At 39.7% G+C, this 144,179-nt stretch overlaps 2 protein-coding genes and 1 long non-coding RNA gene across 4 annotated transcripts in view; all 3 read left to right on the top strand.

Moving 5' to 3' along the window:
• Nucleotides 1-53,835, top strand: part of LOC133630212 (uncharacterized) — a 58,843-nt gene extending 5,008 nt beyond the window's left edge. The window contains exons 2-8 of the long non-coding RNA XR_009821209.1: nucleotides 10,609-10,811; nucleotides 10,886-11,037; nucleotides 24,695-24,799; nucleotides 24,908-24,995; nucleotides 27,553-27,625; nucleotides 33,885-34,126; nucleotides 53,131-53,835. This is a non-coding gene — a long non-coding RNA (uncharacterized LOC133630212). The remainder of the gene's footprint in view (nucleotides 1-10,608; nucleotides 10,812-10,885; nucleotides 11,038-24,694; nucleotides 24,800-24,907; nucleotides 24,996-27,552; nucleotides 27,626-33,884; nucleotides 34,127-53,130) is intronic.
• Nucleotides 53,836-70,390: 16,555 nt separating this feature from the next.
• On the top strand, nucleotides 70,391-130,295 carry ube3c (ubiquitin protein ligase E3C). Of its 2 annotated transcripts, none has more exons than XM_062022090.1 (24): nucleotides 70,391-70,533; nucleotides 71,320-71,423; nucleotides 74,583-74,636; nucleotides 74,747-74,821; nucleotides 78,339-78,479; nucleotides 78,556-78,671; nucleotides 78,762-78,910; nucleotides 81,656-81,809; nucleotides 84,884-85,104; nucleotides 85,555-85,706; nucleotides 85,814-86,001; nucleotides 90,509-90,595; nucleotides 90,679-90,836; nucleotides 90,906-91,132; nucleotides 95,860-95,964; nucleotides 96,081-96,168; nucleotides 97,788-97,885; nucleotides 99,794-99,926; nucleotides 101,197-101,444; nucleotides 105,646-105,858; nucleotides 109,435-109,623; nucleotides 109,699-109,765; nucleotides 109,836-109,966; nucleotides 129,588-130,295. In XM_062022090.1, exons 2-24 carry the CDS (start codon nucleotides 71,358-71,360, stop codon nucleotides 129,756-129,758), a joined length of 3,231 nt encoding a protein of 1,076 aa, XP_061878074.1. In that variant the 5' UTR covers nucleotides 70,391-70,533; nucleotides 71,320-71,357; the 3' UTR covers nucleotides 129,759-130,295. The 2 variants fall into 2 exon arrangements, with proteins under 2 accessions (XP_061878074.1, XP_061878075.1); XM_062022091.1 differs by having other exon boundaries at nucleotides 70,407-70,526.
• Nucleotides 130,296-137,968: 7,673 nt separating this feature from the next.
• dnajb6b (DnaJ heat shock protein family (Hsp40) member B6b) overlaps nucleotides 137,969-144,179 on the top strand; it is a 50,234-nt gene continuing 44,023 nt past the window's right edge. Inside the window, exon 1 of the mRNA XM_062021630.1 lies at nucleotides 137,969-138,329. The gene's annotated coding sequence lies outside the window, so the exon portion shown is untranslated. The remainder of the gene's footprint in view (nucleotides 138,330-144,179) is intronic.

Genomic DNA, 144,179 nt, shown 5'->3' with positions numbered 1-144,179 from the left:
GTTACTTATTATTTCCACCTGGCTCTGATTAGTGTTCGCCCGCTCACCTGCTTCGCGAGCACTAATCAGAGGCATTATTTAAGCTTGCCTTTGCCAGTCAGTTGGCCTGGCATCATTATTCGCTTCATGTCTGGTTTCAAGTTCATGCTAAGTGTTTGCTTCATGCTCTCGTCACGTAAGTTTGCTTGTCTTCTAGTCCATGCTAAGTGGTAGCTTAGTTTCAAGTGCGATCAGCACATTATTCCACTTGCTTGTTTTCTGTTTTTTGGTACTTCACGTTATTTTGTAGAATAAATCATGTTTTTACCTGCATGCTTTGTCCGGAATAGTCCGTCTGTTTTCCTGGGAGAACGACCCCGCAGTAAGCTGCGGAAACCACGTTGTGACACAGGTGACTACCTCTTGAAGCGCAACAAGAGAATGCCAAGAGTGTGCAAAAAAGTAATCAGAGCAAAGGGTGGCTATTTTGAATATAAAACATGTTTTCAGTTATTTCACCTTTTTTTGTTAAGTACATATCTCCACATGTGTTCATTCATAGCTTTGATGCCTTCAGTGACAATCTACAATGTAAATAGTCATGAAAATAAAGAAAACGCATTGAATGAGAAGGTGTGTCCAAACTTTTGGCTTATACCGTATATCCGAATTGTAAAAAAAATAGCTTTGATAACCGATTAAAAACAAACAAAAAAACGCTTCAATGAGGCAAGGTTGCCTGTACTATGCTGTAGATGAGTTAAGATGAGAAAATCAAGCGCTCCTTTGTGAGAATAATCTTTTTACTAAGCATCTGTCGCTGATGAGATGGGAATTATCTGGGAGTGATTGCTTCTACTCCAACAGAAATTAGGCTGAGCTAAAAAGTCTTCAGTGAATTCTTTAAACATCCTGATCAGACAGACTACGGCAGTTTTTTGAGTCAACAGTAAAGTCAATTTACAACAAGCTGTAAAAGCCTCCCCTTAACACTGCCCACACACATGTCATGTTCGCTTCCCTCCGAGGAGAATACGCGACTATTTGCCTTCAGTTAGTGACATTCTTATGGCCAAACGCAGCGAGGCCCACTTTTCTTCTTGAAAGAAAAGCAAGGCGGGAGTGAGAAACTTGTGTACACACTACGAGTGTGACCGCTAATCATGTGTCCCAAGGGGGCCGCCAGATGTGAGCCACCCAGTCACACAAAGCAGATCTGTTTGGAGAGATAATGGCCGGGTGGTTGCATCATCACTGGCTTGAATGGTAGCTCTTCACATCCAAAGTTAAAAAAAAAACAACAACTTTTCTTTTAGGCAGTTTGTCTTTTCCGTTTTCCGAAGCAGATCTTTCTTTTTTTTATCCCAGCCCTGTCGGCACCACCTCTCCCTCCCTTTTGAGGCCTTCCTCTTGAGTTCCCTACAAGGCACCCTTTCCTCCTCAACTACCACCCCCTGGATATTGTATTTTGTGTATAAAATAATCTTATCAAATATTAAAACAGTACTTGATAAAGGTAAACACTGATTTTGTGATAAATGGTATTATGATTAGGGATGGGAAGAACCGGTTCCCAGTGTATCAATTCTTTGGAATCGCTTGCCATTCGCCTAGCGCACAGGTGTCAAACTCAAGGCCCGGGGGCCAGATGTGGCCCCCCACTTCATTTTATTTGGCCCTCGAAAGCCTGTAAATAATATCTATCAATAAAGTACTGTAACTTTTCTTACTAAATGTATTCTATCTTTCTATTTTGAGAGAAAAAAAATCTATGTACTCCATGTAATCGCAAATTATGTTAACTTAAACATTGTCTAATTATGCAAAAATATATTAAACATTCAAACCATTTTTTAAATAGAAATAAACACTAATAACAATTATTTCAAAGCGAGTTTTCCATCAAATTAGGCAATTTTAAAGTAGCAATAGATTTCATGGTAAAATTGTGAAATTTACTGTGTTTTTTACAGCATTTTTCTGTAAATGAAAAAAACAGTACTTTTTTACTGTAATAAACTGTGGTGCCGTTTTGGCATTTACAGTAATACACCGAAAAATCTACAGTTTTAGATTTGCGATTAAAAAAACAAAACAAACAAACTGGCAGCTCAGGTGCCAAAATTTTACTATAAAATTGCTGGTTTTTTTATTCACAGTAAAAAAAAAAGAAGTACGTTTTACAGTAAAATTCTGGCGATTGAGCTGCCATTTTTTTTTACCATAAAAACAGCAGTAACATTTTTCCTTTTACAGTAATATACACAACATTTTGAGGTGAAATTGTTGCAACTTCCCATATTTTTTTTACATTTTAGTTTTTAATAAATCTAATAATAAAATGCATAAAAAAATGGTGTAATAAAAATTAATAGAAGCGGCCCTCTGAACCCAAACATAACTGCGATGTGACCCTCAGTGAAAACGACTTTGACACCCCTGGTTTAGCGGTTCTCTTATTGGTTGTTCCGGGTGGGGATGACGTCAGCAGCATGGCGTATTCTCGGGCAGAAAAAGCTCACCAAAGTTTGCCGATATTTTACTAAAAAAGACCGCAACAGCGCTACTTTTAATTATTCTAAGGTTGCTATTTCATCAAGAGGAGGATATACTGAAACATTTTAACATGCAGCATGCAATAAAGGTTGCGTTTTTTACCGCACAGATCTCATCCCAGGCAGCAGCAGTCATCATAATACCAGGGCGTCTAGTGAGGGGCATTTTGTACTCCCTCGTCCCAGGAAGAATGCTTTGCGGAAATCTTTTATTTATAGATCTGTATCGCTCTGGAATAACCTGCCTCGAATTCTCACCGGCATTGAAAGTGAACAGGTTTTTAAAAGGAAAGTAATATTTTTTCTGAGTCTTTAAATTAGTTTGCTTGTTGATGATTTTGTTTGGTTTTGTATTGTGTAGTTATATTTATATGGTAATTATTATTCTGTGACTGTAAATTGTTTGCTTGTTTTGTTATTGATGCTTTTATTTTTTTCTGTATTGTGTAGTTATAATTATATGCTTTTACTTATAATTGTATTGAGTTTGTGGCCCCCAGGAAGACTAGTGGGTTGTTGTGGCAACCAGCTAATGGGGATCCTTAATAAAAATCAAATCAAATCTGATGTAAATACAACTGGTATTAATACCGCCTATAATGTTAGCACTGTTACCTGGTAAATTAAAATGAATGCCTTCGCATTCAGATGAGCATGAGGAGACATATTTCTGCTCCAGTTCACGTTAGCGCTAGCTTTGACCGCGGCAGGGTTGAGTAACCACTCGGCCAGGAACGACGAATGTCAGCGGGGAGTGACTGAGTTCGTGGTCAAAAGCTTGCAACAATTTGCCATATAGATGCTCCTTCGGTAGGTGAATGTTCAATTGTAGTCAGAGAAAAGTTGCATGTTTTCTTCCAACCACATTTTCTCTCCGTCATTATATTACACAGGTGGAACTCATAACAGTAGAATATTGTGTAAAAGTCCAGTCATGTCAGGAATTCAACTTCAAATATGAAACTAGTATGTGATATAAATTAATTACCTGCAAAGTGAGATATTTCAAGCCTTTCTTTAATATAATTTTGATGATCTTGGCTTGCAGTTAAAAAAAACACAAATTTTCTGAGATTTTTAATTGAAGGTTTTCATAAGCTGTAAGCAATAAACATCAACATTATATCAAAATAAATCTCATGTTGCATGTTATGAGCCTATGTCATTATATTAGTTTCACCTTGTAAATCTGAACACACCTTTGCACGGTATATTTTCTTGGTAGATGACAAAGATTCCTAAAAGTTAAATTTTTTTAATGAAATGTTACTTTCTTATGTAATTATCACATGTTTTATTTTGTTAAATTCAACAGATAAAAAAAAAAAAATCTATTTTAAAAAGTTTTTTTTTGTTGTGCTATGTGCCTTTTAAGATCTCACTGTAGGCTTTGTAAGGTCATGTTAGCTCTAAACCAGTGGTTCTTAACCTTGTTGGAGGTACCGAACCCCACCAGTTTCATATGCGCATTCACCGAACCCTTCTTTAGTGAAAAATAAAAAGTTTTTTCTTAATTTAATGATGTTATATTAAATAAATACTAATAAAGATATATTTTACAAACAGAAAGTTACAGGAATGTACACATGATCCCATGTCTACATCTCATTGTGCAACATGTGAATGTTTTAGTGGGACCTAAATGCGATATCTGAAAGGGGTACAAATTATTTCCAAAGCAGGACCCCCACCCAGACATACAACACTAGTACACAGCTCATGAAAAACACAATTTTTTGTTATTGTCATTGTAAGTGGGCCAAAACACTTATATTAGAAAATAATCTCATGGAAATGACTGCTGTCATTTGATTATAATAATAAAACATGTAACTTGTTATTTAGTCAGGTTTGGGACTGGTGTGCTGCTGGTGTGGCCACAGTGCATGTGCACGTTTGACGTTGCTTACATGTGCTCCACTGAATGCTCAAGGAGTTTTTGCGTTTGCTCAAGCATATGGAAAATTAGAGGGAACATTGTTTGGGGGTATCATTAATACGGCGATAGAGAGAAGTTTTTATTTACACAATGAGTCGGGTGTGTCTTGACCTCCGCGGCGGAGGCTCCGTCGAACCCCTGAGGCCGACTCACCGAACCTCTAGGGTTCGATCGAACCCAGGTTAAGAACCAGTGCTCTAAACTAAACACAATTGATGCTAATACAGCCAGTTGTTATCTTTTTTTCCCAAATAATAATCGATAAGAGAACCGATAAAGAACCGAATCGTTAAGCGGAATCGAAAGTGGAATCGAAAAGGGAAAAATCTTATCAATTCCCATCCCTAAATATGATGTCCCTTTTTAATGACAAATTACCACGGGACCTTTTTTTTTTTCGAGCCCATTATGAGAATCTCATCGTCTCCCTTTTACCTACAAAAATAACTGCAGAAGATGGCGCTCAACAGTTCCTAAAGCTCTTAACGTACAGGGGTAAATGTGATAGAACATAAAATAATATTTAAGATAGACAACACTTTCCAAGCCTAAAATATACAAAGAGAATGTTTCCAACTTGTCAATGAATCTAAGGCATAAAATGAATAAAACATCAAAACTACTTGTTTTCGATTTTGGTTGAAAGTTTGTACTTTCTGAGGTTACGGTTACCAGTATTAGGAGTACCGCCCTTCCAAAATAACGGCGGTATATGCGTTTTACTAATAACAAGGAACTTAGTTAATTACATTTCATTACGTTACGCCATCGCGATACGTTTGCTGTAACGTGGCCCGCCATTTTTGACGTAGTTGTACGTCAGCAAGTCAACGTCAGAAGCACAGCAAGTTCAATCCAGTGAACACATTGAACATAGCTGCGGTCACTCCCTGAAAACTGCTGCTGCTGAGCGACCAAACACAGCTGAGCTAATGCTGCTCTCAGCTTTCCCTGGCGTCACACGTCACTTGGCAACAAGCACCGCCTTTTAAAGGCACACACACACGTCACTCAAGTTTTTTTTTTCTTAAACGCCTAAATTACCTTTCATAGTAAATATTTACATTCATTAAAGAGTAATTAAATTAGTAATTCAATTAAATTTTTGGGAAAGTAACAGGTCACTAGAATTAATTACTTTCTAAAAGTAATTTGCCTGACACTGAAGGTTATAAGTAGGGATGTCCGATAATATTGGCAGTCCGAAATTATCGGCCGATAAATGCGGAAATTATCGGTATCGGTTTCAAAAAGTACAATTTATGACTTTTTAAAACGCCGCTGTGTACACGGACGTAGGGAGAAGTATAGAGCGCCAATAAACCTTAAAGGCACTTCCTTTGCGTGCTGGCCCAGTCACTTAATATCTACAGCTTTATGCAACAGCCATACAGGTCACACTGAGGGTGACCGTATAAACAACTTTAACACTGTTACAAATATGCGCCACACTGTGAACCCACACCAAACAAGAATGACAAACACATTTTGGGAGAACATCCGCACCGTAACACATCATAAACACAACAGGACAAATACCCAGAACCCCTTGCAGCACTAACTCTTCCGGGACGCTACAATATACACCCCCCCCCCCAATCCCGCACCCCACCTCAAACCCCAATCTACATTTAAAACACTTCCTTATGGTCTAGATGTTATTTATTGGATATGACTTTCGTCCATCCATTTTCTATACCGCTTGTCCTCATAAGGGTCGCGGTTAAGCTGGAGCCTATCCCAGCTGACTGCGGGTGAGAGGCTGGTTACATGCCAAGACAAATAGACAAAAAACCATTCACACTTAGATTCACACCTATCGACAATTTAGCTTTGGTGTAAAGTTTGGTCCACAGTCATTTTTATAACCCATTTTTTGAGTTTGTCTGCAAGATGTCTGGAGCCGTTCCCAGATTACAAATGAAACCATGCCCCAAACCCTCCAAAAGTATCAGGATTTATTTTTTGAAATACATGTACACTGTTTAAATATATATCTTGAAGTTGTCAAGGCTAGTTTTTTCAGACACGGTGGAAAATAAACTATATACACATATAGATTCACCCGGTCACAACATTAGGTACACCTGCACACTCTCTGATTGATTCTGAGAGTGTATTTTAGACTTAGACTTAGACTTCCTTTTTGTTGTCATTCAAATTTGAACTTTACAGTACAGATAAGAACGAAATTTCGTTATATTAGCTCATGGTAGTGCAGAATATAAAAGCAATAAGGTGCATATATAAATAAATAAATAGGTTACTGTACAGATAAATGTATTGCACTTTTTCATATGCATCCACGTTTATGGATGTATGTTATATTGTCTTTTTTATTCCAGCGAGTTAATCCATTTTAGGGGGAGTTGAGGGAATAATTTAATTATGATGCGTTCAAGAGTATTACGGCCTGAGGAAAGAAGCTGTTACAGAACCTGGAGGTTCTGCTTCGGAGGCTGCGGAACCTCTTTCTAGAGTCCAGCAGTGAAAACAGTCCTTGGTGGGGGTGGGAGGTGTCTTTGCAGATTTTCTAAGCCCTGGTCAGGCAGCGGCTTTTTGCGATCTCCTGGATAGGAGGAAGAGGAGTCCTGATGATCTTTTCCGCCGTCCTCACCACTCTCTGGAGAGACTTCCAGTCTGAGGCATTGCCGGCTCCAGTCCAGACAGAGATGCTGTTGGTCAGTAGGCTCTCTATAGTGCCTCTGTAGAATGTGGTGAGAATGAGGGGAGGGAGCTCCGCTCTTTTCATCCGAAGCAAAAAGTGCATGCGCTGCTGAGCTCTTTTTACAAGAGCTCAGGTGTGTAGGGACCAGGTCATATTGTCAGTTATTGTCATTAATATTTTAGCAGTATTAATGTCACTGAATGTCTTAACATGTACATGCCACGATTAAGTGAAAGTAATAATTATTAATCATCATAACTTGGTTGATAGCTTGTCTTAATTTCCAAATAACAACGTCCACATTGCTGTGACACCACGGCGTAACCAGGCTGCAAAACCCCGGGAACAGAGTTATCCAAAACTGTGTGCAAGCTCACACCAAAATGCATGAACCTTATGTTTTGACAATTTGGCATTGTTTGAGTATCCAACAGTGTAACAATATTTCCAGTCAGAAAAGACATCCTTCATAGGTCGCCTTGAATGTTTTTCAATTTCATAAAATCACAAGTTGATACAATATATTTAAAAAAATAGAGATGTCCGATAATATCGGCCGTTATCGGTATCGTTTTTCTAAAATGTTTTATTTTTTTATTAAATCAACATAAAAAACACAAGATACACTTACAATTAGTGCACCAACCCAAAAAAACTCCCTCCCCCCATTTACACTCATTCACACTCATTGGTCCACCAATAGTACTAACCTTTAACAGTTAATTTTACTCATTTTCATTAATTACTAGTTTCTATGTAACTTTTTATATTGTTTTACTTTCTTTTTTATTCAAGTAAATGTTTTTAATTTATTTATCTTATTTTATTACTATTTTTAAAAAGGACCTTATCTTCACCATACTTGGTTGTCCAAATTAGGCATAATAATGTGTTAATTCCACGACTGTATGTATCGGTATCGGTTGATATCGGTATCGGTAATTAAGAGTTGGACAATATCGGAATATCGGATTTCGGCAAAAAAGCCAATATCGGACATCCCTAATAAAAAAGATGCTTCAAAACGTTGCAACTTTTGCCCCTTCTTAATGAAAAAGCTGGTGCAAAGTGTGTTTTGTGTTCATATTTTTTGGTGTCTGAAACGGATCAATGCTTCGGTTTTCGTACGTCTTCGCCGGACATTTTTCGAATTAAAATTGAGGGACTTCAGCGAATGCATTTAGAAAAACTTAAAAATGTTTCACTGTTACCTGCTGTCATTGTCACGGATCAGCAGTAAGAGCACAATTCTATCTTAATGTCTTTCCGCACAAAAAGCAGTAATGTGAATAACGGCGGAAGAGAAGGTGGGCGGCCATTGGCGGTCGGTGCACGCTGGCATTTACTACCGTAGAGGAAGCAGAAGATGTCAGTGAAGCTGTCAGTGCTGAATGAGGGCAATTAGCTCTTGTGGGGGCCTGATTACATTAGGGCCAGGATGTCAGAGGTGCTGATTGCCAGCGTGTGTTTGAGGTTTCATGCTTGGTCAACCTTCTCCAGTTAATCATTAATAAAAGTCCCATCATCCGCATGTGTATGTGTGTGTCTTGACACTGTGCTTACTTACCGGCCTAAAGTATTTGAAGCAATCAATTACCAATAATTGTTCTTCTTTAGCATGACTAGCACCAGTGTCCATTATTTCTTCTAATTCTAACAAGGCATTGCGATTTAGATGAAAGCAAAATAATTCCAATTGCAATCCAAAGTGCTTTTAATTTTCCTCACTTTTCTCTTAAATCCTGCCCTTCGTCTTTCCATCATTATTGGATATCTGTACAAAATAATTAGCTCTCTGTGGAAGATTAATCACTGCAGGAGTGGACGGGATAGCTTTACAAGAGGCTAAGGGGAGCAAATTGCATCCCGGCCTTGATTTACTGCTCCGATCCGCAAGAAAAAAGGTTTCCGTTTGTCTTGCCAACCTTGCGTTTTTCATAAATATCTTGAAAGTCTCTGAGTTTAACACAATTTAAAAGTATTAACATGACTCAGGACCCCAAATAGATTTTAAGTGGTTTGCTAATTATGTGGGTGCCGTGTAATGTCATTTTAATTGTTAGCATTGAATATTTGGTGTCATTTTACGCCAAATATCCTTTCCCATGTAGCACCATGTCTCTAATGGGGCTTACTGTCATGGCAGTATACACAGATGAGCACAAGACCCTCAAATGCTTTCATACACTTGCTGTGATTTCGATGAGTTTTATGTAAGAGTAACAAAAGCACACTGAGCCTGGATCTGGTTTAGCCCGAGATTCTTTTAATCAGCACCAAAATGAAATGATCCGGCCATTATTCATCACACATACACCGCCACATGCCTTGACTTTGTTTATTAGCGCCTCATTCCGTGATTGAAAAGAGGTTGTAAATCAGCGTGTCAGCTGGCATTTAGTGCTTTGTTTCCCATTTCAATCAAACACCCGCATCACTTGTTATGAGCCCACTGCACCACTTCCAGCTTCTCTCCTGAGCCTTGTACCGCTGACAGATGGCGCGTGGCGGCCGCAAGCAATTTTTCAAACCTCGTCCGCCTTCCACTCGCCCGGGTCAGCTCGTTTTTCAGGAGGGGGGAGTTTCAAATTGTTTCTGGTTGATTTGAGGGATGAACACGTTTGCTTTCCTCCACCTGATGACTAGATGGCCCATTGAAACAAAGCATTCTAGCCGTTAGTCCTCAGACAAGAAGTCTTTTATATACAGGCGAGCTTCATCTTACGCCTGCTTGTGTATTTATCACATTATTGCCACCTGTCCCTACCCACTGTGTGAAAAAGTTATGCAGTTTAAGAGCATACACACATTTAAACAAAGACAGTGTCGCACCTCGGTGCAACACAGCTCGTTGAAGCGAGGTATGCGGGCCCTCCTCTGTGTTATCATGTCATTCCCTGTGAGTATGGAAGCACGTTTGACACCGTGAGGTCACAGCGAGTGTAGCCCCGCTCCCCTCCTCCCTCTCATCTATTGTCTCGATCCCTTGGCCATTAAGTTAAATGGGGCTCCACCAGGAAGCTGCAGGCCTGTTTATGACCCGAGCTGGGTACCCTTGGCCAGCAACCAGTTTACTAATGGAAGGTGCTTCGCCTAAATAAAGCTTAATGGCTCATTTAATCTCTTTTGGGCCCTGGCGAGGTATAGAAGGGGAGCAGAGAAACCAAGAAAATTCCAGGAATGAAATGTTAGTTAACAGAGTCATTTATTTTCCTTGCGTCCTCTCTGCTTAACGGGCAAAAGTTAAGAGCAGACATAACACACGGATTGGTCATTTTACACTTTTGTCACTGGCTTTTGAAAGCCCTGCTATTCACCACAGATGATTAATGTTGACATTGAACATGGCCCCTTCTTTCTCCACAGGCTTAGCCTTCAATGTTTCCAACCTCAGCTCCGTGGTTCCGTTTCTACAGCTGATTTCCAGATAACTGCAATCGCGTCATTCCTCTCTTCTACCTCTTTAGCCACTCGCTCATCTCTGCGCTTGACAGCCTGTAGCTGCACCCGCAATCTTGCTGCTGCTCCTGCCGGCTCTGGCAGCCCCGGGCGAGCTGACTGTAACCCACAAGCGATCATCCTGTCAGATCAAGCCTGGCTCCACGCCCCCAGGGACCAGACTTGCCTCCCAAACACGGACAACCGCTCCAAGGCTGCTATGCTAACCTTGGTATGTTATATGTAGCATGTTACATTGTCTTGAAAAGGTCTTCGGCCCAGTATGTTCACCTGCCTCCTGAATAGGTCAAACGCAGTCCTCCATAATGCCCTTTACTCTGTTGGAGCTGGTGACGCTGTCTTGCTGCCTGAGGGACGCATGCCTCTGCATCATCCAGCTGGCCTACCCAGAGACCAAAACGGAACACCGCGAAGAGTATATGGCGGACTTCCACAGGGTAAGTGTCTAAACCGGGGGACGGCAACCCAAAATGTTGAAAGAGCCATACTGGACCAAAAATAAAAATCTATTTGGAGCCGCAAAAAATTAAACACCTTCTATAAGTGATATAATGAAGCCAACATGTGATATAAGTGTCTATCTTAGCTATATTAGCCTACTATCAAAATGACTATGTGTCGCAGGCTGACACAAATCTTCGTTGATAATATTATTGTACCCATTTTTACAACATTGGACAACATTAGTAAAACGCAGGTTTCTCAGGGGGTGAGATAACTCCTCTAAATTACTGGCTTACAATGGCCAAAGGTATAGATGTGTGTCCAAGTTAAAGGAAGGTCTTCTTCGAATGGATTTATAACAGACCTGGGCAATTATTTTGACTCGGGGGCCATATTTAGAGAAAACAATGTGTCTGGGGGCCGGTATATCTATTTTTGGGGACACTAATACAAAACTTCACAATAATGTCTGATTGAATGCTAAAAACGTTAGACAGACCACCTTAAAAAACGTAATGTAATTTTACATTTTTCTATGAAGGATAAAACACTGAATATTGACAAAATATGAATGTCACACCCTCTTTCGATCGACATATTTTACAATCAAGTGAAACGCAACAAAAATGCAACAAACAGTGAAATATGAACGCGAAGGGTACAAAATAAACCCACCTACAATCTGATACATCACTAAGCTTTAGAACTTTGTTGTGAAAAGCTCCTTCCGCGTCTGTGGAAACGCTCCCCGCCCACACTGCTTGGTGCCTCGCCTGAGCTACTGTGATGTAGATTACCATAGTAACTAATTAGATGACCATAATAACTAATTAGATTACCATAGTAACTAGTATATCATGCAAAAGCAAAGATTCCAACCATTGAAATACTTTGTATAGTTCAAGACTTACGGTCATTAGAAAACATGACTGCACATCATAATGGCAGCTACACTTTCCATCTTAAAGATCTAAAAAAATTATTTGGGAATGTCCGGCGGGCCATATTGAAAAGCTTAATAAGCTGCATGTGGCCCCCGGGCCTTAATTTGCCCAGGTCTGATTTATAACAATCTATGCAAGCTGGGTAACGTTTGCTGTGGTCTGGAACAACATGGCACACAAACCACTATCAGAAATGCAGTCAATATTACATACAGATAATATGTCATGAAAAATACAGATATTAATTAAATACACAGAGGACATAGGAAATTAAATGACCTCAAATATACCTGCAAACGAGGCATAATGATGCAATACGTACATAAAGCTAGCCTAAATAGCATGTTGGTATCAATTAGCTTGCAGTCATGCACTGACCAAATATGCTTGATAAGCACTGCACACAAGTCAGTAACATCAACAAAGTTCACCTTTGTGCAATCACACACAGCATAAAATATTTGGTGGACAAAATGAGACAAAGAAGGAGTGGCATAAAATATGTCTTTCTCTGGCATCGTTGAAGAAAGTTATACATGTAAACAAACTACGGTGAGTTCAAAATTAGTAGGGCAAAACAGCGCTCGCCAAATACTCTCATCAGAGAATCATGTTTAATATAAACAGTGGGATTTCTAACAATTAGGGATGTTTGTGTCATGTTGTCCTCCTACAGAAACCCTATTAAAACAAAATAATATTTCCCCCGCCCATCTTTTTCTATTTTCATACATTTTTGAAAAAGCTCCAAGGAGCCAGTAGAGCGGCGCTAAAGAGCCGCAGGTTGCTGACCCCCGGTCTAAACAGACAATTTACAGACAATTTTATATGACATTATTGTTTATGGACAGGGACACACAGTTAAAATATACATCATTATATCATATACAAAATTCAGTAAAATACAATTCATTTCAAAATCAACCCACCCAATACCAATTTAAAATTCCATACCAACCTACCGACAGGTTGACATTTATAAAGAAGGAATCTTTAAATCCACCAAATCCTATATCCTATTATTAAAATTTTATTAAAAGTTGCATCTTGAAGATTTGCAATAATCTTATCATACATACAGAGGTCAAGCCCAAAATGATGTGACTAATGTAAAATCCTCAGCCATGTGGGGTGTGCTAAATATAATAAGCACAACGCAGCAATAAATTTTGCTTAAAACGCAGCTTTATTCAATTGGCGTCACGCGGCCCGCCAAACTTTTTCTTTTGGCCCGCCGAACATCACCCAGATAGGCTCGATGAAACCATTAAAACTAAGGATGCTTATGTATGCAGCACTCCCGCCACCCCACTGGGGGAAACAGCGAGGCAAATGTGTCACAATGGGGTGCCAGTGGGTTGAGTAGAAGAAGACTACTCATTCAACCCTGAAAAAGATCTAAATAAATTGCAAAAGTCAGGCTTTTAACAATGACTGGACAACAAAGTATGAATGTTCTGCCCAGCGCGTAAGCTTTATCACAAAACGTGGTCAAACATTTATAATTAGATATTGTGCATAAAGATATTTAGTTTTTCTATTGAAATTGCTGACTTTGTGATTTATTTTTTATTCGTTGTCGTGTTGTTTTTTTGTCCGAGAGTGATTCTGGCGATCAAAGCTCGTTAAATACATGTAGCGAAAATTTTGACCAGTAGAGGGCAATGACGCTACACTTTAATTTAGTTTTTAACAGTCACATTCATTGTGTGCAATGTTTGATGTAGATGTTTAATTTTTATATGTGTAAACATTTGTAGTTTGTCTGTGTGTTTAGTCTTACAAACTTAACTGAAGAAAGAAGTGTAAAGAAATAAAACTGAGGAAGGAAAATAATTCAAAAGAAGGGACATCAATCCTCAAAACTTCTGGAGCTTCTGTTGCTTCATGCTGTTAACTATCTTGCAACCTGCACACTCTGGAAACAGGTAGCAAGGGCAGAATAATGAATTTGTTGACAGTGCAGTGTTTGATGGATTGATTGAGACTTGTATTAGTAGATTGCACAGTACACTACATATTCCGTACAATTGACCACTATATGGTAACACCTGAATACGTTTTTCAACTTGTTTAAGTCGGGGTCCATGTTAATCAATTCATTGTGTGAAAGTTGATGTTTACTTTGTAATTAAATAAACACTGTCTTAAAGGAATATAACCTGCGAAGGCACTTTCTCTTTCTTGTCCGGCTCCTGAGCCCTTGGGCTCTTGAAACTGCGGGCCTCTTCGTTATGTAGTTGAATATCCCTGGTCTAGACCAGGGGTCGGCAACCCAAAATGTTGAAAGAGCCATATTGGACCAAAAATACAAAAACAAATCTGTCTGGAGCCGCAACAAATTAAAAGCCATATTACATACAGATAGTGTGTCATGAGATATACATTGAATTGAGATGACTTAAAGGAAACTAAATGAGCTCAAATATAGCTACAAATGAGGCATAATGATGCAATATGTACATATAGCTAGCCTAAATAGCATGTTAGCATCGATTACCTTGCAGTCATGCAGTGACCAAATATGTTTGATTAGCACTCCACACAAGTCAATAACATCAACAAAACTCACCTTTGTGTATTCACGCACAACGTTAAAAGTTTGGTGGACAAAATGAGACAGAAAAGAAGTGGTATAAAACACGTCCTAGAAAGTCGGAGAAAGTTATACATGTAAACAAACTACGGTGAGTTCAAGGACCGCCAAAATTAGTAGGACAAAACAGTGCTCGCCAAATACTCGAATCAGTGAAGCATGTTTAACACAAACAGTGTGCTTTATAACAATTAGGGAGGTTTGTGTCATGTTTGTCCTCCTACAGAAACCATATTAAAACAAATTTTTTTTTTTTTTTCCCCTCATCTTTTTCCATTTTTCATACATTTTTGAAAAAGCTTCAGAGAGCCACTAGGGCGGCGCTAAAGAGCCGCATATGGCTGTAGAACCGCGGGTTGCCGACCCCTGGTCTAGACCAACACGGCCAATATATACCAATATATCAAAACAAACAATACTGTGCTTATAAATATCCTTTGTATAAATAACAATAGTCGACTATTTCACATTTTAAAAAGAACAGCAATAGAGTGGAGCCTTTCAAGTATATAAAACAAACAATATTGTTATTACCGTAAATTCCAGACTATAAGATGCTACTTTTTTCCAACGCTTTGCATCCTGCGGCTTATAAAACAGTGCGGCCCTCATGTTGGCCCGGCGATGAGGTGGCGACTTGTCATGGGTGTACACCGCCTTCCGCCCAAATGCAGCTGAGATAGGCGCCAGCACCCCCCGCGACCCCGAAAGGGACAAGCGGTAGAAAATGGATGGATGGATGGATGCTAACACGTTTACAAGTGTCGATTTGAGTCGTATTAACATACAATGGAATTATTTTTGTATTGTTTACATTTTCGTAAATTCACCAAAACGTCACCGTGGACTTTTTGAGTCTGTTTTGCTGATTGGAGAGCGAGCTTCTTCAGCAAGTGGGTCCATGACGATGACTTCTGTTTTGTTTGATCATCTGTTTTACTGCCATGTTACAGACACCGTTTGGAAACAGTTAAGGTATAAATAAACATTTACAAAATCTTTCTGTTTAAATAACACATATATCTGCGGCTAATCCATGGAAAAAAAATTTTTTTTCTAGAATTTAGTGGGTGAGGCTTACATACGGCTGCTTTATAGACCGGAAAATACGGTAATATTGTTTCAATATGGTGGTAGTGTGACGCCACCATGTAATTTGTAATGAATTAGGCTAATAAAAGGCTTAAACGTATAGGTAAATAATCATCTGTGTTTTTATTCAGTATAAACATTTCAGCTTTTTTCTCATTACGTAACGCTTTTTTGCTCTGTTTTCCCATTTTGCTGTTAATTTTGTTTCTACATGTGCCACGGGCCCATTAAAAAGCTGCAGTCAGCAAATGGCCTCCTCGGCCACTCTTTGCCTTCCTGCAGAAATACGTAAATCAGTGGTGTTGGTAGTGTTGCCAAACGAAAGAAGAGTGTTTTCTTCCCACTTGTAGAAGTGATAAAGGTTGGGTTGCACGCTTATGGAGGTTTTCTGCTAGCTGTGGTACTGCACATGCCCCAGGCTTGTGGTGGCGGATCTTTGCTCTCACACTAAACCTTCATGATCGTTTGTATTTGATTGCAGAATAAATGCATGACGCAAGATACACCTTTTTCACTGTTAATATGTACCGTATTTTTCCGAGCATAGGTCGCACCGGAGTATAAGTCGCACCTGCCGAAAATGCATAATAAAGAAGGAAAAAAACATATATAAGTCGCACTGGAGTATAAGTCGCATTTTTTGGGGAAATTTATTTGATAAAACCCAACACCAAGAATAGACATTTGAAAGGCAATTTAAAATAAATAAAGAATAGTGAACAGCAGGCTGAATAAGTGTACGTTATATGAGGCATAAATAACCAACTGAGAACGTGCCTGGTATGTTAACGTAACATATTATGGTAAGAGTCATTCAAATACACTACCGTTCAAAAGTTTGGGGTCACATTGAAATGTCCTTATTTTTGAAGGAAAAGCACTGTACTTTTCAATGAAGATAACTTTAAACTAGACTTAACTTTAAAGAAATACACTCTATACATTGCTAATGTGGTAAATGACTATTTTAGCTGCAAATGTCTAGTTTTTGGTGCAATATCTACATAGGTGTATAGAGGCCCATTTCCAGCAACTATCACTCCAGTGTTCTAATGGTACAATGTGTTTGCTCATTGGCTCAGAAGAATAATTGATGATTAGAAAACCCTTGTGCAATCATGTTCACACATCTGAAAACAGTTTAGCTCGTTACAGAAGCTACAAAACTGACCTTCCTTTGAGCAGATTGAGTTTCTGGAGCATCACATTTGTGGGGTCAATTAAATGCTCAAAATAACCAGAAAAAGAGAACTTTCATCTGAAACTTGACAGTCTATTCTTGTTCTTAGAAATGAAGGCTATTCCAAAAAATTGTTTGGGTGACTCCAAACTTTTGAACGGTAGTGTACATTTTTATCTCATTGGAAAATGTTAACTTTTATAAGCGTTTAAATCACTGTTGTTAACGTGATCTTGTGTTTACGTTCACGAGTAGTACTGTATGATGTTACTGTATGGATTCCAACAAGAAAGACCATGAAGACTTCTCAAAATGATAAAGGACAAGCTGTAAAAATGGATTATTAATCTACTTGTTCATTTACTGTTAATATCTGGTTATTTTTCGTTGTAACATGTTCTATTTACACTTCGGTTAAAATTTTATAATTACTTATTCTTCTGTTGTTCGGATACTTTACATTAGTTTTGGGTGACACCACAAATGTAGGTATCGATTCGATACCAAGTAGTTACAAGGTCATACATTGGTCATAATTTAAGTTCTCATGTGTCCAGGGAAATATTTCCTGAGTTTATGAATATAATATTAATTTAAAAGAAAAAAGATTTTGTGACGATAAAAAATATTGATGTAATCAATATAGTATTGACTAGATACGCTCCTGTACTTGGTATCATTACAGTGGATGTTAGGTGTAGTTCCACCCATGGCATTTGTTTACATTGTGACGCCGGTGAGCAACAGTGTGTAGTGAAGCATGTTTAGCTATTCCTCTGCAGGGAGGAATAGCTAAAGGGATGATACTTGTAAGAAACGTACTTTATTTGTCACCATGGAGACAAGGATTAGTGATTTAGAAGTAGTAAAACACTGCTGATTGCGAATGGACATTCGTCGCTAACTAGCTAGCAATGTCTTAAAGCACCTCTTCCTGTGGGCGTTTCAGTGTTGTAACTTCACCTATATCGTTAGTTTTTAAGCCAAAATGCGTCGATTTTGTAAGTACTCCGTGATTGTGCGCTGCCGAACATGCTCCTCTGCTCATAAAACCAGCAATGTCACGAGGTGACGACGACGTGGCGTCATGCCTATAAAAAAAAAAATTATGGCGAACCGGTACTTGTGAACATCAAGGATGACATCAGCGCACGTTATTTTTGCTGAAGCACAGCAGCAATTGGGCGGCGCTTTCTGCAGTCTTTTGGCTTCATGCCGCCCAGGATACATCGTGGTCATCGATGTTGCTTAAGATGATTTGGCAGTGACGAAGAGTGCAGCTCTGGAGGTTGTTCATTGGCTGTTTAACCAGAGGAACCGTGGCAGGAAATAGACTTTCCCCTCAACGTGTGTCTCTATTTTCTGACTCGGAACAAGTGGTGATGTGATTATCTGATAGAAGGTAAAAAGTGACCACTTAAGAAGCTGCTCAAAAGCCTCCTGTCAGCTAAAATTACCCATTAAAGAAGTGGGTAGCAGGGAAAGTGCATTTTCCAAATTGAACAGTGGGATTTACAGTCAGTTTAACGCTGCTGACCCTTAACACGCTAATGTTTGTTTGGTGTCATCAGCCATCCCTCCCCATCTTTTATCGCCTCCATTGTCGAGCTATCTATTTAATTGAAGGAAGTTAATTGAATGAAAATGATCAACTAAGCTTGTATTAATATTGCTAATGGAACTTTCTTCTTGGCCATGTTTGGAGAACAATGTCACGGTGGAGTTTGGGAAAGGCCCATTAAGGCTTGCACTTAACCCGATGGGCTAATCAAGGAATGCTTATTCATTCTCGGAGTCAGGGGCGAGCGCGCTACGAACCCATCGCCAAGCTCCTTTTACAGCATTTTGCACTTGCCGTTATTGCCGCCTTCCGTTGCCTCCCAGCAATCGGCCAGGATTGATTGTCGTCCTATGAAAATGACGCGCATTAGAAGAGAACTCTTTGATTGGGAAGTTAGACCCTAAGCATTATATGGAAGTGGTCCTGCTGTGACTGTTATGAGGGACATAAGAACTCATTTAACGGGTCTTGTGGAGGTGAGGTTAAAAGGCGGCTGTCTGTAAGCAGAGGGACAAACACAGAAGATTGTTTTCAGTAGAATGTTCACAGCCCGACAAGAATGAGTTGGATTTATATTTTCCACAATAACAATATAGGGGCAACTCGATTTAAGAACTTAATGGGTTCTTAAACAGGGTTTGTAAATGGAAAAGTTTGTATAATGAACCAAATTTCTCCCTAAGAAACAATGTAAATATGAATAATAACCCTTGACAAAAAAAACAATATTTTAGGGAAGGTTTGTACACTGTGAACACAGTGCTACTTTATATCAAACAAACAAATAAAAAGGGGGTGACGGATCAACTCTTTATGAACAAGCCAAGACAACAACAACAACAAGCTGCTGTCCTCTGTATGTGCTGCTCTGCCAACACGCGCACACACACACAAAAGTCCCTTCGGTGTCCTCACAAACGATCAGAAATCCTTAACTTTAACAACCATATTGCTACAATGATAACCATATAGAAAAGTAAAATGCACCTAAATTAACATCGGCAAAGGAGGAGCTGACGAGAAAGTAGCAGACAGACAGATGGAGAGAAGAGAGGGAACAGGGGCGAGGGGACGTGTGTGTGTGTGTGTGTGTGTGTGTGTGTGTGTGTGTGTGTTTGTGTGTGTGTGTGTGTGTGTGTGTGTGTGTGTGTGTGTGTGTGTGTGTACTTTGTAAGAGGTGCCGCTGAACGAGAGGCAGCACTTCTCCTCCGCTGTGAAGTAAGTCTACCTAGGCATCTTTTTCCAGAAAAGTCCGGTCTCATCATTTTAAAATAGGGTTTAAAAATGCTGTAGATTTCAGCAATAATAAGTTTTTAGGGTATCTACACATTATGTATTACATTTTTAATGCATTAATTCTTATTCTTATCTGAAAGAGGCATGATTTTCTATATGGAAAAAGGAAAAGCATTTTAAAGTTATGATTACGATTTAAAAGTTATGAAATAGGTAATGGAGGACTTATTATATGATTGCTTCATTAGTTTATATTTTAGATCAAATATAATATGGCAGTCAACTTTATATATGAGGGATCAGTCAGAAATGTGAAGGGTGCATCATGTGTACACGATGCTCCATCACTAGGGATGATGTTTGATAAGAAATTATCGAATTCGAGCCTATTATCGAATCCTCTTATCGAACCGATTCCTTATCGATTCTCTTATCGAGTGCAGATCGGTTGTTGTATATGGAAAAAACCACACAACATTTGCTTTAACAAATCACTTCACATTCTCTACTGCTCGCTACTATAGTATTACCATATCTGAGTTATTGTGGGGAAATAACTACAAATGTGCGCTACATTCGTTAACCGTGTTACAAAAAAGATCAATTAGACTGATACATAATGTTGGATATAGAGAACATACAAACACTTTATTTATTGAGTCAAAAATATTAAAGTTTGATGATTTGGTAAAATTGCAAACAGCTAAAATGATGAGGAATTAAATGATGGAATGGATTAAACAAAGAAGTTACACATTGTACTGATATGATCCAGTTTAAGAGGTTGTTCAAATTAATAGTGCTTACAAAGTACAAAGAAGAAGAATTATGAGAAATACTTTTAACCTTATTGAAAATAAGATATTCTTCATCTCAGTATATTAATAATGACTGAATTAATTAATTACATATTACAAAACTGTTGTATATACTAATTCACAGATATTTTATTATAAAAAGTCAGTAAATGATGTATATATTTGTCGGATCATATTTTGTTTAGTTATGTTCTGTTAGTTTTGGACTTCCTTAGTTGTTTTGTGCACTTCAGGGGTTTGTTTTAGTCACCATGGTTACTTATGATTTTCACCTGCCTTGTACTCGCACCTTTTGCTCATCAGAGACTCTATTTAAGCCTGCCTTTTCCGGTCACTCGTCGTGGCTTCAATGTTTGCATTTGCAACAGTTACGTTGGCATTCTGGTTTTCGAGCTCATGATTCCTGTGCTAAGTTACCTTAGCTTCTAGTATTCCTGTGCTAAGTAAGTTTTTGCTTTAGCTTCTGGTGCGAACGGCACGCTTTCCTTTTGTTTCGTTCCTGTCTGTTGTAATGTGTATGATTTATGAGAATTAAATCATCTCCTACCTGCACGCTTTCGTCCGAAGCCGTCAGTTTTGCGTCCCGGGAGAACGAACCGCAGCACGCTGCACCCCACCGTGACAAATGACTGAGCTACGTGACGTCATTTCTTGTGATGTCCTACGGGGCATTTCTTGTCGGGACAGGATTCGTTCCCAGGGATTCGAATAAAGAACCAACTCTTTTTCTTTACTATAGTGGTCTTGATAACGGGTACCGGTTCTCAAAAAGGGATTCGAGTCCGAGGACTCGGTTCTTTTCTTATTGAACAACCGGGAAAACCGGGTTCGAGCATCATCCCTATCCATCACGCTCCAACACTTTATTTCCTTGCTAATACACAAGTAACATTGCTTTCTTCATAGAATTTGGTTGTTGGCATTGCGTCCAACTCCAACCTGGAAAAGTGGATTGCACTTTGTCAGGCCTGTATACTTTCAGACCTGTACAACTTGGGTGTGCCACCTGAAGACCAAGCTCCTGCTGGTATAGCGCTCAAGGTCACCGAGGTGTGATGGCCTAATTCTTATTTGGAATTTAACCTTAAGCAGGACTTCACACACAATAGTCAAAATTTACAAAAACTGAAAGGTACAGTAATCTTATGAATAATACCAAAACATTATTTTCAAACTAATTTATCATCAGATCAGCTGCATAAAGCCTCAAAGTTTCTGCATCCTCCACTCATTTAAACAGAGAAACTTAACAGCACAACCCACACTCTAGACATAGTAATGTTATTTTTAAGGTGTGTTTTTACCAACTAACAGGTAGTCAATAGGTCCCCCTGTAGACTCTGTCCATAGAGTTGAAGCATGCACATGGTTGTGGTTGGACACATGCCTCTGTAGTCCCTTGTCTCCTTCAAGTGTTGCTTTCCACTTGTTAAATGCAGTTAAGGTAAAAAACATCACTCTCATTAACAATGCTGCCATATTTGGGACAGGGGGAACAAAAGCAGGCATCCCTCATAGAATACCCCAGCCATGATCGTATGCGCTACCAGGCAGGGTTGAATGATCTCAATGTTGCACCAAATGCACAGCCAGTATTGACTGAGATGGTACATAGTTTATTAGAAAGCACCTTTGTTTGGACTCCAATGCAAAGTATAAAAGTAGCACAATGTTTAATGGCAATAAATATCTTTCAGGCACTTTTTAAACTTTTTTATGCTACGCCTTTGGCAAAGCAGTTATGTATGTGTTGTGAAACGGAGTTACGATGCATGCCTTCATTATAATTTGTTTATGAACGCAGGAGACCCGGAAGCAGCAAATACACTGAGCTTTAACTTACAGTTGTGTAGATGTCACGATGACTCGCCTGCTGATGGCATCATATAGTGCCAAAAGTAAAATGTGTCCTCTTCACTTTCCCTCGGGTGTTGACAAATTACAACGTGGAACATGTTAAATCCACACATTATCGTTTTGGCGCCGCCGGAGATAACTTGAACTTTCTCAGCTCACAAGGGAAAGCATTTGATTGTCTCTCCTTCATAGTAAACCCCACCCTCTTTCAGGGTACGCCGTTAAAGAACCGTGATTGGATATATTCCAAACTTGTCAGAAGTCTTCATGGTCTTTCTTGTTGGAATCCATACAGTAACATCATACAGTACTACTTGTGAACGTAAACACAAGATCACGTTAACAACAGTGATTTAAACGCTTATAAAAGTTAACATTTTCCAATGAGATAAAAATGTACACTACCGTTCAAAAGTTTGGAGTCACCCAAACAATTTTGTGGAATAGCCTTCATTTCTAAGAACAAGAATAGACTTGTCGAGTTTCAGATGAAAGTTCTCTTTTTCTGGCCATTTTGAGCGTTTAATTGACCCCACAAATGTGATGCTCCAGAAACTCAATCTTCTCAAAGGAAGGTCAGTTTTGTAGCTTCTGTAACGAGCTAAACCGTTTTCAGATGTGTGAACATGATTGCACAAGGGTTTTCTAATCATCAATTAGCCTTCTGAGCCAATGAGCAAACACATTGTACCATTAGAACACTGGAGTGATAGTTGCTGGAAATGGGCCTCTATACACCTATGTAGATGTTGCACCAAAAACCAGACATTTGCAGCTAGAATAGTCATTTACCACATTAGCAATGTATAGAGTGTATTTCTTTAAAGTTAAGACTAGTTTAAAGTTATCTTCATTGAAAAGTACAGTGCTTTTCCTTCAAAAATAAGGACATTTCAATGTGACCCCAAACTTTTGAACGGTAGTGTACATGTCTACACAAAAACAATATCCGTCCACTTATTTGTGCAATGTTTTAAAATGCCTTCATTATAAGATCAACTATTTCAGTCACACATCTATAAGACATGAGTCAATGCTTACAGTATTTAGGTCTAAAAATTGAAAGAAAAACATGTAAGGCTTTACTTCCAAACATTGAAAAAAGCTCTGTACATGAAGCTGTCTACAATGCCCGAATATTAAGCTTTTTCTTGGAATATAAAGAGGAGTGAACAATACAAAGGTTGCTCAACATTTAATTTTTATTTTAACACAATTTTAAGTTAATCAAGTCACGCCAAGCTTTATATATCTGGTGTTAGATGTTTTAAAGTACCGTATTTTTAGGAGTATAAGCCGCACCGGAGTATAAGTCGCACCTGCCGAAAATGCATAATAAAGAAGGAAAAAAACATATGTAAGTCGCACTGGAGTATAAGTCGCATTTTTTGGGGAAATGTATTTGTTAAAACCCAACACCAAGAATAGACATTTGAAAGGCAATTTAAAATAAATAAAGAATAGTGAACAACAGGCTGAATAAGTGTACGTTATATGAGGCATAAATAACCAACTGAGAACGTGCCTGGTATGTTAACGTAACATATTATGGTAAGAGTCATTCAAATAACTATAACATATATAACATGCTATACGTTTACCAAACAATCTGTCACTCCTGATCGCTAAATCCCATGAAATCTTATACGTCTAGTCTCTTACGTGAATGAGGTGAATAATATTATTTGATGTTTTACGTTAATGTGTTAATAATTTCACACATAAGTCGCTCCTGAGTATAAGTCGCACCCCCGGCCAAACTATGAAAAAAACTGCGACTTATAGTCCGAAAGATACGGTATATGAATAAAGCTATGCTTACATTTTAAAGTTGCTTTTTCCGCTTCGGCTAGTGCCGCCAAGTTGAAAATTTATTTTCAGAGCTTGGCTTGCAAAGGATCTTGGGGTATGAAAGGGTGCAAAGGATACTTGACATGAACACTTAATGCTAACGGGGAAAAAAGGACACATTTGTCAGGCAGATTCGAAGAACATTCGGAGTGTTTTTGAATTGGGACAGCCTTTGCACACGAAGGCATGTTTGGCTAGATGTAAAAGTTTGTAAATCGCTAAGTTTGACAATAGATGGCTTTGAACATTGAATTTCCACTGTATATCAATGCATGGCAAAACAAATAGTCTTGTGCTGTGTCTGCATTCTCAGGCTGATGTCAGCAGTCCTCGTCAGTAATTAACAAGGCTTACAGGGCAGGGCTAGACCGTTTTTCTTTTATACTCCCCATAAACGCTGCACTAATGTCTTCATTCTCAAATTGCTTTGCTGCCCTAATCACCCTCCTGTTCACTAAGCTGACCATTCTTGTCTAACTGGTGGGACGCTGATTTGGATGTGATCTATTGGCCAGGTCATCACTAACTTGGTGAAAATGCTGAAAGCTTGCGACATCAGATGACCCTTCTGTCCAGCTGATCATTGGTGGTCCGAGGAAGTCAACATTCGAGCAGATAAGGTGATGTTGAAATTCGACCACAAAAAAACAAACATTTGTTTGTCCAGCGAAAAATTACAATTAAAACAGTTGTAGTAATGCTTGTTTTCTTGTTGTTACCATGTTCAGGTCACCCAGCTATACGTGCCTTCTGCGAGACATGTGTGGCGAACACAAAGGATGGGCAGGATTGGACCGCTTCAGTCTACACTGGATGGTACCACCATGTCTTCATTGTTTGGTTGTTGATTGAAAAGTATAGCAGTGATCTTGCATGCATCATAGTGAGGGTGCACTGTAGCAACATAGGCTAATCATAACGTCATAAAGGTGCATCTGTAGTACACGGACACAGGCGGGGCTTGATGCATTAGCCTCACAGTCTGCGGCGTTAGTGCCTGACTACTAGGGTTCAGGCCTCGGATGCTTTCTGAATAGCCCCGAATCTTAATTTTACTTTTGAGGAGGGGAAAAAAACATCTTGGAAATAACGCACAGTGCCAAAGTCTGCAAATCAGAGCCGAAAGAGAGTACGATGTAAGGATGTGTGCGGCTGTGCCTGGAAACATTCCATTTCTGTCGTTTTGACAATAGTTATCTGACTAAATAAATTAAAATAATACGTCTATATGTAGTTCTAAACATACTCCAGCTCATAAACCTGCAATAAAACATGCTTTCATTTTGTGAAAGTACAATTTTGCAGCTGTATTTGACACACTCTGCTGCTACATTCCCGCAGTGTTTTGTGACCATCAGGCACTCTAACACGCACCCGACAGCGCAATATAATAGAGATGTCCGATAATATCGGACTGCTGATATTATCGGCCGATAAATGCTTTAAAATGTAATATCGGAAATTATCGGTATCAGTTTCAAAATTATCAGTGTCGGTTTCAAAAAGTATAATTTATGACTTTTTAAAACGCCACTGTGTACACGGACGTGGGGAGAAGTACAGAGCGCCAATAAACCTTAAAGGCACTGCCCTTGCGTGCCGGCCCAGTCACATAATATCTACGGCTTTTCACACACACAAGTGAATGCAAGGCATACTTGGTCAACAGCCATACAGGTCACACTGAGGGTGGCCGCATAAACAAGAATGACAAACACATATCGGGAGAACATCCGCACCGTAACACAACATAAACACAACAGAACAAATACCCACAACCCCTTGCAACACTAACTCTTCCAAGACGCTACAATATGCTACCCCCTACCCCCCGCCCCCACCTCAACCCCGACCCCCCAACCCTGCCCACCTCAACCTCTTCATGCTCTCTCAGGGAGAGCATGTCCCAAATTCCAAGCTGCTGTTTTGAGGCATGTTAAAAAAAAATGCACTTTGTGACTTCAATAATAAATATGGCAGTGCCATGTTGGCATTTTTTTCCATAACTTGAGTTGATTTATTTTGGAAAACCTTATTACATTGTTTAATGCATCCAGCAGGGCATCACAACAAAATTAGGCATAATAATGTGTTAATTCCATGACTGTATATATCGGTATCGGTTGATATTGGAATCGGTAATTAAGAGTTGGACAATATCGGAATATCGGATATCGGCAAAAAAGCCATTATCGGACATCTCTACAATAAACGTTAAAAAAAATACACAGAACGACCAAAAAAATAACTAATTACCCTAATCGTCATTAGTTTTGGACCAACAATCACAGGGAACTTATGACTTTTGCATGAAGTGTGTCAACTTGTCGGAGTACGTCCTCAGCTTTCTACTTTCCAGGTGAGATGCATGATTCATGATCGACAATAAACGTCCAGGGAGCAAGGAAGCGAGTCAAAAAAGCCAGTCGACCATGTTGAAATTTTACACAAGCTTGTTGTCACAGCGCCGCTATAAATAGTTTGTCTGCGTTAGCACTTATAATAACAATTTCTCTAATACTTGGTTAATATTCAAGTCACAAAATGTAAATACAGTATTGTCGGTGATTTTTTTTAATGGTTAATTATTGGGTTTTATGGGCGAAATAGAGGACTGCCAATTGGAAGTTTATTTAATAGAATGCATTTAGAAAAATCCATTCGTCGTCATGTCTTTGATAATGATTGTGAACGATAAGCAAAATCCAAAAATAAGTGCAGTTCCTTTTTAAGTAACGCTGCATTAAATTTTGAAAGTTGAGATGCTGTATTTGGAAGCAAAAAAAACCAAACACTATTTTGCACATGTTAAAAGATCCATCACTCATCTGGGCTAAGTCCCGAGATCTTTTTTAATCCTAAATTGGGCTCTGCTCAAATGTGTGTGAAAAGAAGCTGTTAACAATGTGTGGATGAGCTCCCTGTGTTGGCCTAATTCAATTAGCCTGAGAGTACCTGATGAACTCAGCCACAACTGCTCCTTCTGTTTGCTCGGCCTTTTCTCATTTCTTTAATTGGACAGACCCCCGCGCTGATGGACGAGCGGCGTATTGACCACCCGGCGGCCGTATTTCTCCTCAAAGATGGAAGGCTGATGGCAAAATGCAGATCAGACTGACTAATTGAGCAGAATAATTGAGCTGGAGTGGACGCTAAGTGAGGAGGGTGTAGAGGAGTTTTGCAATGGTGGCGTTTTTTTGTTTTTTTCCTCTCAAACGTCGAAATCTAGAGTTTAACAGAAAACAAACATCAGCCTAATGGATGGAAAGCTTGAAGATGGGACAATTAAACAGGCTTGATGGAAGTGGATGCTAATGATGATGATGATGATGATGATGATGATGCAAGTTTTAATTTTTGCATCCCTCTGCAGTGGACTCGGAGCCTCCCCAGCTGTCGGCGGGGAGACATCTGGACATCCTGACAAAGCTCCTTTGCGGGTCAAGGTAATAAACCCCCACCACCCGTCCTTTTACCTGCACCATCTAATTAACAATCAACAAGAAAAGGTAATACGTATAGTAAGTATAATACTCATTGAGGAGATTTTCCATCAACAATGTTTATTTTTAATGTAGAGTGGTACCTTGAGTTTAGTTAGAAGTCCGTTCCAAAAGGTCAGACCAAGGCCGAGTCGCACAAAAACTGAAGCTTTGTTTCCCATAAGCAATATTGTAAATGCAATTCATCCATTTAAGACACTTACAAATGTTCAGTGTCCCGGTATAACTTTTTCACTTTCACATGATACCGATATTGGAGCTTTGAGTTTTGTCTGATATTAATCCAAGACAATATCAGCACGACTTAGACATACACTGCCGTTCAAAAGTTTGGGGTCACATTGAAATGTCCTTATTTTTGAAGGAAAAGCACTGTACTTTTCAATGAAGATAACTTTAAACTAGTCTTAACTTTAAAGAAATACACTCTATACATTGCTAATGTGGTAAATGACTATTCTAGCTGCAAATGTCTGGTTTTTGGTGCAATATCTACATAGGTGTATAGAGGCCCATTTCCAGCAACTATCACTCCAGTGTTCTAATGGTACAATATGTTTGCTCATTGGCTCAGAAGGCTAATTGATGATTAGAAAACCCTTGTGCAATCATGTTTACACATCTGAAAACAGTTTAGCTCGTTACAGAAGCTACAAAACTGACCTTCCTTTGAGCAGATTGAGTTTCTGGAGCATCACATTTGTGGGGTCAATTAAACGCTCAAAATGGCCAGAAAAAGAGAACTTTCATCTAAAACTCGACAGTCTATTCTTGTTCTTAGAAATGAAGGCTATTCCCCAAAATTCCACTATACTCTGTTTGAAAAGTACCTGTTTGCCATATTTTTTTTTTAACGGGCATGACGGCTTGTCGTCGTCATGTCGTGACATTGCTGGTTTTACGAGCAGAGTAGCATGTTCGGCAGCGCACAATCATGGAGTACTTAAAAGCAGACACGGTGTGTCGACAGATATGGGAGAATGGACGCATTTTTTGCTTAAAAACTGACGATTAAGGTGAAACTTTAACACTGAAACACCCCCAGGAAGAGGTACTTTAAAACATGGCGAGCTAGTTATCGGCTAATGTATATCCAGTGTTTTAGCTACTTCTAAATCACTAATCCTCGCCTCCATGGCGACAAATAAAGTAAGTTTCTTACAAGTATCATCCCTGCAGGACGAGGAATCGCTAAACATGCTTCACTACACACCGTAGATAGAACGCATATAAAAGGACTTCATGTGATTAGATGAAGCTGCCAGATTATGCAATGACAGCAAGTTAAGTAGGATTTATTGAAAAACTTCATGCCGAACAATGTCTGATTGTGGGCAAACGCTTTGAGATATCAACTTTTCGTTAAAACCGTGAGCGCCTCAAGGCTTTGACAAATGTCCCGGTGTTCTTAGATTTCTGATAAGTGGAGAAATGACCGAGTTAGAGCGAGTAGGAAAATAAGAATTTTGTGTTTTTTGGCGCTGACGCTTAACATTAGGCCTCAATGAGAGATTTAGCTGACTTTCTTGGCTTTGAGGCCCACCAGAAGCCAAATGGAACCCATGACAGTGGCATAAAAGATTTGGCCGTGAGGACAGCTTGTTCACCAAAAAAAAAGCAAATATCCTGGCCTTACAGCCTTTAGAAAATTAGAGCGTGAGCCATCCGCTTTAATGGGGGAAGGCCAGGCCCATGGCGCTCGCCTCACTCCGATGGCCATCCAGCCAAAACCAAACATTGGACGTCAAAACTTTTTAGCCAGGGTTAAAGTAAACAAGTGTGTGAACAAAATGAGACGTTAAGCACCGAGCTACGTGAAACAATGGCTGAGCTACAAGAGGAGGTAATCTCGCAGGTGTGCTGGAAATATTCGCCATTATAGGGGTACGTTCCCATTCAATTGGCCCACTTTTTTGTTTATTCTTGAATAGCATCTCAATGGTAACTTGAAATGTTCCCAATTTAAAGTACGCCAATCGGCGCGAACGAGACCTTTCCGACGGTATAACCTATGTGGGGGTTCGTTGGCCGGTTCGTCTTGTATTAAACAAAAGGTGTTTTTGTTTTTTCGTTAATAGCGTTGCCATGGTAACACGGAATGTTCCCAATTTAGATTCCCGCCATCGGCACGAACGAGACCTTTCCGACGGTATAACATATGTGGGGGTTCTTTGGCCGGTTTGTCGCGTAGTGGCGGTAAGAGAAACGTGCGGAAAAAGAATAATAAAAGTTGACGTATGAGCAATAACAATATGGGCTGCTCTCATTGCAGCGGGCCCATAATAAAAAGTGTGTTTAAAACCAAGTTACCGCTTTACTTGTAGTTCTGTCAGTGGGGCAAAATATTAGAAACTGGTTGGATTATTGTATTTATAAGTTTTTGTACCAAATGTTTTAAAATGTGATTTTTGTCTCCTATCATCAACCTGTTCTATCCATCCATCCATTTTCTACCGCTTGTCCCTTGTTGACGCCAAATGTGGCACAAAGTACTTTTCACTTATTTTCTGTTGGGCACAGAATTTGTGAAACACCATCGTCACCAACACACACAACTACATCTACAAAGAGGCCTATGACAAACTCTCTCCATAAAAAAATATGTAACTCCTTTGGCTCGTGCTGGCGCGACAGTAATACCTCACACTCTGTTAAAAGTCTTGTCGAGGCTTATAAAATCTTTATATCCAGGATCAAGGTAGAAATCAAGGTTAGTTACTCTCCTCGAGCTGAGAAGTGGATCTCAGTGCGGCCCATAATGGCGGTTGCGATTATTCTAATGGATCACATAAAAGCAGAATCAATTATTTTAAGTCACCTCCTTTGTGTTTTGAATTGAAAGGGCCACTTGAGCTGTGGCAGTCTGATTAAAAAGAGTAGTATGGGGACATGATGTATATCATTTGTGTGTCTATAAGTTATAGCCGCTGATTTATTGCCGCATGAATTATTGTCAAAGATGACCTTTTAGCAGGTTGATTAGAATATTCTGCTGAATTGGAAAAAATAAAATTGAAACTAAAAGACATTTATTAAGACGCAATGAATTTGTTTATATGTCGGTTTATTGCATGTAACTATGCATGAAGAAGTGCGATTATTCTCTGCTGCCTAAAATAATAAGACAAAATGAAGGACATTTTTTTTAGCCCTTTTTACTTCTCTGGCAATGACTTTGGTTCAGGAACTCCATCTTAATGTTCCCCTTCCTATGCATTTGTACTCCGCAAACACCAAGGAACATAAAAAGACAAAACATCTGATTTTTATTGGAGTACGGTATGGTACTACGTAGCATACTTGCCAACCCTCCCGAATTTTCCGGGAGACTCCCGAATTTCAGTGCCTCTCCCGAAAATCTACCGGGGCAACCATTCTCCCGAATTTCTCCCGATTTCCAGCCGGACAACTATATTGGGGGCGTGCCTTAAAGGCACTGCCTTTAGCGTCGTCTCTCACCTGAAAAGGACACTATTATATATGTCTCCGTTATCCTTAGGTTTATCTATAACCCATAAAGTAGGCAGGCACGGAGCTATTTCTCAGCGTGTGTTTATTCCAGCCGGCACGTTAATACACTGACACACAACATCCGGATTCCCATCATGCATTGCTTCAAAACTACGGCAAGTAGTAATGTCCAAAATTTCCAGCCGGACAAACAATATTGGGGGCGTGCCTTAAAGGCACTGCCTTTAGCGTCCTCTCACCTGAAAAGGAGACTATTATATATGTCTCCGTTATCCATAGGTTTATGTATAACCCATAAGACGGTGGCAGAATGGATATAGTCACTCATAAACGGTCAGAGAAGCACAAGGCGGCGGCAACGCAGTATTGTGGGCCACCTTGCTAAATGGAGACCCAAAGGTGTAACTTATGCAGAGACAAAGATGGCTATGCTGATAGCTGCAAGCAACATCCCGTTCTCATCTGCGGATGTTTTCAGTTGGGAACCGCACTTTTTGGGGAAATTTACCTATCGTTCACAATCATTAAGAGACAAGAACACACATTTATTTTCTTTTTTTTTGGGGGGGGGGGGATTTTAAAGATGATAAAAACATGCTTGGAAGATGCGGCTAACGAGAGTCACCGTCAAAGTCCTCTAAAACAACTTCAAAACCTTCCATCAACATTTTATATACACACTGCAAGTAAATATATAATGTAGTAACAGACACCTTCATAAGAATATGTAATATGTACAATACTTACCGTATTTTGGTCATTTTAATCATTGCCGGAATTTATTCCTTGGCGCATTCATATCCGTTTTCATAGCAGCGCACTTCCTACTTCTGGCAACAAATGTTTGTTTCTACATCTGGAAACAAACCTGTGTATGTAATCATGGCAGATTCAGTAGCAATCAACAAAGGTGACTATTTTTGAGAATTATAATGTGTATATTATAATTTATATACTGTATGCATGTTCGAAATTAATTCAAACCAACTCAAATTTGGGTTCCTTTTATTATGTATTTATCTGGAAATGTATTTGAAGTCGGCAGCACGGTGAAAGAGGGGTTAGTGCGTCTGCCTCACAATACGAAGGTTCTGAGTAGTCCTGGGTTCAATCCCGGGCTCGGGATCTTTCTGTGTGGAGTTTGCATGTTCTCCCCGTGACTGCGTGGGTTCAATCCGGGTACTGCGGCTTCCTCCCACCTCCAAAGACATGCACCTGGGGATAGGTTGATTGGCAACACTAAAATTTGCCCTAGTGTGTGAATGTGAGTGTGAATGCTGTCTGTCTATCTGTGTTGGCCCTGAGATGAGGTGGCGACTTTTCCAGGGTGTACCCCGCCTTCCGCCCGATTGTAGCTGAGATAGGCTCCAGCGCCCCCCGCGACCCCGAAGGGAATAAGCGGTAGAAAATGGATGGATGGATGGATGTATTTGAAGTCCTGGGGATGTGTAAACAGTAGCCCTTTGCAGTAGATCAGTGGTTCTCAAACTTGTTCCACTAAGTACGACCACAGAAAACACCTTGTTCTCCAAGTACCACCATAATGACCAATGTTAAAATACAGCAGCGTAGTAGGCTTAAGTATTAATTAAAACAAGGCAGAGGTGTTAATTAAGAAGTATTTTTAAAATATTTTTGACACTTTAACATTACGCACATTTTATTCGGTATCACTGTTTGAATATTTAAAAATAAAACACTAATCACTTAAGTGATTCTTTAGCGTACCACTAGATGGAGCCAGCGTACCACTATTGCACACGTGTCAAACTCAAGGCCTGGGGGCCAAATCTGGCCCGCCACATTATTTTATGTGGCCCGCGAAAGCCTGGAAATATTGTGTATTAATAAAATGCTTAATCTTTTCTTACTAAATATTCCCTTTTGACATTAGAAATCATGTACTTGCATATCTTTTAAAATTCAATATTATCAAAATGTAAATATTATATTATCATGTATTCCAAAAATATTTTTTGTTAAAATAAAGATACTGTACTTAAATATCTGCATAACTTATGATTTCAAAACAAATTATCAATCAAATTGTAGACTGTAAAATTGACAATAGATTTTACGGTTAAATTCCGCCGACTGAGTTTTTTACCGTAAAATCAACTTTGATACTGTTTTTTTTCCATATACAGTAAGACAGTAAAACATAAAAAAAATCAAATAAAGAAACATTAAAACAACAAGATTTGACGGTAAAAAAAACAAACTGGCAGCTCTGTTGCTTGAATTTTACCGCAAAAACAGTGGTATTGTTTCTCCATTCCATTCCATTTATTAATGTTTTTAATATACTGTAAAAAAACCCCACTGCTTTTACTGTAAAATTCTGGTTACTGAGTTGCCAGTTTTTTAAGCAAAATGTACATTTTTTTTTGCAGCTTATGTAAAAAATATATATTGTTAATGTATTATATATATACACATGTATATTCATGTATTACTCATTGTTAAACGCGGCCCTCTGAGGGCAGCTATAACTGCGATGTGGCCCTCAAAGAAAACGAGTTTGACACCCCCACATTAGAGGTACCTGTACCACATTTTGAGAATCTCTGCAGTAGATGATACTCAATAGATGTCTTCTGTTTTGTGTACTTTCCTCTCTGTGTAGAATTGTCTGTGACGTGACATGAGCCCTGATTTTTTTTCAGTTTTTACCATTTTTTTTCTATATGCTGTTTAAAAATAAAAAAAATATATATATATTTTTTTTCAGAACCAGACTTGAAGAAAATAATTAGGGTCCACCTGCTGAACGCTCATGGTGTAGATGAGGCGGATATCGACGGAGGCGGTATCTTTCTCCTCAATGAGCTCCTCAAGTCAGGCTTCAACCCCAACCAGGGCGTCTTCAAGACCACCAACGAGGGCTTGCTGTATCCCAACCCCGCCGCCAAGATGCTGGTGGGAGAATCCTTCACGCGACACTAACACTTCCTGGGCAGGATCCTGGGAAAGGTGAGTGCCTGCTCTGCTAATTAGCACCAACAGATCGCAGGTGTTTGCCAGTCTTCGAATAAACACTAAAAGCCTGTGGCCAATGTGAAATATGCGAAGATTTATGAGCTGTTTGCTATTCACACAGCCAAGCTTGATTTAAGAGCCGAGTTGAAGTTTAATCATTGTCAAGGCGGCCCTCGCTGTTTTTTCTAGAAACTGCAATGTTTGGAGAACTTGATCTCATTTTGTTTTGTCAAAAAATGTGTTCTGGTTCGGCTAAACGACGAATCAGCTCAATGTTTAAACCTTTTTCCTCTCGGGCTATTTATTACAAATCGTCCTTAACACATGAGCAAGTAATGTTTCATCCCTGTACGCTTGTGTGTGTGCGTGTGTGTGTGTGTGTGTGTGTGTGTGTGTGTGTGTGTGTGTGTGTGTGTGTGTGTGTGTGTGTTCGTTCTGGCAATGCTTACTTAATGGGGACATCGCTCTGTTTACGCAGTCACCTTTAGGGGACCTCTGACGGTATGGGGACAAAAAAACAGGTCCCCTAAAGGCTAACCCTTTTAAATGATAGTCAGATCCATTCTGAAAATGCCTAAGTGAATTTTAAACTTTGGCCCATAAAACATGTTTACTGGTTAGTTTAGTAGTCACGTACAAATTTGTGTGAATTATGCAAAATTATTTAAATTTGGTTCCCATGAACCACAATAACTCTTTTTTTTCCCCATGGTCCCCAGTAAGAATGATCAGCACATTACTTCATCAATCCAGAGATTTAAAGACATGTATAAGCTAACTGGGCAGTGGCCATTTTACCTAATTTTCTTCATGCCTCCACAACCTGTAGAAAGGGTGGTCCCCACAAGTGATGATCAAAAACTTGGTCCCCATTCCAAATACTAACCTGTGTGTGTGTGTGTGTGTGTGTGTGTGTGTGTGTGTGTGTGTGTGTGTGTGTGTGTGTGTGTGTGTGTGTGTGTGTGTGTGTGTGTGTGTGTGTGTGTGTGTGTGTGTGTGTGTGTGTGTGTGTGACGATCAACTCAACCAGAGCAAAATTACCACATGACAAGTGGTGGCTTCTCAATTAGGGCTTCCATTAGCCGATGATTCCTACCTCTTGTTTGTGTAGCCATCGCATTTGTCTGCTCCTAAATCAGGCAGCACACAGACAGCACATAAATAAGCCTTCAAAGCATGTGCTAATAGCATTTTGATCTCTTTTACACTCAGCAGTGGATTCTCTGGAGTCTTTCCATGCTCCGCTCTCCATTTCAAGTAATAAATAACGGGGGGAAATTAATTAGTTGGACATTCAATTAACCCGACCTTAAGGTATTTTTTTTCTCCCTCAATACAAATGTAGGTTAGAGCGGCCCATTGATACTTGTTTAGTTAGTGTGGTTATTGGTGGAATTAAAGCACAGCCTTTATATAGATTAGGATTGCATCACCACCATGGTGGCGTGCGTTGTACGTGCACACGCCTGCTCAAAAGACACGGGAGATTAATACTGTTCATTAATGTCTGCCATTGTTGTGGGGGTGATGCATTACAGGCAGGAGTGGCTTGTCTAAGGGGTACTCACCCAAATGGGATTGAAGATCAGAATGTAGGCTGCTCGTCATCCCTCTTCCTCACTTGTCACACTCGTGACAGGCGCAAAGATTGAAACCCTCAAATGGTCAAACATGAATGAAATCGGCGTCTTTTGCTTTTTGCTGACTTTAGTCTTCATGGGAAGAAAATGAACTTCTAATGTCTAATGAAGAAAGGTATTAGTGGTCACTAACTATGAAGGTGAGACCAGATCTGTCCTCACCCTGCAGGCCTCTTCTGATAGATGGTGATGCTTTTTAAAGGCATTATAATTTTACTGATCCCAAATGTTGTAAATTAAGGGATTTATTTGGCAGCAAACAGAATGCACCTGCAGTGTTGTTGGCAATTATTCCACCTGATGGTGCCACGATCTTCTTTAATTGCGCTGCCACTGCACTCACTTATATTAAAATGCCTTGGCCATAACAATTAATTCTTAACGTCCTCAGCCATTTTGGCACAATTTCTGGCAATAAACACTCGTAAATAAAGTGAGTGCCATTGAAAAAGAAGGCGGGAGTGCTGCCTCTTCCCGGCATGAGTGTTATTGATAGGTTTCAGGGGGCCATGCGGCACATATGCTCTCAAACGAGCACTGGCCACTGCTGAAATACTAAATGGATTATTTTGCATAAAAAACAGACAAAGCTTTAAGTTGCGCTATTAACCTGTGTTTAGGAAATAGCCGTGATTTATGTGCGCTTGTGTGTTTAAGATGCATGCATTATGGAAATGCTCCAGATTTATAATCCATTTAGCTGATGTGGTCAGGGTTTTAACACTATCATTTATAAGGACCCGCATATTTTAATGTCTCCAATGAGGTCTTTTTCCTAACTATTCCAGTACATTAGCTTTGGCTTTTATGTGCCACCTGCCCGCCTGTGCTGCTTAATAGCATTTAAGGTCAAGGTGAGAATTGTCATTTATAAAGTTAGACACGAGTGAAGCAGAAGCTGGTGTGCTTCAGTTGAATTGTTTTGCTCGCAATCACTCTCTTGTTAGCATCTTATCAATAAATTTGCTTTCGTAGCACACAATCCTTTGAACTGAATGCTACTTGGTCTATTTACATGTAAGTCCTTTCCACAGGCTCTTCTTGGCCTTGCTGGACCCCGAAATGTACCGGAACCTTCTTTTTCTTTAAGAGCTACGAGGGTAATATGGAGGAGTTGGGCTTGAACTTCATCGTAGTCAATCTGGGAGAGGCTCGGGTAACTGGGATCACATCAGTGATATACATTCATTATTAAGGGTGTCTCAATTTTTTGTTTCGATACCGATATTGATCCTAAACAAATATGATACTCATTGAGAATATTTTCTTTCAACAAAATGTTTTTTCTTTGTACAGTGGCACCTCTGTTTTTGTTAGTAACCCGCTCCAAAAGGTCCGACAATGACCGAATCGTACAAACCCCAAAACCAGTGAAGATGGCACGTTGGGTTAATCGTAAATAAAAACAGAATACAATGATTTGCAAATCCTTTTCAACCTATATTCAATTGAATAGGCTTCAAAGACAAGATACTTACCGTTCGAACTGCTAAACTTTGTTATTTTTTTGCAAATATTAGCTCATTTGGAATTTGATGCCTGCAACATTTTTCAAAAAAGCTGGCACAAATGGCAGAAAAGACAATTAAAGTTGAGAAATGCTCATCAACCTCATATTTGGAACATCCCACAGGTGAACAGGCTAATTGGGAACAGGTGGGTGCCATGATTGGGTATAAAAGCAACTTCCATGAAATGTCCAGTCATTCTCAAACAAGGATGGGGCGAGGGTCATCACTTTGTCAACAAATGCGTGAGCAAATTGTCCAACAGTTTAAGAACGAGCTATTGCAAATAATTTAGGGATTTCACCATCTACGGTCCGTAATATCATCAAAAGGTTCAGAGAATCTGGAGAAATCCCTGCACGTAACATTGAATTCCCGTGACCTTTGATTCCTCAAGTGGTACTGCATCAAATACCGACATCAGTGTGTAAAAGATATCACCACATTTGCTCAGGAACACTTCAGAAAACCACTGTCAGTAACTACAGTTTTTCGCTACATCTTTAAGTGCAAGTTAAAACTGTACTATGCAAAGCCAAAGCCATTTATCAACAATACCCAGAATTGCCGCCGACTTTGCTGGGCCCGAGCTCATCTAAGATGGATGCAAAGTGGAAAAGTGTTCTGTGGTCAGACGAGTCCACATTTCAAATTGTTTTTGGAAACTGTGGACGTCGTGTCCTCCGGACCAAAGAGGAAAAGAACAATCTGGACTGTTATAGGCGCAAAGTTCAAAAGCCAGCATCTGTGATGGTATGGGGGTGTAGTCATGGGTAACTTACACATCTTTGAAGGCGCCATTAATGCTGAAAGGTACATACAGGTTTTGGAGCAACATATGTTGCCATCCAAGCAACGTCTTTTTCATGAACGCCCCTGCTTATTTCAGCTAGACAATGCCAAGCCACATTCCGAATGTGTTACAACAGCGTGGCTTTGTAGTTAAAAAGTGCGGGTACTAGACTGGCCTGCCTGTAGTCCAGACCTGTCTCCCATTGAAAATGTGTGGCGCATTATGAAGCCTAAAATACCACAACGGACCCCGGACTGTTCAACAACTTAAGCTGTACATCAAGCAAAAATGAGAAATAATTCCACCTGAAAAGCTTCAAAAATTGGTCTCCTCAGTTCCCAAATGTTTACTGAGTGTTGTTAAAAGGAACGGCCATGTAACACAGTAGTAAAAATGCCCCTGTGACAACTTTTTTGCAATGTGTTGCTACCATTACATTCTAAGTTAATGATTATTTGCAAAAAAAAATAAGTTTCTCAGTTCGACCATTAAATATCTTGTCTTTGCATTCTATTCAATTGAATATAAGTTGAAAAGGATTTGCAAATCATTGTATGCTGTTTTTATTTACAAATTACACAACGTGCCAACTTCACTGGTTTTGGGGTTTGTACAAAAACCAATACATGTTTTCCATAAGAAATAATGTATATCCATTTAATCCAATCCAGACACCCACAAATATTCGGAGTGTCCCGATAAAACCTTTGCACTTTTGATATAATATCTATCAGTGTGGTTAGAGTGTACGCCCTGAGATCGGTAGGTCGTGAGTTCAAACCCCGGCCGAGTCATACCAAAGACTATAAAAATGGGACCCATTACCTCCCTGCTTGGCACTCAGCATCAAGGGTTGGAATTGGGAGTTAAATAACCAAAAATGATTCCCGGGCGCGGCCACCGCTGCTGCTCACTGCTCCCCTCACTTCCCAGCGGGTGATCAAGGGTGATGGGTCAAATGCAGAGAATAATTTCGCCACACCTAGTGTGTGTGTGACTATCATTGGTACTTTAACTTTAATATTGATCCGATGCAATGTCAGCACAAATCCTACATATTTTTAGTATTTTGTTGTGAGGCATGTTAGAAAAGGTTTGCTGAAGTGAAATGAGTCAAACAGAACAATGGTAGATATGAAAAGCACTAACATCTTTATTATTATTAACCGTCTGAAATTGATTAATGCTGTCTTTAAAGGCCCACTTGGATCTTTCACTTTTGGTTGATTTTGGCGCAGCCAGTGGACCAAAGCGCTAGTGGTAGACGACATTTCCCATCAAGACCAGCGCATAGGGTTAGTCAGTCAGTATTACTGATATTTCCACAGTAGGATCCTACATGTTCTACTCAAACTTTATATTTGCAATCTGCAGTCATTGCATCGCACGATTTAAATAGGGCCTTTGCATGTTTTTGCCGCTTTTCTTTCATTTTGTCTTTAATTAGCATTTGCAGAACATTTAGTTGAAAGGCCTACTGAAATTAATTTTTTTTATTTAAACGGGGATAGCAGATCCATTCTATGTGTCATACTTGATCATTTTGCGATATTGCCATATTTTTGCTGAAAGGATTTAGTATAGAACAACGTCGATAAAGTTCGCAACTTTTGGTCTCTGATAAAAAAAAACCTTGCCCCTACCGGAAGTAGCGTGACGTTGTCAGTTGTTCACTCCCTCATATTTTCCTATTGTTTTCAACGCAGCTAGAGCTATTCGAACCATTACCCCATTAATTTGAGCGAGGATGAAATATTTGTGGACGAGGAACGTTAGAGTGACGGACTAGAATGCAGTGAAATACATTTTTTTTTTCGCTCTGACCGTAACTTAGGTACAAGCTGGCTCATTGGATTCCACACTCTCTCCTTTTTCTATTGTGGATCACGGATTTGTATTTTAAACCACCTCGAATACTATATCCTCTTGAAAATGAGAGTCGAGAACGCGAAATGGACATTCAGTGCCTTTTATCTCCACGACAATACATAGACGAAGCTCTTTAGCATGAGCTAACGTGATAGCATCTGTCTCAAATGCAGATAGAAACAAAATAAATAAATCCCTGACTGGAAGGATAGACAGAAGATCAACAATACTATTAAACCATGTACATGTAACTACACGGTTAATAGATCTCAGCCTGGCAAAGCTTAACGATGCTGTTGCTAACGACGCTAAGGCTGACTTAGCAACTTAGCAACCGGACCTCACAGAGCTATGATAAAAACATTAGCGCTCCACCTACGCCAGCCAGCCCTCATCTGCCCAGCTCATCAACACCCGTGCTCGCCTGCGTTCCAGCGATCGACGGCGCGACGAAGGACTTCACCCGATCATCCGTGCGGTGGCTGGCGCGTCTGCTATCCAAGTGAGTAATCCTTGTTGTGTTGCTACAGCCAGCCGCTAATACACCGATCCCACCTACAACGTTCTTCTTTGCAGTCTCCATTGTTCATTAAACAAATTGCAAAAGATTCACCAACACAGATGTCCAGAATACTGTGGAATTATGAAATGAAAACAGAGCTTTTTTGTATTGTATTCAATGGGGAAGGCATACCTCTGTTCCCCGGGCTACGTCACGCGCATACGTCATCCTCCGAAAGCTTTTTCAACCGGAAGTGTGGCGGGAAATTTAAAATTGCACTATATAAGTTAACCCAGCCGTATTGGCATGTGTTGCAATGTTAAGATTTCATCATTGATATATAAACTATCAGACTGCGTGGTCGGTAGTAGTGGGTTTCGGTAGGCCTTGAAGGAGCTCTCTGACATGGTTTTTCATTTGTGTTTTTCTGCAGCTTCAATGTATTCTCTCTGTTCTGACCCTCTTTGTGGCGTTAATAATTCATTTTGCTGGTTGTGTGCCACTTTTTATGCCCCCGTTGAGATAAAGCACGTCGCTATGGAGGCTGTGGTGGGAACACAACCACACTGTTGACCGTTCCCTGCAGCCTTTTCCTCCTGAGATGATCTCAGCACGCCTCACAGAAGCTACCGGCAACTCTCAGGCACGTTTGGTGCCCAAGCGCAAGGCCAGGCTCCCGACTGTTTACTCAGGGCCTAAACGCGTCTTATTAGCTCCTCTCAAACAGCACCTGAAATGGCCCGGTCACAATGCGGCCTCGGCAAACAGCGTGGGGAAAACAATTTGTGGAAGATTAGGCACACACCCGGGAGCAGCTTGCCCTCCGTTTGCCCCCGCCAGATAGCCAGCAGAGCCTGATAACCACAGTAATTCTCCTACATTAGCACATAATCACACACAAGAATGAGTCAATAGGGGGAACGACTTTCATTCCACATACATTTGACTCAACAATCTTGTGAAGCTTATCAGCATCACTTTTGTTAGACGTCACAGAGGCTCTCATCTATGGAGCTCTGTTGTAACTTCCAATTGTACCGTTTATTGTTTATTAGGGACCGAATGTCCTTTTGGGACAGAGGACCCTATTGTATTTCGTGCGTTTTATTCTTTCTTTCTTTATTATTATACCGCCACGTCTTTCAGCTGTAATTTGACCCCCTTAACATGCTTCAAAACTCACCATATTTGACACACACATCAGGACTGGCGAAAATTAAAAAACCAAACCCCAAAACTCTAAGTTGCGCTCTAGCGCCCCAACATAGACAAACATAGACAAAACTGCCTGTAACTTCCAGTAAAAATGTCGTAGAGACATGGAACAAAGACCTCTATGTAGGTCTGACTTAGACCTAGATTTCATACACTAACATCCTTCAGCAAAAATCAACGGGAAGTTGGCAATTCCCCTTTCAAAACAAAAGTTTAGTAAAAACGGTCACTTTTGCCTCTTTGAGCTGTAATTTGACCCCCTTAACATGCTTCAAAACTCACCAAACTGGACACACACATCAGGACTGGCAAAAATTGCGATCTAATAAAAAAAAAGCAAACCCCAAAACTCAAAATTGCGCTCTAGCGCCCACTAGGAATAAAACACAGACAAAACTGCTCCCCGGAAGAAAACACAGACAAAACTGCCTGTATGGAATGTCGTAGAGACATGAAACAAAAACCTCTATGTAGGTCTCACTTAGACCTACATTTCATATATTGACAACCCCCAGCAAAAATCTACAAGAAGTTTGCTATTCCCCCTTCAAAATAAAAGTTGGGTTATAAACAGTCACCTTTTTTTAAACATTATCTCCTCTGAGCGCGTTTGTCGTGTCGGCTTCAAACTAGCACAGGAGAGAGATTGAACCCTTCTGATTAAAAGTTGGCGAAAGAGTTTTAATTACTGCTCCAGTTTGGATTTTATGTGCCGTCAAAGTCGGTCCCGTCCATCGCTGCTTGCAGCTTTAATTGTTTATTGAATTGCTAGTCTTCCTGGGGTCCATATAGGAGCATACAAAATAAAAATACAAAGAATACATGCATTACCAAACATTATACAAAGGAAAAATACAACATAATATAAAAAAGCTAGTTAAACCCAGTATTCAAACAAAAACATTTGCGTCATGTGGGCAGCTGCAATAGGTGTATCTTCAAAGCTGTCTTGAATGATAATTTACTTTGTGAGAGATTAATGTGAGATGGCAACCGATTCCAGAATGATATACATCTATACATGACTGTATGTTTGAGGCCATATGTTGAACCCATATGACTTTTAAGTGAAATGCTACCAGATTAAATTGTTGTGTTTTGTGTATCTTTCAACATGGCTAAACACTTAAACAAGCTTATCGCAAAAGTTGGTCAGGGTATGAATCATTAGTGTCGTTAGGCAAGACCGCAGCAGCATTAAGGCTACGTTCAGTGCGTTCTCAAATTGTACGGTATACCGGTACTAGTATAATACCACGATACTAACGAATCATATTTGGCACTATACCGCCTCTAAAAAGTACCAGTCCCTCGCTCTCCCCTGTCGTCGTCACGTCATGACATCGCTGGTTTTGCGAGCAGAGGAGCATGTTCGGCAATGCACAATCACAGAGTACTTACAAGCAGACAATGTAAGTTGTAGTCAATAACTTTCTTCTTTTTCTCTATCCTGTTGTTGTGGGGCAGACTGGCTCGTACATGCACATGCATGCTAAAAGTCTCCGCTGTTGCCATTTTTAATAAAAAGTATAGTTCTAACTTACACTACCGTTCAAAAGTTTGGGGTCACATTGAAATGTCCTTATTTTTGAAGGAAAAGCACTGTACTTTTCAATGAAGATAACTTTAAACTAGTCTTAACTTTAAAGAAATACACTCTATACATTGCTAATGTGGTAAATGACTATTCTAGCTGCAAATGTCTGGTTTTTGGTGCAATATCTACATAGGTGAATAGAGGCCCATTTCCAGAAACTATCACTCCAGTGTTCTAATGGTACAATGTGTTTGCTCATTGGCTCAGAAGGCTAATTGATGATTAGAAACCCTTGTGCAATCATGTTCACACATCTGAAAACAGTTTAGCTCATTACAAAAGCTTCAAAACTGACCTTCCTTTAAGCAGATTGAGTTTCTGGAGCATCACATTTGTGGGGTCAATTAAACGCTCAAAATGGCCAGAAAAAGAGAACTTTCATCTGAAACTCGACAGTCTATTCTTGTTCTTAGAAATGAAGGCTATTCCACAAAATTGTTTGGGTGACCCCAAACTTTTGAACGGTAGTGTATATCTGTCAGTAGACTCAATATAGAAGCACTAAAACTACAACATGACTGACGGGCAGGGGGAGATGCAGTCGAAGGGGGCTAGGCCTGGAGGAGAGCTTCAACCACAGACAGAAAGCCATTTGAAGATGGTCTGTAAAACAAGATCTATGCAAAATTTTGGCCAAAGAACAACCATTCCATGGAAGTGTTTTAAATGAAGAAAAAAAAATCATAAATTGACCCCTTTAGGTGTTGTAAACCGGCATGTCACAGTGGGCGTTGTAAGGAAAATAAACACTATCTTTGGAATACGTGTAGGCAGCTTGTGAGTGTGGGAACAGTGTTTTTCTACTCGGTTGTACATTTTCAGGTCAAAAGGGAACTGAATTTTTTTGGAATTGTGCCTATCATTTGCAATCCCTATGTGAAACAAGAACACATCAATTTTTCTCTTTATTTGTGTATTCTAAATTGTGAAAAAAAAAACACTAACAAGAGGTGGCTAACAATGTAGCTAATAAGAGTAATATATTCTGCTTATAAAGCTTTCTAAATAAACCAAAAAACACCAATGATACTCCATTCACATGCCATGACCTAAATATCAACCAAGTATTAGCGATATTGTTATTATAAGAGCCAATGCCGAGGAACTACTTTTCACGGCGTATTGATCACCGAGAGGTAACTTATGCAGTTATTGACATACTGAGTTGGCAAAAGTTTGTACTCGTATAAATTACGCCTCTCACCTGTATAGTAGATGGTTGTAGCCATTAATCGAGAAGCTGTTCAACTTTGACATTCAATTTATACCCGGAAACGTTGCAAGGAAGATAAGACAATATGCTAATTTTCTCCTGGCATTTTTTACATGAGGTTTATGATGATCAGAAAGATACAAACATCCGTCTGCATCCCAGTGAGAGCAGACATTGTACATTAAGTAAATGTTTTTTTATGTTTGTAGTTTATATTTCTTGTTTAGCACTTAACAATACAGCTCCATGATGTTTAGTGTTTCACTAAAGCCGCATCCGCTTATCACTCAGCGTCTAAAACTTGTGGCTCATCCTCCTTATATTTAGACTCAAAAGTGTAAGGTCTGGATCATCGCTTGTCCCAAAATAGTCGTCGTTGGCTCTCGTGAAGTCTGCCATGATATGTTGTTGAAGGAAATAGCAAATTTTGGGCTGCGTTCTGTGAAATCAATGCGACGCCATAATGCTTAAAATTAGGGATGTCCGATAATAGTGGACTGCCGATATTATCGGCCGATAAATGCTTTAAAATGTAATATCGAAAATTATCGGTATCGGTTTCAAAAAGTAAAATTTATGACTTTTTAAAACGCCGCTGTGTACACGGACGTAGGAAGAAGTACAGAGCGCCAATAAACCTTAAAGGAACTGCTTTTGCGTGCCGGCCCAATCACATAATATTTACAGCTTTTGACACACTCTCAAGTGAATGCAAGGCATACTCGGTCAACAGCCATACAGGTCACACTGAGGGTGACCGTATAAACAACTTTAACACTGTTACAAATACACGCCACACTGTGAACCCACACCAAACAAGAATGACAAACACATTTCGGGAGAACATCCGTACCCTAACACAACATAAACACAACAGAACAAATACCCAGAACCCCTTGCAGCACTAACTCTTCCGGGACGCTAAAATATACACCCCACGGTGCCCTCTTTCCATAACTTGAGTTGATTTATTTTGGAAAACCTTGTTACATTGTTTAATGCAGGAGTCACCAATGCGGTGCCCGCGGGCACCAGGTCGCCCGTAAGGACCAGATGAGTCGCCCTCTGGCCTGTTCTAAAAATTGCTCAAATAGCAGCACTTACCAGTGAGCTGTCCACAGCTGCGCGCTCCACGCACCTTATGCTGATTGCGGCGTCGCTCCCAGTGCGCCCCGCCTTGCCGCTCGCTCGTCCACGCCTCCTCGCCGCCATCTTGGAGCAGGCGCCGTCGGTCCGCCGGCCCCGCCTCCCCACAACTAGCAAGCTGGTCTCACTTTGCTCGACATTTTTAATTCTAAGAGAGACAAAACTCAAATAGAATTTGAAAATCCAAGAAAATATTTTAAAGACTTGGTCTTAGTGGCGGCGCGGCACCCGTGTCTGGTCTGAATGCTGTGTCTCGGTTGTTTGGGCGGTGGTGTGTTTGTGCGGGTTTGGGTTGGGTTGGTGGGGTCTTTTGGTGGGGGGGGTGTTGGTGTCTCTTGTTTGCGTGTTGGCGTTTGGGCTTGCTGGCGCTGGCTGGTCTCCGTGATCCTGTTGGCGTGTGGTTGCCGGTCGCGTTTTTTGTTTTGATCGCTTTGATTTGATTGGGTGGTGCTGGCTGTCTGGGGTATTGCGGCTGCTGTTTCTGCTGCCGTTTGTTTGTGGTGTGGGCGCCCGTGGCTGCTGGATCTTGTGCAGGGGGGTGGCTGATGTTGTGACTGGTGGCAGCACGCGCGCGTGGTGGTTGTCGGGGATGACAAACTGTGTATATGTGTGTGTGTGTATGTATGTATGTATATATATGTGTATGTGTACATATGTGTATGTGTGTGTATGTGTATGTATATAGATATGTATGTATATTTCTGGGGGTACGTTCTGGGCCTGCCTGTCGGGTGGGGGTCGGCGCCTCAGGCTACTGCATCCGGACTGCGTGTCTGGAGCTCCTGGGTCCCACCGTCCATCCCTTCCGGGTGCCCGTCTTGGTTGGGGCCTGCTGGGTCTGGTCCCTGCGTCTACTGTGGTAGCTTGGTGCTGCAGGGTATTCCGAGGTGCTGCGAGTCGGCCAGTTGTTGGGGTAGCGACCTTGTGTGTCAGCATGTCTGTGATCTTCTTTTAATTCTTTAAAAAAAAAAAAAAGATTTAATTATTTATTTATTTTTATTTTTTAATATATTTTATTAATATTATTATTATTATTATTATTATTTATTTATTTATTTTTTATTTATTTTTTCCCCTGCCTACCTCAGGGGGGACTCGGCGGGGCGGTTGCTGGTTGTTCCATCTCCATTGTTGGGGTCCCTGCGGGTGGGGTGGGTGGTTCCCGTGGCCCTGTGCTGGGTGGTCCTGTGGCGGCCGACTTGGGTGGGGTGGCCGGGGGCCGGCCTCGCCGCGCTCTCCGGGGGTGGGGGGTGGGCTCGTGGGGGCCCGGTTGGCGGTGGGGCGGGGGAGGTCTTCCCGTCCGGGTGCGGGGGGTCTCCGGGCCCCTCGGGCGGGGCGTCCCGCCTTTCTGCCCGTGTGGGGTGTGGTCTCTCGCTGGCTTGGGGTCTGGCTGCCCCCTGCTTTTCTCGTGCCTTGTCTTCTGCCGGGTGCGTCTGTCTGCGGCCTGCTGCTGGCCCTTGTGGGCGGCGCGGTGGGCCGGGCTCTGGGGTTCCTGTCGCTGTCCGGCTTGGCTGCTTGGGGGCGTTGGTCCCTGGTTCCCTGGGCACCACACCTACTGTTTGTGGGATGGGCTCTCGGGGAGGCTGGGGCCGTACTCTGGCTCCCGCACACACTGGGAGTCAAATGTATTGTACATGCAAATTCACATATACTCACATACATACATACACACATACATAGGTACCTACGCTCCCACATGCATATACAAATACAGTACATATTTACACACTCAAAGTTCGTACATCCACACGCACACTCATTATACAAACATACTGTATACACATACTGTACATATACATTCACTGTACAAACATACATATACACATACTGTACATATACACTCACTGTACAAACACACACATGCACATACTGTACATATACATTCACTGTACAAACACACACATACACATACTGTACATATACATTCACTGTACAAACACACATACACATACTGTACATATACATTCACTGTACAAACACATATACTGTATACACATACTGTACATATACATTCACTGTACACACATACACATACTATACATATACATTCACTGTACAAGCACACATATACACATACTGTACATATACATTCACTGTACAAGCACACATATACACATACTGTACATATACAAGTACATATGCACACATACACTCATGCACATAATCACGTTTCATCAAACATATATTAACGTTGTTGCCCTAGGGTAAACTGGGTATAACACATGGCACACTGACAAAGCTTAACCTATTGTTACTATAACAATCTACAAGGTTAATGTAGGTTGCTTCTCTTTCTTCCCCTCCATTTTTCTGCATTTTGTCATGTCTGTGTTGATCTTGTTTTTGTTTTGCTTGGTTTTTGGACACTTTTTAGTTCCTGGTTTCACTTCCTGGTTTTGTTTTGTTTCCATGGTTACTCATTAGTTTCACCTGTTCCACGTTTGGACTCACACACACCTGTCTCACGTTTTCACATTGTCATGTCACGCACCTGCTCACAGTTAGTCACGCACCTGTTTTCACTTATCATGTCACTATATAGGCTTTTCTGTTTCTGTTGTTCGTGCTGGCGACATCACACATTCATGCCATGTTCACAGTTTCTTGTCACGTAAGTTTTTGTTTAAATGTTCATAGTTCTCCGCCATTGTGCGCGCCTTTTGTTTTTTCCTAGTGAAGTTTTTTTTACCTCCGCTGTGAGCGCCTTTTGTTTGTACCCTTTTGTTTGTACTTTGTAGTTTATAGTTATAATTAAACTATGTCTTTACCTGCACGCCACGTCCGTTCCAATTCTTTTGCACCACGGGAGAGCAAACCACGCCATAGACCCAGTCATGACAGATGTCGCCAGCACGAGAGCTCTCCCGCAAAAAAATGGGACAATTTTGACGAGGTAACGTGGGAGGTCCTGCGCGCCATGGAAGCCGAGACACTCCGCCATTCCCCCATGGAGCGCAGGGATCTCATGTGGGGTCCGACCGGCAAACTGGTGCCGATCAGCTCCCTTTGGTCCGAGGATGGCGCTGCGTCACCGCAGTCCCGGAAGCGCCGCTCCCAACGAAGGACGTCAGGGAGGGCTTCCACAAGCATTGGAAAGGACGCATCGTTCCCGCAAGCTCCTCCCCCTCCGGGCGGAAACGAGCTGCAGCCAGCCCGGCTTCCCCAGGACGACGTCACGCCGCTGCCAGTGGGTGACGTCATGGATTTTTTTCCCCTGAACTCTTTTTCTTGTCAGCCACATCCAACCAAAGACTCTAAATCCATGATTAAATATTACCAAGACATGTTTTTAGAAATCAGATCCTGTCAATCACAGTCACCCAATTTTCATGCCCCGCCCCCCAGGACTCATGCCACGCCCAAGTCAGAATTTTTTTTTTCACCCACAAAAGCCCAGGTGGGGGGGAACGAAAGACCTTTTGGACAATTTAGAGGGGAGGATTCTGCCCTCCTCCTGAACCCCCTCCGCCCACCCCAAAAGACGGTTCCAGACCGCGGGGAGCGCGTCTGGGATCCGCTCCTTGAGGGGGGGGCTAGGGCTGGGAATTGTTCAGGTGGGGTGGGTCAGCATCGTCACGCCAAGCCACAGCCTCCAGCACGACCACCACCACCTGTCTTTCGACCTGCCAAGCCACAGCCACCAGCACGACCCCCACCACCAGTCTTTCGTCACGCCAAGCCACAGCCTCCAGCACGACCCCCACCACCTGTCTTTCGACCTACCAAGCCACAGCCACCAGCACGACCCCCACCACCTGTCTTTCGACCTGCCAAGCCACAGCCACCAGCACGGCCGCCACCACCAGTTTTTCGACCATGCCAAGATCCACCTGCTCCACGCCCAGCTCCACGCCAAGCGCCACCAGTACCTGCTCCACGCCAAGCGCCACCAGTACCTGCTCCACGCCAAGCGCCACCAGTACCTGCTCCACGCCAAGCGCCACCAGTACCTGCTCCACGCCAAGCGCCACCAGTACCTGCTCCACGCCAAGCGCCACCAGTACCTGCTCCACGCCAAGCGCCACCAGTACCTGCTCCACGCCAAGTGCCGCCCGTGGCTGCCCCACGACGCCAAGTGCCGCCCGTGGCTGCCCCACGACGCCAAGTGCCGCCCGTGGCTGCCCCACGCCGCCAAGTGCCGCCCGTGGCTGCCCCACGCCAAGACCAAAGCCAAGACCAAGACCCGCCAAGTGACCAAGACCAAGAACCGCCAAGTGACCAAGAACCGCCAAGTGACCAAGAACCGCCAAGTGTCCAAGACCAAGACCAACCACGCCAAGTCCAAGACCAAGTCCAAGACCAAGACCCAGACCCTCGCCAAGTCCAAGACCAAGACCAACCACGCCAAGTCCAATACCAAGACCAACCATGCCAAGACCAAGACGATGACCCACGCTGCCAAGACCAAGACCGCCAAGGCCAAGACCACCCATGCCAAGACAAAGACCCGCCACGCCAAGCTTCGCCGCCTGACGCGCCACGCCAAGCTTCGCCGCCTGCCATGATGACGACACGCCTGCCTCCTCGTCTGCCACGAAGGTGGCCACTGCCTGGTCGTCCGCCACGCCAAGTGCGCCCACCTCCTCATCGGCCATGGATATGGCCATTCCCGGGTCGCCCACCTCGTCAGGTACGGCGGCGGTCTACGCGTCGCCGCCACCTGATCCTGCCTCGGTGGATTCGGGGCCACTTGGCCTGGCGACCCACCGCCATGTCCCCCTCCCGCCCTCCCATGACTCTTGATCCTGTTTTCTGTTTTGTTTTTTGGACATCTGGGATCTGTCCGTAAGGGGGGGGCTCTGTCATGTCTGTGTTGATCTTGTTTTTGTTTTGCTTGGTTTTTGGACACTTTTTAGTTCCTGGTTTCACTTCCTGGTTTTGTTTTGTTTCCATGGTTACTCATTAGTTTCACCTGTTCCACGTTTGGACTCACACACACCTGTCTCACGTTTTCACATTGTCATGTCACGCACCTGCTCACAGTTAGTCACGCACCTGTTTTCACTTATCATGTCACTATATAGGCTTTTCTGTTTCTGTTGTTCGTGCTGGCGACATCACACATTCATGCCATGTTCACAGTTTCTTGTCACGTAAGTTTTTGTTTAAATGTTCATAGTTCTCCGCCATTGTGCGCGCCTTTTGTTTTTTCCTAGTGAAGTTTTTTTTACCTCCGCTGTGAGCGCCTTTTGTTTGTACCCTTTTGTTTGTACTTTGTAGTTTATAGTTATAATTAAACTATGTCTTTACCTGCACGCCACGTCCGTTCCATTTCTTTTGCACCACGGGAGAGCAAACCACGCCAAAGACCTAGTCTTGACACATTTTTTCGTATCTCAAGTTATCATTACGTATATGTATTGTTGCATTTGAACAATTGTATTGTTGATAATAAAGGTAAAGTATTGGTATTGTTTATTATCAATAGCGCTATTTCTATTGGTATTCATATTGCTCCATTTTTAGTGTAATAATGCTCATTGTCATTTCTGTATTATTTTTTATTTTCGCTAACTGCTTATTTGCTATTACTTTTACCATCATATTTGTACATGTCGTATTTGCTGATGTTGCTCTGTTGTTGTTGTTGTTGTTGTGTTTGCTGTTGTTGTTTTTGTCTCTCTGTCTAATCCCCCTCTTGTCCCCACAATTCCCCCGTCTGTCTTCCTTTTTTTCTCTTTCTATCCCCTCCTGCTCCGGCCCGGCTGCACCAAATGATAATATAAATACATTTAATAAAGTCAAATACAAATAAGGCAACAGGAGAAGTATCCTACACTTCTCTTTTGTAAAGTAAATCTGAACAGCCGATATGGGCATCTACATCTGCTATATGATTTGCCTAAGAAGCTGGGCAGGACATTATAAAAATTAAAAAAAAGACTTGGTCTTCACTTGTTTAAATAAATTCATTTATTTTTTTACTTTGCTTTTTATAACTTTCAGAAAGACAATTTTAGAGAAAAAATACAACCTTAAAAATGATTTTAGGATTTTTAAACACATATACCTTTTTACCTTTTAAATTCCTTCCTCTTCTTTCCTGACAATTTAAATCAATGATCAAGTATTTTTTTTTTTTTATTGTAAAGAATTATAAATACATTTTAATTAAATTCTTCATTTTAGCTTCTGTTTTTTCGACGAAGAATATTTGTGAAATATTTCTTCAAACTTTTTATGATTAAAATTCAAAAAAAATATTCTGGCAAATCTAGAAAATCTGTAGAATCAAATTTAAATCTTATTTCAAAGTCTTTTGAATTTCTTTTAAAATTTTTGTTCTGGAAAATCTAGAAGAAATAATGATTTGTCTTTGTTAGAAATATAGCTTGGTCCAATTTGTTATATATTCTAACAAAGTGCAGATTGGATTTTAACCTATTTAAAACATGTCATCAAAATTCTCAAATTAATCTTAATCAGGAAAAATTACTAATGATGTTCCATAAATTATTTTTTAATTTTTTTTAATTTTACATGAGTTATTATTTGTACAAACATGGTGCAAAGTAAATCATGATTTGTTAAAAAAATGTTAGTGGCTAGCTAGTTAAAATGGAATATTGTGATTTCACAAGACTGTCTTAGAAGTGATCATTTGAAAATGTTCAATTTGAAAAATGTGCACTTAGAGAAAATATAAAAATAAAGTGTTGCATATTGATATTTATCTGTTTCTATATATATTTAACGTGAGAAATCATTAAGATGATCAGTGTTTCCACAAAGATAAATATCATTAATTATTAATAATAACATAGAGTTTAAGGTAAATTGAGCAAATTGGCTATTTCTGGCAATTTATTTAAGTGTGTATCAAACTCGTAGCCCTTCGCATTAATCAGTACCCAAGAAGTAGCTCTTGGTTTCAAAAAGGTTGGTGATCCCTGGTTGAATGCATCCAGCGGGGCATCACAACAAAATTAGGCATAATAATGTGTTCATTCCACGACTGTATATATCGGTATCGGTTGATATCGGTATCGGTAATTAAGAGTTGGACAATATCGGAATATCGGATATCGGCAAAAAAGCCATTATTGGACATCTCCACTTAAAATGACCAACATGCATAAATATTAAATGGTATCATCATGAATGTGCCTGTTATTACATAACATACAGGTTCATGTATTCATGCAAAGACGAGAAGCGCTGGCTGTTCTCCCCCCCCCCCCCCCGCAGACATTATGATGTCATGATAAAGCCGTCTTTATTAACCGTGATGAGCACATTTTATCAAGCGCTAACTGCTCTAAAGCTAATGAAAAGAGAGCTCGGGGCCAAGATATATTGGAGCAGATGTTCAATGGGGTGCTATATTTAGAAAAGCACTTAACCGTGGGCAGCCGTACCTTTAATCTGCTGGATAACATTTTAATTACCTCCCTGTGATTGAATTCCATCCACCTTGCATCGTGAAACTTTCAAACCAAAATGCAGGATGCGGCCAAGTTACTCATTTGCGTAAGTCCTTGTTTGACACTTCAAAAATGTCTCTTGTTACTGCAGGTGGTGGAGCTGAAGACGGGGGTTAAAGACCTCGACTACAGCCTCAACAAGCAGATTCGGCCACGCTGCCTGGCTTTCAGGCAGGGTCGAGCCAACTTGGTCAACCTTCAGTGGCTGCGCATGTTTGACCACGTTCTCTGCTGGGCTTTAAGGTATGACCTCCAAAGTGTCTTCTCTTTGTGTAGCTGTCCTCTTAAGTCGGGGGTCGGCAACTTTACTCCCTGGAGCTTTTTCTAAAATATATAAAAATGGAAAAATATGGGGGGGAAAATATATTTTTGTTTTCATATGGTTTCTTTAGGAGGACAAACATGACACAAACCTTTCTATTTGTTATTTTAACATGCTTCACTGATGAGAGTATTTGGCAAGCGCCTTTTTGTCCTACTAATTTCGGCGGTCCTTGAACTCACCGTAGTTTGTTTACATGTACAACTTTCTCAGACGCTGCCACAGAAAGACGTGTTTTATGCCACTCCTTCTTTGTCTTATTTTGTCCACCAAACTTTTTATGCTGTGCGTGAATGCACAAAGGTGAGCTTTTTTCCTCGGACTCAGTCTGGACCATTCCTGAGGGTCCAGCCTCAGACTGATATTTTTTTTTACTTCCCCCCTTCCCCGATGTCACCTTTTTCCCACCTTTTTAAGGAGCGCCTAAGTGAGGCTGATCCGTTGGCGGTCCCGTCTTGTCTCCCTGTAACGTATGTCTGCTCTTAGCGGGATTGTGCCGAAAATGTAATTTCAGTTCTTATGTGTCTTGTACATGTAAGAATGGACAAATAAAGCTGATTGATTGATTGATTGATTGATTTGTTGCTTTTATTGACTTGTTGGAGTGCTAATCAGGCATATTTGGTCAGTGCATGACTGCAAGCTAATCAAGCTAACATGCTATTTAGGCTTGCTGTATGTACATATTGCATCATTATGCCTCGTTTGTAGGTATATTTGAGCTCATTTAATTTCCTTTACTTATGTTCTCTGTGTATTTCATTTATATTTGCATGTCTCATATGCATTTCTGATAGTTGTTTGTGATGCTTTATAGACCATAGCAAACGTTACCCAGCTTGGTCACATATAATTTTAATTTTATTTTTTTACTAGGTTTCCGCGTGTCGCTAAAAAGCATTGAAAGGATTTTGTGAAAATTAAGGCTCTTAATGGCTTTAAAAAGCATTGAATTTGATGTCCAGAGGCATTAAAAAAATGTAATACAATTGTTGTCCTGAGCTGACAGTCACTAATCAAACAATAAATGAAAATGAACTCAATAACTTTGCCGTCACTAATAAATTGATTCGTCTTCATATCTGGCTTTCAAACTGGATACAAGAGGTCTCACTCTCAGACCCTGAGCACGTTTATTCGACAGTGAAATTACATGGACAAAGTGAGCCTCCTTTCAGTCAGGCACAATCTTTGGACTTGCAGTTCTCTTCAACATCGAAACCGTGGGAGAAGACACTCGTGTCTGTGGGCTGGGTGAACTCCGGAAATGACCAACAGCTCCTTTTTTTTTCTAACTTTATTTTAACAACAATTTTTCAGTTCAATTATTTATTTCATTAATAAAAAAAATCAATCAATCAACATTAAAGTAAAATATAAATGAAAAGTAGCAGAAAGAAGATAACAACTTATATCTGCTTCCTATTTTCACAAATACAACAATTGACTTTTAAGGTGGGCGTCTACAAAACCATATTTTCATTTTACAACAATTAAACCAATAATGAACAAATAATTATATTTTGTCATATTTTCATCATCATGATTTAAACATTTTTTGGAATACAGAAAGAGATTTACATTGTTTTTTTCCACTGTCAAGTTTGTTCCATAAACTAACACTTACTTCCATTGTCACTGTTCTAAATCTAGTTTTATTAAAGATTTCAGTGCCTTTCAGATTATAATTACTTTCTCTTTTTACAAATCTGTTTTGAATGTTTGTTAGAATTGTTGCATGTGCTTTATACATGATTTATAGGATATTATACTCTGCCAGTTCATGACATTTTAATAAATGTAACTGCTTGAGTATGGCTTGAAAGGTGTGTCCGACAACCTAGCACATTTTAGTAATGTGCTAGGTTAATAGTGTGCTATTTTAACCTTTATGACAAGTATTTTTAAAGGAATACCAAATCTGTACAGAAAACATATACAGCCATCAGAATTCCATCCAAACATTTGCACAACGAAATGAAGAAAAAATATCACTTGAAGTGACACAGTATGGATCAGTTAGTTATTTTACCAAAGCTAAGGTCAAATATGTGGAAATGTGACTTTAATGTGTTTGCGATGCTAACAGTGATAGCAGCTCTGAAAGTGATCAGTGCCGATAGGACGGGTCTGATAGGGTGAAGTCTTATCTACCCCGCCACTGTCCCCCTTTTTTAGTCAAGTCTGGACAAATATTGTCATGTTGAACTCAGACTGAACTTTTGAACCGGTGCGACGTTGTTTCCTGCTATGCGCTGATAGCTCGCTCATTTTCACAAATTTTGAACAAAAAGTAATGTCCTCTTTTATTACTCAAATAGTGGGTGTGATGTTGTTTCCTTTTAATGTTAATAAGCTTACAATGGTATGCAGAGGTATAGTCATAACAATTTTATAGACAAAGTATACTATTTATGGTCACGGTGGAGAGTGGGGAGAGGATATTTTCTTTTTCCTAGTGGGGCATAACAGAAAATATTTGACAAGCACTGAGTTAAGCAGACTTTATTGCTGTCCTGCAAGGACCCAAACTCCTTAAAATCCTGGTGGTCCCTCCTCTCAAGGTTTAAGAGATGCTTCACCTGCTCCTTTTAATCCATTTGACTTTGGCCGGCATTCTGGCCCCCTCCAATCTCTTCTCTCTCACGTCTCTTCTCTGGACGGGACGAGGCGTTAATTTGCAGGGGGGGGGTCGGCCCTTGACCCGGTCCTCGGCTGGAACCAGCTCATCTTTAATTAGCTGTCGGCAAAGAGCCCAGGATTCATTAGAGGAGAAATAGCGCTGTCAGGCAAAGCCATTTAAAAAAAGATGATGGAAACACACTTTTTTTCCCCTCAAATGATGGGCGCCGTAATGACACTCTCTCAATAAGCAACGACAGTTTAATACGGTAATTGTCAGAAAAATGGCCTCGTTACGGCTAAGCCCCCGCAAGAGCCGTTTAATGTGGCTGAACTGTATTTGCTGGCTGAAAATAGCAGCTTGTGATGGAAATGTTCAATGTCACAGTTTGTGAGGACCTTTTTCCTGCCGGGTCAAACTCTGTTAATTTCCTAAATGTGTGCTGGCACCGCCACGTTTGAACATTGATGACCATCGTTGGCTCGCTAACTGCGCCCACAGGAGCTGTACCCAGCCTTCTGCGTCCACAACGGTGGCACCTGTATGAACCTCCTCAAGCTGCCGGCTTTCTACAGCCAGCAGAAAATGAGGAACAAGCTACGCCAGGGGTCACCAATGCGGTGCCTGCGGGCACCAGGTAGCCCGTAAGGACCAGATGAGTAGCCCGCTGGCCTGTTCTAAAAATAGCTCAAATAGCAGCACTTACCAGTGAGCTGCCTCTATTTTTTTAATTTTATTTATTTACTAGCAAGCTGGTCTCGCTTTGCTCGACATTTTTAATTCTAAGAGAGACAAAACTCAAATAGAATTTGAAAATCCAAGAAAATATTTTAAAGACTTGGTCTTCACTAACTGACAAAAAAACAGATAACAGATTTGGTGTCCAGTTCAAAGTGTGAAAGGATTTATTTAAAAATTTGAGAGTTGACTTTTGTATTTTACATGAGTTATTATTTATACAAAAATGGTGCAAAGTAATTCATGATTTGTTAAAAAATGTTAGTGGCTAGCTAGTTAAAATGGGATATCGTAATTTCACAAGACTGTCTTAGAAGTCATCATTTGAAAATGTTAAATTTCAAAAATGTGCACTTAGAGAAAATGTAAAAATAAAGTGTTTCATATTGATATTTATCTGTTTCTATATATATTTATTGTGAAAAATCATTAAGATGATCAGTGTTTCCACAAAGATAAATATCATTAATTATTAATAATAACATAGAGTTAAAGGTAAATTGAGCAAATTGACTATTTCTGGCAATTTATTTAAGTGTGTATCAAACTGGTAGCCCTTCGCATTAATCAGTACCCAAGAAGTAGCTCTTGGTTTCAAAAAGGTTGGTGACCCCTGAGCTACGCCATCGAGTCCTCGGCCGGCTTCGACCTCAGCTTAGCAAAGAAAGACAGAGTACCCTCTTGCTTCCCTACCTAGGGATACAGGCTAGGCATCAGCAACAGGTTCTCTGGTGGTGCGAGCAGTAGAAGAGCTCATCAAGAGCCGATGGCAGGATGGCCATGTGGATTGGCCTCCAGATGACATCAACTAACAAGTGAGGAGCAACTGCAGGGCGACCCCCTCGTCAACAATGTATGTTGCACACCTGTGCATCACATTGTATCAGGCGATGAGGAACTGAGAGACAGTCTGATAGAGGCAAAACACCAACTCGCCCTGGAAATATCCAAGGTGTGTTGTTTGTTTTTGAAGTTTTTGAATTGTGGCCATGGGGTGAATGCGTCAGCAGCAGGTTTGAGTTGCTAGCATTTGATGGTCGCAACCCCAGCTGACCCATTAGCACCAGCTTGTTGAGTAATCAACGCAAGTGTCCAGGCAGACCTCTGTAGGGCTAGCACTGCCTGCCCTGGAATGGGAAACCCCTATAAATGTTGGGGTAAAGAACATGTACTCGGCTCACACCTGGCTGGCTAGCCGTGGTCAATGGGACTTCACTTTTGTCTGTAGAAACTGTAAGATGAAGAACTGTTGCGACATTAAATGTGCGAACTATGCGAAACAATCGACCCGAATAACGGACTGCATTAATTGCAAGGGAATTGCAGCCCTCCAGGAAACACATTTTGAAGGACAGGGCCACCTCCAAGAGAAATACATCTTCTTCTGGGTTTTGAAGACTACAGGACCCAGAGATACTGGAGTTGCCTTTGCGTTTCACAGCAAGATTACCAGGAATCTGACATCAATCCCACCCAGGCTATCGTTTATGAGATTGCCTATTGAGAAAGGAAGATACTTGACTCTGATAAATGTGTTTGCCCCCGATATTAAAAACACTGCTAAAGAGAAGGAGACTTTCTTTCAAGAACTCACTAAATTAGTGATTAGTGTTCCCAAAGGAGACAAGCTCCTAATATTGGGTGACTTCAACGCCCGAGTTGGGACGATCTGGAAAACCTTTGCAGGCAAGTTTGGCAAGAAAAAAATAACTCCAATGGTGAGCTTCTGCTCAAGTTCTGTGTACAACTACAGCTCAGCATTACCAACACAGTTTTTCTAAAAACTATGTCACCTGGAAGCAACCACGCTCAGGTCACTATCACTTGCTCAAGTCTACCAGTACAAGTAAGTCAGACTCGGCAGATGTACTCTAAACAAAAGTAATGCGCACGACCAGTGTGTTCTATTGATTACTACCTTGTGAGATGCCAAGTCAGAATGAAATCACTCTGCTTGTGCCAAGCTGGCAAACACAGAGCACTGTTGAGAATTGACGATTTGGAGAGTGTTTCGCCAGCTGGAGAGGAGAAGGTAGATCGGCATTGAAATGTCCTGAAGGAAGCGGTGTATTCTGCAAGCAACAAAACACTTGGCCATCCCCTCAGAACTAATCCTGGTTGCTTCTTAGAGCGTGGTAATAAAAATTGAGAGATTCCTGGAATAGGAAAGGTGAGAAGAGGAGAACTCTTGAGAGGAGCGAGACCGCACTTGCAGAAATCAAGGCCAAGGTGCAGAGAAAAGTCAGAGGTCTTAAGAATGACCAGTGGCAAAGAAAAACAGAAGAACTGCAGCATATGACAATAACCTTAATTATCTCGGACTATGGAGTCAAGACCAACGCTGCCGCTTCAGCAAAGTCAGTGGATGATAGTCATACTTGCCAACCTTGAGACCTCCAATATCGGGAGGTGGGTGTGTGTGTGCGTGTGTGTGTGTGTGTGTGTGTGTGTGTGTGTGTGTGGGGGGGGGGGGGGGGGGGGGGCGGCGGAGGCGTGGTCGGGGGCGTGGTTGGGGCGGGGCTAAGGGCGTGGTTAAGAGGAGAGTATATTTACAGCTAGAATTCACCAAATCAAGTATTTCATATATATATATAATATATATATATATATATATATATATATATATATATATATGTATGAAATACATATATATATATATATATATATATATATATATATATATATATATATGTATGAAATACTTGACTTTCAGTGAATTCTAGCTATATATATATATATATTTTTTATTATACATATAAATAAAAGACATGCTTGAATTTCAGTGTTCTGCAGGCTATCCAGTAGGTGGCAGTATTGTCCTGTTTAAGAGTGTCACAACATTGCTGTTTACGGCAGACGAACTGCTTTACGGTAGACTAAACGTGACTGCTGTTGCTGTGTGTTGTTACCGCGCTGGGAGGACGTTAATGAAACTGCCTAACAATAAACCCACATAAGAAACCAAGAACTCTCTCTCCTTGTTGTGCACTCTACTCTCTAACAGCCGTAGATGTTATGACGTCATTGGGCAGGCAAGCTGCTGGGAAAGCGGACGTGAGAACGGCTGTCCCCACTCAGGTCCGCATTGAGCTGGAGGGGGCGTGGCCTCCAGTTCCGGCTGAATACCGGGAGTTTGTCGGGAGAAAATCTCTGCCGGGAGGTTGTCGGGAGAGGCGCTGAATACCGGGATTCTCCCGCTAAAAACGGGAGGGTTGGCAAGTATGATGATAGTAAGCTGCTTACAGACCTTCAAGACATCATGCCCAGGTGTAGGGAGCACTTCAACAAGAGGAAGCCCACAAGGAATGAGCCGTGTGGGCTTCCTCTTCAGAGCATCCTCAGGAATGCTCTGAAGTCAGCGGCCAGTGGCAAAGCACCACAGGCCATAAACATTAAGAGTTGTGTGGATTTCCGACAAATAATTGTCGTGCGTTCAAATCCAGAAAACGGCAAACGCAAGAACAAATTCTGATGTATTTAAGTATGCACATGCACAAATCCAAGCACATTTCTTTGTCCCATCCCAATCAACGTGGAATCGATCACAGATGTTTACTTGCTTAGGCCACACTTCCGTATAATTACACATATCATATTGAAATTAGCCATGTGCTTGACATCCGCACGCTATGCCCAATCAGAATTCCGTAAGAGGTGCTTCTTTTTCGTGTTCCGAGCGAACAAAAGAGTGAGTGGAATAGCGTGTGTGAGCACGTCAATGCTGTGGAGTCAGAGAACCACACACGGGAACAAATGAGAAATGAGTGGTTCTACACCTGGAAGAAGGTGAAGAAGAAGAAGATGGGTGTGCACGGCCAAAACAGATGAGGGGACCGGAGATAAAAGTCGTGCTGCACCCCGCTTGAAAAGGCAGTCGCTGCAATGATACGTAAAATTTGGGAGCACATGTTGGTGACTCTGATTACCCCCAAGATAAATGTAATTTGTGTAACTTACAAGAACATCCAATCCAATCCACTTTGTTTATATAACACATTTAAACAACAAGAATGTTTCCAAAGTGCTGCACAGCCATGTTAAAAACAATATTAAAAACATTATGCTCCACCAATGACTGAATAAAAACAAAAAATAAATAAATATAAAACCAATATAAAAACAATATAAAAATAAATATGATTAAAAACGATTTTAAAGGGTAAAACCAATTAAAACAGTAAATAGAAATCAAAATTTATAAAAAAAAAACAACAAAAAAACACAGAGGACAGCAGAGGACAGAAGACCACACAACTCACGTAGTGTTAAAAGCCAAAGAATAAAAGTGGGTCTTAAGACGAGACTTAAAACACTCCACTGTGGAAGCAGTTTGAACATGGAGGGGCAGAGTGTTCCAGAGCTTAGGGCCAACCACAGAGAAGGCCCTGTCTCCCCTGGTTTTATGTCTCGTCGAACACTGTATGAACATGTTCTGCTCACAGCCAGATTGGTTACATGTAAAAATTATGTAATATTTGGTTGGCTATCTTTTAAATGTAAACATGCCAGCATATCAAAAACAATACGAAAGACTTTGACTCTTGTTTGACTACTCAATTTATTATTAGAACGCAGGAGAGCTACTTGCGGTAACAGCTGTACGTGGCACAAAGTCCGGCCATTCTTCCACCGTCTCCGGTGCCATTAATGTGCCGCAACCACCGCAGGTGTTGGAGTCTCAGGAACACATTGTGACAGCAATAGATGGCAAAATGATCCCCTAGATCAGGGATGTCCAAACTTTTTCCACTGAGGGCCGCACACGGAAAAATTAAAGCATGTGGGGGCCATTTTGATATTTTTCATTTTCAAACCATAACAAAATATATAGATTTTTTTTTTTTTAACATTTAGGGCTCCTGGGGCCCGTAAAGGGTCTCAGTCATCAAAATTTTAAAAACAAGTCAAATTATTATTGCCTATCATTATATATGCCTTTTCTGTCAAAGACAACTTTGTTTTTTATAGTAAAACTGAAATATGTAGTATTTCGCCCATTCAGAAAGCAATGTTTGATGTGAAGTAATTGGAGCCCTGAAAAGATCAATAATGCATGACACCATTGATTTTATTTTCATTATTATTTTTGATTAATCACAGTGAAAAGATAAATAAAATCCCACTAAATATCTTTGGGATCCAAAAGGTGTCCCACTCCTAAAGTTATAATTTTGTATTATTATTTGTTTTACTTTTAACACTTAAGTTACGAGATCAACTTCAGATATATCTGTCAATTTTACGTTTGAACTATTATTTTGTTTGTTTTATGCTCTTTTATCAAAGAAAACTTGGATGTTTTTATATGGCAACCACACAATATATGCAATATTTTTTCACATAAAACATTTTAATGTGAAATATTTGAAGTAATTGGAGCCTTGAAGATGTCAATAATTCATTATTAATTGATTTTTTGTGGGGTTTTTTTTTGAGCAATGGCAAAAAAAGCAAAATAAAGATAGACAAAAGAAAAGAAAACGCCTGCATGGCAGCTTTGTGTCAACATTGCAACATTTTCTAGTTAGATTTCACCTCATTCCACTTTTTTAAATGTTTTCTTGATTTTTGCAATGGCATTTCCAGAATGTGTGGCGGGCCGCTAAACAGTTATCTGCGGGCCGCACTTTGGACACCCCTGCCATAGAAAAACTAATAAACATTTTTACAATTATTAATATGAATATGAAGCATTAAAATGCATTGGCGAAAAAATAAATTTGAGACACCACACGTTTCCTCGTCGAGTTCAGCCTTGACACATCTCACCTTTGCCGTAATAAAGGTCTTACGGCAAGTTTTTGTGCGTGCACAAGCTTAATACATGAAGCCCCTGGTGTGGATGGCATTCTCTTTGTTTGTCACTTTTCTTTTTTGTATAAGCGTTGCTTGTGCTGTAATAATGCACTACGCAGAGCAGTGCATTGTGGGGGAAACATTTGTTATCCGTTTTCTGGCCTCTGACATATAATAAAGGAACATCCAGTTAAGAAACACTGAGCAGAACTATTCTGGCCTTGAGATGCATTACTGGGCCAGCCACAAATGAAGATTGTGCGTGTCATAAATCTAACTATAACCCACATCCAACGCCTGTTGGACCACAACCGTGTGTGTGTGTGTGAGTGTGTGTGTGTGTGTGTGTGTGTGTGTGTGTGTGTGTGTGTGTGTGTGTGTGTGTGTGTGTGTGTGTGTGTGTGTGTGTGTGTGTGTGTGTGTGTGTGTGTGTGTGTGTGTGTGTGTGTGTGTGTGTGTGTGTGTGTGTGTGCGTGCGTGGGTGGGTGTGCGTGTTATCGCAGGGCCCAAAGCCTCCTATCCGCAGGCAGTGGATCTCAAAGTAGTAATTGGGTCTTAAAAAGCATAGTTGTCATTGAAATGAGGGACCCGGAGATTTACGGACGATAATTGCCTTGTGATGGATGATAACTTTGCAAAAAGTTAATGCAGGTGCTGTGAATCATGCTGGCCCACTTTTCAGCCAAGACTTTAAAAGGCAAATTAAAGTTTTTAGCTACTTTGACTTCAAACTGAATTAGTCATCTTCTTCTAGATCACAGGTGTCAAACTCAAGGGCCAGGGGCCAGATCTGGCCCGCCACATCATTTTATTTGGCCCTCGAAAGCCTGGAAATAATATGCGTCATTAAAGTACTTTATATGTTCTTACTAAATGTATTACTTTTTTCCATTTTGACAGAAAAAAATACATGTACTCAATGCAATCGCATATTTTTTAAACATAAATATTATAATGTAACAAATACACGATCATACATTCAAACAATGTTTTTGTTGAACTAGAAATAAATACTTTTTTTTTTGCTTGACTTATGATTTCAAAGCAAGTTATTCATCAAATTGTCAAATTTTTATAAACAGATCTTACAGCAACTTTATGAAATTCCCTGTGGTTTTACAGCATTTTACTGTACATGAAAAAAACAGTACCACTGTTTTTTGACCACTGTTTTGCTATTCCCAATAGTACACGGTTAGTTGGCTAAGTTGCCAGAATTTTACTGTAAAAATGCAGTTTTATATTTACCGGTACAGTAAAAAAAAAAGCACTACATTTTACAGTAAAATTCTATCAACTGAGCTGCCAGTTTTGTACAGTGAAAAGCAGTCGTTCGTTTTTCCATTTACAGTAACATGCTGAAAAAAACACTATAAATTTGACGGTAACATTTTTGCGACTGACCTGTCAGTTTTTTACATTGTACATAGATAAATAGATAGATAGATAGATAGTACTTTATTGATTCCTTCAGGAGAGTTCCCTCAGGAAAATTAAAATTCCAGGAGCAGTGTACAGAATTGAGATCGAATTTAAAAAGTAAAAACTAAATAATGGGGGTATAAATGGAAACAAATAGAAAAATATTACAATAAGAATAAAAAATAAAAAAGCAACAATGAGAATAAAAATTTAACAGTAAAATAAGAATATATCAAGAGAAACTAGGTAGTAGTGACCGTGTTATGAAAAAATATTGCACTGTTATTGTTTTGCATCCCCTGTCATCCTAGTACCCCCCCTCTCCCCCAGAGAGGAGTTGTACAGTCTAATGGCGTGTGGGACACAGGAGTTTTTGAGTCTATTAGTCCTGCACTTGGGATGAAGCAGTCTAGTACTGAACAGGCTCCTCTGGCTACTGATAACCGTATGCAGAGGGTGACTGGCATCATCCAGGATGCTCACTAGTTTTTCCACAGTCCTCTTCTCTGCCACCGTCACCAGTGAGTCCAGTTTTATTCCGATCGTAGAACCGGCCCGCCTGATCAGTTTCTTAGATGTACTGCCCCCCCAGCACACTACGATGTAGTACAGAACACTGGCAACCACAGACTGGTAGTACATCCACATGAAAAAAACAAATCATCAAATGCATAGGCAGTTATTTAATAATATCATTCACTGTTAGAAGCAGCCCTCTGAGGGCAAACATAACTGCGATATGGCCCTCAATTAAAACGAGTTTGACAACCCTGTTCTAGGTTATTCCGAAAGTGGTTCTTCTTTCCTGCCCTAAAAAAACAATCACACACACATCACATGACTGAGCATGTTTTTGCTGTGTTACAGCACCGCTCAGTGGGCAGTATCTGGTACTGCATTGACAAAAACATGGAACAAGTGCTAAACATGCTAATTAAGATGAAAAATCAAACTGAATGGTGCTGCTAAAAGCACATTAACGCCAACACGTCGCTTTTGCTATGTGCTATGCTAATACCGGGCTGTGTTAAGAGATTCTTGCTCCATAAGGTCCATTCTGATTGATGGCTGTCACTAAGGACGACCTTCATTTTTGCATCGAAAATCGATGGCACGTTTGCATTTCATCAATCTAACAGCTCACTTTAAATATCATCTTCTTCAGCTCTTTTAGTCCCTGCACACTTAGTCCGCTTTGAATGTTGATCATTCCTATCTTGGTGTGTTTTGGCTTTTTACTTCTCAATGAAAATGTCAAGAAAAGGCTCAAATATGCCTTTACTGTGTTTTCACGAATAGAATAAAAGGTCGCCCATTACAAACTGTGTTTTTATTCATCTTCAAGTCCTGTGAGATAATCCAGTCCAGTTTTGAGAAGTCCAGGTATAGTGCTTTCTGGACCTGGACTAATGTGGTTCGGACGCTGCATAAAGACTCAAACTGTCACACTTTGCGTGCCATCTGATTTTTTCCTTGTTTTTGCTACTGCCTCTGTCTTGCGTTTCCTTAGTTACCGGAGATGGGTGGAGCCACAACTCACACCTGCACACCTGCGTCTAGTTGCCAACCAGCCCTCTATTTCAAGTGGTATGTTAGAGGCAGGAAGAATCCTCTGGAGCAGGGGTCCCCAAACTACGGCTTACACGCCGTATCCTGCCTGCCAGTGTCCACGATGTGGCCCGTGGAATGTACCAATTTAAAAATATATATATATGTGTATATCTGTATATGTGTATATATATGGATATATATATATATTAGTATATATAAGTACCAATGATTGTCACATACTGTATATATACATATGATTAAGTATATATATATAGAGAGAGAGATATTATCGGCCGATAAATGCTTTAAAATTTAATATTGGAAATTATCGGTATCGTTTTTTTTATTATCGGTATCATTTTTTTTGTTGTTGTTGTTTTTTTTGTTTGTTTTTTATTAAATCAACATAAAAAACACAAGATACACTTACAATTAGTGCACCAACCCAAAACAATTCTCTCCCCCATTCACACTGATTCACACAAAAGGGTTGTTTCTTTCTGTTATTAATATTCTGGTTCCTACATTATATATCAATATATATATCAATACACTCTGCAAGGGATACAGTCCGTAAGCACACATGATTGTGCGTGCTGCTGGTCCACTAATAAATAGTACCAACCTTTAACAGTTAATTTTACTCATGTTCATTCATTACTAGTTTCTATGTTACTGTTTTTATATTGTTTTACTTTCTTTTTTATTCAAGAAAATGTTTTGAATTTATTTATCTTATTTTATTCTATACATTTTTTAAAAAAGGACCTTATCTTCACCATACCTGGTTGTCCAAATTAGGCATAATAATGTGTTCATTCCACGACTGTATATATCGGTATCGGTTGATATCGGTATCAGTAATTAAGAGTTGGACATTGTCGGGATATCGGATATCGGCAAAAAGCCATATTCGGACATCCCTATATATATATATATATATATATATATATATATATATATATATATATATATATATATATATATATATATATATATATATATATATATATATATACACAGTATATGATTATGTATATATGCATGTGTTTGTATGTATGTGATTATGTCAGTGACGTGCGGTGAGGTTCATGGCTGGTGAGGCACTGACTTCATCACAGTCAGATTTACAAACATATGAACCCTAAAGAATATCTTATTCACCATTTGATTGGCTGCAGTTAACGGGTTATTTTTAAAAGCTCATACCAGCATTCTTCCCTGCTTGGCACTCAGCATCAAGGGTTGGAATTGGGGGCTAAATCACCAAAAATTATTCCCGGGCGTGGCGCCGCTGCTGCCAGCTGCTCCCCTCACCTCCCAGGGTGTGATCAAGGGGATGGGTCAAATGCAGAGGAGAAATTTCATTACACCTAGTGTGTGTGTGACAATCATTGGTACTTTAACTTAACTTTAACTTTACACATACAAACTGTAGCACACAAAAAAGCACATTTAATTAAAAAAAACGTTATTATGGTCTTACCTCTACTTATAAATGAAGTCCATGCGCCGCTGTTGTGCTCTTGACAAAATTGGTGAAGTTCAGCTAAATTTGTTGGTTTTCTGACATGGACTTGTTTCTTTAGCATCGTCCACACGTTTAAGTCAGGACTTTGGGAAGGCCATTCTAAAACCTTAATTCTAGCCTGATTTAGCCATTCCTTTACCACTTTTGACGTGTGTTTGGGGTCATTGTCCTGTTGGAACACCCAACAGCGTCCAAGACCCAACCTCCGGGCTGATGATCTTAGGTTGTCCTGAAGAATTTTGGAGGTATTCCTCCTTTTTCATTGTCCCATTTAAAGCACCAGAAATATACTGACACCAACCAACCACAAGAAAGTGTTTTAATTTGAAAATGATAATAAGACCCCTTTAAAAACAGTTTGAATATTGTTGATTTTTTAACATGTTATTAATTGTACTATTATTGGTTTAAATTAATTAAGTATTAATTTTTGGAATATGATTGTATTATCAAACATGTTATTATACACTAGGCCACCTACTCAGTGGCCTAGTAGTTAGAGTGTCCGCCCTGAAATCGGTAGGTTGTAAGTTCAAACCCCGGCCGAGTCATACCAAAGACTATAAAAATGGGACCCATTACCTCCCTGCTTGGCACTCAGCATCAAGGGTTGGAATTGGGGGTTAAATCACCAAAAATGATTCCCAGGTGCGGCACCGCTGCTGCCCACTGCTCCCCTCACCTCCTAGGGGGTGAACAAGGGGATGGGTCAAATGCAGAGGACAAATTTCACCACACCTAGTGTGTGTGTGACAATCAGTGGTACTTTAACTTTAACTTATTGTAACAGTTAGAGCCGCAACAAAGTTTATGCATACAATATTGATACGGATTCTGAGAAATCTTTATAATATTCTGCTCTGCGAGAGACTGAAGATGGAAATTATCCATGGGCTATACAGTTTCACATATACACTTATCAGTGTTTCCCATAAACTGACAAGATACCTGTGGCGGTGGGGGCGTGGCTATGGGCGTGGTCACATGACATCATCGAGTATTTGCATAATTTACTACAATGATATGATTTTCTCTAAAAAGGCTCAAAAAATGTATACTTACTAATTAATAACAGTTTTGTTTTAAACGTCCATCCATCCATCCATCCATTTTACAATATAATTACAACACTTTATGTACATATTTGTATACAGATTTGAACAATAAGTTATTCACTGAAATATATTTATTAATTGTGGTTCTTACAAAAAAAATATCTTATAAAATATAAAAGCTAAAATGTCTCTTAAAGCTCTGCCCCTTTAATTAGTGCATACTAAATAATTTAACTTTAGCTTACTACTACAACCATATTATTTACCAGCAACATAAAGTGAAACAGAGGCTGAGGTGTCCTGCCACAGTCAGTAACAAATAAACAGAAAACAGTAGTGGTCAAATACAAATAAGGCAACAAGAGAAGTATCCTACACTTCTCTTTTGTAAAGTAAATCTGAACAGCCTATATGGGCATCTACATCAACTATATGATTTGCCTGAGAAGCTGGACAGGACAAAAAAAAAAAAAAAAATATATATATATATATATATATATATATTTTATTTTATTTGTGGCGGACGTAATTCTTTCGTGGCGGGCCCCCACAAATAAATGAATTTGTGGGAAACACTGACTATATTACCAAAAGTATTTGGCCACCAATCCAAATGATGAGAATCAGGTGTCCTAATCACTATCACCACAGGTGTATAAAATCAAGCATTTGGGCATGGAGACTGTTTCTACAAACATTTGTGAAAGAATGGGCCGTTCTCAGGAGCTCAGTGATTTCCAGCGTGGGACCGTCATAGGATGCCACCTGTGCAACAAATCCAGTCGTGAATTGTCCTCGCTCCTAAATATTCCAAAGTCAACTGTCGGCTTTATTGTAAGAAAATGGAAGAGTTTGGGAACAACAGCAACTCAGCCACAAAGTGGTAGGCCATGTAAAATGACAGAGAGGGGTCAGCGGATGCTGAAGCGGAGTTGGGCTTGGCCCTTTAGTTCCAGTGAAAGGAACTTTGAATGCTCCAGGATACCAAAACATTTTGGACAATTCCATGCTCCCAACCTTGTGGGAACAGTTTGGAGCGGGCCCCTTCCTCTTTCAACATGACTGTGCACCAGTGCACAAAGCAAGGTCCATAAAGACATGGATGACAGGGTCTGGTCTGGATGAACTTGACTGGCCTGCACAGAGTCCTGACCTGAACCCGATAGAACACCTTTGGGATGAATTAGAATGGAGACTGAGAGCCAGGCCTTCTCGACCAACATCAGTGTGTGACCTCACCAATGCGCTTTTGGAAGAATGGTCGAAAATTGCTATAAACAGCCTATGGACAGCCTTCCCAGAAGAGTTGAAGCTGCAATAGCTGCAAAAGGTGGACCGACATCATATTGAACCCTATGGGTTAGGAATGGGATGGCACTTCAAGTTCATATGTGAGTCAAGGCAGGTGGCCAAATACTTTTGGCAATATAGTGTATTTACATGTCAAATTATCAATCCAATCAATCAATCAATGTTTATTTATATAGCCCTAAATCACAAGTGTCTCAAAGGGCTGCACAAGCCACAACAACATCCTTGGTTCAGATCCCACATCAGGGCAAGGAAAAAATCAACCCAGTGGGATAACAATGACAAACCTTGGAGAGGACCGCAGATGTGGGTGGGCGGGCCCCCCCCCCCCCCCTTCGAGGGCGACCGGTGCAATGGACGTCGAGTGGATCTAGCATAATATTGTGAGAGTCCAGTCCATAGTGGATCTAACATAATAGTGAGAGTCCAGTCCATAGTGGGGTCAACAGGAGACCATCCCAAGCGGAGACAGGTCAGCAGCGCAGAGATGTCCCCAACTGATGCACAGGCGAGCGGTCCACCCCAGGTCCCGACTCTGGACAGCCAGCACTTCATCCCCTCCACGAGGTAGAGGGGGGCAGAGCAGAAAAGAAAAGAAACGGCAGATCAACTGGTCTAAAAGGGGAGTCTATTTAAAGGCTAGAGTATACAAATGAGTTTTAAGATGGGACTTAAATGCTTCTACTGAGGTAGCATTTCTAACTGTTACCGGGAGGGCATTCCAGGGGCTCTGGGAATCACTAATAAGCCGGAGTTCTTTGAACGCAGATTTCATTCATGTGTATTGACCTGACCCTTTATAAATTTCATAAAAACAAATCTATTTCATATTGCTAAAGATTAGAAACGCCTCCACACACACTGTCACTAAATACAGTAGAGTTACTTTTGGTATCGAGCCTTCAGTTACCTTTGTCTGCCTTTCCGTGATAATTACGACTTTCGTCCGGCACTCGAACGCGGCATTGTTGCGCATTTAATATCGACGTATACATTGTCCAATCAGCTCTCTGGACGTAACAGGAAGCGGAAGTAATTTGTTCCCCGTCCCTTGAGTTGTGTTGACTTGAGAGCAAAATAAGACGTTGGATTCATGTAAAAGCAGACAACATTAATGCGTAACTCGCACAACTCACAGGTGAAAGGTAACGCGTCACGTGTTGTCGAGTGGCGGGTTTTTTTTTAGTTACGTTGTGTGCAAAAGTGTAAATGTCTAGAGAGGCAGCCCGAATGAGTGCTAACCTCGGCGGCTAGCTCGTTAGCTTCTTTGCTAACGTCAACAAAGTCATGCTACGCGAATATGTGCGACTATGTGATTTGGATGTTTCCTAACTGGAATAAGTGTACACTCAAATCCTTACATAGTGGAATGATAGAACGTAGATAGTCTAGTTTAGCGCCTGACAGCTGCTGAGTCATTTGCTAGCAAAGAAGCCGGCTAGCTTAACCATTGCGAGTGTTGGTACCACAGTGATGCTCTTGTGTTGTGAAGTGAATTACATTTGTATAGCGCTTTTCTCTAGTGACTCAAAGCGCTTTACATTGTGAAACCTAACATTTAAGTTACATTTTAAACCAGTTTGTGTGGCACTGGGAGCAGGTGGGTAAAGTGTCTTGCCCAAGGACACAACGGCAGTGACTAGGATGGCAGAAGTGGGGATCGAACCTGGAACCCCCAAGTTGCTGGCACGGCCACTCTACAGACTGAACTATACCGTCCCACAGACGGTATAGCAGATGTCAGGTCAAAGAGATGGTGAACACATTTGAGCTGCTGGGAAAAAGTCAACTTCCTAATATTTAATATCATTTTACTTAGATTAAGCTACATGGAAATGTTTATCAAGAGTCGAGTTTCGGAGGTCGACCATTCTCCCTGGTTGTGCAGTGTGTAAAAAAACAAACAAAAAAAACCTCACTTTCTCTTTCAGAAACAAGTCAAGTCAATATCTGATCAGTCAATGGGAAAATGTTCAGCTTCGAGGGCGAGTTCAAGACAAGACCCAATGTGTCACTGGGAGGAGCAAGCAAGAAGGTATTGGTGCTGCGCTTTTTTAAGCCATCCATCCATTTTGATTGATTGAGACTTTTATTAGTAGATTGCACAGTACAGTACATATTCCGTACAATTGACCACTAAATGGTAACGCCCGAATAAGTTTTTCAACTTGTTTAAGTCGGGGTCCACGTTAACCATGGTATAAATATATACTATCAGCATAATACAGTTATCACACAAGTTAATCATCAGAGTATATACATTGAATTATTTACATTATTTACAATCCGGGGGGTGGGATGTGGAGGTGGTTGGGGCGGTTAGGTTTGGTTGATATCAGCACTTCAGTCATCAACAATTATATCATCTGAGAAATGGACATAGAAATAGTGTAGATCTGACTTGGTAGGATATGTACAGCGAGCAGTGAACATAGTAAGCTCAGAAAGCATAAGAACAAGTACCGTATTTTTCGGAGTATAAGTCGCACCGGCCGAAAATGCATAATAAAGAAGGAAAAAAACATATATAAGTCGCACTGGAGTATAAGTCGCATTTTTGGGGGAAATTTATTTGATAAAACCCAACACCAAGAATAGACATTTGAAAGGCAATTTAAAATAAATAAAGAATAGTGAACAACAGGCTGAATAAGTGTACGTTATATGAGGCATAAATAACCAACTGAGAACGTGCCTGGTATGTTAACGTAACATATTATGGTAAGAGTCATTCAAATAACTATAACATATAGAACATGCTAAACGTTTACCAAACAATCTGTCAATTCTAATCGCTAAATCCCATGAAATCTTATACGTCTAGTCTCTTATGTGGATGAGCTAAATAATATTATTTGATATTTTACTGTAATGTGTTAATAATTTCACACAAGTCGCTCCTGAGTATAAGTCACACCCCCGGCCAAACTATGAAAAAAACCCGCGACTTATAGTCCGAAAAATACGGTACATTGAATTATTTACAATCCGGGGGGTGGGATGTGGAGGTAGTTGGGGCGGTTTGGTTTGGTTGATATCAGCACTTCAGTCGTCAACAATATCATCTGAGATCATCATCTGACATTGAAACAGTGTAGGTCTGACTTGGTAGGATATGTACAGCGAGCAGTGAACATAGTAAGCTCAGAAAGCATAAGAACAAGTACCGTATTTTTCGGACTATAAGTCGCAATTTTTTTCATAGTTTGGCCGGGGGTGCGACTTATACTCAGGAGCGACTTATGTGTGAAATTAACACATTACCGTAAAATATTCAATAATATTATTTAGCTCATTCACGTAAGAGACTAGACGTATAAGATTTAGCGATTAGGAGTGACAGATTGTTTGGTAAACGTATAGCATGTTCTATATGTTATAGTTATTTGAATGACTCTTACCATAATATGTTACGTTAACATACCAGGCACGTTCTCAGTTGGTTATTTATGCGTCATATAACGTACACTTATTCAGCCTATTGTTCACTATTCTTCATTTATTTTAAATTGCCTTTCAAATGTCTATTCTTGATGTTGGCTTTTATCAAATACATTTCCCCAAAAAATGCAGTGCGACTTATGTTTTTTTCCTTCTTTATTATGCATTTTCGGCCGGTGCGACTTATATTCCGAAAAATACGATATATACATTTGATTATTTACCTTTTGATTATTTACAATCCGGGGAGGTGGGATGTGGTGGGGGAAGGGTGTTAGTCAAGGGTTGAAGTTGCCTGGAGGTGTTCTTTTAGTGCGGTTTTGAAGGAGGGTAGAGATGCACTTTCTTTTACACCTGTTGGGAGTGCATTCCATATTGATGTGGCATAAAAGGAGAATGAGTTAAGACCTTTGTTAGATCGGAATCTGAGTTTAACGTGGTTTGTGGAGCTCCCCCTTGTGTTGTGGTTATGGCGGTCATATACGTTATGGAAGTAGTTTGACATATACTTCGGTATCAGGGAGGTGTAGCGAATTTTATAGACTAGGCTCAGTGCAAGTTGTTTTACTCTGTCCTCCACCCTGAGCCAGCCCACTTTGGAGTAGTGGGTAGGAGTGAGGTGTGATCTGGGATGGAGGTCTAGAAGTAACATCCATCCATTCATTTTCTACCGTTTGTCCCTTACGGCAGTGTTTTTCAACCTTTTTTGAGCCAAGGCACATTTTTTTCCATTGAAAAAATGCGGAGGCACACCACCAGCAGAAAACATTAAAAATTTAAACTCAGCAGCCAATATTGACAATAAAAAGTTGTTCTGGCAAGTGTTAGATAAGAATTTAAACCATAACACACCATGCATGACTATAGCTCTTGTCTCAAAGTACTGTCACATCACGCCCTGACTTATTTGGAGTTTTTTGGTGTCTTCCTATGTGTAGTGTTTTAGTTCTTGTCTTGCGCTCCTATTTTGGCTTTTCCTGTTTTGTTGGTATTTTCCGGTAGCAGTTTCATGTCTTCCTTGAGCGCTATTCCATGCACCTGCTTTGTTTTAGCAATCAAGGCTATTTAAGTTGTCGCTATCCATCTTTGCGGGGACATTGTTGATTCTCATGTCATGTTCGGATGTACTTTGTGGACGCTGTCTTCTCCACATGCTGTAAGTCTTTGCTGTCGTCCAGCATTCTGTTTTTGTTTACTTTGCAACCAGTTTCATTTTGCATGGCCTTCCCTAAGCTTCAATGCCTTTTCTTAGCAGCACTAACCTTTTGTTTATTTTTGGTTTAAGCATTAAATACCTTTTTACCTGCACACTGTCGTCTGCATATTGTGATCACGACAAACCATGTTTCCGACATCTACAAAGCAATTAGCTACTTGCTGCCACCTGCTGATATGGAAGAGTATAACATGGTTACTCTGCCGAGCTCTAGACAGCACCGACACTCAACAACAGCACATTTGCAGATTATTATTACTGGTTTGCAAAAAATATTTTTAACCCAAATAGGTGAAATTACATATTCTCCCACGGCACACCAGACTGTATCTCACGGCACACTAGTGTGCCGCGGCACAGTGGTTGAAAAACACTGCCTTACGGGGTCGCTGGGGGTGCTGGAGCGTATCCTCAGCTGCATTCGGGCGGAAGGCGGGGGTACACCTTGGACAAGTCGCCACCTCATTGAAGGGCCAACACCGATAGACCAAGTCTTGAGAAATAATCCAGAGTGAAACTGTTGTGTTTTGTTTGCAGGAAGAGAAAGCATCTTTGCTGCATCGCACTCAAGAGGAAAGAAGGAAAAGAGAGGTAACTCGTATGTTAATTTTTTTTTATCAACAAGCTACTGTATGTGTACAAAGTCTTATGATGCAGTAAACCTGCTTTGTCTCACTGTGATATGTCTGCTTATGTGTCAGGATGACAGAAAGCGACTGAAGAATGCCATCATCATTCAGTCTTATGTACGTGGCTACCAAGACCTGAAACGACAGGTATGGATATACTGCATTGGCACGTTACGGGTATAAACATACAGTACAGGCCAAAGGTTTGAACACACTTTCTCATTCACAACACAACTGATAAAGCAACCCCATTAATAAAGCAAGACATTCCAGTAATCAACCCTAATAAGGCACACCTTTTCAGGTGACTACCCCTTGAAGCTCATTGACAGAATGCCAAGAGTGTGCAAAGCAGTAATCAGAGCAAAGGGTGGCTATTTTGAAGAAACTAGAATATAAAACATGTTTTATGTTAAGTACATAACTCCACATGTTCATTCATAGTTTTGATGCCTTCAGTGACAATCTACAATGTAAAAGTCATGAAAATAAAGAAAACACATTGAATGAGAAGGTGTGTCCAAACTTTTGGCCTGTACTGTACATTCTCTCACAGTTCACTGAGTGGCTCTTAGAAGGCTTACATGGTCTATTTTGTTGTCCAGGGAACACACATTGGCCAGGTTGATCAATGGAATTGCTGGCTTGTATGGGTTTTGGTATAGGCAAATACGCGGACATATCGAAACAGAAACAATCACTAGATGACTGAAACATGTACAGTAAACATAGAGAGGGGTCTCTCACAGTTTAGTATCTCTAACATTAATGTACAAAACCAAAAACAAGTGAAGTTGGCACGTTGTGTAATTCGTAAATAAAAACAGAATACAATGAAATGTTGTTCTTAAACTGTTGGACAATTTCCTCATGCATTTGTTCATGAAGTGGTGACTCTCGCCCCATCCTTGTTTGTGAATGACTGAGCATTTCATGGAAGCTGATTTTATACGCAATCATGGCACCGAGCTGTTCCCAAATAGCCTGTTCACCTGGGCGATGTTCCAAATAAGTGTTTGATGAGCATTTCTCAACTTTCTCTGTCTTTTTTGCCACTTGTGCCAGCTTTTTTGAAACATGTTGCAGGCATAAAATTCCAAACAGGCTAATATTTGCAAAAAATAACGTTTTCCAGTTCATTTGTCTTTGCAGTCAATTTAATATAGGTTGAAAAGGATTTGCAAATCATTGTTTTCTGTTTTTATTTACGATTTACACAACGTGCCAACTTCACTGGTTTTGGGGTTTGTAGTTTTAATAATGAATTTGCTCAACTGAACCCATTTCACAGTGGTACTTTCCACAACAGCAACACTTCCTCATTTTGGACCAATCATGCTCACGGCAGGCGAGGTGTACTCACAAATTCTGAACATTGCGAGTGTTTTTTGTTTTATTTTACACATTCTGGTTTCTGTGTTTCTGTAATAATGTGGACAATATTTTGTGGATTTTATTTGTTAGTGTTACATTTTTACAGAGTTATCATTTTGTTCATTTTATTTAAGTATTGTTAATGGATATTCTGTTCAATTTGCATTTCGCAAAATTCCATAAAAATAATAAGGAATTGTTTTTTTTTTTAACACATTTGGTATGTTTTCCAATGAACAATTAACCAAAATGTAATCACAATCATGATTTTGGCTGCCACGATTAAATTCCGGTGATCGGCTGCGATATTAACATTTAAAAAGCAGGCACCGCTGCATATCAAATTAAGCACTGTCACAATTGGCGGCAGAAAAGCAACAGTGACTGGTCTTCACGATCACTGAGTTCCATGACCACGCTGACCACCTGGCCAGTCGGCATTAACAGACATTTCCCAGGCATCATTTAATGAGAAAAACATGAAATGTTAAACAGGAACTGCACTTTTTTTTAATTTTGCCTATTGTTCACAATCGTTATGAGAGACATGACGATGGATGTTTTGTTTTTTTTGCATTCTAAATGTTAAATAAATGCGATCAAAAGTTTGCTTACAATGGAGCCAATAGGAGCAGCACAATTCCGCCTATGAAGCCCTTGAAAAATATCCAGACCCCTCTATTGAGGTTTTACATACATGATGTAAGTATATATGTAATGTAGTAACGGGCACATTTATAATGACATTTAATCATTTTAAGCATACGCGGCGCATTAATTTAAAAAATGCTCCACAACATTTGCTTTTTTTTTTCTTCATCACTGATTATTACTCACTGCAGACTTCATGAGAGCCAACAAACATAATAAAACATCACTTACTGTACAATGTCTGCTATCATTAAGATGCCGACTGCTGGGATGTTCATATATTCCCATTTAGATGAAAATTACTCATAATCATTCACATTGACGTCCCACTGGGGTGAGTTTTTCCTTGCCCGTATGTGGGCTCTGTACCGAGGATGTCGTTGTGGCTTGTGCAGCCCTTTGAGACACTTGTGATTTAGGGCTATATAAATAAACATTGATTAATTGATTGATAATCCTCACGAAAAAACAGAATGAAGGACGGGGGGGCGATAACCAAGCGTCTTTTCGTGTAGTCCTCGCCAGTTTTGGGTCCAAAATTGCTGTCAAAGTGTACCAACTTGTCAGAATACCTACTCAGACGTCTTCTGTCCAGGTGAGAGGCATGATTTATGATCTAGAATAAACTTACAGGGAGCAAGGAAGCAGCAGACCACTTGATGATGTCAACATAGAGACACACGGAAGTAATCACGTTGCCGCTATAAGTAGTTTGTCTGCTTTAGCACTTATAACGGTATCACTAATACTTGGTTAATATTCAAGTCACGAGTATTGTTTGAGCTTTTTTAATGAATATTTATCGGATTTTATGGGTGAAATAGAGGCGCTACCATTGGCTCCGCTGTAAGCGGACTTCTATTTACATTTAGTTTAAAAAAAAAAGTTATCTTTTGTCATGTTTTTCATAATGATTGTGAACGATAGGCTGAATTCCAAAAGAAAGTGCAGTTTACCTTAAATACTAATTATGAACAAAGGTGTCTTTATTTAGCATATATATTAGTCTGCTTCACTACAAATTTTATAGTCATGTCACTTTCACGCTCTAACCCACCACCTGCGCGCCCACAATACTATGTTCTACGGAAGAATCGTGATTAGGGCCGCAACGATTATTCAATTAATTTGATTAGGAAAAAGCTTCAAATTATATTCTGTTCCTTTAAATTATCGTTTGAGTGTAACTAATGAAAATAGGTATTAATGCACACGTTATGAGTACAATTTCAATGTTAATGATGTGCATTTATTAGAAAAATAAATGAAGATAATTTATTTTAACTATTTTTCCTAAAATACACATTGAGGCTATTTATCAGATTTAATCGAACAGCTACAGCCTTAATTCTGATTAATATTGGTGATTTAAATTTTTGTAAAAATGATTGTGTATATTATTTTAGCCGTAATTGTGCAGCCCTATTTTCCACTTTTTAAATACTGGTTCAGGCACCATTTAATCTACGGCACTGTTTCAAAAGCAACATTTTTTGTCAGTTAAAATTTAAATGATACCCATTTATTATCATAACAGGTTGCACCAAATCTAATTGTGGTGGTCCAGATTTTGTCGTGGCTGGCTGCCACAGATCTATAAATGCGTGGGAAAGACTGTCTGTGCAATTTTTTTTTGTAGTACGCCATCCAGAGGGCCACTTTTGACGAGTGTGTCAGCCAGACACAAGCGAAGCAGCATGCTCTGGAAGCTACCACCCTCTGCCTCTTATCAAGACAGCTCATATTTTTCTACAGACAGAGCGTGGATGCACATCGATTGGTGAGAGGAGTAGTATGTATTATATTATGTGCTGCCATTCTTTTCTTCACACTAGTTTGTTTGTGTGGTTTTGCAGATCTGGCTGTGTCAGAACCTGGTGAAACAGAACAGTCAGTTTGTCAAGCTGCTGGTGGGCTCACATAGACAGACGTGTATGTTTCAGATCAAGAGAATACTGGGCTTCTGCTGCAGGTGCTTTATTAGTCAAATTCTTTTTTTATTTGTGTGCGGACAAGGATCGGTAAAATGTCTTCTCACCTCTCACTGTCTCTTGACCATCAGACTTGTGCAGAACTGCGCTGACGACAGTTTAAATGTGGCAGTCCCCATGCGGATGCTCGAAATCTTCTCCTCCGAGAGAATCTACCTTCCCATCATGACTGACGCTAACTCTGTGATTGAACCGATTTTGCACTATATGGTACAGAAAGGTAAGAGAGAAACCACTTTCATGATAATAAGGCACATTTGTCGATTCAAAGAAAAGTTGCAATGTCCAGTAATGGTTACATTAAATATGTGATATTGTAGCTGTCAAGCAATGGAAAAAAAAGCATAAAATTGATTAGGATCGAATATTAATCTAATATGTAATACATAGATTAATCTAAAACACCCTTAAAGGCCTACTGAAATGATTTTTTTTTTATTTAAACGGGAATAGCAGATCCATTCTATGTGTCATACTTGATAATTTCGCGATATTGCCATATTTCCGTAACTTCCGTTACTCGGACTTCGTCACGCGCATACGTCATCATACCGCGATGTTTCAGCCGGATATTTCCCGGGAATTTTAAAATGTCACTTTATAAGTTAACCCGGCCGTATTGGCATGTGTTGCAATGTTAAGATTTCATCATTGATATATAAACTATCAGACTGCGTGGTCGGTAGTAGTGGCTTTCAGTAGGCCTTTAACATGAGGTTTCATCATTTGAATTCATTACTAATACTATAAAGATGGATAGATAACTAAAAAGTATATAAGCTATATAAAGGAATGTGTTGTTTTTAACAGACATGAACCCATACTGTCTGTTTTATTTACTATAATAAAACATCAGGTCAATATAAAGTTTTGAAGTTAACACATCACAAAGCAATAGGAACAATTTTCTAAACAATAAGTATTGATTGTTGAAATTGCTGCTTTTCGTCTGCTTCAGGTAATACAAAATAAATAAACCAGATCCATCAATTTCAGTTCCATCCCCTTTTTTGTCAGGGCAAAAAAAATTGAGATACCACATTTAAAAAATAAATGTTTATATTGGTCACAAGTACTTGTTAAAGTTTGGAAATGTTGGCTTTGATTGGCTTTCCTGATTGTCAATCACTGGTCTCTCATACACGTACATTAATGTGCAACATTATCTCACTTTTTAAACCCTATTTAACGACAGAAAACAAAGTTATTTACACTTACAAGTGAATGGTACACTTACAGCTAATATCAGTCTCGTGAGTCCTCCTTTGTGCTGCATGGCGGTAGGTACAAAAACAGTAATGATAGAGATTAAAAATTTAATTAATGTGATTAAAAACCTTTACGTGCTAAATATAGCTAATGAATAAATCATAATGTGATAATTTGACACCCCTATTAATTACAATACTTGTAATAATTAGAATAGCCATCCATCAATCCATTTTCTACCGCTTGTCCCTTACGGGGTCACGGGAGGTGCTGGAGCCTATCTCAGCTGCATTCGGGCGGAAGGCGGGGTACACCCTGGACAAGTCGCCACCTCATCACAGGGCCAACACAGATAGACAGACAACATTCACACAGTAGGGACAATTTAGTTTTGCCAAAAATATACATTTGGCTGATGGTAGAACTTTTAATTCTATCATGATATTGTGTCTTGATGACACATTCTAGCTGGAACAAAGAAGCATCCTCGCGAGCAGCTAATGTCCCCCCCCCCCCCCCCCCCCACACACACACACACACACACACATTACGCGGAGCCCTACGCACAACGCATGTTCTGCGTGCATGTTTCTACGAACAGAAGCTGGCTGACATGACAACGGTATTACACCGACAACAATTCGCATCAATTTCATTCAGGCAAAACATTAGTTACGTCAGTATAATTTAATGTTATGTTGACAGCAAATTTCGGATCAGATGATATTTAAGGTAAGAGTGGAATTTGTTGCGTTACGTTGTTGTCTGCAGTTGTAGCCAGCTGTGCATGACCAAAGATCGTATATTGTGAGAGGATGATCCGACACCATGGTGATGTACAGTGCACACAATATTCACTTGACATCTGCCGTTGCCGAGAATCGAACCCACGTCATGTGGCTTTAAAGGCATATGCGCAAACCATAGCGTTATCAAAGATTTACTAGTCGAGACGTCACCAGTTTGCTATTTAATACATAAAAGAGATGTAACCGGTTTGGATTAGTTTGCCGTCATTCTTTGATTCTATTGGCATTTTAAAATCTATTTTTATTCTCTATCCAGATTCCGAACAAAGCACAACTCTCAAAAGCCCACATTGTCAATGGAGCTTGGGCGGTTAATGAGTTGTCGAATCTCCCGGCAAAATCTGAACTGCATCCCGAAACAGTCACGTGGTACAGGAGGGCAGTGAGACTGAACCGTGTCCCAAACCAGTCACGTGGTACAACTTGGCAGCGAGGCTTCACACGTCGTCATTTCTAGCTCCTCCCCTAAAAGAACTAAGCCTCGATGCGTTTTTCGCGCCCCTTTCATTACTCGACACAAGCCTCCTGGCCTCGGCACATTTCCTCCCATCATTAGATTAAGATTAAAGTACCAATGATTGTCACACACACACTAGATGTGGTGAAATTTGTCCTCTGCATTTGACCCATCCCCTTGGGGAGCAGTGGGCAGCAGCGGCGCCGCGCCCGAGAATCATTTTGGTGATTTAACCCCCAACTCCAACCCGTGTTGCTGAGTGCCAAGCAGGGAGGTTATGGGTCCCATTTTTATAATCTTTGGTATGACTCGGCTGGGATTTGAACTCCAACCTACCGATCTCAGGGCGGACACTTTACCTATCGCCCATCCTTTTCAGAATGTTATTGACAAAATAGAAATCACACTCAATAGAGGGATCTGTATTCTGTAAATTTTTCTTCTGTCGTTACAAATCAGTCTTACTATTTGTTGTGTTTTCTCTCATCAGGTTACTACAAGTCGCTGTATGTTCTTGTGAATCACAGGCTCCCATCAAGTTTGGAATATACCGACTCTCCCTCCATCCCTCTGGCAAGCACACTCTTGGAGCACATTCTCAAACCTCTGCACTTTAGCTACTCCTCCTGCACAGCGGGCGCAAGGTATGACAAACTCGGCATCTCGGGAAGTTTTTCTTTTGACTCGGATTCTTGTTAGACGGCCTTGCTTTCTCCAACTAGTGTTTATTTTGCAGACGAACCATTTTCATCATAGTTCTCGACTTGTTTTCCCCTGACGAAAAACGGGATGATGACTAACCACAACTAATGCACATTGACAAAAACTATAATGAACTGACAAATAAAAATGAGATGCAAAGTTGATTGGAATGATATCCAGTCATATCTTATTTTGTCTTGTAGACGGTAGAGACAAGTAAGGAATATATCCAATCACGGCAATTTTAGCTGCATGTGGGAGAGGGCGCGGAGGTGAGTTATGGAGGCGATCCAATCAGAACTACTGTTTTTGTGAGGTAGGGCTGTTGTAGTGTCCACCACAAAACTATACTGTATGCTGCAATATTGTAAAAAGTTGCATGCTGCAATAAGTCAAAGAGAAGAGTAGACATTATGGATGAGTATTGGCAAGGACGTCATGATACGATAGTAGTCACAATATTTGAGTCATGATTCAATGCAGTATTACGCTTTTCTACATAGTTCACAGATACATTTTAAATGCAGCTTAAACACAGGTTGTGTATATATATATATATATATATATATATATATATATATATATATATATATATACACACACAGTAGATGGCAGTAATAATTTATTTTAACAAACTGAGTCAACACAATGTAATTTAAATTATTCATTTCCATCCATTGCAATTTTAGTGAAAGTGGATCAAGTTTTTTGCCTCTAAAATGTAAAAAAAAAATGTTGCATGTTTTAACTGTAAACTTCTTGTACTTCTTTACACACCACTATCCCTGCACAGCGAGGTAGCATTATTGTAACATTTTGTGGAGGTGCAGAAGGTGTCCTTGAGTTTCAATCGGCCCAAAACATGACATTTGAATTAATGTTAAGACAACACAATCCTGTTTAGCAGTTACTTTTTACATATGTAATTCACAGTTGATCTAATCTCATCAAATTGGTTGCATTATAGCCAGTAATAGTAATTATTGGGATAGCATAATATTATTATTATCATATAATCATTTGCAATGAAGGCAGAGGAAATGAATCAAAACAACTGCAGTTTCAGCACATGAGTTTATTAATTTATACAAGTTGTAAAAATACTTTGTTTTTGAATGATCATCCAAACTGTTTTGTTTCATTTCTTTTTTTTGTCTGTTGCTTTAAATTGCCTTGTACAAGTCCATGTCCTCCTCGATGGTTCTGCACAGCAAAAAAAAAAAAAAAAAGTTCAACACAGGATCACATTAATCATTTATAGAGTAAACATTTTCAAATAACATGCATGCAAATGTCCACTAATATCGGTACATTGATGCACACATTACAATACTTTACTTTTCCGGCCACTCATTACTTCGACATAATTAAGTGAACTTCTTGCAGTATAGTAAAGTAAATTAAAATATGTAAGGCTTTACTTCCAAATGTTGAAAAAAGCTATTTGGCTCTCCCTCAGGGTAAAGAGAGCAGAAGAGAACATGGAGGTCGCTCAACATTACGATAGTCCAGGTCTCATATTTTAACACAAATGTATATCAATACTGTCACCCCAGCTTGACATGTCTGCTTTTAGGTTTTCTAAGTTATAATTAAATACATCTATACTTACATTTTAAAGTCGCTCTCTCCGCTCCGCATTGCGCCGCCATGTTGAAAATAATTTTCACAGTCGAGTGAGCAAAGGATCTCGGCACATAAAGGGTGCGAAGTGTGCACACTTGTTGCTAATGGTAGTAGAGGACATATTTGTCGGCCGGATTCGGGGAACATTTGGAGCTTTTTGAATTGGGACAGCTTCCGTGCACCACGCTGACATCAGCTGCCCACAAATGCGCACTGCAAAGCATGCAGCCACCAAATTGAGACGCAGCTTATGTCTTTTTGTGGTAATGTGTCTTTCATAAAGACATAATGTCTGAATTGAACACTTATAAAAATGTTAAAAGTTGAAGCAAATGTTCTTTGACATTTTGATGACCTACTCAAAATCGGGTGGCGAGCTAAATGTTGCTCATAAGGTACCCCCATCGCCTTTTTTCGAAGTGCCTGTCGCTGATGAGATGGGAATTATCTAGTCCAACATAAAATAGGTTTAGCTGGGAAGTCTTCAGTAAATTCCTTAAACTTCCTGATCAGACAGACTAGGCCGTTTTTTGAGTCAACTGTAAAGTCAATTTACAACAAGCTGGGAAAGCCCAACGCTCTCCTCAACATCCCCAACCACATGTCATGTTCGCTCCCCTCCGAGGAGAATATGTGACTACCGTATTTTTCGGACTATAAGTCACAGTTTTTTTCATAGTTTGGCCGGGGGTGCGACTTATACTCAGGAGCGACTTATGTGTGAAATTATTAACACATTAGCGTAAAATATCAAATAATATTATTTAGCTCATTCACGTAAGAGACTAGACGTATAAGATTTCATGGGATTTAGTGATTAGGAGTGACAGATTGTTTGGTAAACGTATAGCATGTTCTATATGTTATAGTTATTTGAATGACTCTTACCATAATATGTTACGTTAACATACCAGGCACGTTCTCAGTTGGTTATTTATGCCTCATATAACGTACACTTATTCAGCCTGTTGTTCACCATTCTTTATTTATTTAAAATTGCCTTTCAAATGTCTTTTCTTGGTGTTGGGTTTTATCAAATAAATGTCCCCAAAAAATGCGACTTATACTCCAGTGCGACTTATATATGTTTTTTTCCTTCTTTATTATGCATTTTCGGCCGGTGCGACTTATAGTCCGAAAAATACGGTATTTTACGTCATTCTTATGGCCAAATGCAGCGAGGTATGTTTTTTTTCTTGAAAGAAAAGCAAGGTGGCAGTGACAATCTTGTGTACACACTACAAGTGCGACAGCCAGATGTGAGCCACCCAGTCACACAAAGCAGCTCTGTTTGGAAAGATAATGGCCGAATGGTCGCATCATCATCATTGTTTCGAATGGTTGCTCTTCACATTCAACATTTTTGAAAATGTTGTCTCTTTTCTTTCAGGCACTTTGTCTTTGCCGCATTCACCAAGGAGTTTATTTCTGCGCCCTTTACCGAGCAGATCTTTCACTTTTTTATCCCGGCCCTGTCGGACCCCCGTCTCGCATTCCCGTTTGAGGCCTTCCTGAGCTCCCTGCAGGACACCGTCACCTCTTCTCCTGCTGCACAAAGCCGGGCCCCCTGGATATTTTACTTTGTTCTTTCTGCGGGCCAGAACTGTTTAGGTGGGTTTGTGCATGGTACACTTAGTTCGGAACACCTAAAGCAGTGTTTCTTAATCATAGGGCCACCACCAATGTCCCTGAGAGTGTCGCCAAAATGATCTGTTTCCCAGCTATGGGCCGCAGCAGTACTCCGTTGTAATACACTTTTCCACTACTTGTGGCAGTAATAACATTCTCAAACAGAAGTCAAGAGAACTTTCTTAAGCACAAAAATTATGACCCAAGTGGTGAAGCTACTATTGACGATTAAGAAAAAAATGTGTTATCATTTGAATTATTTATTTATTTAGCGCAACATAATTAGATGTAGATTTACTTTTCATCAGATATGTGTTATTTTTTGTAAAAATAAAGGGGGAGCTACTGTTACTGCTACATTGTAGATCCAATAGGGCGTTTGCACCACTCTGTGATTGGACTCTATTGACCTTTCTAGCCTTCCGTTGGCAGGCTCCCTATCGGAGGAAGGCCTCCTGCTGTATTTACGCGCTCTGCAGACACTTCTTCCTCTGCTGCCTGTAACGGAGGCCTACAGCAGGCCCGAGATGAGCAGTGATTCTGAGGATGATGACGATACAAATGTCCATCCGCTGCCCATGCAGGTACACCTGATTATATAGAGGGGACCCGTTACCACACTCTCATGGCCTATTTGATATGACCTGTTATATAATGGCCTGTGTGTAACGCTATTCTCCTCCGTAATCAGGATGACAGTCGGATTTCTGTGCAGCTGATCACAGACGAATGTGTGCACAAACTGGACACCAAACAGCAGACCAACACGTTGCTCAACTTGGTGTGGAGGGACTCTGCAAGCGAGGAGGTTTTCACCATGATGGCCTCCATCTGTCACACTCTCATGGTGCAGCATCGTCTCCTAGTTCCCAAAGTCAGGTGCGTGAATAAAAGACCAATCTAAAGCTTCTGATTTTATGTTAGTTTACAGTTCTGTTACACAATACCTATTCTGGTGTGGGGTAGGACGGGTAGGCCAAGGAAGACTCCATTGTTGTTGCAGGTCTGGATAAAAGTGCATGCAAATGCAGTCTTTTAATTTACATTTACAGGGGTATGTTGTTTTTCGTACTTAAGAACAACACTTTTTAATATTTGGTTAGTGGCAAAAGTAAATCATCCAAACATTGCATGTAACAAATGTGTCTGTTTCCCCGGGTATAAATCTGCAGGATGCAGTGACCAAACCAAGAATCCCTTGCGTTAGCGACTCTGTGCTTTTTTAATTGTATTTATTACGACCGCCAAATTATGTACCATGAGCCTAATGAAAATCAAGGTACCACTGCACTTATACAGCAGCCAAAAGAGGAGCTTTTGTAACCTGCTACCTGTTTTAAAAAGGTTTATCACAACGACAGATGTAATGACAAACAGTATTAATGATAACCGCGGTAAAATTCCCGCCGGTTAGTATTACCGTGTTAAATTAAAAATATTGAAATTCTGTGACTGATAACTGCACTTTGATAAACTCACAGACTGACTGGCGTCAGCTTGCTAGCTATAATAGTAATAGATTTTATGTGTTACGTACTTCTCATGTAAATAAATCTTATAAAATAAATTTGGTAGAGCGGCTATCCCAGCAACTTGGGTGTTCCAGGTTCAATTCCAGCTTCCGCCATCCAAGTGACTGTCGTTGTGGCTTCCGCCATCCAAGTGACTGTCGTTGTGTCTAGAGATGTCCGATATCCGATATTCCGATATTGTCCAACTCTTAATTACCGATTCCGATATCAACCGATACCGATATATACAGTCGTGGAATTAACACATTATTATGTCTAATTTTGTTGTGATGCCCCGTAATGTAACAAGGTTTTCCAAAATAAATCAACTCAAGTTATGGAAAAAAATGCCAGCATGGCACTGCCATATTTATTATTGAAGTCACAAAGTGCATTATTTTTTTTAACATACCTCAAAACAGCAGCTTGGAATTTGGGACATGCTCTCCCTGAGAGAGCATGAGGAGGTTGAGGTGGGCGGGGTTGAGGTGGGGGATAGCGGGTGTGTATGTTGTAGCGTCCCGGAAGAGTTAGTGCAGCAAGGGGTTCTGGGTATTTGTTCTGTTGTGTTTATGTTGTGTTACGGTGCGGATGTTCTCCCGAAATGTGTTTGTCATTCTTGTTTGGTGTGGGTTCATAGTGTGGCGCATATTTGTAACAGTGTTAAAGTTGTTTATATGGCTACCCTCAGTGTGACCTGTATGGCTGTTGACCAAGTATGCCTTGCATTTACCTGTGTGTGTGAAAAGCCGTAGATATTATGTGACTGGGCCGGCACGCAAAGGAAGTGCCTTTAAGGTTTATTGGCACTCTGTACTTCTCCCTACGTCCGTGTACACTGCGGCGTTTTAAAAAGTCATACATTTTACTTTTTGAAACCGATACCGATAATTTCCGATATTACATTTTAAAGCATTTATCGGCCGATAATATCGGCAGTCCGATATTATCGGACATCCCTAGTTGTGTCCTTCGGCAAGACACTTCACCCACCTTTCTCCCAGTGCCGTTTGCAATGGTGTATAAATGTGAATGAATATCTGGTGGTGTTCAGGGGGGGCCGTAAGTGCAAATTGGCAAACACGCTTCCGTCAGTCTACCCTTTGGCAGCTGTGGCTACAAATGTAGCTTACCACCATCAAAGTGTGAATGTGGAGTGAATGATTAATGGGTTCTCAGTTCTCTGTGAAGTATTTTAAATTCTAGTAAAGCGCTATATAATTCATTACTATTAAAATACTAAGACAAAAACACTAGGTGAAGCATAAAGAACACAATACATGCAAAATATTGTTTTTTTTTAACTGTCTATTAGTTACATAAAAAAAATAACTTGGTCAAAAGATTTCAGTGCGTGTATACGTACTTTTTGAGCATATTCAACAATACCCCGATGGTAATGGTAACCCGGATATTGTGGTCACGATAATCATGATATGAAATTTTCATATCGTTACATCCCTAATTTTAATCAATGTACCAAATAAACTGTTGGAATCAAGAATCATATTGAATCTCAAATTGCTTTTAAATGGAATCATCACTCCAAGAATGGGAGTTGTTGTAAAATTCACATCCATATGTGTAACCTATTAAAGCAGTATTATAAATAAGGGTGGAAGAGAAGGTAGGCGGCTAACAGCAGTCGGGGTGTAAAAAAAAAGATTTTCGAATTAATCGCGATTCTTATTTGTAAGAGTTTTTAATCGATTCAAAAGAATCATAAATCGATTAAAAACATTTTTTTTTATTGTTAGTTTTTTATTATTTGTCCTGTCTAGCCCCTCAGGCAAATCATATTGTTGACGTAGATTATTGTTGACATATCTGCTGTCCAGATTTACTTTATTTTACTTTATTCAATGTTTGGGTAGAATTTTATTAATTAAAAACAGTTTTCTTTTAAGTAATACAGAAATGTATTTTATGGAGGAGTGTAGTTAATCATAGAACTGTTATTAAAAAGTATGGATTTTGAATCAAGAATCGATTCTGAATCGAATTGTTACCCACAAAAATTTAATCGAATCATGCGGTGCCCAAAGACTCACAACCGTAATCGGCGGTCGGTGCACGCTGACATTTACAACAGTAGAGGAAGCAGAATATGTCAGTAAAACTGTCAGTGCTGAATGAGGGCAATTAGCTCTTGTAGGGGCCTGATTACATTAGGGCCAGGATGTCAAAGGTGCTGATTGCCAACGTATGTTTGAGGTTTCATGCTTGGTCAACCTGCTCCAGTTAATCATTAGTAAAAGTCCCATCATCCGCGTGTGTATGTGTGTGTCTTGACACTGTGCTTACTTACTGGCCAAAAGCATTTGAAGCAATCAATTATTATTAATTGTTCTTTTTTAGAATGACTAGCACTAGTGTCCATTATTTCCACTAATTCTAAATAAGCATTGTGATTGAACGAAAGCAAAATTAATTCCAACAGCAAACCAGAGTGCCCCTAATTTTACGGCGTCCTCCTATCCTCACTTTTGTCGTAAATCCTGCCCTTCGTCTTCCATCATTATTGGATATCTGTACAAAATAATTAGCTCTCTGAGAAAGATTAATCACCACAAGAGTGGACGGGATAGCTTTACAAGAGGCTAAGGGGAGCAAATTGCATCCCGGCCTTGATTTACTGCTCCGATCCGCAAGAAAAAAGGTTTCCGTTTGTCTTGCCAACCTTGCGTTTTTCATAAATATCTTGAAGGTCTGTAAGTTGAACAAAATTTAAAAGTATTAACATGACTCAGGACCCCAAATAGATTTTAAGTGGTTTGCTAATTATGTGGGTGCCGTGTAATGTCATTTTAATTGCTAGCATTAGATATTTGGTGTCATTTTACTCCAAATATCCTTTCCCACGTAGTGCCATGTCACTAATGGGGCTTACTGTCATGGCAGTATGCACAGATGAGCACAAGACCCTCATACGCTTTCATACGCTTGCTGTGATTTCGATGAGTTTTATGTAAGAGTAACAAAAGCACACTGAGCCTGGATCTGGTTCAGCCCGAGAATCTTTTAATCAGCACCAAAATGAAATGATCCGGCCATTATTCATCACACATACACCGCCACACGCCTTGACTTTGTTTATTAGCGCCTCATTCCGTGATTGAAAAGAGGTTGTAAATCAGCGTGTCAGCTGGCATTTAGTGCTTTGTTTCCCATTTCAATCAAACACCCGCATCACTTGTTATGAGCCCACTGCACCACTTCCAGCTTCTCTCCTGAGCCTTGTACCGCTGACAGATGGGGCGTGGCGGCCGCGAGCAATTTTTCAAACCTTGTCCGCCTTCTACTCGCTCGGGTCAGCTCGTTTGCAGGAGGGGGGAGTTTCAAATTGTTTCTGGTTGATTTGAGAGATGAGCAAGTTTGCTTTCATTGAAGCGAGATATGCGAGCCCTCTGTGTTCATTCCCTGTGAGTATGGAAGCATGTTTGACACCGTGAGGTCACAGCGAGTATAGCCCCGCTCCCCTCCTCCTTCTCATCTATTGTCTCCATCCCTTGGCCATTAAGTTAAATGGGGCTCCAGCAGGAAGCCGCCGGCCTGTTTATGACCCGAGCTGGGTACCCTTGGCCAGCAACTAGTTTACTAATGGAAGGTGCTTCGCCTAAATAAAGCTTAATGGCTCATTTAATCTCCTTTGGGCCCTGGCGAGGTTTAAAAGGGGAGCGGAGAGGCTAAAGAAAATTCCATAAAGGAAATGTTAGTTAACAGAGTCATTTATTTCACTTGCGTCCTCTCTGCTTAACGGGCCAAAGACATAACAGACACACTGGCGCTCTTCATTTTACACTTTTGTCATTGGCTTGTCAAAGCGCTGCTATTCACCACTGATGATGAATGCTGACATCGTTGTTTTCCTGCAGACTTCTCTACAGTTTAGCCTTTAACGCACGTTTCCTGCGGCATCTCTGGCACCTGATCACCTCCATGACAACCAAAATGATCACTGGGTAAGCTTTGAAGAATCCCACTCTGCTTGTTGGCAGTGTTGTGAGGTAAACATAAACAAATGACATCTTTGTTCCAACCTCAGCTCCATGGTTCCGCTGCTACAGCTGATCTCCAGAGGGTCCCCGATGTCGTATGAAGACTCCAATCGCATCATTCCTCTCTTTTACCTCTTCAGCTCCCTCTTCAGCCACTCGCTCATCTCTGTGCACGACAGCGAGTTTTTTGGACATGAAATGGAAGGTATGTTACACATAGCCTCATTGTTTCGAAAGGCCATTGGCTCAGCAGGTTCACCTGCTCCCTGAACAGGTCAGACGCAGTCCTCCATGATGCCCTTTACTCTGTTGGAGCTGGTGACGCTCTCTCGCTGCCTGAGGGACGCATGCCTGGGCATCATCCAGCTGGCATACCCAGAGACCAAAACGGAACACCGCGAAGAGTATATGGCGGCCTTCCGCAGTGTAGGTGTCAAGACCAACTCGGAGGTGCAGCTGCGCATCCAAGCTGAGCAGAAACGTTGGGTACAGCTCTTTAAGGTAGGATGTAGAATTATCTCGGCAAAAATTCACAACACTAGTGATGGATAAATGACGCCTCGTTGAGAGTGTGCTACACTTACTGGCTATATTGACGATGTACTGATACTGTATTAGTGTTTCGTAATGATGCCATCTGCTGGATTAAAAATGTACATTTGATCTGCTGACAAAATCATAGTTGGCAACTATAATTGTTTTGATTTGTTTAACAAATAACTGCAGAAAGGTATATGAACCCTGCAACTCTGGTCAATTAGACAAATAGTGAACAGGAATATAGACTATTAACCTTATTTGGTAGATCAAAATGATCACACATTTTTGGAATTGTTTTCTTTTTCTTGGTTCCATTTAGATCAGGGGTCTCAAACTCTCATATTTTGTGGCCCACTGCCGGACTTCATAGCTTAGTGTGGTTGCGTGCTGCGTGGCTAATAGTTAAATATATTTAGGCAATCTTGAATGCCACCAGACAGAAACTACAATAATGGTACAAACACAAAAAATATGGCGCAACAAACACAAATTGGGTAACACAGAAGGGAAAATTCCAAGAAGCAAGCACTGAGTGTCTCTGACCATCCCCTAGATAACTCAAGAAAATATAACACATTTTAGGTTAGCAGGGCGGTTGCTCCAGGACGGCAATGTTCTCTAAGGTCAGGGCATCGTGAGCGAGCACAAGTTGTCCTGCCACAATTCTCGCGTACTGAAGAAATTGTCTGGCCCCTTTGAGGCCGTGAGCGACATCAAGGATGACATCAGAGCACGTTATTTTTGCTGAAGCACAGCAACAATTGTGTGGTGCTGTCTTTTTGCGGTCTTTTGGCTTCATGCTGCCCAAAATGCAATGTGATCATCAATGTTGCTTAAAGGGACACCTCAATTTTTTGGAATTTTGCCTATCGTTCAAAATCATTATGAAATACTGACGACGGATGTATTTTTCAAAATATGTTCTTACTCATAAATAAAAGTCTGCTTACAGCTGAGCCAATGGGAGGTCTTCTATTCCGCCCATAAAACCCAATGAAAAACATCCAAAAAGTACCAACAGTACTCCATATACATTTTGTGACTTAAAGGCCTACTGAAACCCACTACTACCGACCACACAGTCTGATAGTTTATATATCAATGATAAAATCTTAACATTGCAACACATGCCAATACGGCCGGGTTAACTTATAAAGTGCAATTTTAAATTTCCCGGGAAACTTCCGGCTGAAAACGTCAGGTATGATGACGTTTGCGCGTGACGTCAAGGGTTGAAGCGGAAGTATTGGGACACATTGTATCCCAATACAAACAGCTCTGTTTTCATCGCAAAATTACACAGTATTCTGGACATCTGTGTTGTTGAATCTTTTGCAATTTGTTCAATTAACAATGGAGACTGCAAAGAAGAAGGCTGTAGGTGGGATCGGTGTATTAGCGGCTGGCTACAGCAACCCAACCAGGAGGACTTTGAGTTGGATAGCAGACGCGCTACCGTGAATACGCAGCTTTCTTCCAAACATTTGATCGCTTGCCCGTCCGTGCGTGGCGATATGTGCATGTCACGTATGTAACTTTGGGGAAATATATGTTTCATGCCGACTCTGATGGCGGCCGGGGTGTCGTCGAAAGCTATAACGCCCGCCGTCATGCCGCTGTCCTCACCTTGACTTCCTCCGTCTCCGGGCCGCTGACCGCATCGATGATCGGGTGAAGTCCTTCGTCGCGCCGTCGATCGCTGGAACACAGGTGAGCACGGGTCGTGATGAGCAGATGAGAGCTGGCGTAGGTGGATAGCTAATGTTTTTAGCATAGCTCTGTCGAGGTCCCGTAGCTAAGTTAGCTTCAATGGCGTCGTTAGCAACAGCATTGCTAGGCTTCGCCAGGCGGTACAGCATTAACCGTGTGGTTACAGGTCCAGAGTTTGGTAGTATTGTTGATCTTCTGTCTATCCTTCCAGTCAGGGGCTTATTTCATCTGTTTCTATATGCAGTTAAGCACAATGCTATCACGTTAGCTCCGTAGCTAAAGTGCTTCGCCGATGTATTGTCGTGGAGATAAAAGTAATTGTGAAATGTCCATTTCGCGTTCTCGACTCTCATTTTCAAGAGGATATAGTATCCGAGGTGGTTTGAAATACAAATGGGGGGTGGGCTCGTGGGGGCCCGGTTGGCGGTGGGGCGGGGGCGGTCTTCCCGTCCGGTTGCGGGGGGTCTCCGGGCCCCTCGGGCGGGGCGTCCCGCCTTTCTGTCCGTGTGGGGTGTGGTCTCTCGCTGGCTTGGGGTCTGGCTGCCCCCTGCTTTTCTCGTGCCTTGTCCTCTGCCGGTTGCGTCTGTCTGCGGCCTGCTGCTGGCCCTTGTGGGCGGCGCGGTGGGCCAGGCTCTGGGGTTCCTGTCGCTGTCCGGCTTGGCTGCGTGGGGGCGGTGGCCCCTGGTTCCCTGGGCACCACACCTACTGTTTGTGGGATGGGCTCTCGGGGAGGCTGGGGCCGTACTCTGGCTCCCGCACACACTGGGAGTCAAATGTATTGTACATGCAAATTCACATATACTCACACACATACATACAGACATACATAGGTACCTACGCTCCCACATACATATACAAATAAATACAGTACATATTTACACACTCAAAGTTCGTACATCCACACGCACATCCATTATACAAACATACTGTATACACATACTGTAAATATACATTCACTGTAAAAACATACATATATTATATTATCAATAGCACTATTTCTATTGGTATTCATATTGCTCCATTTTTAGTGTAATAATGCTCATTGTCATTTCTGTATTTTTATTTTTATTTTCGCTAACTGCTTATTTGCTATTACTTTTACCATCATATTTGTACATGTCGTATTTGCTGATGTTGCTCTGTTGTTGTTGTTGTGTTTGCTGTTGTTCTTTTTGTCTCTCTGTCTAATCCCCCTCTTGTCCCCACAATTCCCCCCTCTGTCTTCCTTTTTCTCTCTTTCTATCCCCTCCTGCTCCGGCCCGGCTGCACCAAATGATAATATAAATAAATTTAATAAAGTCAAAATACAAGTAAGGCAACAAGAGAAGTATCCTACACTTCTCTTTTGTAAAGTAAATCTGAACAGCCGATATGGGCATCTACATCTGCTATATGATTTGCCCGAGAAGCTGGGCAGGACATTAAAAAAAAAAAAAAAAAATACAAATCCGTGATCCACAATAGAAAAAGGAGAGAGTGTGGAATCCAATGAGCCCTTGTACCTAAGTTACGGTCAGAGCGAAAAAGGATATGTCCTGCACTGCACTCTAATCCTTCACTCTCACGTACCTCATCCACAAATCTTTCATCCTGGCTCAAATTAATGGGGTAATCGTCGCTTTCTCTGTCCGAATCGCTCTCGCTGCTGGTGTAAACCATGTGCAAATGTAAAATTTCAGTAGGCCTTTAAATATACAAGCATGAGTGATATTGTTGTTTTAAGCGCTAACGCATGATTTGGCAATGACAGTGAGTGCAGCTATGGAGGTTGTTCTTTGGCTGTTTGACCAGAGGAAATGTGACAGAAAATAGTGTATATTAAGGTTCTTATTCATTGAGATCCCTGGATTGTCAGGGCATTGAGTCGATCGCAACTGGACGTTTGGCCTCTCATCCAAGTAGGCTTTATCAGAAAATAGTATTTCCCTCTATTCTCTAACTAGGAACAAGTGGTAATGTGATTATCTGATAGAAGGTAAAAAGTGACCACTTAAGAAGCTGCTCAAAGGCCTCCTGTCAGCTAAAATGACCCATTAAAGAAGTGGGTAGCACAGAAAGTGCATTTTCCAAATTGAACAGTGGGATTTACAGTCAGTTTAACGCTGCTGACCCTTAACACGCTAATGTTTGTTTGGTGTCATCAGCCATCCCTCCCCATCTTTTATCGCCTCCATTGTCGAGCTATCTATTTAATTGAAGGAAGTTAATTGAATGAAAATGATCAACTAAGCTTGTATTAATATTGCTAATGGAACTTTCTTCTTGGCCATGTTTGGAGAACAATGTCACGCCGGAGTTTGGGAAAGGCCCATTAAGGCTTGCACTTAACCCGATGGGCTAATCAAGGAATGCTTATTCATTCTCGGAGTCAGGGGCGAGCGCGCTACGAACCCATCGCCAAGCTCCTTTTACAGCATTTTGCACTTGCCGTTATTGCCGACTTCAGTTGCCTCCCAGCAATCGGCCAGGATTGATTGTCGTCCAATGAAAATGACGCGCATTAGAAGAGAACTCTTCGATTGGGAAGTTAGACCCTAAGCATTATATGGAAATGGTCCTGCTGTGACTGTTATGAGGGACATAGGAACTCATTTAACGGGTCTTGTGGAGGTGAGGTTAAACGGAGGCAGTCTATAAGCAGAGGGACAAACACAGAAGATTGTTTTCAGTAGAATGTTCACAGCCCGACAAGGATGAGTTGGATGTATATTTTCCACAATGATAAATATAAAAAAATGGCAAAACAAATAGTCTTGTGCTGTGTCTGCATTCTCAGGCTGATGTCAGCAGTCCTCGTCAGTAATTAACAAGGCTTACAGGGCAGGGCTAGACCGTTTTTCTTTTATACTCCCCATAAACGCTGCACTAATGTCTTCATTCTCAAATTGCTTTGCTGGCCTAATCGCCCTCCTTTTCACTACTCTGACCATTCTTGTCTAATTGGTGGGACGCTGATTTGGATGTGATCTATTGGCCAGGTCATCACTAACTTGGTGAAAATGCTGAAAGCTCGCGACATCAGACGACCCTTCTGTCCAGCTGATCATTGGTTGTCCGAGGAAGTCAACATTCGAGCAGATAAGGTGATGTTGAAATTCGACCACAAAAAAACAAACATTTATTCGTCCAGCGAAAAATTACAATTAAAACAGTTTTAGTCATGCTTGTTTCTTGTTGTTAATTATTCTTCCATGTTCAGGTCACCCAGCTATACGTGCCTTCTGCGAGAAATGTGTGGCGAACACGAAGGATGGGCAGGATTGGACCACTTCAGTCTACACTGGATGGTACCACCATGTCTTCATTGTTTGGTTGTTGATTGATTGAAAAGTATAGCAGTGATTTTGCATGCATCACAGTGAGGGTGCACTGTAGCAACATTGGCTAATCATAATGTGCTTCTGTAGTACACGGACACAGGCAGGGCTTTATGCATCCGCCTCACAGCCTGCGGCATAGGGGCTGGCTACTAGCGCTCAAGCCACGGATGTTTTCTGAATAGCCCCGAATCTTAATTTTACTTTTAAGGAGGGGAAAAAAAACCATCTCTGAAATAATGTGCAATACCAGAATCCTACAGAAAAGCAGCCTGCATACAGCCCAACTGAGCCACCCCTGAAGAAGCAGCAGCCTGCATGAACGTGGATATTCTAAAGTTTTTTTCAACAAAAAGTGACAGATTGACAATACCAGCTGTGATAAAACAGGCGAAGATTAAGGTTTTTGAATCCTACAGTATTTAACCGCTAAAAGCCTTAGTGGCCACATGCATGGATAGCACCTTTTAGCTCTTATTTCCAAAATTGTGTACACTACTGAATTGGGGTCTTATGCCGCTTATGTGGACAATTATACTGCTATCTGGTGGTGTCAGAAGAGTATAACATACAATGGAATTTGGAAAAAGTGTAAAAATAAAAATTAGCATGTCACTACACATGAAGTACACGTTTGTGTACTTATGGACTAAGTACATCATATCAAAAGATGATTTTTAGTTGTTATTCTAATTAGGGTCCAATAAGCCCAAATAGCAAAGACAAATAAAAAAAAACATGTAAACAAAGAGCTTGGGCCTTAAGAGGTTAAGGAAGTGTTGGATGTTATTACTGTGCTGGTTTACCAAATGTTAGCTTACTTATGGTACAAAGAAAGGAAAAGATAGCAAAAAAAATGTGGCAAAACGTTTTTCTTTTATTGCATTAAAAGGCAACTTTCAATAGTTACAAAGGAATGAATCCAAACGAGCTTGGATAATAATCATTTTGATTCATTTAAGTATATTCATGTACAAGTGTATTGCAGTGTTTTGTATCTGCGTTAAGGTAGTCGGAATTTGAAAATTAGGATGCCATGTCACAAAAAAAGCATAAATTTTTTGCACATATTAAAAACATCCATCACTCATCTGTGCTAAACCCGAGATCTTCTTCAATCCTAAATCCGCCCCTGCTCAAATGTGTGTGAATGTATGATGTGAAAAGAGGCTGATAACAATGTGTGTATGAGCTCTGTAATGTCGCTCACAGGCTCTGGGCTCAATTCAATTAGCTATAGAGTGCCTGATGCTCAGCCTTTTCTCATTTCCTTAAATGGACAGACCATTGTGCTGATAAACAAGGGGCATATTGACCACCCGTCGTCCATATTTCTCCTCCTTGATGAAAGGCTGATGGCAAAAGGCAGATCAGACTGACTAATTGAGCTGCAGTGGACGCTAAGTGAGGAGGAGTTTCGCAATTGTGGCGTTCCTTTTTCTCTCAAATGTCGATCTTTGGCGTTTAACAGTAAACAAACACCAGCCTAATGGATAGAAAACTTGAAGAAGGGCTAATTAAACAGGCTGGACGGAAGTGGATGCTAATGATGATGATCCGGATGTTTTAATTTTTATGTCCTTCTGCAGTGGGCTCGGAGCCTCCTCAGCTGTCCGTGTCAGAAGAAAGACATCTGGCCATCCTCACAGAGCTCCCTTTTGTTGTTCCCTTTGAGGAGCGGGTCAAGGTAACGACCACCAGTCCTTTTAATGTAAAAAAAAAATCAGGTACACCTGCACCATCTAATGAGGGTCAATAAAAATAATCTACAAAGCAGCAGACAGGAAAAGTGAGACAGAAGATTAGGCACATAAACCAAATCTGTTTTGTGTTTTTTAGAACACGCTCCATGTTTAGTAATAGCTTACTCACTACCCAAGCTAAAAGCACAAAAATCAGGGAAAAAACAGACACGTACAAGCAAGTCCACCCCTTTTACAACAATCTTCTGCCTGTTTGCTGTTGAATGTATCCCACATACTGCTTTGGTACGGCAGACTGGAACCGGAAGTAGAGACGATAGTAGGTACAAGTATCTTGTGCGCAGACAAATTAAGTTTTTTTTTGTTTAAATTTTTTGTTTGGTGGTATTCAGTGCCGAAAGGAGCGTGTACGAGTATTGTGCCAAGTTATAAATACAGAGTTCATGTGTTGCCGAAAGCTGCTGTTCATTCTTTGTTGAAACAATTTACAAACATAACACATACTGATTGTCTCGCGGTGAAATAGCACAAATAGTGATGTCACTCCTGCTGTCTGGCGGAGCTACAGCTGCCGGCATCGAACCTGTAAATGTGGAAGGAGTACAGAGCAAACTCACAGCACTGCAGCAACCCAATGCAAATGCACTTGGAGGAATTTAGAGGTGTGACTCAATCTATCAGCATCATTGCAGCAAATTCTGATATTAGGGACCGCTATATGGAGTTAAAAAAAAATGCCGCCGGCTACGAAAAACAATTGGCCGCTATAGAAAAGGTTTTTAACACTATTTTTTCTGCGGGGTAAATTTTTGGGCCTTCATAGACTGGTGGCCACTAACACAGGCTTGATTGTAATCCGTCACATGCAGACACCAAAAAAAAATACACATAAATAAGGAATAAAATGGCTACATGAACATTTAACATCACTTTTACCTTTTACTGAAGACTCTTGTTGATGAATTCAAAGTTTATTGCAATTGCTCAGTCATAAATATGTTTCCCTGTTGATGAATTTCTTACTTGCTGTCCTCAGAATGGCAGGCACCGCAAATTTTAATTAAAAAAGAACATAAAGTACAACAAATTAAATAAAGAAAACAGCATACAATATTTACAAAATACCAAAATAATGCAAATGGAAGCTGCACAATTGTTTATGTGCAATTGCAGCGTAAACATTGACTGTTCAGTGTTATGAGGTGGTTTTCCTTTTTTTGTTTGTTCATTGTAAAGTCATATCAGCTGTTAATGAGTCTGATGGTGGCAGGGAAGAAAAAGTTGTATATTTATACTTATGTAGAGGAGCAAGGGATTTGAATTTCTGATACAATTTGAGTGTCAACAATGAAACTCAATAATGCTTATAAATACTTACATGTATGTGCTTTTTGCACTGCCTCTTGTCAGCGAATGTGGTGTTATGAAAAACACTCGGTTGCAAGTGTGGTTGAGACCCCACTTTGTTCCAGGAAATTTGGGACACCACTTGCTTTACCATGAACGTGTAAAAACGGGGAGGCAAGGAGTAAGGGGAGGAATTGAAATTCAGCCTGAGTCACCAACTGGTCAAACTATTTGCTTGGGTAGTCGATTCCGTCAGATGATACACTGGAAAATTGACAAGTTTGTTGCACAATGTTTGACTGTACGATAACCCAGACCGGCAACATTTTAATAAAAATTTCCAGTTGGACCTTAGACCAAGGTACTCCTGTATAATTGTGTTTTTGTCAGAAGGGCATAATATTAGAAACTAAATGAATACTTCTCCGTTTATGTTTCTACAGGCAAACGTTTTGTATTTGATGTCATTATAGTGTGCAGGTGTACCTTAATGTATGTCTCGAAAGCCTGAAAATAATCACATTTTGGTATACCATAATTGGCAGATCTTTCAGAGGTTAATCTATGCTGACAAAAGGGACGTGCAGGTAGATGGGCCTTTCCCTAACGGCATCATCGTCACCATCAGACGCAACTACATCTACGAAGACGCCTATGACAAACTCTCTCCAGAAAACGGTATTTAACACCAATTTTCTTTTGATTAATGCTGGCACTACAGTAAAAGGTTACACTCTGTTAAAGGGGAACTGCACTTTTTTTGGAATTTTGCTTATCATTCACAATCATTATGAAAGACATGATGACTAATGGATTTTTAAAAATTACATTCAAATCTGTAAATAAAAGTCCGCTTACAGCAGAGCCAATGGGAGAGCCTCTATTTCGCCCATAAAATCCAATAACAAAAAAATTCAACAACCGGCAACAATACTCCGTTTACATTTGGTGACGTAAACATTAACCAAGTATCAGTGATATTTTGATTATAAACGCTAATTGTTATTTATAGCGACACAGTAATCACTACCGTGTGTCCTTGTGTTTACATCATTGAGTGGTCTGCTGCTTTCTCGCTTCCTTGCTTCTAGTTTATTCTAGATCATAAATCATGCATTTCACCTGGACAGAAGACGTCTGAGTTGGTATTCCGACAAGTTGGTACATTTTGACAGCCATTTAGGACACGGAAATGGCAAGAACGACACAAAAAGACGCTTAAATGTTGTTATAAATGCGCTCGTTACTACATTACATATATACCTATATATATAAAACCTCAATGGAGGTGTTTGGATAATTTTTAAGGGCTTTATATGCGGAATTGCGCGGCTCCCATAGGCTCCTTTTGTTAGTTAACTTTTGATCGCATGTACCGGTATTTAATATTTAGAATGCAATGTAAAAAAATTGTGAATGGTAGGCAAAATTCCAAAAAAAGGCTAGTTCCCCTTTAAAAGTCTTGTTAAGGCTTATAAAATCTTTATATCAAGGTAAAATCAAGGTTAGTTAGTCTCCCCACACTGAGAATTGGATCGTGGTTGCGGTTATTCTAATGGATCACATAAAAGCAGAATCAATTATTTTAAGTCACCTCCTTTGTGTTTTGAAGTGAAAGGGCCACTTGAGCTGGGGCAGTCTGATTAAAAAGAGTAGTATGGGGACACGATGTATATCATTTATGTGTCTAAGTTATAGCTGCTGATCAATCAATGCATGATGACAGATTGATTAGAATATTGTGCTGAATTAGAAAAAAAAATGTAAACAAAAACATTTAAAAGGAAACAATTGTTCAGTTGTGTTTATCAGCATTATAAATGATTGTTTTATTGCAAGCTTTCTCTACCTGTGTGCATGGAGCTCTCTCATTTTCTCAAAAATAAGCTGAAAATACAAAATGTACATTTAAAATAAAAATGCACAGTAAAGTGTATGTTTTTTTCAGAACCGGACTTGAAGAAAAGAATTAGGGTCCACCTGCTGAACGCTCACGGTCTGGATGAGGCGGGCATCGACGGAGGCGGTATCTTTCGGGAGTTCCTCAATGAGCTCCTCAAGTCAGGGTTCAACCCCAACCAGGGCGTCTTCAAGACCACCAACGAGGGCTTGCTGTATCCCAACCCCGCCGCCAAGATGCTGGTGGGAGAATCCTTCACGCGACACTACTACTTTCTAGGCAGGATCCTGGGAAAGGTGAGTGCCTGCTCTGCTAATTAGCACCAACAGATCGCAGGTGTTTGCCAGTCTTCGAATAAACACACAAAGCCTGTGGCCAATGTGAAATATGTGAATATTTATGAGCTGTTTGCTTTTCACAAAGCCAGGCTTGATTTAAGAGCCGAGTTGAAGTTTAATCATTGTCAAAGCGGCCCTTGCTGTTTTTTCTAGAAACTGCAATGTTTGGAGAACTTTCTGTTACGTATTTCTCAAGAAATGTGTTTGGGTTAGGCAAAAACATTTATCTGCTTATGCCTTCTTTCCTCTGGGACTAATGGCGGCCAATTGGTTCCAGGGCCGATTGTGGCAAACAAATTACCCCGAAGTACGATTATTATTAGTAAATCGAATATTTTCATAGTTGGAGCATAAGATTTTTTTGTAACATAATTGGAAACCTCTAAACATGTAATTCAAAGAACTTTGTCATACTAGTGCACATGAGATGGCACAAAATGTAGTACTGAAGGACCCAGATTTAGCCCAATGAGTACCATAAGAACAATAGTATGTACTGATTTAAATAGAGTTACAGGTTGTATAAATAAATAAAAAAAATAGTGGTATAGGTTATACAAAGCATAGGTTAATAGGAATAGATCAGGGGTGCTCACACTTTTTCTGCAGGCGAGCTACTTTTCAATTGATCAAGTCGCGGGGATCTACCTCATTCATATATATAATTTATATTTACTTATTTATGAAATATATGTTTTTGTTAACAAGTTTAAAGGTGTTTAATGATAATGCAAGCATGTTTAACACATATAGTTAATATTGTTAATAAATTAAAGGTGTTTAATGATCATACAAGAATGTTTAATACATATAGTTAATATTGTTAACAAGTTAAAGGTGTTTAAAGATAATGCAAGCATGTTTAACACATATAGTTAATATTGTTTACAAGTTAAAGGTGTTTAAAGATAATACAAGCATGTTTAACACATATAGTTAATATTGTTAACAAATTGAAGGTGTTTGATGATAATACAAGCATGTTTAACACATATAGTTAATATTGTTAACAAGTTAAAGGTGTTTAAAGATAATGCAAGCATGTTTAACACATATAGTTAATATTGTTAACAAGTTAAAGGTGTTTAAAGATAATACAAGCATGTTTAACACATATAGTTAATATTGTTAACAAGTTAAAGGTGTTTAAAGATAATGCAAGCATGTTTAACACATGGATTCCTTTCTTTCATGAAGACAAGAATATAAGCTGGTGTATTACCTGATTCTGATGACTTGCATTGATAGGAATCAGACAGTAGTGCTGATAACGTCCGCATTTTCAAATGGAGGAGAAAAAAAAGTCCTCCTTTCTGTCCAATACCACATGAAAGTGGTTGGTTTTTGGCATCTTATTTGTCCAGCTTCCGTACTCCTTTGTATACACTTTACAAGAAATACATTGGCGGCAAACTCCGTAGCTTACTAGCTTGTGCACGCCAGCTTTCTGAGACTCTTATGTTGTTAGCGCAGGCAGGATGAAGCAGAGCTTTTATTGTGCAACTGTGCAGTTGGTCTTTGGAGTTTTGACGACCGGTACGGCGCCAGATTCTGTTGAAATAAAAAGTGTTTCTCGCCTTCCTGTCGGTAATTTTTTCTTAATAATGAGCTGGCAGCAGCCAGCGTCATCTCAGAAGACCTTCGGGTGCCGTGAATGTCAATCAAGTGACGAAAGTGACGTCATAGTGAAGATTTATGATCGCTCATTTTTAGGACTATTTTTTTAATGCCTGGCTGGGGATCGACTGACACACCCTCCGCGATCTACCGGTCGATCGCGATCGACCGGTAGATCGCGATCGACCGGTAGATCGCGATCGACGTAATGAGCACCCCTGGAATAGATTATAAATAGAATATATTGTGATCCTTTAGTGTGAATAGAGTGTAAAAACAATGACAGCAAACCAAATGAATGCCAAGTTCATCACTGGTTGGACTAAGGGTTGCACAGCAGTCAACTTTGAGAGCCACAATTACGTTTTATTTTTATACATTTAATTATTTAGATTTATTTATTTTTTGTCCTGTCCAGCTACTCAGGCAAATCATATTGTTGATGTAGATGCCCATATCGGCTGTACTCTATCCTTATCAATCCAAAATTGCTGCACAGTTGCGCTGACATTCGCTAAAAATAGAAGCCTTGTTTTCTTCAAAGATCTCCAGAGCATGGAGATGAGACGTTTACACATGCAGTGTAGCTGGTGGTCGTTGACACATTGCGTGTGGAAAGCAGCTGTATCTGAGCGGGTCACTGAGGGTGAGGTGTATGTTAAGTTCATGTTAAAGCTGATTTAAGGCTTGTTGTTGATATTCCTGCTGTTGTGTGTGTGTGTGATTCCAGACTTATTTTAACACTTGATATATTCCAATGATATGTAGAATAAGCTTTAAAAGAAATCTCCAAGTTTATGGCGCCGCAATATTCGAAGCGTGCAGCGACGGCTCTATTACGAACCTTCCTTAACACATGAGTTAGTGATGTGTCATCCCGCGTGTGTGAGTGTGAGAGAGATGATCAACTCAACCAGCGCAAAATTACCACATGACAAGCGGTGGCTTCTCAATAAGGGCTTCCATTAGCCGATGATTCCTACCTCTTGTTTGTGGAGTCATCGCATTTGTCTGCTCCTAAATCAGGCAGCACACAGACAGCACATAAATAAGCCTTCAAAGCATGTGATAATAGCATTTTGATCTCTTTTACACTCAGCAGTGGATTCTCTGGAGTCTTTCCATGCTCCGCTCTCCATTTCAAGTAATAAATAACGGGGGGAATTAATTAGTTGGACATTCAATTAACCCGAGCTTAAGTTATTTTTTTCTCCCTCAAAACAAATGTAGGTTAGAGCGGCCCATTGATACTTGTTTGGTTAGTGTGGTTATTGGTGGAATAAAAGCACAGCCTTTATATGGACTAGGATTGCATCACCACCATGGCGGCGTGCGTTGTACGTGCACACGCCTGCTCAAAAGACACGGGAAATTAATATTGTTCATTCATGTCTGCCATTGTTGTGGGGGTGATGCTTGTCTAAGGGGTACTCACCCAAATGGGATTGAAGATCAGAATGTAGGCTGCTCGTCATCCCTCTTCCTCACTTGTCACACTCGTGACAGGCGCAAAGATTGAAACCCTCAAATGGTCAAACATGAATGAAATCGGCGTCTTTCGTTTATTGCTGACTTTAGTCTTCATGGGAAGAAAATGAACTTCTAATGTCTAATGAAGAAAGGCATTAGTGGTCACTAACTATGAAGGTGAGACCAGATCTGTCCTCACCCTACAGGCCTCTTCTGATAGATGGTGATGCCTTTTAAAGGCATTATAATTTTACTGATCCCAAATGTCGTAAATTAAGGGATTTATTTGGCAGCAAACAGAATGCACCTGCAGTGTTGTTGGCAATTATTCCACCTGATGGTGCCACGATCTGCTTTAATTGCGCTGCCACTGCACTCACTTATATTAAAATGCCTTGGCCATAACAATTAATTCTTAACGTCGTCAGCCATTTTGGCACAATTTCTGGCAATAAACACTCGTAAATAAAGTAAGCGCCACTGAAAAAAGAAGGCGGAAGTGCTGCCTCTTCCCGGCATGAGTGTTATTGATAGGTTTCAGGGGGCCATGCGGCACATATGCTCTCAAACGAGCACTGGCCACTGCTGAAATACTAAATGGATTATTTTGCATAAAAAACAGACAAAGCTTTAAGTTGCGCTATTAACCTGTGTTTAGGAAATAGCCTTGATTTATGTGCGTTTGTGTGTTTAAGATGCATGCATTATGGAAATGCTCCAGATTTATAATCCATTTAGCTGATGTGGTCAGGGTTTTAACACTATCATTTATAAGGACCTGCATATTTTAATGTCTCCAATGAGCTCTTTTTCCTAACTATTCCAGTACATTAGCTTTGGCTTTTATGTGCCACCTGCCCGTCTGTGCTGCTTAATAGCATTTAAGGTCAAGGTGAGAATTGTCATTTATAAAGTTAGACACGAGTGAAGCAGAAGCTGGTGTGCTTCAGTTGAATTGTTTTGCTCGCAATCACTCTCTTGTTAGCATCTTATCAAGGAATCTGCTTTCATATCACACAATCCTTTGAACTGAATGCTACTTGGTCTATTTACATGTAAGTTCTTTCCACAGGCTCTGTACGAGAACATGTTGGTGGAGTTGCCCTTTGCCAGTTTCTTCCTGTCCAAGCTTCTGGGAACTAGCGCGGACGTCGACATTCACCACCTGGCCTCGCTGGACCCCGAAATGTACCGGAACCTTCTCTTTCTCAAGAGCTACGAGGGTGATGTGGAGGAGTTGGGCCTGAACTTCACCGTAGTCAACAACGATCTGGGAGAGGCTCAGGTATCTGGAAAAACAGGCACTACCTACCTTTTTTTTCCCCATTTGTGTGGCTCCCGACTTAACGCATCTTATTAGCTCCTCTCAAACAGCACCTGAAATGGCCCGGTCACAATGCGGCCTTGGCAAACACCGTACTGTTAACAATTTGTGGAAGATTAGGCATACACCTGGAAGCAGCCTGCCGTCAGTTTGTCCCCGCCAGATAGCCAACAGAGCCTGATAACCACAGTAATTCTCCTACAATAGCACATAATCACACACAAGAATGAGTCAATAGGAGGAATGACTTTCATTCCACATACATTTGACTCCACAATCTTGTGAAGCTTATCAGCATCGCTTTTGTTAGACGTCACAGAGGCTCTCATCTATTGAGCTCTGTTGTAACGTCCAATTGTAACGGTGAACCCATATGACCTTTACGACTTTTAAATTAAAGGGTATATTTTTTCAATTTGACCATGTGTCAGTCTCAAATATCAGCCATTGATCAGTGTCAACCAATTTTCGTGTAAAAAATATGAACAATCATTTCGATTCATGCCTTTCAATGCTGATCCCAAAAGCCGATTCCCTCTGGCTGATACTTATACTTTATAATAATCACCCCCATTTCGCCAAATGAATTGCATTTCTTTGTACCTTATGTACTGTTATCACTGGTGAACAAGGCTGAACATGTTACACACTGAGTAAGAGAGAGCAAGCAGGAGCAGGCATGCTAATTGCTAATCTAGCCACTAAACTTGCTGAAAAAAACAAAACAAATAAGTGCTTGGTAAACTTTGAGGGCATGATAGCGCACACAAAATTGATTTAGTAAACTTGTGGACAAAGGATTAAGTCTCTTAAAAAAAAAGTGCTATTTGCAACTTGCTCACAGTTACAGTACATTTTTCAAACCAAAAAATATAACAGAACACAATTGGCTAGCTTATGTTGCCATTAGTGGTTTAACAGAAAATATTTGTTTTAAAACTGCCTATATTTTCCACAGTTACTAAGTTTATGCAATAAAAAAAAATGTTCTAGCCCAAACTAAAATCATTTCTTTAGAGGGGTCACTCACCCTCTCTCGTCAACACATACACAGGGAGAGGAGTCCAAGAGAAGCAACAAAAAATTTGCAGTCATGTTGTCATTATGATAGAATATACATTCACATTCTATGATAGCTTACACTAACTATCCATATTAGTATTATGAGCTAACAACACCCAAAGCTAATGCGCATTTATGTGTTACATATGTACTGTACATAGTTACGTCATTACTTCCTAGAAGGTCCTTAACTTTAGCCCTCATAATATCTTTATTACTTGCTTAATATTCAGGTCACTAAATATAGAGTTGTTGGCAGTTTTTGGATGGTTATTTAGAGGGCTTTGTGGGCGGAATAGAGGAGCTCCCATTGACTTTATTATTTGATTTTTTGCCAACTTTTATTCACAATTTAGAATGCATAAAAAAGAAAACATAAGTGTACTTGTCTTACATAGTGAATGATAGGTAAAATACATTTTAAAAAAGTGCCGTTCCGCTTTGACACTCTTATTTTGTAACGCTCTTAGCTATTTTGTAATTTTGTTATTTCCACTTTGCTCAAATGTGAAGGAATCATTTGTAGGTTTAAGCTCTTACGGTCTGTAAACGTCACCTTAAAGTCGGCGTCATCTCAATGGGGGGATTGGGTCAATGCGAGTAGTCACATACTGCCAGTTAATAAAGTTTTGATAATATCATTTTATGTCAACAACTTATACATAAATCCATCTCTCTTACAAAGCATGTCAATAAGCCTGTTATTCACATTCACACTGAACAATGCTTCTCTCGCTGCGTCTCTCTCTCTCTCTCTCTCTTTTTCTCTCTCTCAAATATAAACTTAAAAAAACACACCATTTTTCTTTAAGCATTATAAACCGGTATGTCAACAGCTGACTTTGTAAGGTAAATTAAACACTTTGCTTACCTTTAATATAGTTGTACGCAGTTGACGAGTATGAGAACGGTGTTCTGCCACTCGATTGGGCATTTTCAGGTTAAAAAAACGGCAATACAGTATAATACCTCCAATTTACGAGCCTAATTAGTTCAATGACAGAGTTTGTAACGCAAAATGTCTCCAAAGGAAATTAATTAAAATCAAATCAATCTGTGTTTGGCCCCACGAAAAAAAGCATTTAACATGAAAAAAAAAAACCCCATTAGATAAGAAGTTTTGTTTAAAAAAACAGTACAATAGAATGTACTACAAAATAATATAGGTTTATGAAGTAATCTAAAAATGTACAGTATTTAACTTGAAAAGCGGTATGTCCTTCAAACACACCACCAATAGCTTTTCCATATCTTCGTGGTTAAATGTCCTCTGTTTAAATATTATTTTGACATCTTTAACTGGCAGGAAAGCTGGCTCCTGGTTAAGTACGGTGCAGTCTAGCAGTGCTACACTCCAACTGCCTCAATACACGATCGGTCATGTTTTGGATTGTTTCTTTCTTTATTCAATATACACTACCGTTCAAAAGTTTGGGGTCACATTAAAATGTCCTTATTTTTCAATGAAGATAACTTTAAACTAGTCTTAACTTTAAAGAAGTACACTCTATACATTGCTAATGTGGTAAATGACTATTCTAGCTGCAAATGTCTGGTATTTGGTGCAATATCTACATAGGTGTATAGAGGCCCATTTCCAGCAACTATCACTCCAGTGTTCTAATGGTACAATGTGTTTGCTCATTGGCTCAGAAGGCTAATTGATGATTAGAAAACCCTTGTGCAATCATGTTCACACATCTGAAAACAGTTTAGCTCGTTACAGAAGCTACAAAACTGACCTTCCTTTGAGCAGATTGAGTTTATGCAGCATCACATTTGTGGGGTCAATTAAACGCTCAAAATGGCCAGAAAAAGAGAACTTTCATCTGAAACGCGACAGTCTATTCTTGTTCTTAGAAATGAAGACTATTCCACAAAATTGTTTAGGTGACCCCAAACTTTTGAACGGTAGTGTATATAATTCACTTTTTCTCAGTTCGAATGGTTGGAAAAACAAAGCTATGTCAATCTCGAGCTGTAAGCTAATGCTAGCACCTAAACACGGAGCAGCCGTCAACGCGCACCCAAAAGCGCTGAAGCCATGACAAGCTGTGTTCTTCTTAAACTGTCAAAGTTACCACACGCTGTTCAAGTTTTCGTGCAAAGACGAGATGCGCTGGCTGTTCTTATACGCCCGCAGACATTATGATGTCATGATAACGCCGTCTTCATCAACCGTGATGAGCACCTTTTCATCAAGCGCTAACTGCTCTAAAGTTAATGAAAAGAGAGCTCGGGGCCAAATTGTATTGGAGCAGATGTTCATTGGCGGCACTATATTTAGAAAAGCCATTAACCGTGGGCACTCACGGGCAGCCGCACCTTTATCTGCTGGATAACATTTTAATTACCTCCCTGTGATTGAATTCCATCCACCTCGCATCGTGAAACCTTCACACCAAAATGCAGGATGCGGCCAGGCTTCTTGTTTGCGTAAGTCCTTGTTTGACACTTCAAAAATGTCTCTTGCAGGTTGTGGAGCTGAAGACGGGGGGGAAAGACATACCCGTGACCACAGCTAACCGCATCGCGTACATCCACCTGGTGGCCGACTACCGCCTCAATAAGCAGATCCGGCCACACTGCCTGGCCTTCAGGCAAGGTCTGGCCAACGTGGTCAACCTGGAGTGGCTGCGCATGTTTGACCAGCAAGAGATCCAGGTGTTGTCTCGTCAATGTCATGTTCTACGTGCAGCTCCAAGTGTCACTAAAATGCAACTGTTTCTCTTCAACAAGGTGCTCATATCTGGAGCTCATGTCCCCATATGTCTTGATGACTTGAAAAAGTTCACAAACTACTCAGGTTGGAGCTCGTGTTTATCACACTGACCGCAGTGATCAGTGGATGTTGACACCTCTTGCACATCCTGTAGGTGGCTACACGTCCACACATCCCGTCATTCAGATCTTTTGGGAAGTGGTGGAAGGCTTCACAGACGAGGAGAAGCGCAAGCTGCTCAAGTTCGTCACCAGCTGCTCCAGACCTCCTCTGCTGGGCTTCAAGGTATGGCCTTCAAAGTATCTTCTGTTTGTGTTGCTGTATAAGCCTTGTTGGTACCAAGCGTTACAGTATTACATCTTACAGTACAAGACCAGTCTGTGTCTCAATTTTTAAAGAGCCCCGTCTATGGTGTTAGAACAGTACCAAAATCCGTGTGCGTGTGCACAAACTCAGTTTGCACGTGCGCAGATTCATCTTTTGCTCTTGCGACCTCCATGCGTGCACAGTGTCTTTTTGCTCACTGTTTACACTCGCAATGTCTTTTTTTTTTTTCTGTGCATGTGATGTTCCACCCTTTTGGCACCAAGGGGCGGGAATTGAATACACAGCTGAGCAAATCCCTCCTTTTTGATTCATCACTTTTTGGGTTGTCCCGATACCAATATTTTGGTACCGGTACCAAAATGTATTGCAATACTTTTCTAAATAAAAGGGACCACAAAAAATGGCATTATTGGCTTTACTTTACCAAATCTTAACAATCTTACGATACATTAAACATATGTTTCTTTCTGGAAGTTTGTCCTTAAATGAAATAGTGAACATACGAGACAACTTGTCTTTTATTAGTAAGTAAACAAACAAAGGCTCCTAATTTAGCTGCTGCCATATGCAGTAACATATTGTCATTTTGGACAAGTGGTAAAAAATTCATTATTAATCTACTTGTTCATTTACTATTTATATCTGCTTACTTTCTCTATTAACATGTTCTATCTACACTTCTGTTAAAATGTAATAATCACTTATTCTTCTGTTGTTTGATGCTTTACATTAGTTTTGGATGATACCACAAATTTAGGTATCGATCCAATACCAACTAGTTACAGGATCATACATTGGTCATAATTTAAGTCCTCATGTGTCCAGGGACATATTTCTTGAGTTTATAAACATAATATACCTTTTTTTTTAAAGATTTTGTAATGCTAAGAAAATATTGATGTACTCATAGTAGTATCGACTAGATACGCTCCTGCACTTGGTATCATTACAGTGGATGTCAGGTGCAGATCCACCCATGGCGTTTGTTTACATTGTGACGCCGGTGAGCTACGGTGTGTAGTGAAGCATGTTTAGCTATTCCTCATCCTGCAGGGATGATACTTGTAAAAAAGTTACTTTATTTGTCGCCGTGGAGGCGAAGATTAGTGATTTAGAAGTAGCTAAAACATTGCAAACTGCGGATGGACGTTAGCCACTAGTTAGCCATGTCTTAAAGCACCTCAGGTCTCCCTGGGGGCGTTTGTCTTATAGCTTCACCTTTATCGTTAGTTAATAAGCCAAAATGCGTCCATTCTCCCTTTTCTGTCTACACACTGTGTCTGCTTGTAAGTACTCCGTGATTGTGCGCTTCCAAACATGCTCCTCTGCTTGTAAAACCGGAAATGTCACAACGTGACGACACGCCGTCATGCCCGTTAAAAAAAAGGGGCGGCGGGGACCGGTACTTTTTAGAGGCGGTAAAATACCGAATATGATTCATTAGTATCGCGGTAGTATACTAATACCGGTATACCGTACAACGCTAGTCACTTTATACGCCTACTGTATCTAAGTTGTAACCAATCAGAGGCAGAGTAAGGCAAGGCCATCGCGGCGGGACGATTTGTGTGAAAATTGAGGATCTATATTTACCACTCAGCAGAAAATGAGGTAAGTTGAGGAACTGACACGTAGACAATACCAGCCCGACATTTACAGCTGTTACGAAAAGCTGCTGACCCAATACCAAACATTCTCATAACCTTTCGTTATAGTGGTCTGATCACAGTGGAGAAGAAGGGACAGAAGGCGTCTAAAGCAGTGGTTCTTTTTTTTTACCATTAGTGCATCAACCCAAGAAAACCCTCCCTCCCCCATTCACACTCATCCACACTCATTTACACAAAAGGGGCTGTCTCTTTCTGTTATTAAAAAAAAAAAATCTTCTGGTTCCTACAATATAGAACAGGGGTCACCAACGCGGTGCCCGCGGGCACCAGGTCGCCCGTAAGGACCAGATGAGTCGCCCGCGGGCCTGTTCTGAAAAAAAAAAAAATAATCCAAAAAAAAAAAAATAATAATAATTTTTTTTTCCAAATTTTTTCAATTTTTTTTAAAATTAAATCTACATAGAAAAAACACAAGATACACTTTCAATCAGTGCATCAACCCAAACAACCTCCCCCATGCACACTCATCCACACCCACTCACACAAAAGGGGTTATTTCTTTCTGCTACCAATATTCTGGTTCCCACAACATAGACAACACATCTGCAAGGGACACAGTCCCTGAAGCACATATAATTGTATAGGCTGCTGGTCCACTAACATTTTCATTAATTACTATTTTTTATGTAATTATTTTTATATTGTTTTACTTTCTTTTTTATCCAAGAAAATGTTTTTTATTTATTTATCTTATTTTCTTTTCTTTTTTAAAAAAGGGCCTTATCTTCAACAGACCAGGTTGTCAATGAAATTAGATTTGTTTAAAGGGTTTTTAAAACCAGGTCCAGTCCAGATAATGTCCAAGTCGGACTCAGCAACACACACCTTCATTCATGTACACAGAAAAAAATTAGGGAACACAACAGATTGCATATAATTTATAAACAAAATTACATTTTCAAAATAAGCATTTATGTACAGTCCAGATTATGTCCAGGTCACTCAAATTAGGGAACACAACAACAGATATCATATAATCTATAAACATAATCATACTTTCAAAATAAGCCTTTGAGGACTTCTCATCTTTTTTTTAATGTTTTTTGGCATCATTATCGTTTTCAACCATGTAACTTTCTAAAGTTAGAAAATACTGAATAAATGTTTTAAAGAGAGTAATACTAAGTGAATATCTGTTTTTGGCCTTAAAAATAAACATTTTACGGAGTACTATAATTAAATTGACTAAATCATGATTGTCAATGAACTCTCCTAAAATAACAGAAACCACATTAAGCTTCATAAACAAACCAATCCTTAAACACATTTTTTCAACTTCCACCCAAAACAAAGAAAAATATGACAATACCAAAACAAATGCAGGGTGGATTCAGACTCCTGACAACAAAATCGGCAATCATCTGACTCTGTCAAATTCCATAATTTTAACATTTTCCCTGTGGGCAAGAAGTTATAAATAATTTTAATTTGAAAATAACGATTTTGCACATCGATAGTAGTTTTATAGATTAGTTTGAATATGGCATCCCATGGCAACGGGCAGTCAACAAAGTCCTCCCATTTTCCATATGTGTTGTATGGGGCAGCCTTCAAAGATTTCTTTATTAAATAAAAATTATATATTTTTCTATTTATTTTAGTTCCTTTTTGCCAACTAGAATTTCTTATTAGAGGTTTACAAACTAATAATTTAGTAGTTCCATAATTAATTATTTGTTTCCATCTTTTCCCAATTACTCCAGTTAGTTGATAAAATGAAAAGCTTGAGCAAGCATCACCATACATAGTTCTAAATTCATCATACTTCAGCATTTTACCATTCTCATTGATAATATCATTGACAAAAATGATTCCTCTTTCAAACATATTTTTCCAAAAGAAAGGCTTTCCATCTATTACAATATTAGAGTTCATCCATATCTGCTGCAAAATATCGTCTCTTTTTTCTGGCACATAAAATTGAAAACACCACTATGAGTGGATTGTTTCCTTTATGTTTCCCAGCAGACTCTCTACATAAGAAAAATGGAAGGGGATCACTTGTAAAAAAGGATACAATTTCTTTTGATACAGTACATGTTTTTTGTCCAACAGGACACTTGTGTACCACTCAATGTTTAAATACATATTTGGAACAATTGATGCTTTTAAAGACAGACACATAGCTTCAATGTTGAGAAGTTTCAGGCCCCCATATTCATACTCTTTGTACAAAACCTTTCTTTCAATCTTTTCTGGTTTGCTGTTCCAGACAAAATCGAAGACCCTCCACTCATAAATCTTAAAAAAGTTTTGTGATGGAGCTGGTAATGACAAAAACAAATAAATAAATTGAGGAATAATTAACGAGTTGGCAATAGACATTTTACCATACAAGGTTAGGGATTTCCCTTTCCATAATTGCATAATTTTGTCCAGCTTTCTCAGTCGATTATCATAATTTACTGAGCCTAGATCTTCCAGATTTTCTGGGACAACAACACCAAGTATGTTAACTGGTCCATCTGTCCACAAAACAGGCACTTTGCATTCCATTCGAAAGGACGTTCCCTTTAGATTTCCGATCCTTAACATTTTACATTTATCATAATTAAGCTTAAGGCCAGATTGCTGTGAAAATATGTCCAAAAGATTAAGAAGGTTCCGCAAACAATGAGGAAAAATCTTATCTTTGTGAATCAGCCTTTTCTGACGTGAACTTCATCAAGAACAAACAGAACACGCCTCACTCATGCACATCTGCAAGACTCACTCAGAGTTGCAGTGTCAAGTTACACACCAGAGTACAACACACTAGTTAACAGCATGCAATGCCAGGCTTCCCACTAACTGACAAAGAAACAGATAACAGATTTGGTGTCCAGTTCAAAGTGTGACATGATTTAAAAATTTGAGAGTTGACTTTTGTATTTTACATGAGTTATTATTTGTACAAACATGGTGCAAAGTAATTCATGATTTGTTAAACTATGTTAGTGGCTAGCTAGTTAAAATGGGATATTGTGATTTCACAAGACTGTCTTAGAAGTGATCATTTGAAAATGTTCAATTTGAAAAATGTGCACTTAGAGAAAATATAAAAATAAAGTTTTGCATATTGATATTTATCTGTTTCTATATATATTTATTGTGAGAAATCATTAAGATGATCAGTGTTTCCACAAAGATAAATATAATTAATTATTAATAATAACAGAGTTAAAGGTAAATTGAGCAAATTGGCTATTTCTGGCAAATTATTTAAGTGTGTATGAAACTGGTAGCCCTTCGCATTAATCAGTACCCAAGAAGTAGCTCTTGGTTTCAAAAAGGTTGGTGACCCCTGATATAGAATAATAGAGTCTGCGAGGGATACAGTCTTTAGAGCACCATGATTGTGCGTGGTGCTGGTCCACTAACATTTTCATTAATTACTATCTTTTATGTAATTGTTTTTATATTGCTTTACTTTCAAACAAAACAAACAAAGGACCTTAACTTCACCAGACCGGGTTGTCAATGAAATCAGATTGTTCAAAAGGGTTCTTAAAACCAGGTCCAGTTCAGATAACGTCCAGATCGGGCTCAGCAACACACACCTTCACCCATGTACACCAAAAACCAGGGAACACAACAGGTTGCATACAATCCACATACAAAAATACATTTTCAAATTAAACACCCATGTACAGTCCAGATCACATCCAAGTCGAACTCAGCAACACACACCTTCATTTATGTACACTTAAAATAGGGAATGCAACAACAGATTGCATATCATATATAAACAAAATTACATTTTCAAAATAAGCCTTTGAGGACTTCCCATCTTTTTTTATGTTTTTTGGCATCATTATCGTTTTCAACCATATAATTTTCTAAAGTTAAAAAAATACTGAATAAATGTTTTAAAGAAAGAAATACTAAGTGAATATCTGTTTTTGGCCTTAAAAATAAACCTTTTACCGAGTACTATAATTAAATTGACTAAATCATGACTGTCAATGAACTCTCCTAAAATAACAGAAACCACATCAAGCTTCATAAACAAACCAATCTTTAAACACATTTTTTCAACTTCCACCCAAAACGAAGACACAATATGACAATACCAAAGCAAATGTAGGGTGGATTCAGGCTCCTGACAACAAAATCGGCAATCATCTGACTCTGTCATATTCCATATTTTTAACATTTTTCCCGTGGGTAGGAAGTTATAAATAATTTTAATTTGAAAATAACGATTTTGCACATCGATAGTGGTTTTGTAGATTAATTTGAATATTGCATCCCACGGCAACGGGCAGTCAAAAAAGTCCTCCCATTTTCCATGTGTTGTATGAGGCAGCATTCAAAGATTTCTTTATTAAATAAAACTTATATATTTTTTTATTTATTTGAGTTCCTTTTTGCCAACTAGAATTTCTTATTAAGGGTTTACAAACTAATAATTTAGTAGTTCCATAATTAATTTGTTTCCATCTTTTCCCAATGACTCCAGTTAGTTGATTAAATGAAAAGCTTGAACAAGCATCACCATACATAGTTGTAAATTCATCATATTTCATAATTTTACCATTCTCATTGATAATGTCATTGACAAAAATGATTCCTCTTTCAAGCATATTTTTCCAAAAGAAAGGCTTTCCATCTATTACAATATTAGAGTTCATCCATATTATCTGCTGCAAAATATCATCTCTTTTTTTTGGTACATAAAATTGAAAACACCACCATGAGTGGATTGTTTCCTTTATGAAGCCCGCCATGTTTCCCAGCAGACTCTCTACATAAGAAAAATGGGAGGGGATCACTTGTAAAAAAGGATACAATTTCTTTTGATACAGTACATGTTTTTTGTCCAACAGGACACTTGTGTACCACTCAGTGTTTAAATACATCTTTGGAACAATTGATGCTTTTAAAGACAGACACATAGCTTCAAGGTTGAGAAGTTTCAGGCCCCCATATTCATATTCATTGTACAAAGCCTTTCTTTTAATCCTTTCTGGTTTGCCGTCCCAGACAAAATCGAAGACCCTCAGCTCATAAATCTTAAAAAAGTTTTGTGATGGAGCTGGTAATGACAAAAACAAATAAATAAATTGGGGAATAATTAACGAGTTGACAATAGATATTTTACCATACAAGGTTAAGGATTTCCCTTTCCATAATTGCATAATTTTATCCAGCTTTCTTAGTCGATTATCATAATTTACTGAGCCTAGATCTTCCAGATTCTCTGGGACAACAACACCAAGTATGTTAACTGGTCCATCTGTCCACAAAACAGGCACTTTGCATTCCATTCGAAAGGACGTTCCCTTTAGATTTCCGATCCTTAATATTTTACATTTATCATAATTTAGCTTAAGCCCAGATTGCTGTGAAAATGTCCAAAAGATCAAGAAGGTTTCGCAAACAATGAGGATTGGGGCTTATAAAGAAGCTTGTATCGTCTGCATACATTGTTATTTTACTTTCAATATTATTATTACTGAGCCCTTCAATATTTTTATTCAATCTAACTTTAATCGCCAATATTTCCATAGCAATAATAAATAAGTATGGAGACAAAGGGCACCCTTGTTTAAGACCTCTTAATAGAGGTATTGTCCCAGAGATGTATCCATTATTGATAATTCTACAGTTAGTTTTATTATATAGCGTCTTGATCCAGTGTAATAAGGAGTTGCCAAAATTGAAAAAAACTAAGCTTTTACAAATAAAATCCAAGCTAATTTTGTCAAAAGCCTTCTCCAGATCAGCTACAAAAATTAATCCTCTTTTATTTTCCATATTATAATTTTCTATAATTTCTAATAACTGTCTAATATTGTGGTTCTTAACCTTGTTGGAGGTACCGAACCCCACCAGTTTCATATGCGCATTCACCGAACCCGAACTGTAATCATAAAATGATGTTATTATATTAAAGAAATACTAATAAAGGTTTATTTTACAAACAGAATGTTACAGGAATGTACACATGATCCCATGTTTACATCTCATTGTGCAACATGTGAATGTTTTAATGGGAACTAAATGCGATATCTGAAAGGGGTACACATTATTTCCAAAGTAGGACCTCCACCCAGACATATAATACTAGTACACAGCTCATGAAAAACAATATGTTATAGTCATTGAAAGTGGGCCAAAACACTTATATTATGAAATAATCTCATGGAAATGACTGCTGTCATTTAATTACAATAATAAAACATTGAACTTATTATTTTGGTCAGGTTTGGGACAGGTGTGCTGCAGGTGTGACCACAGTGCATGTGCACGACTGACGTCGCTCACATGTGCTCCACCGAATGCTCAAGGAGTGTTTGCGTTTGCTCACACATATGGAAAATTAGAGGGAACATTGTTTAGAGGTATCCATAATACGCCGATAGGGAGAAGTTTTTGTTTACACAATGAGTCGGGCGTGTCTTGACCTCCGCAGCGGAGGCTCTGCCGAACCCCTGAGGCTGACACACCGAACCCCTAGGGTTCGATCGAACCCAGGTTAAGAAGCACTGGTCTAAAGTGACCAATTAGAAAGGAGGGAAGTTGCTGGGCCGTGTATTTAATGCACGCACTTAAGTGCCAAAAGGGTGGAACATTGCACGCGTAGAGAAAGACACATTGCGAGTACAAAAAGACTGTGCGCAAAAAGATGCCCCACGTGTGCACACAGAGAGGCTGCGTGAGTCTCAGTGTTTATATACGCGCAATAATTTTAGCACTGTTTAACGCCATACCGGTCAGTCAGTAATTTATTTTCCCCCCATACGGCGCTCCTGGATGTGCCAACAAAAAAAGGCAACTCTGCAGGGCAAATAGGCTGGTGAGCAGTGGTTATAACTTATCTACTTCACTAATTAGATTTGTATATACTAAATACCGGTATCATATTGTATGGTACCAATACAAAGAGGCCGATACGATATACATCAAACTGCCAAATACCCGCGCCGATAATCGGTCGATCTCTACTTGCCACCCTCAGTAGTCGTCATCTTGGCAGTAATTGATGTGGGACAAATCTGTACTGTCAAACTCATTGTACTTACTAAAGCAAGCCTTCTGTTTGAGACACAGCAACACACTAATTCTACCTATTGCTTGGATTCACATGACATCACGTCCGGCTCATGAAATATGCATGGTGGTCAAGCCAGCGTCTGTTCTCAATGGGTACCAGGCGCCATTTAGGCTTTCTCGAAGAAAAATGGCCTATGATTGCGTTGTTTTAGGATGTTGGAACCGTTCAAATCGCAAAGTGGTTAAAAGTTTCTTCAGAGTTCCTTGACAAGGTAATTAAGAAGGGCGAAAGAGTGCAAGATTTTACCAAACGACGGACAAGAAAAGTAGCAAGCACTCCAGTCCAAGGAAGTGAAATGAAGTGAATTATATTCATATAGCGCTTTTCTCTAGTGACTCAAAGTGCTTTTACATGGTGAAACCCAATATCTAAGTTACATTTAAACCAGTGTGGCTGGCACTGGGAGAAGGTGGGTAAAGTGTCTTGCCCAAGGACACAATGGCAGTGGCTTAGATGGCGGAAGCGGGGATCGAACCTGGAACCCTCAAGTTGCTGGCACGGCCACTCTACCAACCGAGCTATACCGCCCAGAAGCAGAGTCAAAGAACGCACAAGTTTGCAGTGCACTGCAAAAAGTCAGTGTTCAAAAACAAGAAAAAGAAATACAAAAATGAGGGGTATTTTATTTGAACTAAGCAAAATTATCTGCCAATAGAACAAGAAAATTCGGCTGGTCAAGACTTTCCAAAACAAGTAAAATTAGCTAACCTCAATGAACCCCAAAATACCTTAAAATAAGTATATTCTCACTAATAACAAGTGCACTCTTCTTGGTAGAAAAAAAAAATTAGACTTTTTTGCTCAATATGTTGAAAAATATTCTTAAATTAAGTAAATGCTAGTGCCATTATCTTGACATAATGATATGCGCTCGGCATCATGATTTTTTTTTTTCATGCTTAAAGTAAGAAATTATTACTTTAAAAAAGTAGTTTTATACTTGTGAGTGTTGATGACACAGCTTTGCATCAGTTGATATTCTAGTTTCAAGCATGTTTTACTCAATATAGGTCATAAAATCTCAGCAACAAGCTGTAATATCTGACTGGGGTCATTTAGGACCAAAACCCTTAAAACAAGTAAAACACTCCAACATAAAATCTGCTTAGTGAGAAGAATTATCTTATCAGACAGAAAATAAGCAAATAACACCCTTATTTGAGATATTTAATCTTACTTAGATTTCAGTTTTTGCAGTGTGATCACTTCGTCAAAGGTTTGTTTGATATACTTTAAACGTTTGTTTCACATTTACATATTATCTTGATAATATTTGTATTTCTTAAAACACATTTTTGCCAAAGAGTGTTTCATTAAGCACCAACTCGGCGAGTCTAAAGAAAAAAAAAAGCAAATGTAAGCAAAACCTAAAATAAGTTTTTACCAAAGGCAGCAATCCTAAATCAATAGCACATACAGAATGTTGACATATATAGTTATATTTTGATAAAGACGGGGAAAAACACGCTACTTGTAAACAGCGCATACTACAGCAACAAACATGGCTTATTTAGATTTGAAGTGCAACCTTACCCGAGAAAATACGATGCATATATATCCGTGAGAGTCTTGATACCAATTTCCTTGAACCAGCCATACACAAAGAAGTTGTAGACCTCCATTCTTTTCCAAGTTTTCATCTGTTTTGTCGTGTCTGGAGCACAATAGTTAGTTAGATTTTTTTGCTCGTATCTGCGTTTAGCAGAAAGATCTCGGCCCCCCACGTACTCAGTTTTTCACTTCCAGGAAGAAATCACGTCACAACTCTTTATACCTACCAATTAATGACTGACACGTCCCATTAAGTGACAGAGTATTGATCACTTTTTTTGGTAGCTCTTTGCGAAAGCACGGGGCAGGTATGTGGAAATGTGACTTTAATGGGTTTGCGATGTCAACAGTGATAGCAGCCCTTAAAGTGATCAGTGGTTGATGAGACGGGTCTGATATGCTGAAGTCTTATCTGCACTGCCACTGTGCTCTCATTTTAGTCGTGTCTGGACAAATAATCATGTGAACTCAGGCTGAACTTTTGAACCGGTGATGCTTGTTAAGATAGGAACTAAGCAAGAAACAGGTCTTGAACAAAAAGGAACGTCCAGAGATGTGCCCATCGATCGGTATTGGACGATATTCCTGAAAAAGTATGTGATCGATTGCCGATTAATGCCGTTTTAATGCCGATTATAAACGCTGACCCTCTGGCTGACAAGCAGCTAGCACTAACTAATAATCACTTCCATTATGGATAACTATTTCTTAGCATCATAAGTGTCATTATCAAGTGCTATTATCACTGGAAGACGAGTTTAAACATGCTATACACCGAGAAAAGCCAGGTGCAGACATGCTAATAGCTAAGTTGAATTGAATTAAAGTATTTATTTCAAACCTGCACAGTACAACAACACATTTTTTTTACATCTTGGCAGAGACATTTGTGCAAGGCTTGAAAAGGGGTTGGATGAAGCAGATGCTTATAATATCCCAACCCCTCTCACTCATTCCACATTTAACATAAGCAATATAATACAAGAACAATACCATACAAACAAAAACAAGAAAAACTCCTGTACACAAACAATACAATAGTACCACTGTTAGTATGAGAAAAGACAAGACGAGACAAAACACACACACCTACACACACACACACACACACACACACACACAAGCCCAAACACTCTCTGACCATACACCTCTCTCCCATCGCTCTGTGCTGAGAGCATCACTCTCTTTCCTCCTCGTACTTCTTCAGTACTTCTTTTTTAAACAGTGTTTTATTGAATCATGTTAGAACACGTTTTTAACTCGTCCCCTAAGTTGTTCCACAGAGTGACTCCACGCACTGAAATGCACATTGACTTTAAAGTTGTTCTAAATTTAGTCAATATAATTTGTTGTTTCCTCTTAGACCAGGCCTGGGCAATTATTTTGACTCGGGGGGCCACATTTAGAGAAAAAAATGTGTCTGGGGGCCGGTATATCTATTTTTAGGAACAGTAATACAAAACCTCACAATAATCTGTCTGATTGAATGCTAAAAACATTATGACAGACCGCCTTAAAACGTAATGGAATTTTTATTTTTTTTATGAATGATAAAACACTGAATATTGACAAAATATGAATGTCCCACCCCCTTTCAATCGACATATTTTACAATCAAGAATTGATTGGAGGACCGTTGAAGGAATAAAATGAGTAGTCTTTTGTTTACCGTATTTTTCGGACTATAAGTCGCAGTTTTTTTCATAGTTTGGCCGGGGGTGCGACTTATACTACGCAGCGACTTATGTGTGAAATTATTAACACATTACCGTAAAATATCAAATAATATTATTTAGCTCATTCACGTAAGAGACTAGACGTATAAGATTTCATGGGATTTATCGATTAGGAGTGACAGATTGTTTGGTAAACGTATAGCATGTTCTATATGTTATAGTTATTTGAATGACTCTTACCATAATATGTTACGTTAACATACCAGGCACGTTCTCAGTTGGTTATTTATGCCTCATATAACGTACACTTATTCAGCCTGTTGTTCACTATTCTTTATTTATTTTAAATTGCCTTTCAAATGTCTATTCTAGGTGTTGGGTTTTATTAAAATAAATTTCCCCAAAAAATGCGACTTATACTCCAGTGCGACTTATATATGTTTTTTTCCCTCTTTATTATGCATTTTCGGCCAGTGCGACTTATACTCCGAAAAATACGGTAGTTATTTTGTACAATTAACTTTGTTTTGCTCAAACAAAGGGAATAAGAAACTATCTTAAATATTATTTTGATATTATTAAACTGTCAATGAAAAAAGTGAAAAATTTACCTTTAATACATGTGATCGGTATTGGACTTGGTGGATACGTCTTATGGTCGGAACATCCCCAGTTTTCTTTTATTGCATTTTTCAGTTTCTAGTTTGAGCAGCTCCACACTTTCGTCCATGTCTGTATGGGAAGGCATCAGGGACTACAGAAGATGTCCTGTGGGATACGTTGTGCCTGTCATAGTTTTATTACTGTCATTAGTTAGGCAAACTTTATTGCTGTCCTGCAAGGACCCAAACTCCTTAAAATCCTGGTGTTACCTCCTCTCAGGGTTTAAGAGATGCTTCGCCTGCTCCTTTTAATCCATTTGACTTTGTCCCCTCCTATCTCTCCTCTCCCACGTCTCTTCTGTGGACGGGATGGGGCGTTAATTTGCGCGGGGGGGTGGTATCGGCCCTTGACCCGGAACCAGCTCATCTTTAATTAGCTGTCGGGAAAGAGCCCAGGATTCATTAGAGGAGAAATAGCGCTGTCAGGCAAAGCCCATTTAAAAAAAGATGATGGAAACACACTTTTTTTCCCCCTCAAATGATGGCCGCCGTAATGACACTCTTTCAATAAGCAACGACAGTTTAATACGGTAATTGTCAGAAAAATGGCCTCGTTACGGCTAAGCCCCTGCAAGAGCCGTTTAATGTGGCCGATCTGTATTTGCTGGCTGAAAATAGCAGCTGTTCATGAAAATGTTCAATTTGCTCAAAAAGGTTCGTTATGTCTTCTTATTTCTACACTCTTTCAAATGTTCTTGTAATCAGACAATATTTTCGGTATATTAGATGGAATCTTTACCTGAAGAAGACTGCAGATGACTGTCGAAACATGTCAGGCTAAGATTCCATCTAATATACCGAAAATATTGTCTGATTACAAGAACATTTGAAAGAGTATCGGAATTGTTCAATGTCACAGTTCCCTGCCGCGTCAAACTCTGTTCAATCAGTCAATCATCATTCAAAGTTTACTTATAAAGCCCTAAATCACGAGTGTCTCAAAGGGCTGCACAAGCCACAACGACATCCTCGGCTCAGATCCCACATCAGGGCAAGGAAAAACTCAACCCAATGGGATAACAATGTGAAACCTTGGAGGGGACAGCAGATGCGGGAACCCCCCCTGGGCGACTGGTGCAATGGATGCCGCGTTGTTCTAGCATAATAGTGTGAGAGTCCAGTCCATAGTGGATCTAACATAATAGTGTGAGAGTCCAGTCCATAGTGGATCCAACATAATAGTGTGAGAGTCCAGTCCGTAGTGGATCTAACATAATAGTGTGAGAGTCCAGTCCGTAGTGGATCTAACATAATATTGTGAGAGTCCACTCCATAGTGGATCTAGCATAATATTGTGAGAGTCCACTCCATAGTGGATGTAGCATAATATTGTGAGAGTCCAGTCCATAGTGGATCTAACATAATATTGTGAGAGTCCAGTCCATAGTGGATCTAAGATAATAGTGTGAGAGTCTAGTCCATAGTGGATCTAACATAATGTTGTGAGAGTCCAGTCCATAGTGGATCTAACATAATAGTGTGAGAGTCCAGTCCATAGTGGATTTAACATAATAGTGTGAGAGTCCAGTCCATAGTGGATTTAACATAATAGTGTGAGAGTCCAGTCCATAGTTGATCTAACATAATAGTGTGAGAGTCCAGTCCGTAGTGGATCTAACATAATATTGTGAGAGTCCAGTCCATAGTGGATCTAACATAATATTGTGAGAGTCCACTCTATAGTGGATCTAGCATAATATTGTGAGAGTCCAGTCCATAGTGGATCTAACATAATATTGTGAGAGTCCAGTCCATAGTGGATCTAAGATAATAGTGTGAGAGTCTAGTCCATAGTGGATCTAACATAATATTGTGAGAGTCCAGTCCATAGTGGATTTAACATAATAGTGTGAGAGTCCAGTCCATAGTGGATCTAACATAATAGTGTGAGAGTCCAGTCCATAGTGGATCTAACATAATAGTGTGAGAGTCCAGTCCATAGTTGATCTAACATAATAGTGTGAGAGTCCAGTCCGTAGTGGATCTAACATAATATTGTGAGAGTCCAGTCCATAGTGGATCTAACATAATATTGTGAGAGTCCAGTCCATAGTGGATCTAGCATAATATTGTGAGAGTCCACTCCATAGTGGATGTAGCATAATATTGTGAGAGTGCAGTCCATAGTGGATCTAACATAATATTGTGAGAGTCCAGTCCATAGTGGATCTAAGATAATAGTGTGAGAGTCTAGTCCATAGTGGATCTAACATAATAGTGTGAGAGTCCAGTCCATAGTGGATTTAACATAATAGTGTGAGAGTCCAGTCCATAGTGGATTTAACATAATAGTGTGAGAGTCCAGTCCATAGTGGATCTAACATAATAGTGTGAGAGTCCAGTCCATAGTGGATCTAACATAATAGTGTGAGAGTCCAGTCCGTAGTTGATCTAACATAATAGTGTGAGAGTCCAGTCCGTAGTGGATCTAACATAATAGTGTGAGAGTCCAGTCCGTAGTGGATCTAACATAATATTGTGAGAGTCCAGTCCATAGTGGATCTAACATAATATTGTGAGAGTCCAGTCCATAGTGGATCAAGCATAATATTGTGAGAGTCCACTCCATAGTGGATGTAGCATAATATTGTGAGAGTCCACTCCATAGTGGATGTAGCATAATATTGTGAGAGTCCAGTCCATAGTGGATCTAACATAATATTGTGAGAGTCCAGTCCATAGTGGATCTAAGATAATAGTGTGAGAGTCTAGTCAATAGTGGATCTAACATAATATTGTGAGAGTCCAGTCCATAGTGGATCTAACATAATATTGTGAGAGTCCAGTCCATAGTGGATCTAAGATAATAGTGTGAGAGTCCAGTCCATAGTGGATCTAACATAATAGTGTGAGAGTCCAGTCCATAGTGGATCTAACATAATAGTGTGAGTCCAGTCCATAGTGGATCTAACATAATAGTGTGAGAGTCCAGTCCATAGTGGATTTAACATAATAGTGTGAGAGTCCAGTCCATAGTGGATTTAACATAATAGTGTGAGAGTCCAGTCCATAGTGGATTTAACATAATAGTGTGAGAGTCCAGTCCATAGTGGATCTAACATAATAGTGTGAGAGTCCAGTCCATAGTGGATTTAACATAATAGTGTGAGAGTCCAGTCCATAGTGGATTTAACATAATAGTGTGAGAGTCCAGTCCATAGTGGATCCAGCATAATATTGTGAGAGTCCAGTCCATAGTGGATCTAGCATAATATTGTGAGAGTCCAGTCCATAGTGGATCTAACATAATAGTGACAGTCCAGTCCATAGTGGATCTAACATAATAGTGTGAGAGTCCAGTCCGTAGTGGATCTAACATAATATTGTGAGAGTCCAGTCCATAGTGGATCTAACATAATATTGTGAGAGTCCACTCTATAGTGGATCTAGCATAATATTGTGAGAGTCCAGTCCATAGTGGATCTAACATAATATTGTGAGAGTCCAGTCCATAGTGGATCTAAGATAATAGTGTGAGAGTCTAGTCCATAGTGGATCTAACATAATATTGTGAGAGTCCAGTCCATAGTGGATTTAACATAATAGTGTGAGAGTCCAGTCCATAGTGGATCTAACATAATAGTGTGAGAGTCCAGTCCATAGTGGATCTAACATAATAGTGTGAGAGTCCAGTCCATAGTTGATCTAACATAATAGTGTGAGAGTCCAGTCCGTAGTGGATCTAACATAATATTGTGAGAGTCCAGTCCATAGTGGATCTAACATAATATTGTGAGAGTCCAGTCCATAGTGGATCTAGCATAATATTGTGAGAGTCCACTCCATAGTGGATGTAGCATAATATTGTGAGAGTGCAGTCCATAGTGGATCTAACATAATATTGTGAGAGTCCAGTCCATAGTGGATCTAAGATAATAGTGTGAGAGTCTAGTCCATAGTGGATCTAACATAATAGTGTGAGAGTCCAGTCCATAGTGGATTTAACATAATAGTGTGAGAGTCCAGTCCATAGTGGATTTAACATAATAGTGTGAGAGTCCAGTCCATAGTGGATCTAACATAATAGTGTGAGAGTCCAGTCCATAGTGGATCTAACATAATAGTGTGAGAGTCCAGTCCGTAGTTGATCTAACATAATAGTGTGAGAGTCCAGTCCGTAGTGGATCTAACATAATAGTGTGAGAGTCCAGTCCGTAGTGGATCTAACATAATATTGTGAGAGTCCAGTCCATAGTGGATCTAACATAATATTGTGAGAGTCCAGTCCATAGTGGATCAAGCATAATATTGTGAGAGTCCACTCCATAGTGGATGTAGCATAATATTGTGAGAGTCCACTCCATAGTGGATGTAGCATAATATTGTGAGAGTCCAGTCCATAGTGGATCTAACATAATATTGTGAGAGTCCAGTCCATAGTGGATCTAAGATAATAGTGTGAGAGTCTAGTCAATAGTGGATCTAACATAATATTGTGAGAGTCCAGTCCATAGTGGATCTAACATAATATTGTGAGAGTCCAGTCCATAGTGGATCTAAGATAATAGTGTGAGAGTCCAGTCCATAGTGGATCTAACATAATAGTGTGAGAGTCCAGTCCATAGTGGATCTAACATAATAGTGAGAGTCCAGTCCATAGTGGATCTAACATAATAGTGTGAGAGTCCAGTCCATAGTGGATTTAACATAATAGTGTGAGAGTCCAGTCCATAGTGGATTTAACATAATAGTGTGAGAGTCCAGTCCATAGTGGATTTAACATAATAGTGTGAGAGTCCAGTCCATAGTGGATCTAACATAATAGTGTGAGAGTCCAGTCCATAGTGGATTTAACATAATAGTGTGAGAGTCCAGTCCATAGTGGATTTAACATAATAGTGTGAGAGTCCAGTCCATAGTGGATCCAGCATAATATTGTGAGAGTCCAGTCCATAGTGGATCTAGCATAATATTGTGAGAGTCCAGTCCATAGTGGATCTAACATAATATTGTGAGAGTCCAGTCCATAGTGGATCTAACATAATAGTGAGAGTCCAGTCCATAGTGGATCTAACATAATATTGTGAGAGTCCAGTCCATAGTGGATTTAACATAATAGTGTGAGAGTCCAGTCCATAGTGGATCTAACATAATAGTGTGAGAGTCCAGTCCATAGTGGATCTAACATAATAGTGTGAGAGTCCAGTCCATAGTTGATCTAACATAATAGTGTGAGAGTCCAGTCCGTAGTGGATCTAACATAATATTGTGAGAGTCCAGTCCATAGTGGATCTAACATAATATTGTGAGAGTCCAGTCCATAGTGGATCTAGCATAATATTGTGAGAGTCCACTCCATAGTGGATGTAGCATAATATTGTGAGAGTGCAGTCCATAGTGGATCTAACATAATATTGTGAGAGTCCAGTCCATAGTGGATCTAAGATAATAGTGTGAGAGTCTAGTCCATAGTGGATCTAACATAATAGTGTGAGAGTCCAGTCCATAGTGGATTTAACATAATAGTGTGAGAGTCCAGTCCATAGTGGATTTAACATAATAGTGTGAGAGTCCAGTCCATAGTGGATCTAACATAATAGTGTGAGAGTCCAGTCCATAGTGGATCTAACATAATAGTGTGAGAGTCCAGTCCGTAGTTGATCTAACATAATAGTGTGAGAGTCCAGTCCGTAGTGGATCTAACATAATAGTGTGAGAGTCCAGTCCGTAGTGGATCTAACATAATATTGTGAGAGTCCAGTCCATAGTGGATCTAACATAATATTGTGAGAGTCCAGTCCATAGTGGATCAAGCATAATATTGTGAGAGTCCACTCCATAGTGGATGTAGCATAATATTGTGAGAGTCCACTCCATAGTGGATGTAGCATAATATTGTGAGAGTCCAGTCCATAGTGGATCTAACATAATATTGTGAGAGTCCAGTCCATAGTGGATCTAAGATAATAGTGTGAGAGTCTAGTCAATAGTGGATCTAACATAATATTGTGAGAGTCCAGTCCATAGTGGATCTAACATAATATTGTGAGAGTCCAGTCCATAGTGGATCTAAGATAATAGTGTGAGAGTCCAGTCCATAGTGGATCTAACATAATAGTGTGAGAGTCCAGTCCATAGTGGATCTAACATAATAGTGAGAGTCCAGTCCATAGTGGATCTAACATAATAGTGTGAGAGTCCAGTCCATAGTGGATTTAACATAATAGTGTGAGAGTCCAGTCCATAGTGGATTTAACATAATAGTGTGAGAGTCCAGTCCATAGTGGATTTAACATAATAGTGTGAGAGTCCAGTCCATAGTGGATCTAACATAATAGTGTGAGAGTCCAGTCCATAGTGGATTTAACATAATAGTGTGAGAGTCCAGTCCATAGTGGATTTAACATAATAGTGTGAGAGTCCAGTCCATAGTGGATCCAGCATAATATTGTGAGAGTCCAGTCCATAGTGGATCTAGCATAATATTGTGAGAGTCCAGTCCATAGTGGATCTAACATAATATTGTGAGAGTCCAGTCCATAGTGGATCTAACATAATAGTGAGAGTCCAGTCCATAGTGGATCTAACATAATAGTGTGAGAGTCCAGTCCATAGTGGATTTAACATAATAGTGTGAGAGTCCAGTCCATAGTGGATTTAACATAATAGTGTGAGAGTCCAGTCCATAGTGGATTTAACATAATAGTGTGAGAGTCCACTCCATAGTGGATCTAGCATGTTCAAACTCTGGGGCAGCGTCGCTCGGTTGGTAGAGCGGCCGTGCCAGCAACCTGGGGGTTCTAGGTTCGATCCCCGCGTCTGCCATCCTAGTGACAGCTGTAGTGTCCTTGGGCAAGACACTTCACCCACTTGCTCCCAGTGCCACCCACACTGGTTTAAATGTAATTTAGATGATGGGTTTCACTATGTAAAGCGCTTTGAGTCACTAGAGAAAAGTGCTATATAAATATAATTCACTTCACTTCCTAAATGTGTGCTGCCACGTTTGAGCATTGACGGCCATCGTTGGCTCGCCCACAGGAGCTGTACCCGGCCTTCTGCGTCCACAACGGCGGCAGCGACCTGGACCGCCTGCCCACGGCCAGCACCTGCATGAACCTCCTCAAGCTGCCAGAGTTCTACAGCCAGCAGCAGATGAGGAACAAGCTGCTCTACGCCATCGAGTCCTCGGCCGGCTTCGAGCTCAGCTGAGAGCTCACCTCGGCAAAGAAAGACTTGGCAAAAGAACACAACTGACTCTTTTTGCCCGTACGACTGTTGTGTGCAGGTATGTGTGTGACGAGTGCGAAGGGGACAAGCACCCCCAGAATAAGACGCCTTTTTTAACCCTTTGCTTTTAGCTAAATTTAAGTGACGAAACCGAGCAATTTAGTGCTGATATGTTGTGTTTTCACCAAAGATGAGTGGCATCATGCAGATAATAACAAAATCATACAAAAGGCAATACAGAGACAAGAGGGACTGTGAAGTTGAACGCTTCAAATGTATGTCATACTCATGTGTGCATCTAGCAAAGGTATGATAGCATGAGGGGGTTGTGAATATGTACATGTTCTCTTGTATCATTCATGTATTCAGTATTTGTACAGCTTTCCTTCTTTATTATGGTTGTGTGTGACATGGTTGAAACTTACCAATGTTCAGCGTACCCTCAAAAAAAAAAGAAAAAAAAAGAGCGTATGGAAATGAATAAAGCCACTTTTCTTTTTTGCACAAGTGTCGCTCGTGATGGAATAATGTCGATGTAGAGCAGTGCATTTTGGGGGAAATATTTCTTAACGTACAGTAGAGGGCCAAAAGTTTGGACACAGCTTCTCATTTAATGCATTTTCTTTATTTTCATGACTATTTACATTGTAGAAAACTATGACACCTGTGAAGTGAAAACCATTTCACCTCTTGATGCTCATTGAGAGAATGCCAAGAGCAGTGTTTCCCACACATTCATTTATTTGTGGCGGCCCGCTACGAAAGAATTACGTCCGCCACAAATAAATGATAAATGGGTTATACTTGTATAGCGCTTTTCTACCTTCAAGGTACTCAAAGCGCTTTGACAGTATTTCCACATTCACCCATTCACACACACATTCACACACTGATGGCGGGAGCTGCCATGCAAGGCGCTAACCAGCAGCCATCAGAGGCAAAGGGTGAAGTGTAGAAGGTGGGAATTGAACCCCAGTAACCAGCAACACTCCGATTGCTGGCACAGCCACTCTACCAACTTCGCCACGCCGTCCATAAAACATTTTTTTTTTTAAATGTTTTTATTTTATTTTATTTTTTTTTTTTTGGTCCTGTCCAGCTTCTCAGGCAAATCATATAGTTGATGTAGATGCCCATATTGGCTGTTCAGATTTACTTTACAAAAGAGAAGTGTAGGATACTTCTCTTGTTGCCTTATTTGTATTTGACTTTATTAAATGTATTTATATTAGAAACACAACATGTGTATATAACAAAGGGTGCAAAGTCTGCAGGCAGTAGGAAACACATGGTTAAGTGTAGGGAGTAAAACTGATGGCAGTCTAAAGTTCAAGATTTTTGGAGCTCTTTATTCAGTGGATCAGATGTTTGATGAAGCTTTGTGTCTATCTACCACCACTACTGTTTTCTGTTTATTTGTTACTGACTGTGGCAGGACACCTCTGCCTCTGTTTCACTTTATGTTGCTGGTAAATAATATGGTTGTAGTAGTAGGCTAAAGTTAAATTATTTAGTATGCACTAATTAAAGGGGCAGAGCTTTGAGACATTTTAGCTTATATATTTTATAAGATATATTTTTTGTAAGAACCACAATTAATATATTTCAGTGAATAACTTATTGTTCAAATCTGTATATAAATATGTACATAAAGTGTTGTAATTATATTGTAAAATGGATGGATGGACGTTTAATACAAAACTGTTATTATTAATTAGTAAGTATACATTTTTTGAGCCTTTTTAGAGAAAATCAAATCATTGTAGTAAATTATGCAAATTACTCGATGATGTCATTGTGACCACGCCCATAGCCACGCCCCCACCGCCACAGGTATCTTGGCAGTTTATGGGAAACACTGCAAGAGTGCAAAGCAGTAATCAGAGCAAAGGATGGCTATTTTTAAGAAACTAGAATATAAAACATGTTTTCAGTTATTTCACCTTTTTTTGTTAAGTACATAACTCCACATGTGTTCATTCATAGTTTTGATGCCTTCAGTGACAATCTACAATGTAAATAGTCATGAAAATAAAGAAAACACATTGAATGAGAAGCTTTTATTATTATAAAAAAAGAAAAGAACCCTGCAGAAATAGAAAAATAGAGCAAAAAGGCATAGTGTAATGAGAAAAAGCTGAAAGGTTGATACATATAACGAATAAAAACACAAACTGTGAATTGAAATTTATGTTTTAGATATTTTATTAGCTTATTTCTGTCATGACCTCCTTGAAAAGTTTTGGTGTTTGACTCCCACACTTGTTACTGATTGGCAACCTGGACACACCTGCTCCTGGTTGCCAATCAGGCTTCTATGTACAGTAGAGGGCCAAAAGTTTGGACACACCTTCTCATTCAATGCGTTTTCTTTATTTTCATGACTATTTACATTGTAGAAAACTATGACACCTGTGAAGTGAAAACCATTTCACCTCTTGAAGCTCATTGAGAGAATGCCAAGAGTGTGCAAAGCAGTAATCAGAGCAAAGGGTAGCTATTTTGAAGAAACTAGAATATAAAAAATGTCAGTTATTTCACCTTTTTTTGTTAAGTACATAACTCCACATGTGTTCATTCAAAGTTTTGATGCCTTCAGTGACAATCTACAATGTAAATAGTCATGAAAATAAAGAAAACCCATTGAATGAGAAGCTTTTATTATTGTAAAAAGAAAAAGAAAAGAACCCTGCAAAAAATGGAAAAATCCAGCAAAAAAATTGATACCTATAATGAATAAAAACACAAAATGTGTATTTAAATTTATGTTTTAGATATTTTATTAGCTTATTTCTGTCATGACCTCCTTGAAAAGTTTTGGTGTTTTTTCACCCCCGTCTGCCCCTGAGCACTGACTCCCACACTTGTTACTGATTGGCAACCTGGACACACCTGCTCCTGGTTGCCAATCAGGCTTCTATGTACAGTACAGGTTTGGACACACCTTCTCATTCAATGCGTTTTCTTTATTTTCATGACTATTTACATTGTAGATTGTCACTGAAGACATCAAAACTATGAATTAACACGTGGAGTTATGTACTGAAAACATGTTTTTAATTCTAGTTTCTTCAAAATAGCCACCCTTTGCTCTGACTACTGCTTTGCACACTCTTGGCATTCTCTCAATGAGCTTCAAGCACACCGTTGAAGTGAAAACCATTTCAGGTGACTACCTCTTGAAGCTCATCGAGAGAATGCCAAGAGTGTGCAAAGCAGTAATCAGAGCAAATGGTGACTATTTTGAAGAAACTAGAATATAAAACATGTTGACAGTTATTTCACCTTTTTTTGTTAAGTACATAACTCCACATGTGTTCATTCATAGTTTTGATGCCTTCAGTGACAACCTACAATGTAAATAGTCATGAAAATAAAGAAAACACATTGAATGAGAAGGTGTGTCCAAACTTTTGACCTGTACTGTATGTCAGAATCAGCTTTATTGGCCAAGTATGTCGAACACAAGGAATTTAACCTGGTAAGACTGTGCTCTTTGTTCATGGTCTCTGACAATTTCCTCAAAAAAACACTGAAGAACTATTCTGGCTTTGCGATGTACTACTGGGCCAGCCACAAATGAAGATTGTGCGTACGTGTCATAAATCTAACTATTACTCACATCCACCACGTGTGTGTGTGTGTGTGTGTGTGTGTGTGTGTGTGTGTGTGTGTGTGTGTGTGTGTGTGAAGCGTTGAAATGAGGATTCATCTCAATTACTCTGATTTATGGATGACAATTACCTTGTGATTCCTGATGGACTGGACTGTACCACTTTATTGATTTAAAGTTAAAAGTACCACTGATAGTCACACACACACTAGGTGTGGTGAAATTACCCTCTGCATTTGACCCATCACCCTTGTTCACCCCCAGGGAGGTGAGGGGAGCAGCAAGCACCAGCGGTGGCCGCGCACGGGAATCATTTTTGGTGATTTAACCCCCAATTCCAACCCTTGATGCTGAGTGCCAAGCAGGGAGGTAATGGCTCCCATTTTTATAGTCTTTTTACCAATATTAGTTTGACAATTCAGCAGCTGTACCCACTTGACATGATTGCAGAGACGGTCACCCTGAAAGGGGTTCACCTACATCTGTGATCCCTACCTCAATGTTTCTTTTTCCCCATCTGAGGTTTTTGAAGTTTTTCCTTGCCCGGATGTGGGTTGAGATCAAGGAACGGCTGCATTGGTAATAGATGTGGTGAATCTTGCTGGCCCACTCATACACTTCAGCCTGCCTCCAAGTCTTTAAATGAAAGCGTTTCGCTGTTTTGTTGATCATGACCTCGAACTAAATGAGCCACATTTCCTACTTCTAAACCAGGGGTGTCAAACTCATTTTAGATGGGGGGGCCACATGGAGAAAAATCTACTCCCAAGTGGGCCGGACTGGTAAAATCACGGCACGATAACTTAAAATTAAAGACAACTTGAGATTGTTTTCTTTGTTTAGAAATAGTACAAGCACATTCTGAAATTGTACAAATCATAATGTTGTTGTTTTTTGTTTTTTTTACAATTACCGTATTTTTCGGACTATAAGTCACATTTTTTTTCATAGTTTGGCCGGGGGTGCGACTTATACTCAGGAGCGACTTATGTGTGAAATTATTAACACATTTCCGTAAAATATCAAATAATGTTATTTAGCTCATTCACGTAAGAGACTAGACGTATAAGATTTCATGGGATTTAGCGATTAGGAGTGACAGATTGTTTGGTAAACGTATAGCATGTTCTATATGTTATAGTTATTTGAATGACTCTTACCATAATATGTTACGTTAACATACCAGGCACGTTCTCAGTTGGTTATTTATGCCTCATATAACGTACACTTATTCAGCCTGTTGTTCACTATTCTTTATTTATTTTAAATTGCCTTTCAAATGTCTATTCTTGGTGTTGGCTTTTATCAAATAAATTTCCCCCAAAAATGCGACTTATACTCCAGTGCGACTTATATATGTTTTTTTCCTTCTTTATTATGCATTTTCGGCCGGTGCGACTCATACTCCGGAGCGACTTATAGTCTGAAAAATGCGGTACCTGTTGCGAATAATAGTACATATACTTTGTCGTTATTTATATTTTCTAAATAAATTATGTGATAATGTTGGAGTATAACTGTCATACTCAATATGACCGTTATTTAAACATAACTCCTAAACAAAACATGCAATATGTCTAATAATGCCTTAAATAATGTATCTTTGTGAGTTATACTAGAAACGTATGCTTTTGTAAGGTTTGCAAAGACAAAAATGTGTTTTTTACTCAATGTGACAGTAATGTTCTTAGAATCCTGAGATTAATTTTCTATCTATCAAGATAAAAAAATCATATCAAAATCCGGTAACACTTTAGTATGGGGAACATCCATCCATCCATTTTCTACCCCTTGTCCCTTTTGGAGTCGCGAGGGGTGCTGGAGCCTATCTCAGCTGCATTCGGGCGGAAGGCGGGGTACACCCTGGACAAGTCGCCACCTCATCGCAGGGCCAACACAGATAGACGGACAACATTCACATTCACATTCACACACTAGGGCCAATTTAGTGTTGCCAATCAATCTATCCCCAGGTGCATGTCTTTGGAGGTGGGAGGAAGCCCGGAACATATTCACCATTAATTAGTTGCTTATTAACATGCAAATTAGTAACATATTGGCTGTTAATTAGTCATTATTAAGTACTTATTAATGCCTTATTCTGCATGGCCTTATTATACAACCAGTAAGCCATTAACTAGAGTCTTCCCTAACCCTAAAACTAACCCTAACCCTATGTTAAGAAGCAACTTATTAATGGTTCATATGTTCCCCATACTAAAGTGTTACCCAAAATCCAATTACAGGATGTTGTTATTTATTTATAAATTCTAATGTGTTATAATGTTCAGATATTGTGTTTTTAAAAATAATGGAAATTATGTTTCGAGTAAAGAACAACAACCTTTCCGCTTGTATTCTCAGGTTATTTCAATTAAGAGGAGAAAACTATAATTCACGGGGATATTGATTTTTGAAATAGGTAAAGTAAGAAGGAATATAAAAAACAAATGTATTTCAGTTTTAGGAGTTAAATGGTGGAACAAGCTCAGTGATGAGTTGAAGACATGTAGTTCTTTGTTAAGGTTTAAGAAAATGTTGTAAGGTGAAATAATAGAAAATTATAAAATATAGTAACAATCACTTTCATCCCATTGATTTTTTTTTAATGTCGATGTTCCAGGCAATCTAATTTTCAGTGAATGTATAGGATAGGCAAATATAAGCCTTGGTTTCAGCCCATTCCTTTTCTTTTTGTGTGTGTATGTGTATGATTGTTATGTACTGTTAAATCTATCACACAAAATGGTTGATTATATGACCGAAATAAACGCATTTCATTCATTCATTTCATTCATTATTTATGTAGTTTGATCATTTTTCTCGACTGGCGCACTAACATCATGTTGTTTATTTTCTACATATGTAGCATCATCTACAAAGAATTGCTATTGCGACATCCAGTGGACACATTTAGAACGGCTGTTTCTTTCATTCAAAAATTTCAGGTTAATTTTTATACTTAGCAAACTTATGCCGCGGGCCGGATAAAACCTGTTTGCGGGCCTTATCCGGCCCGTACGTTTGATACCCTTGTTCTAAATCAGGGGTGTCCAAAGTGCGGCCCGCAGGTCATTTTTTAACGGCCCCACGGCACATTTTAAAAATACGATTGAAAAAAATTAAAAACATAAAAAGTGGTATATAAGAGCAAACAGGTGAAATGTAACAAGAAAATGTTGTAATGTTTACTCTACTAACACAAAGCTGCCATGCAGGCTGTTTATTTGTTTAAAAAACAATAATAAATCAAAATCAATGTTAGTATGAATTATTGACCTATTCAAGGCTCCAATTAAGTCACATTAAATATTCCACTTTGAGGTATTTTTTGGGGAAAATGTTGCTTATTTTGTGTTTGCCATATAAAAAACTGAGCTGATTTTTTTTAAAATAAGGGCCTAAAACTAACAAACAAAAAACATAAACAACAATAAAACTTATAATTGACGGGTAGATCGGAAGTGGATCTCGAGATTATTGTGTTGAAAGTAAACAGTAAATAATTTTAGAATTTATTTTTTAACACTAATGAGTAGGACCCTTTTGAATCCCCAATAATTTTAGTGTGATTTGTTTTTAAGTGTCATTGCTCAAAAAATAATAATGAATTAAAATCAATGGTGTTATGAGTTATTGACCTTTTTAAGGCTCCAATTATTATATAATCTCAAATATTCCACTTCAAAATTGTATCGGGTGAAAATATTGCATATTTTGTGTTTTTTCCATAAAAAAAAGGGTTTTCTTTGACAAAAAGAGCATGCAACTTAAATCTTTGAAAACGTTATATTGACATATAGACCTAATGTTGATCTAGAGATTTAAATTTAAAAAAAAAAAAAATAATAATAATACTGAATGACACATTTTTTATATTTTTTTGACCAAAACCCTTTGAGGTCCCGGGATCAAGCCTGAGTGGAGGCCTAAATGTATATTTTTTATACATATATTGTATTGGTTTTTAAAATAAAAAACATCAAAATGGCCCTCGCTTGCTTTGATTTTTTAGTGCGGGGCCCTCAGTGGAAAAAGTTAGGACACCCCTGTTCTAAATGATTCCCAAAGCGTGTCTTCTTTCCTGCCCCCAAAAAACTCAACCCCACGTCACAGGGCTATTTTTGCTGTGTTGCAGCACCATCTAGCGGGCAGTAGCTGGTACTGAATTGATTCAAACATTGGTCAAGTGCTGGAGTTGCTAATTAATGTGCATAATAAAAGAGTATTGCTTGAGAACTGAGCTTCTAAAATCACATTAATGCAACAGCTTACTTTATATATGATATTATTCAGCTCACTTGGAGATTTTAACGGTTAAAATTGAACTTCCAATTTGAAAGAGTAGTTCCGGGACAGACTTTGCCCACGGTGACCGACAGGTGGCGCAGATATCGTTCGAAATTTGTGACAGGAGATGCTAAAAAAATGCCATGTATCACTTTTTGTCAACTTTAAAATGTTTATTGACGGAATGTGCATTTTTTTGGCGCCTGTTGTCGGACTTAATTAAAAAATACCTCATTTTGCCGACTGCGTCACGATGGACGCTCAAAGGCGTGCTGCCTTCGTGCACCCCTCGTCTTAGAATGGAAACGAACGAATCGACGTTGTTCACAGAGGGTGACATAGCGCTAAAATAAAACAAGACAAACTTTTGGAGATTGCATTCGCGTTCGCGCCCTAACATGCGCGGCGAGTGCTGTCGTTACGATAAGGCGAAGACGTCTTCGTTGTGGTTTTGATCGCCGCGTTGTCCAGAGTCCGACAGTCCCTGAACGCAGCAGCGGTAGTGCGAGCGGGTGCACTAGACGCTGTCTTAGTTAGCAGCGTGTGCTGCTTGTGAGTGTACTAGCGCTAGTGTACTGTGTCAAGTCAGTGTACTTCTACCATACCAGCTGCTTGGGGCCATAAGGAGGACATTGTCGGCCATAGCCAAGGTGAGTGTCAACTTATTTATCACAGCGGAATTTCCTATATGACGTTTTTTTTGTCGCATTCTTTAAAATCTTATTTTGTTGTACTAATTTTAACGACACCGTTTTAATAAGAAAAGCAAAAAGCTAACGGAGCTAGCAAACATGGAAGCTAACGTATTTTTTTTCGTGACGTCACTATAGGAGCGCGTATTAATAATTCGAATTTGACTTCGCTAAACGATACGAAGTCACTATTTTTTTGGGGGTTAACCGGTACGTCACCTAAAAATAAAAATGTTCAACCAATAAGCGTTATCGTTTGGAGAAAAGTGTTCATTCTGGAAGTTTCTCGCATGTTCAGTCTGTTGTGATGACGTCTTCCAGAACGTTCTGGCATATAAAGTACTCTAAATCTAAACTCTTGAGTAAAATACACTCTACTTACTAGTAATAGCATCATAAATATTAATATTAGTGGGGGTTTTTTGTTTGTTTTTTACCATTCAAGAGTAAACAAATTTTAAATGTAGTTAAGTTAAACAATGTAAAACGTTTTGAAAATGGTGCGTGTCGATGAACTAAACATTTAAGTTAATATTTAAAGTAACCTAAAAGACCACCAATGACAACATGCTCATATTTGACTCCAAAATATATTTTGCAGTTCGCTCATGTTTTTTCTTTTCACAGCCAATTAATTTTTTTGTCCATTTAGCACAGACCTGGGCAAATTAAGGCTCGGGGGCCACATGCGGCCCGTTGAGCTTTTCAATCGGACCCGCCGGACATTCCCAAATAATTGTTTTAGATGTTTAAAGGCCTACTGAAATGCGATTTTCTTATTTAAACGGGGATAGCAGGTCCATTCTGTGTCATACTTGATCATTTCGCGATATTGCCATATTTTTGCTGAAAGGATTTAGTAGAGAACATCGACGATAAAGTTCGCAACTGTTGGTCGCTGATAAAAAAGCCTTGCCTGTACCGGAAGTAGCGTGACGTCACAGGTTGTGGAGCTCCTCACATCTGCACATTGTTTACAATCATGGCCACCAGCAGCGAGAGCGATTCGGACCGAGAAAGCGACGATTTCCCCATTAATTTGAGCGAGGATGAAAGATTCTGGGATGAGGAAAGTGAGAGTGAAGGACTAGAGGGCAGTGGAAGCGATTCAGATAGGGAAGATGCTGTGAGAGGCGGGTGGGACCTGATATTCAGCTGGGAATGACTAAAACAGTAAATAAACACAAGACATATATATACTCTATTAGCCACAACACAACCAGGCTTATATTTAATATGCCACAAATTAATCCCGCATAACAAACACCTCCCCCCTCCCGTCCATATAACCCGCCAATACAAATCAAACACCCGCACAACACACTCAATCCCACAGCCCAAAGTACCGTTCACCTCCCCAAAGTTCATACAGCACATATATTTCCCCAAAGTTACGTACGTGACATGCACATAGCGGCACGCACGTACGGGCAAGCGATCAAATGTTTGGAAGCCGCAGCTGCGTACTGCGTTACACATACAAATTAAACAAAATGCTTATCAACATTCTGGTTGAAATTAAACAAAATGCTTATCAACATTCTGGTTGCATACTCATGGTACCGCGTCTGCGTATCCAACTCAAAATCCTCCTGGTAAGAGTCTCCGTTGTCCCAGTTCTCCACAGGCCAATGGTAAAGCTTGACTGTCATCTTTCGGGAATGTAAACAATGAAACACCGGCTACGTGTTTGTGTTGCTGCAGCCGGCCGCTAATACACCGCTTCCCACCTACAGCTTTCTTCTTTGCTGTCTCCATTGTTCATTGAACAAATTGCAAAAGATTAACCAACACAGATGTCCAGAATACTGTGGAATTTTGCGATGAAAACAGACGACTTAATAGCTGGCCACAATGCTATCCCAAAATGTCCTATACAATCCGTGACGTCACGCGCAGGCGTCATCATACCGAGATGTTTTCAGCAGGATATTACGCGCAAAATTTAAAATTGCACTTTAGTAATCTAACCCGGCCGTATTGGCATGTGTTGCAATGTTAAGATTTCATCATTGATGTATAAACTATCAGACTGCGTGGTCGGTAGTAGTGGGTTTCAGTAGGCCTTTAAGATGTAAAGTGTAGCTGCCATTATGATGTGCAGTGATGTTTTCTAATGACCGTAAGTCTTCAACTATACTGTCTTTCAATGGTTGGAATCGGCATCATATACTAGTTACTATGGTCATATAATTAGTTACTATGGTCATCTAATTACTTACTATGGTCACTATGAGGTATCTCAGATTATAGGTGAGGCTTTTTCCACTGTTTTTTACATTTTGGTTGCGTTTCGGTTGATTGTAAAATATGTTGTCAATATTCAGTGTTTTATCATTCATAGTTAATATTGTAAATCCCACATTCTTTATTTTAATGCACATTTTGGGTGTCTCATTCAGTAAAAAAATGTCTAATTCCATTCCGTTTTTTAAGGCAGTCTGTCATAACGTTTTTAGCTTTCAATCATTATAGTGAGGTTTTGTATTAGTGTTCCTAAAAATAGATATACTGGCCACCAGACACACTTTTTTATCTAAATCTGGTCCCCCCGAGTAAAATAATTGCCCAGGCCTGATTTAGCATATGGAAATGAAACGGCCTAAAATTTGTGCACCGCTTTATGAGCATTGATCTCCTTATTTCTGTCCATCGTTACATAAATACACATCTGCACTAATGCGTACGTCAAATAAACACTCACCTACAACAGTATGCAGAAAAATACATTTATGGAATATTTCAGGGGTCTTTAAAGTGCAGTATTTACCGCCTGCAACTATCCTTTTGAAAGATCAATTCAATAAGGAAACACACACACCAAAAGAGGCGTAACAAAACAAAATAAAAGGTTGATACTGCTTACAACTTACACAATGTCACCTGCAATATAACACAATGCTGAGATGCTTTGTGTTTTTCTTTGAACTACACCATATTGCCAAAAGTATTTGGCCACCCATCCAAATGATGAGAATCAGGTGTCCTAATCACTTGGCCCGGCCACAGGTGTATAAAATCAAGCACTTTAGGCATGGAGACTGTTTCTACAAACATTTTTGGAGCTCAGTGATTTCCAGCGTGGAACTGTCATAGGATGCCACCTGTGCAACAAATCCAGTCGTGAAATTTCCTCCCTCCTAAATATTCCAAAGTCAACTTTATTATAAGAGAATGGAAGAGTTTGGGAACAACAGCAACTCAGCCACAAAGTGGTAGGCCACGTAAACTGACAGAGAGGGTTCAGCGGATGCTGAAGCGCATAGTGCAAAGAGGAGTTGGGCTTGGCCCCTTAGTTCCAGTGAAAGGAACTTTGAATGCTCCAGGATACCAAAACATTTTGGACAATTCCATGCTCCCAACCTTGTGGGAACAGTTTGAAGCGGGCCCCTTCCTCTTCCAACATGACTGTGCACCAGTGCACAAAGCAAGGTCCATAAAGACATGGATGACAGAGTCTGGTGTGGATGAACTTGACTGGCCTGCACAGAGTCCTGACCTGAACCCAATAGAACACCTAGTGGTTAGTGTGTCCGCCCTGAGATCGGTAGGTTGTGAGTTCAAACCCCCGTCCGAGTCATACCAAAGACTATAAAAATGGGACCCATTACCCCCCTGCTTGGCACTCAGCATCAAGGATTGGAATTGGGGGTTAAATCACCAAAAATTATTCCCGGGCGTGGCACCGCTGCTGTCCACTGCTCCCCCCTGATCAAGGGTGATGGGTGAAATGCAGAGAATAATTTCGCCACACCTAGTGTGTGAGTGACAATCATTGGTACTTTAAATTTTTAACCTTTGGGATGAATTAGAACGGACACTGAGAGCCAGGCCTTCTCGACCAACATCAGTGTGTGACCTAACCAATGCGCTTTTGGAAGAATGGTAGAAAATTCCTATAAACACACTCCGCAACCTTGTGGACAGCCTTCCCAGAAGAGGTGAAGCTGCAATAGCTGCAAAAGGTGGGCCGACATCAAAAAATGTATACTTACTAATTAATAATAACAGTTTTGTTTTAAACGTTCATCCATCCATCCATCCATCCATTTTACAATATAATTACAACACTTTATGTACATATTTATATACAGATTTGAACAATAAGTTATTCACTGAAATATATTTATTAATTGTGGTTCTTACAAAAAATATATCGTATAAAAATATAAAAGCTAAAATGTCTCTTAAAGTTCTGCTCCTTTAATTAGTGCATACTAAATAATTTAACTTTAGCCTACTACTACAACCATATTATTTACCAGCAACATAAAGTGAAACAGAGGCAGAGGTGTCCTCCCACAGTCAGTAACAAATAAACAGAAAACAGTAGTGGTGGTAGATAGACACAAAGCTTCATCAAACATCTGATCCACTGAACAAAGAGCTCCAAAAATCTTGATCCTACACTTCTCTTTTGTAAAGTAAATCTGAACAGCCTATATGGGCATCTACATCAACTATATGATTTGCCTGAGAAGCTGGACAGGACCAAAAAAAATAAAAAAAATTTTTTGTGGCGGCCTTAATTCTCTCGTGGCGGGCCGCCACAAATAAATTAAAGTGTGGGAAACACTGGTGTATCTTTTGTTCTATTCCCACGTATTGAAGCAGCTATGCATCGCAGTCTTGTCTTTTTTACTGTGCACTGGTTTGGCGAATATAATTAGAGATGTCCGATACTGTTTTTTTTGCCGATTATCCGATATTCCGATATTGTCCAACTCTTAAATTACCGATTCCGATATAAACCGATACCGATATATATACAGTTGTGGAATTAACACATTATTATGCTTAATTTTGTTGTCATGCCCCACTGGCTGCATTAAACAATGTAACAAGGTTTTCCAAAATAAATCAACTCAAGTTATGAAAAAAAATGCCAACATGGCACTGCCATATTTATTATTGAAGTCACAAAGTGCATTTTTTTTTAACATGCCTCAAAACAGCAGCTTGGAATTTGGGACGCGTGAGGAGGTTGAGGTGTGTGTGTGGGGATCTGGGGGACTAGGAGGTAGCGGGGCGTGTATATTGTAGCGTCCCGGAAGAGTTAGTGCTGCAAGGGGTTCTGGGTATTTGTTCTGTTGTGTTTATGTTGTGTTACGGTGCGGATGTTCTCCCGAAATGTGTTTTTCATTCTTGTTTGGTGTGGGTTCACAGTGTGGCGCATTATTGTAACAGTGTTAAAGTTGTTTAAATGGTCACCCTCAGTGTGACCTGTATGGCTATTGACCAAGTATGACTTGTATTCACTTATGTGTGTGTGAAAAGCCGTAGATATTATGTGACTGGGCCGGCATGCAAAGGCAGTGCCTTTAAGGTTTATTGGCGCGCTGTACTTCTCCCTACGTCCGTGTACACAGCTGCGTTTTAAAAAGCTTTTTGAAACCGATACCGATAATTTCCGATATTACATTTTAAAGCATTTATCGGCTGATAATATCGGCAGTCCGATATTATCGGACATCCCTAAATATAATCATTAGCAACAATGCATGGTTTAAAAGAACACATATACACTTGATGATCACATTACATGCTCAGCTTTTACTTGAGCTCTGTGCGCACGTCATAGGGACAATTTCATATCACCGTAATTTTATTGCAGTATTGTTGAATGTGCTCAAAAAGTACTTATACATATACACTGAAAAATTTTGACTAAATAATTTCAATAGAAATAACTTAAATAATTAGATACATTGTTTAAAAAACAAAATTGTGCATGTTTTTTGTTTTAGTCTTAGAATTTGTATCTGTTTTAATGGCTAAGATTTTATTGTTTTAAATATTGGTTTGTAC

This window comes from Entelurus aequoreus, linkage group LG15 (genome assembly GCF_033978785.1).
Source record: "Entelurus aequoreus isolate RoL-2023_Sb linkage group LG15, RoL_Eaeq_v1.1, whole genome shotgun sequence".
In the NCBI taxonomy this organism is placed as follows: Eukaryota; Metazoa; Chordata; class Actinopteri; order Syngnathiformes; family Syngnathidae; genus Entelurus; species Entelurus aequoreus.
The sequence above is the reverse complement of the archived record's forward strand: the minus strand, read 5'-3'. Positions and strand labels throughout refer to the sequence as shown.

Excerpts from the sequence above, each read along its gene's own strand:
- ube3c (XM_062022090.1), top strand. The coding sequence starts at position 71,358 with ATGTTCAGCTTCGAGGGCGAGTTCAAGACAAGACCCAATGTGTCACTG. Across the intron at positions 71,424-74,582 it reads TGGGAGGAGCAAGCAAGAAG|GAAGAGAAAGCATCTTTGCT; the intron begins GTATTGGTGCTG and ends TTTTGTTTGCAG. Across the intron at positions 74,822-78,338 it reads ACCAAGACCTGAAACGACAG|TACGCCATCCAGAGGGCCAC; the intron begins GTATGGATATAC and ends TTTTTTTTGTAG.